Consider the following 141,237-nt stretch of genomic DNA (forward strand, 5'->3'; position numbering starts at 1 on the left):
TTTACATATTTTTATTATTAACTCATAAAACTCAAAGAAAAACTTTTGACAGATTGAATTAATAAATAAATGAATCATCTAACTTAAATAAAGTCATAAATATCCCCTAAAGGCATTCTGATGGTGTCTCCCTAGAAGTCTCGGGTACTTGTGCAAGATGCATGTGTAACAATTCTAGAAACAAAAAGAAACATTTAACTAGAGACGTTTTTATATTGCCTGTTAATTATGATCGACTATATATACTTTACGTACATGGAGCATGTTACTTGTTCGCTTTGATTGCTTCCCAAGCGTCACACCCCACTTTTCGAGAGGGCTTAAAGTGATCAACCGATGCAGTAACTTAGCAGCAGAAGCTTAATATTAACACATTTACCAAATGTCTTAGTACCACTCTATAAACTTATATACACAATATACAGAAAGTTGTACTCAATCTTCAAACACGAGCCTTCACACAAAAGCCTCTAGTCCTTGGGTTTCCCTTCCTTAATACAATCCACTTCAACAATCACCTAAAATACTTGCTTAAAGAGTTAAAGGTCATACGTACGTTGGTTTACACTAATTAATTACATCCCATTTAATCCATAAAACACGTACCCTTGTTTACGTATGAGCTCGTTTAATTTGCATTTTATAAAACACATTATACCTGTAAGAGTCTCAAGGATATATTAACTACATACACTGTATAACATATATAATTAGTGTTACGCGTTACTTGGTTGTAGTGAATACGCTCATCATGATGAATATAAATCAGTACTTGTGTATAGACATGCAAATGCAATGAATACAATACAACACATAATTCAAGGTTCCATTCATACAACATTTTCATTTTTGCATGTATTACAGTTTAGAAAGAGTTAATATGAAATATTGTTGAAATATTAAATATCAAAGAGTTAATATCTCGGTTCTCTTTATGGTACTCTAGTTGGGCGGGAGTATTCCCCCTTCCGCCTTTGTGCGGGATTGTTCCCGGCTTTGCTCATTCCTTCAGGTGACACTGAGTGATTGAGAGCTAAGTGCCTTGTGCGTGTAGCCTTGCTGCGCGGGTGGCCTTCCCTGATGGCTTGTATCCGCAGCTGCGGGAACAGGCAGATTACTTCACCATTGGGAGGCATTTCCTGCGGGAACAGCTTGCGTACTGCGCGTAAGGACGTCACGTCTCTGAGCATGGTTGGTCCTGCGGATCCAGTTGGTTTCTGCGCAGACGTCCCTCTTCAAGGTGAGTCTTGCGGGTCCAACTGGGCTCTGCTGGGACCTACCTCTTCAAGTCCCCCCAGTCCAATGTTCTTCTCATGAATGTTTAATAAAGTGAGGTGAACTTTTGGACTTAAGCAAAGGGTTTTGAAAAGGGTTTAGTTTTAAGGTTTTCCATGGGGATTCTTCCCGCGGAAGTCCTTGTCACTTGCAGAAATTCCCGACTTTCCTGCTTGATCTTTGGGTATGATGCGGGTAGGTCTGTAACCTCCTCGCAAGTCAGGAGCGTTGAGTCCCACTTGTGTGGATTCTCCATGAGGTTTTGGTTGTTTTGAACATAGTGATCAATTATGTTAAAACCACCAATTCCATCCTGGAGCTTCAAACAATGTAGTTCTCGACGTTCCCGCTATGCGGGGATGTTATTTCCGTTTCCGCAAGCATTGCCCAGAAGATCCTTCTTGGTTTCAATTCCCTGCGGAGCGCTAGGTATGTGAAGGGTTTTGCCTTAACACTGTACCCGCGCTCGTCTTACGGTTACTTTACTTCCAAGGTATTCCTGGCGTAAATTCCCTGCGGGTGCTAGGTATGTGAAGGGTTTTGCCTTAACACTGTACCCGCACCCGTCTTATAGTTACTTGGTTGCCGAGGTATTCTTGGCTTCAATTCCCTGCGGGTGCTAGGTATGTGAAGGGTTTTGCCTTTACACTGTACCCGCACCCGTCTTATGGTTACTTGGTTGCCAAGGTATTCTTGGCTTCAATTCCCTGCAGGTGCTAAGTATGTGAAGGGTTTTGCCTTAAACACTGTACCCGCACCCGTCTTATGGTTACTTGGTTGCCAAGGTAAGGGGTATTTTCCCGCTTACTTTTGAATCTTTTTGAATTTTTGAAATTCGAAAGGTTGGTGAAAGGATAAGAACAGTCCAAACCTCTGAAACGTCGTGCGACGGTTTCTTCTGACTGTGTCAGGACGTGCAGGAAGTTATGGTGACGTGACAGTACATGGTCATTCCAGACGCTTTTCCAGGCGCGTGGGCGCGATTTTTCGGGCGCGTGGCCGCGAAATTAATGGTACGCGTCCTTTCAACAGCTTTTGCCAGCTTGCTTTTTGCCACGTGTCATAGTTTCATTGCACCTTCGATTTCTCTCTCCTCCGCATTAAATTCATCGCATTAATTGCGATTAGTATATAAAGGGGGAGAGGGTTCTTTGTAATCCACACTTTCACTTTTCTCTTCATCTTCTAAACGATTTCCGGCGAATACTCACCTTTTCAGGCAAGCATTCTCTTGAAATCGTTTTCTTCTTTCATCTGTAAGATGTCTTCTCGTGATCTCGAATCTACAGCCCAGGAGGCTGGGGTGTTCGCCGATGACAAGAGTACTGCTGGCGAGTGCCAGTGTGCTCTGCCTGTCGATCTGTATCAGTACGTCGTCAGGAAGTTCATGCTCGAGTCTCTCGAGCCTGAGTTTCCTGAACCCCATCAGACGGTGTATGATGCCCCCAGAGGCAAGATCGGGGTATATGCTGCATTCTTTGTTTATGGGAATCTTAGGTTCTCATTGACAAAGTTTGTGTACCGTGTCCTGGAGAGGCACGGTGTGCACCTGACCGAGGTGCACCCGATTGCGATCGCGAAGATTCGCCACTTCGAGTGGGTGTGCCGGATTCTGGGCATTGAGCCCTATGTCGACCGCCTGATGACCTTCTACTCGTGGAGGTGCATCCAGGGGTGGTATACGCTGATAACCCGGATTAAGGGTTTGAAGATTTGCGCAACCGAGCGCAGTCTTCGCTCGTGGAAGCGGGAGTTCTTCTACATCTCCGCTCGCGCCATCCCCCTTGCCATGAAATTCAAGAATGGGCAAGCACTTCCCAGCCTTCACGCCTCCAACTACCAGGAGGCGGAATGGTTCTCGAAGATATCCCGAGTCCAATCTCCGGTTTACCGGTTTGCGGAGTCCGGGATGGTGATGCTGGGGATGAGCCGGGTGTGGAAGGATGCGGATGCGCAAAAGATCCCAATCGTCCTTGAATACGGTTCGAACTCTGTTCCTTACGGTATGCTCTGTTTCTTTTTGTTAATTTAGAATCTCTTCTAACTTCTTTCCTGTTTATTTCAGAGGGGAACGACTTGCAGTCGCTCATGTACCCGCGGGAGGCTGACGGTCCCGCTCGGATGGGTACTCGCGCTCTAGACGAGAACGAGTTGCCCATCCTAGAACAAACGGCGGATCGGTTCGTGGAGGTCTACCCGTTAGGCCACGAGATCCTTAGCGCCAGGCGGCCAGGTAAGGCGCTATTCAACCCTCGACCCCTCAATGTTGAAACCTCTGCTGGAATTCCTCTAATCTTATGTTCTGATGAGGAATCCGCAGATGGTCCTCCGTTGGTGCGGAAGAAGAAGGCTGCCGGCGGGAAGGGGAAGGAGAAGGTGGCCTCCACTGCCGATCCGGTGCCTCGGTCTGATTCGGAGACCGAGAGCGAAGAGGTGGCGGGGAATCCCGGTGGTGATAAGACAACCGCTTCGGAGGCTGCGACAACTGTTACCTCCGGAGAGCCCAGGATGACAATGGTGAGCGGCGTGAAGAGGCCGGCTCCATCGGGTTCATCCCCACCTGTCCGTACATTTAGGCTCAAGAAAACCCGTAAGTACAAACTTTATTTCTCTTTAACTTCATAGCTTTTCGTCATTAACACTTTATCCTCTTTGTACAGGCGTGGATGTTGACGCATTCCAGGGTGGAGCGCAGAGGAGTACCTCTCCGCCCATGACGGTAGGCTTGGTCAGCCTACCTGAGGCGACGACCCAGGCGGCTGCGCCTGCGCCTGCTTCCGCTGGTTCAGTTGCTCACTCCGTTGAGCCGACTGTTCCAGCTGTGAGTGCCATTTTTACCGCATCTTTCACTGAGCCGGCGGTTACTTTTGCTGCGGATTCCGCAGCGGCGACCACGGCGGCTTTTACCATGCCTCCTCCGTCATCAGCAACGACGGCCGGTCCTTCAGGTATGCATGGGGCTTATCGCCAACCTCTGCCTCCTTCCCATCTGCCTGACCTCTTGGATGGATTTCCGTTGGGTTCAGGTGATGGGTTTGGCGGCTATCGGCCTGTTATTGACCCTACAGGTGCGTAGGGTTCTTTTGGCCCTTTTCATATTTTTATCATCTTTTCCTAACTGCTTTATGTTTTTTGCAGTGTCGGATTCCAATGAAGTGTATGTTCCACGATGGAACATCCGCCGAGGAACAACCCTTTGCACACCTGTGGAGTGCGAGGAGTGGGCTCGTCACGCTGCTCCCAGTGGTGCGTTGGGGGAAGCCATGGCTAGCTACCAGGAGGGTAGGCTAACCAATGAGCTTCGGGTTCTCCTGGCCCGGATGCAGCCGCGCGTCGAGCTGCTTTGTCGTGAAAACGACAAGTTAAAAGCAGCTCGCCTTCAAGAAGTAGCTCGGGCGCGGGCTGTCCGGGAGGAGAACGTAAAGCTTACCGCAGCTGCTGCGGAAAAGGAGAAGGCCTTCAAGGCCCTCGAGGTTGAAGTTCAGGCCCGGCTCGAGACCCGTTCCAAGGCTGCCCAAGCTGTTAACGAACAGCTTCGGCTGGCTAAGGAAACTGCTAGGAACGCAACCGAGAGGGCCACCAAGGCTGAAGCTGTTGCTGAGCCTCTACGCGTGGAGAATGAAGAGCTTAAAGCCAAATTAGAGGCTCTCCAGCAGGCTCATGATGCCTTGGCGATGGAAGACGCCAAAAAGCTCCAAGAGATCTTGGACCAGAGGGGGGTGCTTGACCACACTGAGCGGAAGCTAAAGGGCGTCGAAGAGGCTGCGGCTAAAGAAGTGTTGCTTGCCAACCTTAACAAGAGTGAAGCCGAACGCGCCCGTAACGAAGCTCAAGCTGCCCTCCAGGAGGCTCTGGTTGCCAAGGAATGGCTTCTTCGAGAAGCGTTGTCTCAGGTATGCTTTTCATGTCTTTACGCTTTTCTTTGTAAATAGAAAAGGTTCTGATACTTGTATATTTTCTTGTAGGTTGTGCATCGGGTCTTTGCTGATACGTCTTATGACGATGCTATGAGCGCAGCCCTCAACGCTTCTCACGAGGATGGGGAAAAGGCCGGCTTCCTGCTTGGTCTAGGGTTCGTTGAGAAAGGCATCCCGCCTTCCAACTTCCCTTTGTATAATGTTGATACTGAAGCTGTTTACGACCAAGCAGTGAATCAGTATGCCGCCTTCCCGCATCCGGTGGTGGAGAAGGTGAACCAAGTTGCTGCTGCTGATGATGGGCTAGCTATCCTTAAAGCTTTCCTTGAACCGCCACGTTCTACTTGTTGGGTTTCGGCATCTATTTTAGATTATTAGTTGAAACATTTTTTACTAATCTAGCAACGGAAGCATGATAATATCAACAACCTATTGTTAATTTTATGAAACATACCAATATGTAACAAGGCTAAAACCCGAAATAGGATCAATCTACAAGAACTAAAGGCTTACAAAATTAATAATAACAATAACTCTTTTACCTCAAAAGAGTAGGATGATATGAAGAGGAAGATGGACTAGCCTCCAAGAGTAGGATGCCTCAAGAGGTGATACCCACGAGCAACACGGATGAGTGTTAGGACAAGAACACTAGAAAACCGAGCACCCAAGCCCTCCTCCCTTGCTTGTTTCGGCCGAGAAGAAAAGGAGAGGGAGAGTAGGAGGTTTTTGCACTTTTTAAATTTGAAAGAAAAAGTGATCCATTGCATGTGTAGGCTAGTGGGGTTTTTAACCAAAAAAATAACCAAGAGACCTTGATCACATTGGCTTGTTGGGGTGGTGGTGGGTCCCACCCAAACCGGCCACCCATCCCTTCCTTTTTTTTTTTTTTTTTTTTATTCATTCATTTATATATATCACATATATATAAAACTAGCCTACACTATTATAAAACTATTTTATAATCTTTTCTTAATTATTTAACCAATTAAATAATTAAATAAATAAATAAATAATCCAAATTATTTATTTTAATCTTTCAAGTGCAATTTTTCAGAAAAACCGATTTCCTAAACTTTGTGTTCGGTATTTGTTTAAAGATCATATCTTAAACAAATACAATCCGATGTCTATCTAGCTCGTTATTGGGTATGACCCGACTTGGATCAAGCACAGTTAGCCACATTAATCTAAATACGTGTCTCGGGCATACGAAATTCCAACAATCTCCCACTTGAACGAGATACGTAGACAATTAATGCTAGTGGTGAATCCCGCCTAACTCGGTCCACCACCCCTAATGTGTTTGACGAAGTGCCATTCAATAACATCATCCCTTCAAGTTCCTTACTTGATATGATTTAGGTGAATCTATCATTATATCCCTTTGTTACTAGATGTCATGTTGGATCTAAGAGACATAGGTGATCATTCTCTTTTCAATTCAACTTTATCAGGCCTTAGACATCTAAACTCTCAACACATAAGAGGAACAAATTCCATCTTGACTGTATACGCCTCTCATTATCACTTTGTACTCTACCCGAGCTCATCCTTATGTACCATCTTTTACGAATAGCGAAGGGGAGAGTCAAAGTGTAATACTCGGTGAAAATCAAGACCCAGTATACATCTCAGGTCTAAGGATAATATGAAATTCTCCTTTACTCAAAATTACTAATGATCAGGTCCAAAGACTCCATGTAGTAATATTGAGAGCGGGTCAGTCCAATATTTGTATCCCACAAATATCTATGAACCTTGGCAGCAAACCCATGCTCCATATTCATTCCTTATGAATATCCACCAATCCTAGTTCATAATAGTCTTGCTTCATATTTGTTCCCACAAACGTGATCGACTACGGACTTTTAGAATAAGATAACTTATTCATGGATTAAACATGCAAAATTAGAATTTTAACTCAAGATTCCATAATCATATTAAAAGAGTTAAATTACAAAAGTCTTTTAAACGTTAATACAAAATAGATCAAATCCAATTACTAGAATATCGAAGTCCTAAGCTACTCGCATGACGCTCATGTTTCGGTCTTTCTAGGAGCTTCGTAAATGGATCCGCAAGATTTTGATCAGTTCCAACTTTGCGAATACATATCTTTCCCTTTTCAACTTCATCCCTTATGTAGTTGAATCTCCGCTCTATGTGCCTAGTCTTTTGGTGCGAACGAGGTTCCTTGATTTGAGCAATCGCACCCTCGTTGTCACAAAAGATTTCTAGGGGGTCTTGAATGGAAGAGACCACCCCTAGATCAGAAATGAACTTCTTCAACCATGCAGCTTCCTGAGCTGCCAATGAAGCGGCGATGTATTCTGATTCTGTAGTGGACAATGCTACCACTTCCTGTTTTGAGCTCTTCCAAGAGACAGCTCCTCCATTAAGAGTGAACACATACCCAGATTGTGATCGAGAATCATCTCGATCAGTTTGGAAGCTCGCATCCGTGTAACCTTTTATAGCGAGTTCCTCCTCACCAGATCCATATATCAGAAACATATCCTTAGTTCTCCTAAGGTATTTCAATATGCTCTTAACAGCCATCCAATGACTGTTTCCTGGATTCTGTTGATATCTGCTTGTCATGCTCAAAGCGCATGACACATCCGGTCTAGTACATATCATCGCATACATGATGGATCCTATAGCTGAAGCATATGGGATTTGTTTCATCATCTCTTGCTCACCTTTTGAGCTTGGACATTGATCTGAACTCAATATGGTCCCTCTTTGAATAGGTACAAAACCTTTCTTGGAGTTTTCCATCTTGAACCTTTTCAAGATTTTATCAATGTATGTACTTTGGTTCAAACCTATCAAGCGCCTTGACCTATCCCTATAGATCTTTATTCCCAAAATATAGGCAGCTTCACCAAGATCCTTGATGGAAAATCTACTTCCAAGCCAAGCCTTAACGCTTTCCATGGTTGGAATGTCATTTCCAAATAGTAGAATGTCATCGACATACAATACTAAGAAGGTAATTATACTCCCACTAGCTTTCTTATACACACAAGCCTCATCAGCGTTCTTGATGAATCCAAAACTTTTGATTTCTTCATCAAAACGATGATTCCAAGTTCTAGATGCTTGTTTCAATCCATAGATTGATTTCTTTAACTTGCATACTTTATTAGGATGTTTTGGATCGACAAAACCTTCAGGCTGAACCATATAGACATCTTCCTCAAGATATCCATTTAGGAAAGCGGTCTTGACATCCATTTGCCAAATTTCATAATCATAATGTGCAGCTATGGCAAATAATATCCTAATAGACTTTAGCATTGCCACAGGCGAAAAAGTTTCATCATAATCAACCCCTTGAGTTTGAGTGAAACCTTTAGCTACAAGTCTTGCTTTATAAGTATCCAAGTTTCCATGCATATCAGTTTTTCTTTTGAAAACCCACTTACTTCCAACAGTTTTGGTGTTAAGTGGTGGTTCAACCAATTCCCAAACTTGGTTGTCATACATGGATTGCATCTCAACGTTCATGGCTTCAAGCCATTTGTCACAATCATTCTTGGACATTGCATCACGGTATGTGGTTGGTTCATCCGAATCTACCACGTAGCAACCTTCTACAAAAAATCCATATCTTTCGGGTGGATTGCTAACTCTACCAGATCTGCGAACGTTTTGTGTGTTTTGATCAACCACTTGATCACTTTCAACAACCTCTTGTTGAGTGCTAGTATCAACCAATTGTGTATCATCTTGTGATTCTTGATCCTCATCAAATTTCACTGTTCTACTATTAGTTCCTTCCTCAAGGAACTTAGTTTCCAAGAACTTACCCTTTCGAGCAATAATAACATTTTGCTCACTAGGATCGTAAAAGTAATATCCTAAATCATCTTTAGGATAACCTATAAAGATACACTTAGTGGATCGGACTTCTAATTTGTTTGGGGTGTATTGCTTTACATAAGCTTCACAACCCCAAACTCTTAAGAATGATAGCGATGGAGCCTTTCCATGCCATACTTCAAAAGGTGTCTTCTCCACTTTCTTGGTTGGAGCCATATTCAATATGCGAACAGCGGAAAGTAAAGCATAGCCCCAAAATGATAGAGGTAAAGTGCTTCTAGCCATCATCGATCGAACCATATCTAATAGGGTACGATTTCTCCTTTCAGACACACCATTATGTTGTGGTGTTCCAGGTGGAGTAAGTTGTGAAATAATTCCACAACTCTTTAGATGATCTTGAAAAACACCACTTAGGTATTCACCTCCTCTATCACTACGAAGTACTTTGATTGTGGTCTTGAGTTGTCTTTCTACTTCAGTTTTGAAGTCTTTGAACATTTCAAAAGCTTCATCTTTGTGTTTCATTAAGTACACATAACCATATCGACTATAATCGTCAATAAAGGTAATGAAGTATCTTTCACCATTCCTAGTCATTGGTCTAAAAGGACCACATACATCCGAATGTATGATACCCAATAATTCTTTTGACCTTTCAAAAGTTTTATTAAAGGGTTGCTTTGTCATTTTGCCTTGTAAACAAGATTCACATACATCAAATGAATCAAACTCATTTGTTTCTAGAATACCACTCTTGCGAAGAGTTTGCATGCGATTCTTACTTATATGTCCAAGGCGACAATGCCAAAGATAGGAATCACCCAAGTCCTTCTTGAGTTTCTTGGTGTTGACATTGTACATTGAACTACTATGTGACATACCACTTTGATCTATTTCATATATACCATTCATGGGTATAGCTTTAAAATAAAACATGCCATTCATCAAAACATGAATATCACAATTTATAAATTTAAGATCAAAGCCACATTGTTTTAAAAGGGACACGGAAATAATGTTTCTCCTTAACTTAGGAGCATACAAAACATTCTTCAAAATTACTTCCAAACCACTTGGAAGCTTTAACAAGTAGTCTCCTTGGGCTTGGACTTCAACTCTTGCTCCATTGCCCATAAAGAGACTAATGTCCCCTTTGTTGAGTTGTTTACTTCTTTTGAACCCCTGCAACAAATTGCAAATGTGAGTTCCACATCCGGTATCAAGTACCCATGTATTTGAAGAAATAACATTTAGTTCAACATATATAGTAAAGATAATACCTGAGGTTTGCTCCGCATCCCTCTTATCTTTTAACGCTTTGAGATAGGTCGGACAATTCCTTTTCCAATGACCTATCTCTCCACACTCAAAGCATGGATCTTGCGTCGCAACCTTTTGCTTCTTTTCCTTCGGTTTGTAGGGCGTGATGGCTTTCCTCTTTCCCTTTCCTTGGACGTGGCCCTTGCCCTTAGCAACACTTGCTTTGGGGTTGGAGTTATGTCCCCTTTTGCCTTCATTGATTGTTAGAACGGGTAAAACCCTTTTACCCATTCCCGCTTCGGCCGTTCTTAGCATTGCGTGAAGCTCACCAATGCTTTTGTCCCACCCGTTCATGTTATAGTTCATGACAAAGGTTTCAAACCTTTTGGTCAAAGAGTTGAGGATCAAATCCGTAGCCAACTCATTTGAGACGGGACAATTCAACCTATGAAGCTTTTCAATGTAGCTTTTCATCTTTAGGACATAAGATGAGACGCTTTGGGTTTCCTCCATACGACATGCATGAAACGCTCGAACCGTTTCGAAACGTTCCGCTCTAGCTTGTTGAAGGAACATTTCCTTCAATTGAGTTATCATGTCGTATGCCCCATGATGCTCGAAATCCTTTTGGATTTCGGGAATCATAGTTGCTAACATGAGGCAAGAGGCTTGTACCGAATCTTTGGTGTACGTGACCCAATCGTTATAAGCCTCCTCATCTTCCACGTTAGGCTCGTCGGGAATGGGATCGTCTAAGACATATGATATCTCTTCTTGCTTGAGAACTATTCTCAAGTTGCGATACCAATCCATAAAGTTATTATGGTTTAGACGATCCTTTTCAAGAATGGTTCTTAAGGATAGGTTACGGGTGTTATGGGTAGAGGTGTTTGCATTGTTAGCGGCCATCTACAAAATTTAACAAAGTTCTATTTTAGTATTATAAACAATTTTAATTATTAATACCCTTTTATACCACATTTTAAATAATAATTAAATTCTAGAATCCAACGATAAATCAAATTTCGGTTAGGTGACCTTTATCCCGTCATTTGATTTAACAAGGTAGTCAACCTTGACAATTGCAACCCTTTGCAACTTCTAGAGGTATGGGACCATTCGAAATCCTTATTTCGTGTTGGCATGTTTATCCCATCAACACCATTGGATCCCATGCTTAGGTGACCTTTATCACATGGTTTCCAATTCAAGTCGTCCTACTTGCATAAACATGTAAGATTAACATACAAGTGGTTAGGTGACCTTTATCCCACAAATATGTTAATATTACCCTAAGTATATTAGTTTGCTTGAAATGGTTAGGTGACCTTTATCCCATTTAAAGTTCCCTAATACGTTAAGTGTTATACAAAAGGATGGTGTTTAGACTTGTTTCCTTGGTAATTAAGAAAAAGGGATTTTAAGTTTTCCAATATTCTAGATTTAGGAAACTTATTTACCATGTTCTAACATGCATTTAGTAACATGGTTAAATGAAAACGATTTTCACCGGTTCTAATTATAATAAAACCATTTTTATTATAGGCGTGAGACGGCTATTTAATTATTTTATAAATACTACGTGTCACGTCAATTACCAATAATTATTAGAACCCATTTTATATGTTTGTTTTATAAGATCTATGTGACGGATTGATATCCTATATCTACCATTCAAACACAATCAAACAAGCATACAAACACCATAAGGTCAACCATAAACACGAGCCTCTAAGCGGACCACACTTGTTGGCCGAAACAAGTGTGTGTCCTAGTCTTATCCTAAGGGACATAACATGACACAAGGATGAGTGATATGCTCCCACTTGATCTTGCATCCAATGCTACAAGTGTCTCCTCTTTAATTTGTTGTGATTTCAACTTGGGCTTCTTAGTGGGCCTTGGACTTCCATAAGCTTCCTTGGGCCTAAAAGGTAAATTTGGGCTTTAATGGGCTTTGAATCCCAAATCGGCTTGTGAGGCCCAATTAACCCAAATAAGCCCAATAGGCCCAATCCACCAAAATCTTGTAATTCTTCAATTTACAACAAATATATCCTAATACATTTGGTCTAAAATAAAGAAAATTACAAACAACCTATTTACTATTACAACCATTTGTAAAAAATAAATACAAGCCATAATTACTATTACATTCCAAATGAGTAATAATATAGATAAATCACAACACACAATCACAACATCCACATCGGTCTAGGCTCGGTTTAGGGACTAACTTACAAATAAATACATATCCAAATATATATTTAAAGACAAAAAAAAAAAAAAAAAAACCCCTCACGGTTGTTATTGGGCTTCGGCCCAACAAAAGTTATTGGGCTTCGGCCCTATTAAAAAAACGCCGGCCCAAAGGGCTTCGGCCCATTTTAACCTCACGGCCCAAATGGGTTTCGGCCCATTTGGCCAAAAAAAAAATTTTTTTTTTTTTTTGAACTTTAACATCCATATGTTAAGATCTTGGGTTTTATAAAATCTCATGCATGTTAATTTTATAAAACCAAAGGGGAAAAACTAAAAGTAAACCTATGTCCTTGTAACCGGCTCTTGATGCCAATTGTTGGGTTTCGGCATCTATTTTAGATTATTAGTTGAAACATTTTTTACTAATCTAGCAACGGAAGCATGATAATATCAACAACCTATTGTTAATTTTATGAAACATACCAATATGTAACAAGGCTAAAACCCGAAATAGGATCAATCTACAAGAACTAAAGGCTTACAAAATTAATAATAACAATAACTCTTTTACCTCAAAAGAGTAGGATGATATGAAGAGGAAGATGGACTAGCCTCCAAGAGTAGGATGCCTCAAGAGGTGATACCCACGAGCAACACGGATGAGTGTTAGGACAAGAACACTAGAAAACCGAGCACCCAAGCCCTCCTCCCTTGCTTGTTTCGGCCGAGAAGAAAAGGAGAGGGAGAGTAGGAGGTTTTTGCACTTTTTAAATTTGAAAGAAAAAGTGATCCATTGCATGTGTAGGCTAGTGGGGTTTTTAACCAAAAAAATAACCAAGAGACCTTGATCACATTGGCTTGTTGGGGTGGTGGTGGGTCCCACCCAAACCGGCCACCCATCCCTTCCTTTTTTTTTTTTTTTTTTTTATTCATTCATTTATATATATCACATATATATAAAACTAGCCTACACTATTATAAAACTATTTTATAATCTTTTCTTAATTATTTAACCAATTAAATAATTAAATAAATAAATAAATAATCCAAATTATTTATTTTAATCTTTCAAGTGCAATTTTTCAGAAAAACCGATTTCCTAAACTTTGTGTTCGGTATTTGTTTAAAGATCATATCTTAAACAAATACAATCCGATGTCTATCTAGCTCGTTATTGGGTATGACCCGACTTGGATCAAGCACAGTTAGCCACATTAATCTAAATACGTGTCTCGGGCATACGAAATTCCAACACTACTGATGGTGCGGGTCCAAGTGGAAGTGGCCCTGAAGCCTGATCCTGAAGATCCCTTCCCACTGCTAGGATAGATTTAGCTTGTATAGATTTATTTTCTTGTAGGCGGGTAGTTACCCGGCCATTCTTGTAATGAATATTATGAAATATAAATCTTTGTGCGGGTAAGACCGCTACTTTCACTGGATTCCTTGCTTTATAAACGGTATATGACTTGCATACTTTAGTTTAAACTAGCAATTTTCCAAGTGTTTAGAATAAGTTAACCTTTGAACGTGGTAGATAATAGGTTGAAGTTTTTGCTTCCTCTTTCGTGATTGTGCGGGTAGGACCGTCACTTGCACTTAGTAGGATGGCTAAACTTTACCTACATCTGACCTGCGTGTAGGTTTTCCTCATCCTTTTTGAAATTTCTAAGTGTTTAGAATAAGTTAACCTTTGAACGTGGTAGATAATAGGTTGAAGTTTTGCTTCCTCTTTCGTGATTGTGCGGGTAGGACCGTCACTTGCACTTAGTAGGATGGCTAAACTTTACCTACATCTAACCTGCGTGTAGGTTTTCCTCATCCTTTTGTTAGAAATTCTCTGTTTTGAATAAGTTAACCGTTCGACGCGCGGTTGTCAATAGGTTCGGTTTCCTCTCATGATTTGTGCGGTTAGGACCGGCACTTTCATTTAGTTGACCAAAGTTTACCTATGACTGACCTGCGTGAAGGTTTGCCGTTTTTTGGGTTTATGCGGGTTTTGCCGCATTCCCCACGCAACGACTTTCCACGTAATTATGCGGTGAAAACCGGCATATTAGTGTTGAATAAATTAACCGTTCGACGCGCGGTTGTTAATAGGTTAGTGTTCAGTTTCCTCTATCATAATTCATGCGGATAGACCGGCACTTTCATTTAGTGGGATGACTGAACTTTTCCCCTTCAACTGACCTGCGTGAAGGTTTGCCGTTTTTTGGGTTTATGCGGGTTTTGCCGCCTTCCCCACGCAACGACTTTCCACGTAATTATGCGGTGAAAACCGGCATATCCGTGTTGAAAGTTCATAAAAGTATAAATGTAAAATCATCAGCGTCGATGTTCTAAGGAGAATCATTTCCATTAGAAGTGGCTCTGGGCCTTTTCTTTACAAATTTGGAATTGATCTACATGCAAACTGTGTAATTGAGCTCCCTTCCATGTTGTTGGGATGGGAGTGCCATCGAGCCGATATGCACCTGGTTCGGGATCTCGTTGTTTGCGCAGTATGTAGTCTCCAACATTGAAGCTGCAATTTTATTCGTGTTTTCCCCAACTGGGGTTCTACACGCATCAGCATGCTCAGCGTTCATTGCGCCACGAGGTGCGCGAGCGTCCCATCTCTGACAAATGCTTCGACCATGTCCTTTACGTCTGTGCATTCTTCAGTGTTGTGGCCTTTTGTCCTGTGAAAGTCACAGTATTTGCTCCGATCAGCATTGGGACGATGTCGGATTATTGGAGCTTTTGGCCATGGGAGCTCCTCAGTGGCGAATATCTCGGTGACGCTTTTGGTGAGTGGCGTCCATCTGGAGTTCTGGTTCGACCGTACGTTATTCCTTCCGCCTAACCGATGTTGCAAGCCGGATGTGTCAAAGTTTACCCTTGACTGCCAAATGCCTAGCTTCCGCTTTTTGTTTAATCGGGCGGTAAGGACGTTGTCTTCTCTTGTTTTCTGGGTGTAGAGGTTTGTGCTCTGTGGGAGATCTCTACCCAGTTGCCTCTCAGTTTCCGCAAAGCGTTTAGCTGCTGTCATGATGGCATCCCATGTGGATGGCATGCCATCTTTACCCGTTAAGGTGCGGATGAGCTCTGGGTCGTTCGCGCCCTGAATAAAAGCAGCGCGAACAAGATCTTCGCTAATGTTACCCAGACTTAGCTTCTTTGAGTTGAAGCGAGTGATGAAGTCTGGCAAAGATTCATCTTCCTCTCGAATGCATTTGAGGATTGTCCATTGCTCTTCGGTATACTTTCGTTGTTGGCTGAAGTGTTGGCTAAACTTCTGTTGGAAGTCTGCCCAGTCGTAGATGTGGTTGACCGGTAGACGATCGAACCACGCTCTAGCTGGCCCAACAAGCGTCATTTGGAACATGTAACACCACGTAGGTTCCGTCCAATTGCTGACGGTTGCCCCCGCTATGAATCTGTTCAAATGATCGTCTGGGTCAGATATACCATCATATGTGCCTATGTTGGACATCTGTTTGGCACTTTTTGGGGCGATTGCTTCCGCAATGTCCCTTGCAAATTTGGACATTCCCGCATTTGCCACCGTTGGTCTGAATGTTTTGGAGAAGTCACGTGGATTTCCACCTGTGTTTTTTGGATTGAAGGTTTCTCCCAAACGCCCTCTCGGTTGGGAGTCCGTTTCCTTACGCTTCCCTTTTGCCCTATGGCGAGGGTTCGCGTCGGTGTCGGATTCCTCCGAGTCATTGTCCAAGTATTCTTCGAATTCGTCAGCCTGTTGGACGGAACGCAAGCGTTCGTCCAACTCAGCTTGGAATTCCTTCTGACGTGCCTCCGCCCATGCCTTAACTTCATCGAGTGTTTGGCGGGGGAGTCTTGTTCGTTTCTCTAACTGGGTATCGGTGAATCCCAGTGAGCGATTATTTACTGCACTTGCCCCAGCTTGGGTAACTGGGGTAGTGTTCGTAAAATTTACTTCACTTGCCCCGGCTTGGGTAACCGGGGTAGTGTTTGTAAAAACTGTGTAGCCGGTATTCCCCCCAGTAGCTGGGGTTGTGGTTACCGGAGTTTCTTTAACCATCTTTCCAGAAGTTTGAAAAAACTGAAAAGAAATGAAGTTCTAGCTTTTATGCACGGATGGCGCCAATGAAGAAACACTAACCGGACCCCGGGCAGATTACGGATAACCTGGGGGTTAGATAGATGTTTCCCACGAGGGGTTAGACCCAGCAAAGATGGTTCTTCTGATAACCTGCAAAACAGACACCGTGAGCTTGTCACTGAGAAGGGGGGGGGGGGTTCCTCCTTGTGACCACCCTCCGGCGTGAGAATCAGACTAGATTGCTCTTTAAATATAAATGTATATTAAGAGATTGCTAGAGCAGATATCAGGTATAATATGATGATAATGTGATGAGATGAGATGATCATACCATTTGGGGTATTTATAGCCGAAGGTAGGTTTCCAAGGAGGTGTGGCCGGCTGAATAGTATTCCTGTTCTACCAACTGTGGCCTACGCACGTGCCCTGCTGGTAGTTGGTGGGTAGGCAGCGGCTGATAGTGACCAGGCCTGCTGTGTACTATTTCTTTTCCACCAACTGCCGGCTATGCACGTGGTATGACAGGAGTTGGTGAGTAGGCAGCGGCTAATAGTGACATACAGTACAGGAGCATGCTGCTCGCCATACTGTTGTCAATAAGCTGTCGTATCTTTAGTCAGATCTTTTGCCCATACCTCGTCAGGTACAGTACAGAAGATCTTCCCGTATCGTACGGACTGGCTTAGTTGGGCGGGAGTATTCCCCCTCCCGCCTTTGTGCGGGATTGTTCCCGGCTTTGCTCATTCCTTCAGGTGACACTGAGTGATTGAGAGCTAAGTGCCTTGTGCGTGTAGCCTTGCTGCGCGGGTGGCCTTTCCTGATGGCTTGTATCCGCAGCTGCGGGAACAGGCAGATTACTTCACCATTGGGAGGCATTTCCTGCGGGAACAGCTTGCGTACTGCGCGTAAGGACGTCACGTCTCTGAGCATGGTTGGTCCTGCGGATCCAGTTGGTTTCTGCGCAGACGTCCCTCTTCAAGGTGAGTCTTGCGGGTCCAACTGGGCTCTGCTGGGACCTACCTCTTCACTTAGTGTTTATATCAAATATTGTGTTACGTGTCTACTGAACCGGTTAAACAGGTTAGCCGAGTTGCTGAAATACCAGACCCATTTGCAAAATGAAAGAACCTGAAAGCATGGGAAGTTGGTGCACATGGGTGTTGCAGTTGTTCCAATGTATCTTTTATTTATTTTACCTAGTCTTTTGAATTCCATGAATAAAGGAAGTGGGGATGCCCACTACCTAGTCTGGTAGCTAGTTTTTAGGTTGACTCAGTACTTGTTTTTTTTTCTATTTAAGTTGTACTTGTTTTGCGTTATGGAATATCAAGAAAATTGCAACAACTCAATTATCTTTTCCTATTTTCTTATCTGCTTCTTTCCAATTTTCTATAATTCACTAACCCTCCTTGATCCACATCATATTGTTATTCGTCTCATATAACAAAAACATGTAAAACTATATATGATACAACATGTGTTACAATATATAAGCCTATTAATTTATTAAAGTTCTTCAAACCCCGAACAACAAATTGAAGAAGACAATATCTATCAATTTGAAAACCCGAGCTAACAGGTTTTGCAACAATCACGATCTTCATCTTCATCGTCATACCTCTGCCACACCACAATTAATGGATGCGCACACCTCCACCGCCAAAACTCAAAAGCTCTCGCCTCACTTCCTACGTCTCACCTTTCATATCTCCCTCTATCTTTCCCGTATACATATGTCTGATAAGAGAAGATAAATATATGTATGCCTTTATACTTTAAAAACTAGAAAGACATGACAAAGTTGTATATAGACTATAGAGCATGAAAATTGGTAACAAGATTAATTTTTGTTTGAAATGACGATTTTTTTTTTGTGTTTAGGCCATCACACTCTCTAAATTTGGAGAGCCCCGTTGCCCACTCTGACTAGATTATGTTGTTTTAACCGGGCCCACGTTTGCTTCATAATTTGGCTTGAGCGTCCCTTGGGAAACCATACCGCCGACTGCCACTTGGTAGTCGTTATGCCGCCACAAGAGCAGAATTCTCTGACGTAACACACGGTAAGATGAAAACCCGGATGAGCTCGGGATTTGAACTGACAACACCGCAAGGCTTAGTTCAAATCCTTCGGTACCATAATCTACCAAAATGACACGAGTGAAAACCCGAGTGAGTTCAGGATTCAAACTGATAACACTGCAAAGCCAAATCTTCCTATCACTAGAAGATAAGTGGTGGATTACATGACAAAAGTTGTATTGCATAAATAGTCTAGAGTATAGGTGGGTAAATAAACTGGTTAACCGAACAGGTTTGAAACCGATTATGTAGAAACCAGTTTGGAACCAGTCTGTAATTTTTCCATCGAAACCGGTTCACCGAACCAAAGACTAGTCAAAACCCGAACCAAAAGCGATCGAAACCCGAACCAAAACCGATCGTAACATGGTAAGAAACCGGTTTCTACCCGAACCGAAATTGATCATAAACCAGTAACTTTTATTGACCAAATCGAACCAGTTTAATCCAAACCGATTTTGAATTTTAAACCGATTTGTCCACCTCTATACTGAAGTCTAGAGCATGAAAATTGGTAACAAATTGAATGTTAGTAGCACATAAATTAATGCAAACAATTATTGTACACCCTTTAAAACACAAACAAGTCAAGTTGCAAAGAGAAAGAAAAAGATAAAAAGTACCAAACAAGACAAACCAACCTTCATTGTTAAGGACACAATGGAACTCACTTATTATTATTATTATTATTTCAACTGATCTTTTTCTCTCCAAACCCACAAACCAACCATGGCCGGCGGCGGTGGAGGAGGACCTGATAATAATAATAATATTATTAATATCAACACACCACCACCAGCAAACGGCGGCGAGTTTCTCCTCCAACTCCTCAAAAACCCACCACAACACCCACGTCCTCCGACCACCCAACCACCACCACCACTCCCTCACGACCCCGCCGTCGCACCTTTCCCGCCACAACCATTCTCTTCCCGTCATACCCTCTTCCCGCCGCCGCCACAGCAGCATAATAATAACAATAATTACTTCAACCACAACCTAAACCCTAACCCCAATCTCATCAATCCAAACCCTAATTGGACTGCTGCTAATTACATCCACGGTCAACATCAGGTCAACGATCAAAACGTGCTTAATTATCTATCAAAGCTTGGCCTTATTCACAATAATCAACACCAGCAGCTGCAGCAGCAGGATCAGGGGCAAGATCGTAATAACAAGCTGGTTTTTGGGTCTTTGCAAGCACCGATAATGCCGAAAAAAGCAAACTTGGATTACGATTTGGCGAGTATCGAGCAGCATTTGTTGAGGGAAAGAGAATTAGCTATGGGGAATGCTAGATTGAACGGTCCCGGTCCCGGTCCGGATGTGGAGTTAATGCAACATATGAAGCTTAGCTCATTGACTTTTGGTAATTACGTGTCGCCTGAAACCGTGAGGCGGAGCAGTTCGAGGACGAGGATTCCGGAGCATAGTATGCAGAGGGATGTTGCGAATTCAGGAGAAAGACTGCATTTTGGGGGAAACCATTCGGGTCCATCGAGAGGAGATGTTGAAGTGGTACATGACCCGAGTGAGAACAGATCGACGAGCAATGGGGCTGACTCAGGGGATTTGGATGATTTAGAGGAACAGGTTGAGAATTTATTGCTTGAAGACGGAACGGATGTAAAGACGGGTCCTAAATCAAGAGATAAGGTAAATGTTTACAAGACTTTAAAGATGTTCTTTTTGTCACACATAATTACTTATTATTTTTGAGTTTATTATCAAGGTATTGGATTAGATTAGTATAATTAGTTAAGGTCTGAGATTTGTTTCCCTTTTCCATGCTGACATTATTAACAAGCTTTGAACTTTACTAAATAAAACCGAAGCTGATTTTGTAATCATTAAATGAATCTGTATGCTTGTTGTCTTAAAAGCCTTTTTGCATGTTTGTGTATGAGTTTTAGGGGGTGTTTGGCCTAGCTTTTTTAACAAAGCTTCTAGCTTTTTTAGCTTTTTTTTACAAAATAAGCTTAATTTGGTGTGTGGTCTTGCTTTTTAAGCTTATATAAGCTAATTTGAAGAAGCTTGTTTGAAGATGGTTTTTTAGCTTATTTGAATAAGCTTATTTGTGTAAGGATATATGCATAAGCCAAATAATAAAAGATAGGCCAAACACCCCCTTAGTACTTTCGAGCATTATTTTTAAATCACAATTTATGATCAGGAATACAGATCAGATAAAAGGGGGCAATGGCTACTGAACCAAAGAATGAGAAACCATAGAAGTCATATAGAATGCCGGAGGGATATAAACATGCTAAACGATCATTTTCTTGAAATTTACGAGTCTTTGATACCACCAGAAGAAGAAAAAGAGAAGCAAAAACAACTAATGGCTTTATTAAACAAACATGTTACAAATGAATGGCCCAATGCTCGGTTATTTCTTTACGGATCTTGTGCCAACTCATTCGGGTTTCGTAAAAGTGACATCGATGTTTGTCTTGCAATGGGGGATGATGACGTGGACAAAGCAGAAATTTTGTTAAAGCTCGCTGACATTTTGAAATCGGATAACCTTGAAAACGTTCAGGTGTGTTATCTATTCTGTTTCTAAAAAGATTACTCGTTCTACTTCAGGTTTTGATTTGCGCTTCATTTTGCAGGCGTTGACCCGTGCCAGGGTCCCCATAGTGAAGCTTATGGATCCTGCCACTGGAATCTCGTGTCAACAATTTGTTTGCTGTTATAAATACAAAACTTCTTCGTGATTACTCGAAGATAGATCCGAGACTGCGACAGCTGGCGTTTATTGTTAAACATTGGGCAAAATCCCGAGGGGTTAATGAAACTTATCAAGGGACCTTATCTAGCTATGCGTGGGTTAACCGTTTATGTCTCTTTTTATATTTTGCTCTTTTTTTATGATCTTAAAACTGTTTGTATTTATATTTCAGGTACGTTTTGATGTGCATTCATTTCTTGCAGAAGCGAACGCCTTCTATCCTTCCATGCCTGCAGGTTTTCTTTCTTTTCTTTTTTTTTTTTTCTAATTTCCCACTTATGAATCTTTATAAAATGCTGGATTATTTATTGGTTTATTAGGGAATGGAGACAACATATAAAGTAAATGTGGACGATGTTGAATGTTCTTACTTTGATCAAGTCGAGAAACTTCAAGGTTTTGGGTCCCGCAATGGTGAAAGTATTGCTCAATTGGTTTGGGCATTTTTTAACTACTGGGCTTATCGTCATGATTATACAAATGATGTCATATCTATACGTATGGGATGCTTAATAAGGTTGGTTGCTAATGTGAAACATCTCATATATTATTTACTAAAGGAAAGTTGATTATTTATACTTTTGTAAATGTGTATAGCAAACGAGAAAAAGACTGGACTAGAAGGATTGGGAATGACCGTCATCTAATTTGCATAGAAGATCCGTTTGAGGTATCTCACGATTTGGGCCGGGTTGTGGACAAACGTAGCATTCGGGTATTGAGAGAAGAATTTGAACGTGCTGCTGAAGTTTTGCAATATGATCCGAATCCTTGTGTAAAGCTTTTCGAGCCCTATATTCCCAATTAATCTTTTTCCCTCCATCCTACAATGGTGTTAGTTGCTAGTAAGTAATCCTAGACTACAACTTGTAAATCCATGTTGGTGTTTTTGCATATTGTTTAGGCTTTTGTAGCTATGGATCTGATCTGAGTATTCATATTTACGTATTTTATTTGTTTCTGCTATAATGTTTTCATTTACATTTGTAAAAGCAAGTAACTTTAGACCAACTGTTCTTCGTTTTTTACATCCGGGGGAGGTAAAAAAGAATCTGTTGATAAACTACAAATGTTAAACTCGACTTCTTTAAGTGTACACGTTTCTTCAATTTTCCATTTTGTGTTACCTCCTTGCCCGTATCTATAAACTGATGTTACAGTTTTCCCGTAATGTGCGATGTTGACTCCATCTATGTGTTTGTAATTTTCAACGGATGATTCGATACTTGTTTCATAATAGACATACTGATCACCACCTTTTCGCGTCAACTTGATTTTGACCAGTTTCGTATCTTCAAATTGGATTAGAAGACCCGTTCTTTGACTAAAATATCCTTGTATAATGTGGTGTGTGGTCTCCATGTTTGGTTTACTTTGTGCTTTTAGGATATCTTGGCTCGTGTCAAGCCTTAGTATGAAACAATCCTCGTTCATGACCAACTTTTCTCCTATGCATACTGCATTTAGGAATAGGTTGACTGTTGACCTCGGGTCTAAGCCCTGTGATTGACCAAACTCATATATAATCAATCAACATTACCATAATATTGATATGAACATTAGTTAGTAAAGTTTACCTGAAAAAAACGGCGTAGTGGTCTTGGAGGTCCTTTGGAAGACTGAGAGGGGTTCAAAGAAGACTGGGTCCACGTGACGGTGCCATCACTGCCAGCACTGACTCTGCAACCGGAGACAACCAGCTCCATGAACCATAAATTAGGATTCTTTTGCCACAGCATGTATGCGCCCGACTCGGACCCGTCTCTGACACGTGTCTTGTCTTGATCATTTTCCTGGGTTTCACATTGTTCCATGTTCACCTCACCGACAACGTACATGCTGTTCACAGTGTTCATGGCAGCCAACCCGCCTGTTGCTGCCGTGTATTGTTGTACAATATATTTAGCCGTAGATGCTTCCTGCAGAAATTGATCAATTACGTGCTATAATGGCTGTATATATGCATTAATGGTTTATCATAATTCATAAACATAGGTTTGGCTTATCATTTGATATAAAGTTTACCTTTTTAAGTCAGTTTGTTGTCATTAAAATTTGACAAAAGGTTGACTTAAATACCATTTTTCAATTTGGTTTGACCTCAAAAGTCAACCCAATATATGGAAAAACAATTGTAACATAGATTCAGAAGTATGCTAAAAAGCATAAATTTGAGGTATGATGCTTACGATTGAACCGTCTCTTACGGGCAATGATAATGCGCGATCAAGTTGAACCTGAAACGGGATGAAAGAAGAGCCAGCGATCTTCAAGAAATACATAAATTGTTTGTCCTTGGAACCATCATTGATGGAAGACAATGTGGTCATCCACCTGGCGGCGCGGTCTTTCTGTGGTCTAACAAGATTGAATATACGTCGCCATCGTTTTGTGGCAGCGTTGGTGTCGGTTTTGATTAATATTTCTTCTGGCAGAGATACCTCCAACGCCATCTCCAACTCGTTTTCGTGATCGCTGCTGCTTCTTGAACATATTTTTTTCATGGATCGAATCATATCTTTAAAATTGAATGAATTCAAGAAAAACCTCAAAAGGGTGTTTGTTGTTTAGGAGAATAATAATAATAATAGGTCTAACAACTTGTTTCCTTTCCTCTAAATGAGGATATGAAGATTTTTGGCGTTGGATAAAAGATGGGTAATATTTAATCATGCTTATATATATCGTACATAAATTGGCCATTTACACGTGTCCCTAAACAATTTATGATCTTTAATGATACATCACTACCACTGTATTCTTGAGTTTGTTTTCCATTGGATAAGAAAGGAAATAATCAGATTTTAGTTTGAATCTTCATTCTTGAGTTTTTTTTATAAAAGAAATGATAGGAAATGATAGGAAAACTTGAGTGTTTTAAGTTTCAAAGTTTTCTTGCCAATTTGGCATGATTTGGAAAGAAAGGAAATGATAAATATTTAAAATTACCACTTTACCCTTCAATCTACATCTAATAATTGTTTTAAAAAGGCTATATTTGTAAAACTGCACATTTTTTTCTTTTCATTTAAACTAAATAATATAATTAACCATTTCTTTTCTTCCTCTTTCTTTCATTTTTCATTAAACTTGAGAATGCATTATATGCATGTACTTTCTTTTCTTCTCCCATCCTATCCAATCTTAAACTTTCCTTTCTTTTAATTAAAAACTCGAGAAAGCAAAGTACAATTATTATTTAAAAAAATAAAAAAAAAGCTATAAACCTTAAATGCATCATGTCAACCTTTAATATATATATTTTTTTTCATATTAGTTGCACAAATTAACCAATTCCTTAAAGAATGGCAATCATAACCAAGGAAGCCTAATGTTTATGAGTATATGGTTTTAATTATTAACAAGAAGACCTATATCGAATATTTGTAAATGGACGATCATAAGAAAGCCGACAGTTCTTCGCCTGTCAACATAGGATTTCTTCAACAATCCACGATAACTCACCAACAATCCTTCACTTTGCTTCAGTTTTGACTTGACTGCATGATCCATCTTTGAATGTGGAGTGCAAGCATCGGTAACTTTGGTTCAAGATTTGCAGCAACATAAAGGATCTCAATTTTCGTCATCAGAGTCAACCTCAATTTCACCATGGTTGACATCTTGACTTTCAAGCTCTGGGTCGGTCTCGCTTTTGTCGAAAAATTCACGGTCCATGAGAAAGCATCCACCGTCTTTAGGCTTGTAGTCCTTACCCCTCCATATAACTATTTGTTCTTTCTCAAATGTTACTAGAATGCATGGAACCAAATCCTACATTTTACATATATGCACAAGTTAAAAAAGCTTATTAAAAAGCCAAAAATCAAAAGGCATTAGTTAAAGTTAAAACAATCCGAACACTAACCCTCAATTTTGCGCCAAGCTTCTTGTAATCTTTTCTTTCCAAACCCTTACAGTCGATCCGAACCAGTTCCTCCACCAGAAAGGCATCTAGGATCATAGGAACAAGACCACCATAATAACCGTTTTTGGCTGCATTAACACATTGCATAAAAAAATGTAACTTATGTTTTAATCACTAATACATCAAACGACCCAACAAAATATTTAGCGAAGAATTACCGAGCTTGGTGAGGGCAGGAACAGCTAATCCTTTCTTCCTCATTTCTTTTGTTTCCTCGATACTTAGACCTTCAATAGTAGTTTTTATCAGCTTTGGATATATTGGCTCTTGCGGCTTCCATAACATTAACGGGATCACAGGCCTCTTCTTAGGGTGGTAATTTCTGCCTCTGTATAATATGAGTGAACCGCCATGTCTATGTATGATCTTACCGAATGCTTTATCCTGGAACATACTACATACAATTCAAAATGGAGTTGGAAATTTGGAATGAAAAGAAAGTGCTTTAAGCCATCTGCAAGCTGTGATCTTTAATGGAAACAATATTAACATAATCAAGCAACAATGCATTCACATCCAACAGTTTAAAAAACGATCTTACCTCCAACTGCGTGCACACGTTTTTCATATCAACAGTTGGTACACCCATACATTTAATCCTAACGGCTTCCGCATGCTTCCAGTTATTATGAATGTCATTCAACATGTTGTGTGTTAATCCATCCCTTCCTACAAAGTCAACACACATCACCATCAAGATAACAATTAGAGAATATATTGTATCTGCACAACTTATAGATAATCTAGTCACTAGTGAGCTTCTTATCTCTTAAATTAGTCACATAAACCAGAATCAAGCAGACACATATGCATTAGTAACTTTATTTATATGCATAAACTAATAACTATCACTTAATCATGCAAGCATAAAAGGTTAAAAATTTAGAATTGTACCATGCCATGTAACTTTAAGCATCACTTTGCCCTCAACATACCAATTATTACATTCAAACAATACAATTTCCAATCCAATAAACTAAACCTAAAACATAGGGTGACCAATAACCAAACTGAAAACTAACGAAACCGAAACTACGCAAAAACCAAAAATCAGTTACCTTTTTTTTTTGTACCCTCGGTTAACAAAACTGAACTGAACCAATAAACCAAACCCAACCAACGAAAGACAAAGTAACCAAAAAAACCAAATCAATTAACCAAAAACCGATTGGTCAATAAACAAGATTAACCGACAAATTCAGTTTCAGTTTAGGCTAATAACTGAACCAAACCATCTTGGATTTCTTGTCTAAATCATAAGAACCTAACATAAGTTAAAAAGTTGATAAATTTATAATAATAATAATAATAACTGAACAAAATTTGATGGAAATTAGTTAGTACCCAAATTGATTTGTCTCTTGGTTTTATGCTTCCCACAAGTCTCAACCAATGCAATCCTCTCAGCATTGGTCAACTCCTGTCCTTGAATTCTGTCCCTCATAATCTTCCTCTTTCCTTCCAGCCTCTCACTCTCTTCCTTACCCGCTATCGGGTGGACCGCAGGGGCGCAAACGCCCGTCCAGGCACGATCAACCCTCTCGGGGCCAAAAGGCGAGTACTTTGGCTCACGGAGACCAATGGGGCGCACCGCAGGGCTGCTCTCGGTGTAGCTGAACCGGAAGTCGAATGGGAGGTTGGAGGAGTTGATGGGTTCTTTGCCGGACCGGTCGAGAGAAGATGGAGGACGGTAAAGAGGCTTGCTTTTCTTCTTCTTCTTATTGTTATTGGTGTTTTGTGTTTGTGGGTTAGAGTTAATAATAGGTTGTTTTGGATTAAGGGATTGAGGTGGAGTGAATGAATACTTGGTGTAAAGGTTTGAGGTGGTGGTGGTGGTGAAGGATCGCCGGCCGGTACGACGGAGGACGACGAACATCATTTCTGGTTCGGGTTAAAACTAAACCCAGTGGCGTGGTGTTGATGGTGTCTTGTCTTGAGGACCAAACACATAGATTGGTTGGTTAACAAAGCTTTGGAGCCCATTTCATGTGTTTGGGGGTGTAAACGAGTCGATTTGTTATTCGTGAAAAACTTTGATTGAGCCAAATTTAATCGAGATTGAGCCTAAAATAAGCTAGTTTAATAAACAAGCCCAAACTAACAACTAGCTCACCAGCTGTCATTTATATATTTTTTTTACTACATAAGTTATTAAGAAATAACTAAATAATATATATTAATTTATACATTATAGTAAAATTGAAAAAAAAAGTTTAAAAAATTAATTAATAAATATAGTAAACGAAATGAGACCAAGCTTGAAAATCTACTCACAAGCTGAGCTCGAGCTCTGTGTAAGTTAAACGAGCCGAGCTCAGGCTTGACTTGGCTCGTTTGGTTAACCAGTTAGGTTTTTTAGGCTAGTTTGTAGGTTGTAAATTCGGTTCGGCTAATATCAATTAATAACTTTTTGTTTACTAAGGGGTGTGTGTGGTTCAGTTATTAGCCTCAACTGAAACCGGATTCATCGGTGAATCTAGTTTATTAACCAATCGATTTTCAGTTAAGCGGTTTGGTTTATTCAATTAGTTTGTCAGTATTCAGTTAGGTTTGGTTAATAACCAGAATCAAACTTGAGCTAAATTTTTTGCTTATAAATATAGAAAGTAGAGGTATAAATCATGAAATAGATGTATAAAGCGAGAAACATATGAAAATGTGAATGGTTCAATTCGGTTAATTTTGGTTAACCGAGAGTACCAAAAAAAAATTAACTGATTTTGGGTTAATTTGGTTTTCGGTTAATCGGTACCTAGTTAATACGGCTTTCGGTTAATTTTGGTTCGGTCTTGTCGGTTTATTAGTTTGGATTTGTCAATATTAAGTATATAACATTGAGAATCATATAATAACTATATACATATATTTATGTATTGAAATATCAAATATGTATATTTAATTGGTTGATTTTACCAATACCTGTTAAAGGGAGGACAATTAAGTCAACAATGGATCCCACTGTGATATATTATTTCACCATTCTTGCATTGGAATACAAGTATAACTGGGATCCTGGTTTACAAGCCACTCATTCTTCTGTAGACCATGAGCCTTCACAACTTTGATCTTCAAGCCTCTTGTTCATGTCCGTCTTAGTGTCCGTTTTTAACGAAAACCCTCAAGCAAAAACGACCAACAAAATAAAAACATTAGACGATATAATTAAACAAATCGAATCGTTGGTGAACATCTTAATTAATTCTTCTCCAAAACATCAAAATGACAATAGGATCTACTAAACATTTTAAAAAAATATAGATCATCAAGTTACACCGGGACCCACAACGACATTTTATTAAGTTAACGGGACAAACTGAACTTGTTAAATGACCTAAAGACATAGGGCCTTAGGCTTAGGTACTTTCTTTTCTAATACAACAAAGGAACAAAATTGTTCTTTAAGGTTTTCTAATGGAAACAACTATATATTCAACTAAGAATTAACTCACTATTTATAATTCACTACAACTAACATGAACCATCCAAATCCAAGGATGGCAAGATACTTACTTCTGGTTTATTGTTTTCTACTTTTTTTCATCACAACATGTCACATGTTACAAGATAAAGGAGAAGCACAGGTCATTTTAAACATATATGCATTTTTCTTACTGCTTTACAAATTGTGCAAAATTTATATATAGTTGTTTCCTGCAGGACTATTACATTGTCTTCTTGAGCAGTCAATCGGTTAACGATGAATCCAAGGCAAGCACACACATCAGCATCCTATCAGCATTGAAAGGAAGGTAGTACAACCGTACAAACGAATAAAAATGTAACATTATTTGAAATCATATTGCCATCTCTTATGTGCTGATCTGTTGGCATATAGTGAGCTAGATGCAAAGAAGTCTCATGTCTATAGCTATACAAAAAGCTTTAACGCGTTTGCAGCAAAGCTCACAGAATCTGAAGTAAAAGAGTTATCTGGTACGTGTTTCAGGCCCTTACATATGGTGTGCGTTTAACTGTTTTTTAATATGATTTGGTTGGTGTAATGTTTGTGAAGGTATGGATGGTGTGCAATCTGTTACTCTAAACCAGTACCGCAAACTACATACAACAAGATCATGGGATTTCATAGGATTTCCACAAACAGCAAAAAGAAGGAAGCTTGAAAGCGATATTATTATCGGTGTTATGGATACAGGTTCACAATATTCACAACATTCCAATATAGTGTAGTGTATCAACTTTGGTTCCATTTTTAAAAGTTTCGGTTTTTAACGTACTAGGAATAACCCCGCAATCTGAAAGCTTTAATGACGACGGGTTTGGCCCTCCACCCGCAAAATGGAATGGATCTTGTCATCATTTTGCTAACTTTTCTGGATGCAACAAGTATATATGCTATTAAAATTTAAATCATATAATAATATTGATCATATAATAATAATGTGAATATTTTTAAAGCAAGCTTATAGGTGCCAAATACTTCAAGCTAGACAAGAATCCCGATCCTAACGACATCTTATCACCTGTGGATGTCGATGGGCACGGGACCCACACCTCATCGACTGCAGCCGGAAGACCAGTCCATAACGCAGAGTTATTCGGTTTAGCCAAAGGCACAGCACGTGGGGCTGTGCCATCAGCTAGGGTGGCAATGTACAAGGTTTGTTGGGCTAGCTCGGGTTGCTCAGACATGGATTTATTAGCCGGTTTTGAAGCAGCCATTCATGATGGAGTTGATATTATATCAATCTCAATAGGCGGTGTCACTGAAACTTACACCAGTGATACTATGTCTGTGGCTTCGTTTCACGCTATGAATAAGGGCATTCTCACTGTGGCTTCTGCTGGGAATGACGGGCCTAGTTTAGGCAGCGTTGTGAACCACGCACCGTGGATTTTGACCGTGGCTGCCAGTGGCATTGACCGAGGGTTCCAGAGCAAAGTTGTATTGGGTAACGGGAAGATTGTAACGGTAAGTTCAATTTTTGGTACGGGTTGGGTTGACCCGAAACACTTTTTGTCCAAACTATTTCAATTCTTTGTGCAGGGAATTGGGATAAATGGTTTCGACCCGGAGCAAAAGTTGTACCCGATCACTAGTGGACATGACGTGGCCATAAACTCCGAAAGCCAGGAGAGCGCAGGGTATTATTTCTCATACATCAAGTACACGGACACAGGTAAATTAAAACTGGAATCATAAGTATATTTACTACTATCTGTCACAGGTTTTGCCTGGAAAACACGTTGGACCCGAGGAAAGTGAAGGGAAAGCTAGTTCAGTGTATGCTAGGGACTTGGGGTTCTGACTCGGTTATCAAAGGGCTCGGAGGAGTCGGGACCATCATCGAAAGTGAAGTGTTTCTTGATACTGCCCAGATTTTCATGGCACCTGCAACCATGGTTAATTCGACTGTTGGTGATACCATCAGTAAATATATACATTCCACTAGGTAAATAAAGTATCATTTAGACTTTGAACCATATATACAAATCGAATGGGTCGATTTGGGATGTGCTTTATCTCAAACGGGTCAAATCTTCTGAAATGCAGATCACCGTCTGCAGTTATATACAAGTCTGAACAAGTAAAAATTGCGGCTCCTTCTATTGCTACGTTTTCATCAAGGGGTCCAAATCCAGGAACAAAACATGTACTAAAGGTTCGCAAAACACAACAAGAAACTCAAAACTACATTTACTTATGCTTACCAAGTAATTTGTCTGGTTGAACAGCCAGATATTGCAGCACCAGGAATCGACATCTTGGCATCATACACACCTCTACAAACACTCACCGGGCTAAAAGGCGATACACAGTACTCAAAGTTTACCATAATGTCCGGAACATCTATGGCTTGTCCACATGTTGCAGGAGTGGCAGCCTATGTTAAATCTTTTCATCCAAATTGGTCACCTGCAGCGATCAAATCGGCTATTTTGACTTCAGGTAATTAAGACCTTAAAAAACATAAAGACAGTAACTTCTTCATGTTTTTGATTTTTGATTGACATGGTTTACATGTTAATATATAGCAACACCTATGTGCTCAAGGGTTGACCGAAACGCTGAGTTGGCGTATGGTGTCGGTCAACTGAATCCTAGACGAGCCGTGAGTCCAGGGTTGATCTATGATATGGACAGCATGTCATATGTACAGTTTCTATGCTATGAAGGATACGACGGATCAGCTATCGCAACTTTGATCGGTTCCAAATCAAAGGTTGATTGTGCTTCATTGCTTCCACCACTTGTCAGTGATGATTCCATAAACTACCCTACCATGCAGCTTACCTTAAAGAACAAGAAAGCAATAACTACAGGAACTTTCAGGAGAACCGTGACTAATGTAGGCCACGATAAAGCGACTTACAATGCCATCATTAGAGCACCGAAAGGAGTGAACATAACAGTGGAACCGACGACACTTTCGTTCTTGCATACCTTACAAAAGAGAAGCTTCAAAGTTACGGTGAGTGCAAACTTTATCGGTAGCAAGAAACTTGTGGTTTCGGGGTCACTGATATGGAGAAGTAGTTGTAATGTTGTAAGGAGTCCAATTGTTATTGTTAATCCACAATATGAGAGTTCAGGGTGAATATTCATGGTGAACAAAGTTTGATGCTAATTTATCAATGTTATTCTATTTGTAATGGATTGTTTGAATATTAATTGAGGTTTTATTTTATGTCATGGGATTTTGTTTTCATCAGTTAACTAAAAACCAGGCCCTTGATAGAACACACATTCATTGATTGAAATATGAACTACAAAATCAGGCCTTTGATAGAATACACAAACACGAGATTGAACAAACTCGTTCGACTATTTTTCTTATTATAAAATCAAACACACAAATAAAATAAGTCTAACCATCTATTTATAGTAAACTCATTCTAATCCTAACCCGCCTCAAAATCTGTTTTAATATATAAATAAACTCCTAGATAAACCTTATTTATTATCTCTAGTTTAAATATAATATACTCAATAAAAATTCATCAAGAATTATGAGTATATATAAGAAAACAAAATCAAAGAATGATAGGAACTAGGACTAGGATTTCAGCAGAATAAAAGATAAACATAACTAATTTAAATACCTCTATGACTGTTATCTTTTAATATTTCTTTTAGTATATTAACAAGATAATATATAGTAAAAGTCTACAGGACCCCTGCAGAGAAGGACAAGAGGTTTCAGATTTTTGTGGAAAGTCTGAGGTACATAGAAACGCAAAACTCCGCCGGCGATTCTACCTACACGCTAGAACTCAATCGCTTCGCTGATTTAACCTATGAAGAGTACAGGCGTAGATTTGACCCACAAATGCATATACAAGAACAACCTTAATTAAACCATGCATCCATGCTTAATTTTCATTTGTTGGTAATTTTAGACATGATTTTAGTAGCTAGTCCTGTTATTGGATTTCATAAACATCTTGTTTCATTAATTAACTACATTCTTCTGGTTTCACAAGTTTCCATGAGTTGATGTTTGTACAAGTTCATATTGACTCACTTGATACATCTTAGATATTATCTAACCAGTGTCTCTTCGTCGCATGCTCACTGATCAATCTCCCCTAGCCTACTTTATCTTATTTGATGAAATTAATTCAATCTTTTTTTGTGAGAAATAATTAGTTTCTACGTGCGTGTAGCATACATAATGTACACGCTAAAGAGGGGCAGCGGTGAATATTAGTTGCAAGAGCGTAAAAGCATCTAGTCGTATTTGAGACTGTTTCTCTAAAAGTTTGAATGAGTCTAATTATTTTGGGCCTCAATGGGTGTAAATTTGTGTTTCGTATATTTCCTACACGTTGTTGTTGGGTCAATTGTTGTTTGGCCCAAGTGTAAGACCCAACCCAATAATTAGGTTTTATTATATTTGGTAATATATTGGCTAACAAGTTAGCATTAGTCTATATAAACCGAATTATGGTTAGACATTAGAGACTGTGAGTTTGGTGTAACCGAGTTAGGGTTCATATAGAGTCAAACCGAGTTAGGGTTTGAGGGTTTGTAATCAGTAATTTTAGAGTGATATTTTCTTATTAATACAAACGCGAGTTATTCGTTTAGTTTGTGTGCTGATTATCGATACGGGACTTGAGTTGTGGGGAGTCGTATATTTGTTTTGTTCTCTACATTTGTTTTCGTTGTGATTTGCTTATTTTTAACAGCGATTAACATGAACACAAACACTTTGTTGTAAACATATCCGACGTCATTTTTTTCCATGTTCTCTTGTCGCAGGGCATGTAATAGATTTAAGTCTTATTAAGACTAATTTATTATTATTAATTGATTGATTTTCAACATTTATGGTATAAATTATAGGATGTATGTGTTTTTCAAATGTTTTATAAATGATTTACAGCCTTTTTTTAGAAAACTTTAATTGAGCAATATTATTTTATACTAATATGCATAGATTAAAAAGAAAAAGACATGATTATGCATGATCTAAAGGTAACATACCATCTCATGAGAAACAAGTTCTAAGTTAATCCAAACATCATAATAATATCTATCCTGTATAATTTGTCAAGAAGAATTCAATCTTGTTGAATCTCAGGTTCAACCCATAATTTCATCATAATTTGGATTGGTGTATGATCCTATATACATCTTGATCCCAATTTGAAGGTATATATCATTTCTTCTTTATTGAATTATAGATATAGATTTGAAGGTCATGTTTGATGAAATGCATGCCAAGATGAACATGAAATAACACCCACCCTATATATATTATACAATGGATCATAATTACAACCAGCAACAATCTCAATACAATAATCATCCATACCCTTCTGGCTATGGATACCATCCTAATTATCCACCACCTCCTATGTATTATCCACATGCATCTCCATACCAATCTCCTTCAAACTACCCACCTCAATATTCATCTCCATCTCCATATCCATATCCACCACCATTTATATTTCAATCACCAGCACAATCTCCGCCACCTTCCGCCCACCCTTACCCTCCTCCACATCCATTTCCCGGTGTCCCGCCTCCATTCCAATACCCTGGATATAATGGATACCCTCCCCCTGCTCAAGATATCTCTGCTTCTCCGGATATTCAATCGAGTACTTATGGTGCTAGTGGGACCAATGCCACTAGTTATTCATCAACTAGCTCCACACCCTTGTACCCTCATATAGATAATAATAATAATCAGTTTGCTAGTTTATCTATTACCGCGGAGAATGCACCATCTGCTCCGCCTGCCGTCCCAATGTTTCAGAGTGCGAGTGCAAAATATGAACCCGACGGACTTCGTCCTAGTGATAATAATTCTCTTTTTACCTTTGGCTCCGTTTCTCAAAGTACTGGTTCTCTTGATTTAACTCAAAATCCTAATTTTGGACACGCACCTTCGTTTCTCGATCAACAAAACAATCAATTACAATATCAAACGGTCTCGTTAACGCCTTCTAAAAAGGCGTTAAAGGTTCTGCTTTTACATGGGAATTTAGATATATGGATTCTTGAAGCGAAAAACCTTCCAAATATGGACATGTTTCATAAAACAATGGGGGATGTGTTCAATAGATTACCTGGAAAGAAAACTAGAATAACCAGCGATCCATACGTGTCTATTGCTGTAACAACCGCAGTGATTGGAAGAACTTATGTAATTAGTAACAATGAAAATCCGGTTTGGAAACAGTATTTTAGTGTGCCCGTTGCACATCATGCTGCTGAGGTTCATTTTCTTGTTAAAGATAGTGATGTTGTGGGATCTCAACTTATAGGAGTTGTAGCAATTCCTGTTGAACAGTTATATTTGGGATCTAGAATCGAAGGGTTGTTCCCGTTAATCAACACAAACGGAAGACCGTCTAAAAATGGAGCGAGTTTAAGACTCGCAATTCAATACTTTTCAATCGATAAATTGAGTTTATATCATAACGGGGTTGGAGCGGGCCCACAATATATCGGGGTGCCGGGGACTTATTTCCCGTTAAGGCAAGGTGGTAGGGTGACTTTATATCAAGATGGACATGTGCACAACAGGTCTTTACCGGATTTTAAGCTTGATCAAGACAAGCATTATGTTCACGGGTCTTGTTGGAATGATATATTTGAGGCAATAAGTAAGGCTCGACATCTTATTTATATAACGGGTTGGTCTGTGTGGCACAAAGTGAAACTAGTGCGTGGGGCGGCTAATACTCCCGAAATTACCCTTGGAGATCTTTTGAAATTGAAATCACAAGAAGGTGTTAGAGTTTTGCTTCTTGTTTGGGATGATCCTACTTCAAGGAACATTTTGGGCTACAAAATAGTAAGTTTTTTATTTTTTTGCCATGGATAGTTAGGTAATTTAACATTTATATATTCAGGATGGACTCATGGCTACCCATGATGAAGAAACTCGACATTTCTTCAAGCACTCTTCGGTACAAGTGCTGCTTGTTCCTCGTGTGGCTGGAAAACGACACAGTTGGATCAAGAAGCAGGTATGCAAGAACTGAACAATCTTTATACAAATGTGAAAGGTTATACCTTTTGCAAAACTTCATTAAATTGTAATTTTTTTCTTCTAATTTTCACTTTTTAAACTTGTTTAAGGAAATTGGAACGATATATACACACCACCAGAAAACTGTGATTGTTGATACTGAAGCTGGATACGGTAAAAGAAGAATTTTAGCTTTTGTTGGTGGATTGGATCTATGCGATGGCAGATATGACTCTCCGCATCATCCCTTGTTTAGGACTCTAAACACGGTGCACGCAGATGACTTCCATAATCCTACTTTCACAGTAATGAATTTGATCCCTTAGTGTAATTATTCTTGTTAGACGACTGCCATAAAGATCGACAATACATTATAAAAATCACATTTTTAACTCGACTTACGTGACCTACGCAATTATTACTTTTAACAGGGTAATCTAGTAGGTTGTCCAAGAGAACCATGGCATGACATGCATAGTAAAATTGATGGACCGGCTGCATATGATGTCATGACCAACTTTGAGGAACGATGGCTAAAGGCGTCAAAACCTCATGGTTTGAAAAAACTAAAAACTTCATATGACGATGCGTTGCTCAAAATAGAAAGAGTGCCAGATATTTTGGGTGTAAATGATCAACCTTACCATTATGACCAAGATCCCGAAGGATGGCATGTACAGATTTTCCGTTCAATTGATTCAAACTCTGTTAAAGGCTTTCCAAAGGATCCGAGGGAAGCTACAACCAAGGTTCGAGATATTAACATGTGAATATTGTCTTTGTTAGTGAAAAGATTTTGTAATGGATAAACTTATTATCTACAGAATTTGGTTTGTGGGAAAAATGTGATGATTGATATGAGCATACATTCAGCATATGTGAAGGCTATTCGTTCCGCCCAACATTTCATTTATATCGAGAACCAATACTTTATCGGATCATCCTTTCATTGGAGTTCATATAAAGAATTAGGTAAGGATTAACTATTACGGAACATCGTATACTCCACTTAAAATTTTGTTAATCAAACCTTTTCATATATGATTATGTTTCTTAGGTGCCAACAACTTGATTCCAATGGAAATTGCCCTTAAAATTGCTAGTAAAATTAGAGCAAATCAAAGGTTTGCTGTATATGTTGTCATTCCTATGTGGCCCGAGGGCGTCCCTACAGCCTCGGCTACACAACGCATTTTATTTTGGCAGGTAAAAAGTATTACATTTCAGATTCAATATTTCATACATCTTGTTGTTTATTCGACAACATGTTATTATATGCAACATATGTTTTTAAAGTTTTGTTTTGTGTTTCTTGAACCTTAAAGTGAATAAACATGTTTGAACTTTGCAGAACAAGACAATGCAAATGATGTATGAGGTCATCCACAAGTCCTTGGTTGAACTTGGGCTCGAGGGAGCATTTTCGTTACATGATTATTTGAATTTCTTTTGTCTTGGGAACCGTGAAGCCGTTGGTCCACATGATAACGCGGGTGATCCGAGCCCTAGTCTAGGAAATACTCCCCAGGTAGGCCCCACGTTTACTTGTCTTACAACATATGGCCTCACATTATATTCATAACTATTTATATTTTAGGGACTTGCTCAAAAGAACCGGCGGTTCATGATCTATGTTCATTCAAAAGGAATGATAGTTGATGATGAGTATGTAATTATCGGATCTGCAAACATTAATCAAAGATCTATGGAGGGGACCCGCGACACGGAGATTGCAATGGGGGCCTACCAACCTCAACATACTTGGGCAACGAAACTCGCATACCCACGTGGCCAAGTAAGTTTTTTTTTCCTTTTTGTAGCAAAGTTCAAGCCAACATGTAAATAAATTTCTACTATTTTTTTCTTAGGCATATGGATACAGAATGTCTCTTTGGACCGAGCATCTCGGGCTAGTTGATGATCGGTTTACACAGCCTGAATCAATTGAATGTGTAAGATATGTGAGAGCATTGTCTGAAGCAAACTGGAGGCAATTTGCGGCTGATGAGGTAACAGAAATGAGGGGGCATTTAATGAAGTACCCTGTTGAAGTGGATCAAAAGGGCAAGGTTAAATCTCTTAAGGGATTTGAACTTTTTCCGGATGTAGGCGGTCAGATTGTCGGGTCGTTCCTTGGGATTCAAGAGAATCTGACTATTTGATGAGTTTTTTAGGTGCATTTTAACTTTTCGAAATTAGAGTTCTTAGGCTTTCTAACTTTTGATACTTTTAAATTTTTATACTTATATATAGTAGTGATTGTTGTTGCAAATAGGTAGTTTTGTCTTTCATATATGTACCATTGACTTGATTTCTTTATATTCAAATGATTCCCTACACCCCCTTGAAATCTGTCAAGTTACATTCGTTGCATCGTTTACAACCTTCAACGTATATCAGATCTCCGATCGTAAGGCACAAGATTTATCCTGCCTTTTGTGTCACGTATATGTAAGAGAATCTAACGTTTTCTAAGTAAGACGACAATTTTTTTCTCGTTTTCAGTAATTATAAAGGTAACATAGACTTATAGTTGTTAAAAGTAAACTCAATAAGGATCCCAAGAACAGCGAAAATATATAATATATATAAAAAGTTAGCACATGTTTGTGTAAAGTCATTAACTTTCCATAGGATTGTTTTAAGAAAAAGAATGAAAGATTAAAAAAGTAAATTGTTGAGAGTGGGATTTGAACCCACGCCCTTTCGGACCAGAACCTTAATCTGGCGCCTTAGACCAACTCGGCCATCTCAACTTTGATGTCAATGTGTAACCCATTTAATCTGATAAACATGATTCATCCCAATCTTAGCATTATAACAATATTAATTCACATATATATATATATATATATATATATATATATATATATATATATATATTTAACGATCAACAATGCCCGGGCACCCAAGCCTGCTATCACATACATAATTAGTGACCCGGGCCACACTAATATCAAAAGAAACATACCACCCAAAGGCCCACGGTGATAAACTCTCTAGCTTGCACACAATATTTTGTCACAAACGAGCATCTTCAAGAATAAAACTATGGTTAAGGTTAAAATAAACTAACAAAAACTTTTTGAATGTAAACCAAGGCAATAATTGGTTTCTTACTTCCCGGCTTTTATATAACTTCATCTTTATTTTAGAACGGCAACACAAACGCACACCCTAAACCACCAAAATGCGAATGGAGTTCGAACCCTCACCACTTTGTTAAGAGAAATTTACCCATGCCATCGGGTCAAAGGCCATCATGACGACACAAATTAAACGTAAATGATAAACGATCAGTTTACATTTGACTGTAGTAACAACTTCCATTGTGCTAAAAACTTCAATGACCATATAATCTAATCCATTACAAAAACAATGGCATCAAAATAGATCTAACAATAAACCCGAATTATACAAGATTAGGCATATAGATGTATAAAAACTCAACTCTTGATTCTCATAACATAATATTTTAAATGCTAATAGGTTGTTTCCCTTTTCTTGCCCTTTCTAGTTCAGCTTCGGCTTCTTTAAGTTGTTCTTGGAGCCTTGAAACTCGAACTTCTAGCTCTTCTATTGTACCTCGAGTAAGCAAAGGCTGATACGGTTTCAAGAAATGTTCTGAAAATGCTTTTAATGCTTCAACTCCACAAACCTGTCAAAAAAAAAAAAAACTGTTCGTCAATTTGTGGCTCTTGTTTAAAACTGTTGTTATAAGAACAAGGACTTATATAACTCTTTTGAGACTTAAAAAGACTGCAAATTGTATTGACTCTCAAAAGTCAAATCTTAAAAAGGGTACCATTATTACTTATTAATCAAGAAAACCCAAACCGATAACCAGAAAAGATCCGTATACCTCTTGTGGCAGCAGTGGCAGCTTTGTAATATTGAAATCATCATACAACATGTAGAATTGATCCAGATACTTTTGTTGCATTTTCATTCGAGCTTTGAGTAACTTCGATTCAACTCCTGGAATAAAAAACCGAAGCGGGCTTAATATATGAACGTAGTTCGTATTTCATTTTGTGAGTCATGTTTATAGGAATAATAAATTTTCCACCACTAAAACAATGAGAAAGTGTACCTTCTTCATCAAAAAGTACTTGATTGATGATGATATTATGCGTATCAATCTCAAACTTAGCGAGTTCTTGCACCAGTCTCTCTGTCTCATATAACGAGAGAAATTCGGGAATGCACACACACACAAAAGTTGTCAAATCCTGCATTAGGGTAAAATTTTTAACTTTTGATAAAGGGTACTTTAGACATTTCACCAATAAATGCATACCGGATCTTTGAACTGCTTGTTGACTTGTTCAATAACGTCTTTCATGCCCTCCAGCTTTCCAAGAATTGCATCCTCGCCAAACTCTTCTCCAACCCCAAACATACGAGTCATCTGTTGTTAAATTTCACACATTCATTAACAAACCACAAATGTGAAGGGCCCACAACTACGCCTATTTCGTGGGTCCCATTTACTTTATCCGAAAACAGAAAAAGCTAAGACCTAGAATATGATGGAAGTTATGAGGTTATAAAATTGCAATTACTTTTTACTTCAAATAAACTGGAGTTCGAAAGAAAAATACCTGACCGATCAAGCCACCAAATTTACTCTTTAAGCTCATCATTTTGTCAAGACCTTTTTCTAATGTTGAAGGAAATTGTAGCAACCGAAGTGTATGGCCAGTGGGAGCAGTATCAAAAACGATCACTGAATAATCCATGGTCTGCACCAACCTAAAACCAAATATATGAAAATACATAAATTAATCTCAAAACCAAATAATAATTCAAAGATATACGTTACTAGCTGAATTTCAAAACCAGGATACCTAAACTCCTCGACATATTAAAAAACAATGATACAAGTGATTTTGGTAAAGGTGATTACTTTATTCTGTCTTTATGAACAATTTGCTGATATGTGTATAAAAAAAAGAACTCACTTTAGCATCTCGGCAAAACTCATAGCCTCATCGATTCCAGGAATTGAATTTGCTAAATCTGATAGGAAACCATCCATTCCATCAGAACTCCCCGTATCTTCATTCTCCACTGTCGGGTCAACCTCCTGCAAAACAGAATTGGCTTTTGATTAATACTCAAAACCTCATTCTACATTTAAGTATTTAATCGATTAAAAAACAACAAAATTGTGAAATTAGAGAATTCAGACACAAACACAATAGCTTTTAATGAATGGTGACGAAACAAAATATTGCAAAAGTAGTTTAAAATTTAGTTAATTTACCAATTGAATCAAGAATCATGATATCAATTAGCAAGAACTCGTCAATAACCAAAAATGACATTTTTTGTGAACAAGAATATTCAAAATCCATATGAATAAACCCTAACTCCCAACTACCAAAATCAATCAAGAAACATAAAATTAACCATCAAAAATAAAAACTTTTTGATCGATAACCACAATTTCATAGCACACACATTTGAATTTAACCTACCTAGTTGAATAAATAAGAAAATAGACTAGCCATTGCATACAAATTGGTGAAACATATTAACATGAAATAATAGAGGTTCATTGCTATTTTCATTGCTAAACTCAAAATATTACAATATAGTAAATGTGCAACAAGCTGCACCGAGCAACCCCAATTAGCAAAGATAGAATCTTTGGTGAATAAGAATATTCAAAAGCCATATTAAACTCTTATATAGGGAAAATTGAGATAAACCCCAATTCTGACCTACTTCATATGAAGCCCACTATCAAGAAACATGATATTTACTATAAATCATCCATCAAGAATGAAACTTTTTGGTCAATTACCAAAATTCAACACTACCCATGCTTGAACTTAACCAACCCAATTGAATAAACAAGAAATTAGGTATGAAACAACTAACTAACCATTGCATACAGATTGGTAAAACATGAAATCTATTAGCAAAGACTTGTCAATAACTAACCAAAGATGGAACCTTTAATGAACAAGAATATTCAAAGGCCATATTAAACTATTATTTGGGGAAAATTGAGATAAACCCTAATTCCCACCAACTTCAACTATCAAGAAACATGATATTAACTATAGCCCATCCATCAAGAATGAAGCTTTTGTTAGGTTCGGAGTCACACACAAACACGAATACAATAGTAAAACCGAAAGAATAAACGAAAGAGACACAAGGATTTAAGTGGTTCGGTCACGGTGTATGACCTACGTCCACTGTCGATAACTGGGGTTTTCTTATTATTGAGTGATACCAACTTACAAGTACAGGAGAGAATATATAGACTAGACAATTAGGGTTTAACCCTTTAACTAAACTGGGCCTGATTAGAGCTTTTGGGCTTGGCCAAAACTCAAACAGCTTAATCTCCTAATTCTGTCTATTTGTCTAAACCGGACCCGACCCATGATGGATCGGAGACCACAACATAACAATCTCCCACTTGGGCTTCGAGACATCTTCTCTAAACCACCACTTGGATGCGTCAAACATTTCAACCTGCTCCTATTTGGAGACGTAAAATGTCTTCACCTGCATTGCCTTGTACATGTAAAATAAAACCCATCTGGTTTTGCACCTCCTAGTTACCCTTCGCCTTCTCAACATTATTCCTGAAGGCCTGCTGAAGCTCTGCACAGCTTCAGCTTATCCAGCATCACCGGCTTGGTGAACATATCTGCTGGATTCTTAGCACCTGAGATATTTTTCAAACTGAAAACACCATCACTGATCAAATCTCTGACAAAGTGATATCTCCTCTCGATGTGCTTAGTCTTCGAATGATAGGCTGGATTCTTCGCAAGTTTCACTGCACTCTCATTGTCACAATATAAGAAGAACTCTGCCTGTTTCTTTCCCAACTCTTCAAGAAAAGTTCTCAACCATACTAATTCTTTACTTGCTTCAGCTGCTGCCATATATTCTGCCTCAGTGGTTGATAAAGCAACACTTTTCTGAAGTCTGGACATCCAACATACTGCTGTTCCCCCAACTGTGAAAACATAACCAGTAGTGCTTTTAAACGTCTTCTTACATCCACCCAGATCAGCATCTGAATAACCCCTGAGAATTGTATCCTTCCCCTTAAAACATAACCCCAAACTGGAAGTACCCTTTAAGTATCTGAGTAACCATTTCACCGCTTCCCAATGTTCCTTTCCCGGATCCGACATAAAACGACTAACTACCCCGACAGCATGAGCAATGTCTGGCCGTGTACAAACCATGGCGTACATGAGACTGCCAACAGCAGATGCATACGGAACTTTAGCCATCTCTGTTCTTTCTTCCTCTGTTCTGGGAGACTGGTCTTTGGTAAGTTTGAAATGACTTCCCAAAGGTGTGTTTCTCGGTTTAGTCTTCTCATCATTCATCCTGAATCTTTCTAACACTTTCCCTATGTATTTCTCTTGGGATAGTGTTATGGAGCCATCTTTCTTTCTGGATATACTCATCCCCAAAATCTGTTTGGCTGGACCAAGATCTTTCATCTCAAATTCATCAGACAACTGTTTCTTCAACTTACGAATCTCCTTCATATCAGATCCTGCAATTAACATATCATCTACATAAAGAAGTAGAATGATATATGAGCCTTTAAACTTCTTAAAGTAGCAGCAATGGTCGGCCTCGCATTTCTTGTACCCAGTTCTCACCATAAAATCATCAAACTTTAGGTACCATTGCCTAGTGCCTGCTTCAGACCATACAAGCTTTTCTTCAATTTGCAGACCCATTTTTCTTTCCCGGCAACCTGAAATCCCTCAGGTTGTGCCATATAGATCTCCTCGTCAAGATCACCATGTAAAAATGCTGTCTTAACATCTAATTGCTCTAGATGTAAATTTTCTGCAGCAACAATACTTAAGATCAATCTGATGGTGGTCATCTTCACAACTGGAGAGAATATTTCATTATAATCAATTCCCTTCTTTTGCTGGAAACCCTTGACCACTAAACGAGCTTTGTATCGTTTAGACCCATCATGTTCTTCCTTGACTCTATAGACCCATTTATTCTGTAGAACTCTTTTATCTGATGGAAACTTGGTTAAAATCCATGTCTGGTTTTTACTCAAGGAGTTCATCTCCTCCTTCATAGCATGCTCCCACTGGAGCGAATCTTTCAACTTAAGTGCTTCATAATAACTCTCTGGCTCACCATTTTCAGTTAAAAGGAGATAATTAACTGAAGGTTTGTAACGTACCGGCTGTTTAGAAACTCTGGTGGACCTCCTAACCCAGTGCTGAGGCGGGTCAGGTTCTTGTGGAGACTGTTCATCCTCAGACTCTGAACTCCCACTGTTAGAGACTCCCTCTGACTCTTCATTTCCACCAATATCATCATCTTCAAATTCAGGAACTGTGGTTTCTTCAGTTTCTGTCTCGGGTTCGGTAGCTGACTCAATTGTCTTTTTCTGAGCATCAATTTCATATTCAACCTGCTCTTTCTGAACCCTTGATTTTGAAGTGTTTCTATCTTTGTATAACTCAGCCTCATTAAAAGTTGCATGCTTGCTTCTGACTACTTTTCTGCTTTCTAAATCCCAAAGCCTGTAGCCCATTTCGTTTGACCCATATCCAATGAAAACATATTTTTTAGCTTTAGCATCAAGCTTGTCATTTTTCACTAGATCATAAGCGCTACACCCAAAGACTTTCAAATGCTTATAATCTGCAGCTTTACCTTTCCACTCTTCTTCTGGTGTCTTGAAACCCAACGGTACTGACAATCCCCGGTTAATTAAATAAGCTGCAGTGTTAACTGCATCTGCCCAGAACGTCTTTGGAAGCCCGGCATTAAGTCTCATACTTCTTGCCCTTTCATTTAACGTCCTGTTCATTCGTTCTGCCACTCCATTTTGTTGAGGAGTGCCAGGGACTGTAAAGATCATCCGAATACCGTACTCTTCACAATAATCACGGAATTCTTTGCTAACGTATTCACCACCGTTATTCGACTTCAAGCATTTCACCTTCAAATCAGTTTCCAATTCAACAGCAGTTTTCCATTTCTTAAAAGTATCAAAAACATCAGATTTATTTTTAAGAAAGTAAACCCATACCTTGCGTGTCGAATCATCAATGAAGGTGACATAATAGTGCGATCCTCCCAGAGAAGAGACTGAAGTTGGTCCATAGACATCAGAGTGAATAAGCTCCAATTTCTGAGCTTTCGGTTGTTTTCCGGTCTTCACAAAAGATACTTTCTTCTTTTTACCGAAAACACATGGTTCACAAAATTCAGATTCAACCTTCTTCAGTTCTGGAATTTTTCCTCTAGCAACGAGCATTTTCATCCCTTTTTCACTCATGTGGCCGAGTCGTTGGTGCCACAAATTAGACTGACTCGGTCCACTGGTCACTGCATTTACCCCATCAGCTGGAATTTCAACCATGTATAAAGTGCCCTTCTTTTTACCTCTGGCGATCACAAGATTCCCTTTCACAACTTTCCATTTACCCCCACCAAACATAACATCATATCCTTGGTCATCTAACTGCCCAACAGAAATTAGCTTTCTACTAAGGCTAGGAACGACCCGAACATCCTTTAGAGTCCATGAGGTGCCCAATGAAGTTTTTAGTTCAATATCCCCCATCCCCGTGATATCAACAGCATGATTATTAGCCAAACGAACTTTACCAAAATTACCTGTTCGGAGATTCTTCATCTTCTTCGTGCTATAAGTGGCATGAAAAGATGCACCAGAATCCATAATCCATGAATCTGTTGATTCTTCAACACAGCAGATAAGAGTCTCTTCTGAACCTTCTGAATCATCTGAACCGGTGGCCAGATTAACTTCCTTCTTAGATTCTTTCTTTTCTTTTGAAATTGAGGGGTTAGGGCATTGGTTTCTGAAATGCCCCATTTCTTTGCAATTCCAACACTCAATGTCTTTTCTGGGCTTTGACTGACTTCTTCTTCTAGACTTTGACCTACCCCTGCCATTACCTTTCTCTCTTCTCCTACCTCTCCCTTCGGTGCTCAATATAGAACTAGATGTCTCACCAGAATTCCTTCTTCTTATGTCCTCCCCTAAAATCAAATCCCGGACTCCTTCAAAAGTAAGCTTAGTATTCCCAGAAGAACTACTAACTGCAGTAACAGTCCCTGACCAACTTTCGGGTAACGAGGATAACAAGAGTAACGCTTGAACTTCATCATCAAACTTGATATCAACAGAAGACAAACGAGAAATAATAGTGTTGAAGTCATTAACATGAGAGGTAACAGATGCCCCTTCCTTCATTCTGGTGTTAACTAGCTGTCTAATCAGAAATACCTTGTTTGATGCAGAAGGCTTTTCATACATATTTGACAAGGCTTTCATAAGACCATACGTGGTAGTTTCATTTACAATATTGAATGCCACATTCTTAGCTAGTGAGAGTCTAATAACAGCTATGCTTTTCTGTCAAGTACCTTCCACTCATCATCTTTCATACTTTCCGGTTTCCTCTCTTCTAGTGCTTCCATTAAGTCTTTCTGACATAGCAAATCCTCAATTTGCATTTTCCACCATCCAAAATCCTGACCATCAAACTTCTCAATCTTGATCTTTCCGTCCTCAGCCATTATCCAAACTGAGTTTTGATTACAGCAAACAACCAAACTACCCAAGGAATAAAAGGACTGGAAACTGATCAGAAAAAACGAACCAGCAGCTGCGGAACCCTAATCAGCGGCGGCGGTACTGTAGCGGCGGCGGCGGTACTGTAGCGGCGGCGGTGGAACAGTAGCAGCGGAGCAGCGGCGGCGGAACTGTGTGTATAATCGAGAACCAGGCTCTGATGCCAATTGTTAGGTTCGGAGTCACACACAAACACGAATACAATAGTAAAACCGAAAGAATAAACGAAAGAGACACAAGGATTTAAGTGGTTCGGTCACGGTGTATGACCTACATCCACTGTCGATAACTGGGGTTTTCTTATTATTGAGTGATACCAACTTACAAGTACAGGAGAGAATATATAGACTAGACAATTAGGGTTTAACCCTTTAACTAAACTGGGCCTGATTAGAGCTTTTGGGCTTGGCCAAAACTCAAACAGCTTAATCTCCTAATTCTGTCTATTCGTCTAAACCGGACCCGACCCATGATGGATCGGAGACCACAACATAACAGCTTTTTAGTTAATAACCACAATTCAACAACATCCATGCTTGAATCGAACCAACCCACATGAATAAACAAGAAATTAGGTATGAAACAACTAACTAACCATGGCATACAAATTGGTGAAGCCATTGACAAGGGTAGGCGATTTGGTGAACCTTTGCTGAAAGGCATCACTGAGATTGTGAGCTGGATCGGTAGAGATGATGAGAACAGAGGATCTAACAGAGGCCAAGAGGATTGAGAGAATGGAGCTGCAAGTGGTTTTACCAACACCCCCTTTGCCGCCAACAAAAACCCACTTGAGAGTATCTTGTTCCAGTACATTCTGAACAGTTCCTTCTGGTATATCAGCCATTGATGGTGTTGCAGAAACAAGCAAGCCCCTAAATATGGTGTGGGATATTAATGGGATGTTTGGTGATTGGGTTTTCGATGATGTTGATGATGTGATTAGTGTTATGTAGTTTGGGGATAAGTAGGTAGATGAGATCTGCAATCACTTGAGGAAGGGGTGTTTGGGTTGGATTACAACTTGTTTGGTTTTATTTTTACATTATTAACTATATTTTCTGGTTTAGTGAAATAGGTTGAGAATTGGGATTTATGAAACCTAACTAAAAAAAAGGGGTTTTTTTATATAGTTTTACAACTTGTTTGGTTTTATTTTTAAATAGTTTCTTTTTTGATGGTGTTTTTACGTGAGTCACGAGTTTAAAAAACAAGCGGATGATCTGCTACGTGCTGGTGGTTCAATAAGGGTTTTGCGATACCAAACTCCATTATTCATCTATATATAACTGAACACAACTTGATACCAAACCACCCATGTTTGCTGGACCCACATAACGGCCCATGTAACATTTACCAAAACCAAATTTCGTTCAACGACTAAAAGCTTTGTAACACTTAGAAGTGCACTGATAGTAACCGATTCGAGATGATTAATATCCCAAGATAGTTAATCCGTTGAGTGGATCAAGCTTCAAAGAAATAAGAAAAAGAACAAAACATTTTTACTTTATAATTTTCTACTTCTTTGTTCATAAATGAAAGACCTTTACATAGGCTACAAACCAATAGACCCACTAGTCCACTAACATGACTCATTACCTAAAAGCTGTAAACTAACTTAATACAAGAAATTGGAAAACAATAAAACATGCATGAGACGTGGGTGAATTGCATGTTTCTTGACCAGGTTATGATCGGTATTAATTCGAGTTTTGACCGGTTTTGATTCAGTTAACCTACAACTGGTTTTAAACCGTTTCTATTTCAATTTGATTTACGGGTCAATCCAATTAACCCATTTATCTGCCCACCTCTAATAGGGCTAATTTTGCCGCAAGATTCTCTGCAAATCTTGTTGAAACTTATCAACGAACACTCTAATCTTCTTTAAAATGTGAATTGAATCGAAAAGATCCATTCTTTGGGCATCTTCAAGAAACCAATAATAATAACAATGGGTGTTGGCGGAAACTTTTGGGATTTGCTTAAACCCTATGCTCGAACAGAACAAGGTGGGTTTGATTTCTTAAGAAACAAAAGGGTTGCCATTGATCTATCGTACTGGATCGTTCAACATGAAACCGCAATCAAAGCTCACACTCGAAACCCTCATCTCAGACTCACTTTCTTCCGTACCATTAATATCTTCTCCAAGGTAATTATTTGTATAATTCTTGACTTTGGAATAAGAAAGCTTTCAACTTGGAAAATTTTAATAATTGGCTTTTGTTTTGTGTTTTGTAAATTTATATGCAGTTTGGTGCTTTGCCCGTATTCGTGGTGGACGGAACGCCGTCACCGTTGAAGTCTCAAGCGAGAATTATGCGGTTTTTTAGATCATCTGGCGTTGATCCCGCAAGCTTTCCGGTCCCGGACGGTACCTCTGTTGACAGGAATAAAAAGTTTTTAAAATGTGTTCAAGAATGTGTGGTTAGTTAGTTTAAGAGTAAACAGATTAAAGTAGTGCTGCAAACATGACAGAAACAGAATTTTTAGTTTTGACTGTAAACGTTTGCGTTTATATATATAACAGGAATTACTTGAACTTTTTGGGATGCCGGTTTTGAAAGCGAGCGGGGAGGCTGAAGGGCTTTGTGCACAATTGAACAAAGAAGGTCATGTTGATGCTTGCATTACATCTGATAGTGATGCGTTTCTGTTTGGTGCCAAATGCATCATCAAGAACCTCAAACCAAACTCAAAGGTAATGCCTTTTTGGTCAAATTGGTTGACCAACATTGTTATTTGTCAAACTGACTCGTTAAACATAAAATATAGCTTGAATCCAACCATTCTTAAGAAAAAAAAATCAATTTTTAATTTACTAAAATTTGCATATGAATACACAGGAACCATTTGAGTGCTATCACATGTCAGACATCGAAGCTGGCTTAGGGTTAAAAAGAAACCATTTGATAGCCATTGCTCTTTTGGTCGGAAACGATTTTGATTTGAAAGGTGTCCAAGGGATTGGGCTCGAGTCAGCACTCACATTTGTGACATCTTTTTCTGAAGATGAGGTTTTAGATAGGTTTGACTAACTTCGTTACCATATGTTTCACAATTGACCTCTTTCGTGCTTTTTATGTGACTATTTTGGCAACATTTTAATGTTTTTGCAGATTATGTCAGTTAGGATGTGAAAGCACGCCTATTAATAGTTTAGATGAGACTATACCAAAAACAAGGCTTCCTCATTGTTCGTTGTGTGGGCATCCAGGAAGCAAGAGATCTCATCTTAAGGATTCGTGTGAACGATGTAGTTCAAGTACACAAGAAGGTTGTTTGCAAAAACCACTTGGGTTTAAATGTGACTGCTCATCATGTGATCAGGTATGTGTAGTGTGTTTAGTTCTTTCTATCGAATTTGTGTGTACACCAGCTTAGATTTAGTGCAGCTATTATTGATCCAACCAGTTCACTTTTTTTTTTGAGTTACAGGATAAGAAAGAAAAAGAACAAAAAAAGAATGAAGCTTGGAAAATGAGAGTTTGCAAAAAAATTGCCACAGAGCCAAACTTCCCGAATAATGAAATCATTCAAATGTTTTTGAACGACAACCACACCAATTTAACTGGTAAGTTTGAAAGCATTAATATATGCTCCATACGTATGCTTGTGTGTTGAGAAATTGGTGTTATTATTATAGTGCGTTAAAATTTTAATCAAGATGATTTAGGTTGTCGTATGCTTATAACCAGAGTGAGTATTCGTATATATACGATTATAAGTTTATAACACCTGTTTTTTTTCTTAATTTTAGATGTCGAACCGTTTTTATCTTGGAAAAATCCGGACACGGAAATGCTGATTGACTATCTAGTTATTAAGCTAAACTGGGAACCTTCTTTCATTCGGCAAAAACTCTTTCCACTTTTGTCCACAATTTTCTTGAGAAATGTAGCCAAAAATCAAGAAACTGATTTGTTGTATGGACAATATGAGTTTGACTGCATTCAGAGAACTAAGATAAGATTTGGTCATACTTACTACTTGGTTAGTTGGAAAAAGCCAACACAAACGGGAAACAATAATATCTACGCAACACCTTCTAAAGAGCCTGAAGTTCAAGAAGATGATGATGAATTAGTTGATATGTTCGATGAAGCTGATGTCACCAATGTTCGTGTTGATGATGGGTGTTTGTTGACTGATGAAAATATGGATCTTGTTTTGGCTGCTTACCCCGAAAAGGTTAATCAATTTATGCAACAAAAGGTGACAACTTTTTTTTCCCTTAAAAAACATTATTATTACCAAAATAGTATACCTTTCTTTATAAAGTGGTTTAACTTTTTGTTAGATATAAAACATAACCTAGTTTGTTCCCAATATCGTTGTTCGTTTTTACTAATTTCCAGCTTGGAAACCTTGCAGGAGTTAAAAGAAACGAAATCAAGGAAAAAAGCTAAAGCAAAATCTGCAGTAACCCCTGAGGATTCAAGAAGTGTGCAACTTAATATAACTCAGTTTTATCGTTCGACAAAAGGAGAAACTGTCGAAAAAATAAAAGACGCTGATTTATCTGTAGCAAAAAGGAACGCCGGAAACAAAAAGTTTTCAAAGTCTGCCAGGCGTCGCTTGTTATTTAATTAGAATGTTATTTTGTTGCTTAGGCTTTTGTGAATGTAACTTAAATTGACTGTAAACAATATTCTAATTTGTTTGGTTGGATAGAATGTAGTGACAAGCCTCATAATTTGTTTTGATTGTCTTGGCTCTAAAATTGTTATGCATAACCTAAGATGGGATGAAACAGGGACTTGATTATAACATTATTTCCTTTCATTTGTTGAATTTTGAACCTTTAAATTGGCAACCTATAATGTATTGGGCTCAAAGATCCAAAGTGTCCGCATCCAAAAAAAAATTATTGGCCCAAACTCAACTTTTAAAGCCTAATTGTCCAAACCCAAGTTTAATTTTGTTTTGGAAAATAACAATTAAGCCTAGACTGAGTAATTGCCTAACCATTTCATCAATTGAAAATTTTGAATTTGCAAGTTATACGGAGTGAGAGACGAACAAAGTAATGAAATTATGTGAGTTTTATCCATATGATTTTGATTACGGGGATAAAATTGTTCTTGCATCTTAACTTGGGTTGTACATAATAATAGTGTGCAAAAAAATGAAATATTTGCTACTTTGAAAGGTATTGCCGATCTTGCTTTGCTAGAGTTATGGTGGAAACAAGCAAACATATTTCTTTCCATTGGTATATCGGTTATTAAATTAAACATTACTTTTACCTATTGCAAGCTTAACAATTAAGAGTTTTTTTCGTAATGAACATCATAAAGACAAATTTGTGTAATTGAATCGGTGAAGATTTTTTGAACGCTCGTGTTTTGTAACGTTGCTTAAATTTCTATACGTACTTTATTTAATGTAATATATTTACCTGACCCATTTCCTTTTGACCTGGTCCATGTTGGTTTACCTGTTTTAGTTTGACTGCCCGCTCTAGGTTGACATTTTTGGGCACTCACTGACTTAAATTTTCTAAATCCGTCACTATTCTTATGGTCACACAACATTATGATTTACGGATGGCCTCAGGACAAACAAATTGCAATGATAATTTACATAAATATTATATATTAGAAAAGTCATAAAACAAAATAAATTTGTAGTATAGTTATAAAACAAGCATGCCGCAAATAGTAGGATTCTGATTCTTTTTTACATCATCATCATCATCGTACTCAGTAAATTCCACCAATAGTAAAGCTATGGTAGAGTCTGAGGAGGCTAAGATGTAGACAACCTTACCTCTGCCCTGTAGGAATAGAAATGCTGCTTCCAGTGAGACCCCGGCTCGAAAGCATTAAAATGATTAAAAAAGTAACGTATATGTATATTTTATATAAAACATTCTTTTTTGCATGAAAACATTATTTAATTAATGTATATTTTATATAAAACAATTAAAAAGGTACGTAATTAAAAAATGATTTGCAAGAATGTAATTATAATAAATGACAGAAGAAAATGATGAAGAGAGGCGATACTCTCAACTTCCCCTTTATCCAGTTTCTCTCTCTGCCACACGTCATAATATTATTGGTTTGAGCCTCCATTAAAGCCCCCCACACCCCCCAGCCTCAATAATCTGCCATGTCAGATAGATCCAGTTAAGTTGAACAGTGTGTGTTTTAATTTCAAATTTTGAATCATAAATCAACGGTTAGATCTCTTACTGTACCATCATCTGGAACTTGCTCAAATGGACATGACATAAAGGCCCACTCATTTTCTGGCAAACCCTCAAAAATTATAAATATCCAATTAAATACTAAAGTAACATTTTCTTTTTATTTCTGGCAAAAATATCTTTCAATCCAGTTTTAATGTGTTATGACTTATGAGTCCTTTGAATTTGTTTAGAACACACTTATCTGTTAACAGTTTTTAATAACTTTAATTAGTAACATATAATTAGTACGTAGAGGCTATGTTCTTTTTACTACAAATCTGCTATACGACTTCAAACTAATATACCATAATACCCGTATTCGAACACAAGACCTCCCAAGTCCCATTTAAGAGACAATAGCTTAACTTTTTATTACCAGTGATGTCATAAGGACTCAACTGGCCAATATGGAATGTGTTGATTGTGTAATCAAGATTATAAAGGTAAGTTTTTTTTTAAAAAAGGACATAATATTACCATATTTATTTTGTTACAGAAAACAAGTAAATAAAAAAAAATCATTATTATTAGCTTTATTTATATTGTTTTGATGATGGCCGTATAAATACACACAATAATAACACACTCACAGGCTCCATAAAGTGAATCTCGAACACTTGTTGCAGTCAGAGAGTGATTTTGAAAATAATAATAATAATAATAATATTCATTTTGAATGCTCTTATTCATTCTTCTTTCTGTCGGTAAAGAATAAGATCAATCACATTCACTGGTAAGTTTTAAACCATTTCTATTTGTTTATTTTCTCATTTTCAAAGATTCCAATCATTTTAGCACTCACTCACGTGTCATTCAATAATTAACAACAACAAAGTCAAGCAATTTATGGATCTATTCTAGCTGCTGCTGCTGCTGCTGAGTATTTGCTTCAATTCTTTTCATTTCATTCTTCAATCCTTATATATCAATATTAATTAACGTATCAAACCACTTGTTTTAATCATCTTGTAGTTTGGATTCGAGATACAGAGATTTGAAGCTTCGTCTTTTTCTGGGTATTACTTTCATTTTTTTCTTTTTGATTGTTTTTTACTGTTTAAATTGGGAATTAGGGTTTAAAGATCCAATTTTTGGTGGATAATTTTCAAATAGGGTACAGTAAGAAATGTTTGTTTTTTACTATTAACACGAGAGAGCTTGTTTGGAGAATCAACACGTGTTTATCCCCTTCGCCTTTCACACTTTTGGTTTCTTAGCTCCGGATGCCGTGGACCTTTTGAATAGGGTTCAGAAAGTTGTGTATAGTAACTTATCAGCCCATAAGAATCAAAACTTTGTTTTTAGTCGGATTGGGTTTGCTATCCAAAAGGGGGTTGCGGCGCAGCTTGTTGTCCTCTTACCTGCCACTTCATTGTAAATCGTTTGGATGTTTCTATGAAATATAAAAGAGAACAGTAAATCTAAAAAATAAAAATATATATTATTTTTAATTTAATACTTTACTTCTAGAATTTTGCTTTTTAATTTGAATATTAGGGGTTAAAGATCAAATCTTTGGTGGGTATAAGTCAAATCACTAGAAAATGAAGTCGAAAAATCCAGACTTTAAACTAAAGCCCAAAAAAAATTTCGTGTTGTTTGATCATTTCAGAAGTGAATCACTGCATTAAACTATGGTGGGATGTTTGCAAGAAACCGATCAATCGGAGGTATGTACGGCATTGATTTTGTACTTATTGTCTTGTTATTAATTTTAAATATCGAAATAGAAAGAAGCAATTAGATGGTTTGGTCCCATTCCAAAATTTAAATTTAGATTGTGACCTTTCTTGTCTTGTCTTCAAAGCAAAATTTAACATTTCTTTAAGATTGGTACTGCTACTACACAAAGAAAATGAAACAATCACTTTTTGGTACATTATGACTATTTGATTCAAACATTCAAACACATGATTGCCAAACCTTTTATTTCTGAAGAATGGGGCCCACCAAGTAAATAAAATGAGGAAAATCTTACTAGTAAGTAACATCTTTTGTTGTTTTGATAGTCAAGTATGTATTTTTGAGTAAATACCAAGTTGGTAGGCTTTATTTATGATGAAAAGTTCTTCCTTTAAGCTTTAGCAGATGCCCTTGTAAAGAGGGATTTGTCATGTGTGTGTATACTTTGTATCTCTTATGTTTAGTGAACATGCAAGATTGTCAAAAGTTTTGATCTTTATTCTTTTTATCTTGAGAAAATATAAGCAATAAAGTGAAGTGTAATGATCCAAGACAGCTAACTACTACTTTATTATTCATGAAAAAAGTCATAATCTTGATTTTCTTTTTTCCTTTCATTCTGGGCCCCTTTTGAACATGTCAGTTTCTTCCAGCTTGAGGAACCATGTTTATGACCTGGATCCAACTTTATCATCTCAAATATGACTTCTTTGATCAACAAATGGCTTTATATGTCTAAGATCATTTTAGTCTCATAGTCGTGAAAGTTTGTGTTTTTTTATTATTACAAGAAAATTGGTCCTTAGATCATATTACTATAGGAAAATCTTCACAAGTTTCATGATTTTTAATTACATGTATTCCATTTTTGCAGGTTTGACTCTCTAAATTGACTTCTGGTTCAATTTAGGCTCATAACCTTATATTCTCTTATCAGGTTTGACTTTCTGCAAATTGACTTTCAATTTTCCAAATTCTTGAAGAAATATGTTTAATATTATGTGTATTCTCAACAGGTTTGGTTTTTGCAAAAATTGTTTAATCTATACCTTTTGAATCATGGTAGAAGATCATAATAAAGAGAATAAAGTCATGGTTGACTTTCAGTCAACCGAGGAGTGGTTGGCATATGCGAACGATCTTGTACCTGTGGCTCTAGAGAAGGCCCGGGAAGTTAAAGGGTTTCAGGGGAGATGGAAATTAATCATATCAAAACTAGAGCAAATCCCGACTCGGTTATCGGACTTATCAAGCCATCCATGCTTCACGAAGAACACTTTATGCAAAGAACTACTTGAAGCGATTTCAAAAACGTTAAACGAATCACTTGAAATGGCAGAAAAGTGTTCGAAAGACAAACAAGAAGGAAAACTTCAAATGCAGAGTGATCTGGATGCGTTATGTTGTAAAATTGATTTGAATTTACGAGACTGCGGGCTTTTAATAAAAACCGGGATTTTGGGAGAGGTTGCATTGTCGGAAGTTGAAAGTACAAGTCAAGGAAGCAGCAACATTACCGAGCTTTTAGCCCGGCTGCAAATTGGGCATTTGGAAGCTAAACATAAAGCGCTTGATAATCTTGTTGACTTGATGAGGGAAGACGAGAAGACCGTTTTACCCTTCTTGGGACGAAGCAGTTTATCGGCTTTGGTACAACTCCTTACAGCCACGTCTCCAATAATAAGAGAAAAAGCGGTTACCTTGATCTGCACGTTAGCAGAATCGGGTACTTTTAACAGTTTACTTGTTGCAGAAGGCGTTTTACCGCCTCTCATAAGGCTGCTCGAGTCCGGTAGTTCGGTTGGTCAAGAAAAATCTGCTATCGTCCTTCAAAGGCTATCCATGTCTGGTGAGATAGCCCGTTTGATTGCGGGCCATGGTGGGGTGCCGTCACTAATTGAAGTGTGTTGCACTGGTGATTCAGTCTCCCAAGCTTCAACTACTTGTACTTTGAAAAACTTATCCGTGATACCCGAACTGCACCCAGCCTTAGCCGAAGAAGGGGCTGTGAGGATCATGATCGGTTTACTCGATTCAGAGGTGTTATTAGTAACCAAAGAATACGCAGCCGAATGCTTGCAGAATCTCACTTCAAGTAATGATGATATCAAGCAGTCTGTTATAACCGAAGGCGGGATTCGCAGTCTGTTGTCTTACCTCGATATTGGTCTACCTCAGGAGCCTGCAATCAGGACTGTAAGGAACCTCGTGGGGTCCGTTTCCGCCGAAACACTAATCTCAATAGGCTTGCTTCCGAGGCTGGTGCACGTGCTTAAAACGGGCTCAACCGGTGCCCAAACCGCAGCGATTGGGACCCTGTGTCGGATTTGTGACTCGTTAGAAGTGAAAAAGCTTGTGGGAGAATCGGGGTGTATTCCGTTACTAATTAAACTACTTGAAGTGAAAGCGAATGAGGTTCGGGAGGTGGCGGCTCAGGCGGTGGCTAGCTTGATGGCACTCAGGTGTAATGCTCGAGAAGTGAAACGGGATGCGAGAAGCGTACCGAGTTTGGTTCAGTTGCTTGACCCGAGCCCACAAAACACGGCTAAAAAATATGCGGTTTGTTGCCTTGGGGTGCTGTCAGGAAGCAAGAAGTGTAGGAGGGTTATGATATCATATGGGGCAATTGGGTATTTGAAGAAACTTACAGAAATGGATATTATTGGGTCTAAAAAACTGTTGGAAAGGCTGCAAAGAGGGAAATTTAGAAGCCTTTGGAGTGAGAGATGTACAATGTTAAATGTTAATGTTAATGTTGTGATTGTTGTTTCATAGTCTTCTTGTATGAAACAACATTGTAAGCTAAGTCAACTTGGGATGTTTTTATAAGGTTGTATAATAACACCATGATTTCAGTTTCTTTCCATTAAAAAAAATTATGTGTATTATTATTCAAGTACAAATATATTATGATTCAAGATTAAACGAAATCTCACCCCATTTATCTCCAATGTCTCTCATTAAAACCCCATTTAGAAAACAAACCATTTGGCTGAAGTGTTTGGAACCCATCGCCTAAACTATTAATATCGATGGCTATAAATTTGACCGCTACATAGGCTCAATGACTGATTTAAATGTTTCATTTGTTTGCGTAATTATCATGCATGTCGTATGTTCTTCTTAGCTTCGTATATATTTAGAATCATGCAAGTATATATATTAACTTTTTACCACTTGACTTATACAAACAAAGAAAGTAACATAATAACGCTTAGATCACTTCACTTGCATATATATAGTTTTTCTTTCATCATCCCATACATACATACTTGATACTTTTTCATGATGCTAAATTTCACTCAATGAAACACACAAGTCTAAGAATATTTAAAACAAAATATTCTATAAAATCAATACAATAATTCAAAATATTTATAAATTCAAAGAATATGAATTGAATATAATAAAGAAATATAATTTTTGACCCTAGCTAGCTTGTTCAATATTGTTTTCCGACAGGAACACCACCAAGCTGACCTTTGCCCATGGCTGCTGTTACCGGTGACGACGAATAAGCCGTAGAAGTACTAGTCGGCTGCTGCTTCACTACCTTAACCGAAAGATTAATAATCCCATTCCGTTCACCATACCTATCCCTCAACCTATAACTCAAAAAATGCAAATAATTGCATGGGAAATACACAGCTGTAAAATCCGACACCGGAACCCTGACCGAGCCTATAGCATGATCATCAGAGTTGTTGCAACGGACTTCCAAGGTGAAGAATGGCTCATGCATGGGCATGCGGATGGACAACTTGTGATTCCATGACGGGTATGCGCCGTTTTCAGGGTCCATCCTCGTGGCTAGATGGTCGCCGCGTTGGGTTTTTACGACGGCATAGGCGTTTTTCTTGACGGAACGTTTGCCTTTGAGCGAAAGGGATTCGGCGGAGATGATGGTGAGTTCCAGGGCCCTGGAATCGATCTCCTTCAATATTGTCATTAATAATGTGTTGTGATTATTATTAATTTGTTGGATTTTGAGAGTTTCTTGATGATGCTATATATATATATATATATATAATAAAGTTTGACAAGAAATTTGGTAGCAAGAACAAAGAAAGAGAGAGGATCTTTCACAGGAAATTGGTTTATTTTTCCGTGTGTGGATTGATTGAATGAAATATATATAGTAACTTAGACTTATTATCCTCTTTTAAAGGTAAACTAACAAGTACTTACATAGATAGTCCTCTCCTAAACTTTGGTTTTATAAATTTGATCCACATAAATTGTTAACATTTGTTAATACAGATGTCTTTTGAGTGAATGTCCATCTACATTTAAAAACACCACAAATCATCACTTCACGTCCATGTTAGATTATTCTAAATTAAATATTAAATGCCATGTGTATATATGTGTGTTTGTGAGAGATTGGGCTCATCTACTAAAGTCTCTAAACATCAACCATGAATCAATTAGATGTTTACACGAGGAAAAGTTAAAAAAAAATATCCGACTTCTCTAGCTAATTCATATATTGTTAAAAGTTAATCTAGAAACGGGTTTTCAAAAAGTTAAAAAAGTTAACGTTGTGTTCCCGAGCTTACTTAACGAAAGAAAGGAAAAGAAAGGAAAACATTTCCATTCATTTCCTTTCTTTTCATTTTCATTTCCTTTCTTTTATTTTCCTTTCCTTTCCCACCAACCAATTCCTTCTAAATTGGAAAGAAAGATTTTACACTACAAAAGTCTCCATTTTCCTTTCCTTTCCTTTATCTCCTTAAGTGAAACCCGGGGAACACACATTTTATTCTTTCCTTTCTTAAATGAAACTCAGGAACACACTATTTTCTTTCTTTCCTTTTCTTTCCTTTCCTTCCTTAAGTTGAACTCAGCACTCAGGAACAGAGCCTAAGTGCAAGTTTAGTTTAAATGGTTAATTAATTAATTAATTGACTAGTTTATTTTGAAATTGAATTATAATAGGTTTGCTATTTAAAATGTTGGGTTATAAGGTTAGATTTAGGTTACTTGTTTATCAAGTTTTTAGTAGTATAAATAAAAAGTTTAGGATAGTAGGCTTAGGTTACTTGTTCATCAAGTTTTTGATGTTTAACGTTTTTAGTTGTAATTTAATTTTTTGTGAATGTTATTTTCATTTATATTAATATTTATGTTTTCTAATTTAAAAATATTTTTTTTAATGAAGAAAATAAATTAGCTAAAATATGGATTCGGATGGTTGCAATGGATTAAGGATAAATTAGGACGGTCGTAGGATATTATGATGTAACGTTAATGTGGATGAGAGAAAGTGTGAAAAAGTGGTAAAAAGTCTTACGCTCTCTTATTTATTCAACGTAACCTTTTTTTTATTTAACGAGTAATATACACAAGTCAGAAAACATGTATACATATTATATTTTTTGCATAATGATGAATTTGTCCTCCATTTTCTGTTAACATTTAACGGAATTTACATTTAATACCTAAAATTGGTACAAATTTAAAAGTTGAATATCTATACATGTGTTTTTAACTTTAGTACATAATCTTGTTATTTTCAGCAAACGTTATGGACTAATTGCGTAATTGTGCCTTAATTTAAATTAATATATATGTTTTTAATTTAAAAATAATTTAGTTAATTTAATTAAATGAAAAAAAAAACAAATTGGTTGAAAGATAGATTGAGATGGTTGTAAAGGTTGAAGGATGTATTGGAAATTTGGAATGGTTATGAGATGTTATGATGTGAATGAGTAAAATTGAAAAGGTGGGATGACTCACACACCATTTGTGTAATTGTAAATTGTGGTTTTTTTTCTAATATCACGAGAGTTACCAAAACTATTATCAGTAATATTATTCATATTGCTCGATTCAATTATTATAACCTATATCGATATCATCAAATTTAGTTTTCTTTTTCTATAAAAAATGGTAAAATATAACGAAGTAAATCGCTAATTGAACATTCATTATGTAAGCACGTGTCACTTAAAAATCATTCGATTTATTCATTTATTCGCCCAGAGATTTCATAAACGGGCAATTATGGCCTTGTCAACGTCTTGTCCGATCGTGAAAACGTTGTATAAACCAATTTTAAGTAAACAACCACATAAATAGTTGTACATTTTGTTTTTACCATAATTGTGAAAAGATATGGTCCCATACCCCACATGTGTTCCGATGTAAAGCGTAGATTGGTCTGGTATTACACTCGTGAGTTCAGACCAATCAACTTATAAAGCTCGCGGGCGTCAAGAGATCAGTCACCAGTGGAGGAGACAAACAGTCCACGAGCCAATCATAGTCTAAGATTTCCTAAAGGCAATAGGGCAGCCAAGATTGCACATTGAATCAATAGAAAGACGCCAATATTTTAGCTCCCGCTAACGACTCTCTTTATTCACCAGCTGTCCCATCCAATCCAATTAGAGAACTCTAACACTATGATGCACGGATACGGCAAGATGAGTTGAGTCCCCGTCCCGGGGACATGTACGCCGGCGAAACGCCATCAAAACGTTTCCTGGCCGTTTTTGAAAACCAGGGACGGATTATAATACGTCTTTGGGCTTGGGTACGGCTTATTCGAAGTTTCAGAAACGTTTTTTGGTCGTCTCTTCAACATAGCTTATAAGTAATTAAGTGAACCAAAACACGTTTTTAAATGAAACGCCTACTTCATTTGAAGATGGCGTGAAGTTGACTATTGAGAGCCTCAAATGAAGTCAGGCTTGCTTGCTTTGTAGGAAAATGAAAGTTATGGTATTCTAAAGCATGCTTTTGGTGATATTCACTTGACCAATTCCAGTCATAATTTGTTGTATGGTACTACTTTTTAAAGTTGTTTTCACTGTGAGTAAGTGAGACTGATCTATCTGGTGTTGTAGTTGGATTGAATTGAATAATAATGTGGTGGAGGCAGAGGAGCGTGTGGTCGAGTCTCCGGCAATCGCGGAGGATGTCAGTCTGCCCGTCGACCACTCCGATTCCTGGTCCTTGTATCGTTCACAAGCGTGGAGCTGATATTCTTCACGATCCATGGTTTAACAAGGTACTTACTTACTATTTCTAATTTCATTTCATTTCATTTATTACTGTTTAACTAGGAGGATGATTTCTTAGTTAGTTATTTAGTTGTAACCATTCAAAAAGCTCTGTTTGTTTGTTTGTTTTCAGGATACAGGGTTTCCCTTATCGACTTGGACTTCGTGGCCTCCTCCCACCTCGCGTCATTTCATTCGAGCAGCAATATGACCGTTTTAGTGAGTTCCTATTCTTATACAAGCTTCCTAACAACACTCATACCTCAATTTTATATATACATTAATGTTAGTGGAATCATTTCGCTCATTGGAGCATAATACGGAAGGCCAACCTCTCACTGTTGTTTCTTTGGCTAAATGGAGAATCTTAAACAGACTACATGACAGGAACGAGACTTTATATTACCGACTAACCATTCTCTTCTCTTTACTGTACTGTATCAACCACCCATTATTAACAAATCATTCATAATAACCTTGTTGTTTCTCTACAGGTTCTTATTGATAACATTAAAGCTTTTGCTCCTATCATATACACACCAACCGTCGGTTTGGTATGCCAAAACTACTCTGGCTTGTTCAGACGTCCACGTGGAATGTACTTCAGTGCAAAAGATAAGGGGGAGATGATGCCCATGATTTACAACTGGCCAGCTAAGCAGGTAGACATGGTTGTTCTTACAGACGGCAGCCGTATTCTTGGACTTGGTGATCTTGGAGTTCAAGGAATGGCAATTCCTATTGGGAAACTTGATATGTATGTCGCTGCTGCAGGAATCAATCCCCAGAGAGTAATTCCAATCTTAATTATGTGCCATGTTGCTTGCTCAAACTCGGTTTTTTATGTGTTTCTCACACTCTGTGTATACTGCAGATCCTTCCTATTATGCTTGATGTTGGAACTAACAACCAGCAGCTTCTAGAAAATCCCCTTTGTAAGTAAACAAACCTGTAGTTGCTATTTATTGATTGAAATCATCATATCTTGAGCCTTGAGGAAAAGAGTCCATTTTTCCTAAATTTACTTTGACAGATATAGGATTAAGACAACCTAGATTGGAAGGAGAAGAATATATAGCAGTAGTGGATGAATTAGTGGAAGCACTTCATGCACGTTGGCCAAAAGCTGTTGTCCAGGTTTGTTTCTTTTTTCATATATTTGGCTAGGTTTATACAGTTTTTTAAATTCCTGTTTACACCTTTTGTGATTGGCCATGTAAAACCAGTTTGAAGACTTTCAATTCAAATGAGCTTTTGAAACTCTTGAAAGATACCGTAAAAAGATCTGCATGTTCAATGATGACATACAGGTTACAATCAATTCACTCATTTAGAGACATCTAGATAGTCGGTTATGCTTTGTTGGCTTAAAGTAGGACCCACATACATATCTATGTTCTTTGTAGGGAACTGCTGGTGTTGCATTAGCTGGATTACTTGGAACTGTTAGAGCTCAAGGCCGTCCATTATCAGACTTTGCAAACCAAAAAATTGTTGTTGTTGGAGCTGGAAGGTAATGAGGAAGATGGTTATTATTTTTTCTTTTTGCGACTGAGAAAAACTTACTTGGCTACTTGCTATACGGTTTTCAGTGCAGGACTTGGTGTTCTGAACATGGCCTATCAGGCGGTTGCAAGAATGACAGGAACAGAAGCAAAACCTCAGTTTTTCCTACTTGATAAAGATGTATGTTTTATGTGAACAAAACTAAGGGAAAAAAATAGTGAAATACAATTGATCACCAATATGCAGTTTATTTTAACGTTTCTCAGAAGTTGTATTATTTGGATGCAGGGTTTGATTACAACAGAGAGAGTTGGTGTTGACTCAGCAGCTGCACCCTTTTCCAAGCCTATTGAAGAGGTTAGATCCCTAGGACTCCATGAGGGAGCTGATCTCCTTGAAGTGGTACGTCTCTTTTTGTTAGCTCGAATTTTGCATTTCTTTAAAGTTTCAAGTTTTATTATGCATACGGGGCTGTTTATTTCTGGTGTTTTGCAGGTACAAAAGGTCAAACCTCATGTTCTTCTTGGTTTATCTGGAGTTGGAGGTGTTTTCAATGAGCACGTATGTACCTTTTTTTCATGACCTAACATGATATTAGTACACTCACTTGATCATATTATGAAGTCTTCAAGTACTAAAAGAGGTTCTAAATTTGCTTTGTTACTTGTATATGCAGGTGCTTAAAGCTATGCGAAACTCTGATTCACCTAAACCTGCTATCTTCGCCATGTCAAATCCCACACAGAATGGTTTGTGAATCCCTTGGATTTTACTTATAAATTAAAATTATTTTTTTTATTAATAGTTTATAAACCTTGTAACAGCTGAATGCACTGCTGCTGATGCTTTCAAACATGCTGGTGAAAATATTGTTTTTGGAAGCGGGAGCCCTTTTGAAAATGTTGATCTTGGTACTATTTCTTAACATTTACATTTGTTTGGCTATCAGTTAGTTTTTTTTCTTTTTTTGTTCTCGGTATGTAAAATGTTTCGTTACATGTGCAGGAAACGGGAAAGTAGGTCATGTGAATCAAGCAAATAACATGTACCTTTTCCTGGGTCAGTGCTTGTTTGAAAATGGTGTTATATTTTCTGTTGTTTGTGATATTTGCTTGATAAATTTTACTAATCCAGGATCGGTTTGGGATCCCTGCTCTCTGGTGCTCATATTATATCTGATGGAATGCTACAAGCAGCTTCTGAATGGTATTGAATTTATAAAAGTTGATTGATTCCATCATGCTTTTCAGTTTAGTATTTTTAAAACTTGCCTGGTTAAATCTGATGCCAGATGATATATAATCTTTTTTTGTGCAGCCTTGCTTCTTATATGACAGAAGAAGAAATTCAGATGGGAAGATTATATCCATCTATCGATAGGTATTGCTTTAACTTTGAAGTTTCCATTATTAGTTGTGAAAAGGGTAGCTACTGATTGATATAGTGATTTTGGGTCGCATAATATTCCTGTATATAGTGACACAATTTTGTTGATTTATACTTGTTACAGCATTCGACATATTACTGCTGAAGTAGGAGCAGCGGTGGTAAGGGCGGCTGTTGCTGAGGAACTTGCGGAAGGACATGGCGAGGTGGGGCCCAAAGAGCTTGCACACATGTCAAAGGACGAGATAGTGGAATATGTAACATCCAACATGTGGTATCCTATTTACAGTCCCCTTGTTCATGAGAAATAAGAAGTCTATTCTTCTTCTGCTGCTGCAGATGGTATTTTATTATATGGAATATTATTATTATGTACAATTGCAGTTATAGGGGGATTAGATGGCATGTTGTTCCTAACCCCATTATTACTTATGTGTTTTGTTAGAATTAAATGTAACTTACATTTTATTTAATACACTCTTTCAAACTACTTAACCTTCCATCATTTTCAGTTGATGTGGGCATCATGTTATGCATAATTATTGTTATAACTTTGAAAATTTATATGAAAAATCTGATTATGCATATATGAAAAATATATGAAAAACTTTATTATACAAACTAACTGACTCAGTTGATTATAAATTGTATACAATAGTTACCGAGGAGTTATCTCAGAAATGGATGCATTATTTGCAGAAACCTTTGGTGATCCTGGTTGTTTACTACTCTCACTTACAGCACCAACATGATCAGGATTATTTTCAATGAAAAACGCAGGCTCAGATGGTACCTGGAGAGTGAGGGAGAAGCTACTGAGCATAAGAACAACCGTAGACATGGTTGGCCTATCTACGGCATTTTTTTGGACACATAATAATGCTATGTGAATGCTTCTGACGATGTCGTTTAATGAACTTGTTTCATTTAACAATATTGGGTCTATTATGTTTGATAATGTTCCATCACGCCAACTTTTCCAAGCCTGAAAGCAATAAGTAAAGGTTCTATGATGTTATGTTAAACAGAAGTAAAAAAAGATGGCGGTTTCAATTTGGAAATGAACATGTTCTTACATATATCTTTCAACTAAAGTCAAGACAGATGTTCTAGTGATTGTCCAAGTTGCTTTGACCGGTGTTGTAACTCGAGAGGGGCACGTGCTTGACATTATATTCGTTTTAATTATATGAATTAATTTTTAGTTATTCAATTACAAAAATGAAAGTTGTAATATTATGTGGATGACGTACCATTTGGGGTGATTTTCCTCCATTAATTTTCATAAAAACAAATAATACAATGCAACCACATATAGAGAACTAATGTTTTTTGTTTTTAGGTTGCATGAAAAGTGATCTCAAAGTTTTAAGGATCTCCACATGTTGTTGTATAAATTCAACCTCCTAACTTTGTGAAAGAATCGTGTAAAAATAATTTAGCTGCAAATTTCCATTTTCTTTGATATTTGATTGTTCGTTTTCGCCCGACTTCATTGATTGTTTCTTCCATCTCAAAGGATAAAATAAAAAATGGGGTTTGGCGGAACCATCGACAAATGCAATGCTTGCAACAAGATTGTTCATTTTATTGATTTAATGACCGTTGACGGCGTCATTTATCACAAAACATGTTTCAAATGCACCCATTGCAAAGGCACGCTTGTGGTAATTTATTTCCCCCTCAACGTCTTGCCTCTCTCTCTCTCTCTATATATATATATATACAACACACACACATCCATCTTACTCTTATAATCATCACACGTGGGTTTGGGCAATAAAGTTTTTTATTATTATTATTATTATTAATATGTATATCTAACATTATTTGTTAAAATTTACTCATTAAAAAGTTTTAATTTTGTCATTTATCTGTGTTGAATTGGAAGATTAATAAAATTAAAATATGTAGGTTGTGTATGTTTTTAAGTAATGATATTTACATAGTTATTTATTTTTTGATTAATTATGAAGATGAGCAACTACTCCTCTATGGATGGAGTGCTTTATTGCATGCCTCATTTTGAACAACTTTATAAAGAAACTGAAAATTTCAGCAAAAATTTCCGTACATGTAAGACATGATATTCCTAATTAGTTTTTTTTTTTTTTGGATTCGGTCATTAACTTATAGAATGTTTTTCTGACTACTATTATTTTTGCAGCGAAACTAAATAAGGACAATTCAACGGTACGTTTATTTCTCATAATAATGTCTTATTCATAAACCAAACTTATTATTATTATTATTAATCAAGTAGCATAATGCAGGCACAAATACCTAACAAATTCGCAATTTTCTTTTCGGGCACCCAAGACAAATGTCGAGTTTGTGACAAAACTGTTCATTTTATTGACAAGGTTTGTATATTATACTATGCTATATAACAACTAATTATATAACTTGGTTTTGATGATTTTTCTTTTTTACGAAAAATAGATGACAATGGAAGGCGAATCGTGCCACAAACAATGTTTTAGGTGTGTTCATGGAGGGTGTCCTTTAACACACTCGTCATATGCGGCCCTCAACGGTGTTCTTTACTGCAGACATCATTTTGCTCAACTCTTCTTGGAAAAAGGCACACTCAATCATGTTCTCAAGGCTGCAGACCGTAAGAAATTAATAGCACCCGGCCAGGAAACAGAAGTTGAGAAGGTATCCGAACAGGAAGCCGAAGTTGAGAAGGTACCCGAACAAGAAAGTGAAGATGAGAAGGTACTTGAGCAGGAAACTGAAGTCGAAAGCAAACCAGAAGAAGCCGATAAATCTGAAGAACAAGAAACGTAGTTGTTACAATTATTGGGTTACATGCGTTGTCTTGCTAAAAATGAATTAATTTGTCCATGTAACCTTTGTATGTCGTCGTTCTTTGTCATGATTCTGGTATGAACCGTAAGAATGAAATCCAATATTTCAAAATAATTCTTGTTCACGTAGTATCTATTTTCTGATTGGAGTTATAAACTTAGTCACTTCTCAAAACAAAAACAAGGCGATCATGAAGAGAATTACATAATAGAGATTAAAGCTTGATTCAATCTATTCAACAATGGAGTTGATTGAACTAGTGACTTGAATTCATAAGATAAAGATCTTGGATTACTTTTTTGAGGTGTTTAAAAAAATCTTAAAGGGCTAAAATGCATGGAAGTTTATTGCTTAATAATGGAGGGTGATGACAATATAAAATTATTGTTGGAAAAATTTATTAGTGAAAATGGGTTTTTCACTAACTTTGGACATGAATAATATATTTATATATGTGTTATATAACTATTGATTTGAGTGTTCAAAATGGAGCGTAGATGAATGAATATCAATGCTCGAAATTGTATGGTTGGAATAACCAAAGAAGAGAAAATTGGATTTATCTTTGACATCGTGTCCCACGTAGGAGCGCATGAGTGTCGCGCTTGCATAACGGACTGTTGCGAACAGTTGTTTGGACCTGGTCAAATAGTTTGTTTCAACTCATGTCATGAATAAATATGATGGCTTTGATTCACCACTTAAATCTAATTAGAAGTATTTAACCATGTTAATTACAATAATTAATTTCAAGTTTATTACAAGATTAATTATCTTGTTTATAACTAAATTAATTTTATTGTTTATGACATATTAATTTGGTTAAGTATTTCTCATTTTGTGTAAGTATATAATGAATTTGTTGGTTCATGTTGGATAAACACTTAGAAAATATTTTAGAGTCACTTACACACACTCATGACAAAATTTAGAGAGAAGCACTCTCTATACTTATGTCAAACAACTTCAACAAATTTTCCTACATCTTGATAAACATCAATATAGCCGGTGACTTCCTCGGGTTCGTGGCCATCTCCGGCAGTACACATACTGTTCCGGTTGTTGTACCCTGGGAAACAGACGCGCTTGAGAGTAAGCACGAAATCTGTTTTAAGGGCCCCGTGTCTAACACGATCCTCAACCAAAACCGTTACTCAATTTCAATAAACGAATTGTTGTTTTGAAGAAACATTTGTTAAACAAGTGATGAAGACTCGTGACATGGATACTAGAAAAAAGCTTATGGAAGCACTCCTAGTAAGATATGGATTAAATCATTTCGGTATATAAATTTGTATTTTATATTCTTTTTATGTACTTTTGTAAACGGTATTGTACTAAGTGAATTTCCCATGATTAACGAGAATATCATTATTATATTTTTATTATTATCTTACCTAAAAGTGAATCACTTCCTACAATTATTCCATAGTGCTGTAACAAGCTTCAAAAATCTAGAATTGATGGCCTTTTCGTTGATGTTTTCAAGCCTTGTAATATTCATAAAAATGTCACATTTAGAAGTCTATGTTGCAAGCTTGTTAATATGGTCTTATGAGTTATGGGTCCTTTAGAATTAAATTTACCAATATTCAAGTATCCAACAGTTACTTGATAAAAGCAATTGTAATAACTGAAATTGACTTTATGATTTCCCAAAGAATGTCTTTAATAAAGATTTAATAAAGAGTATACAGTGAATTTTATAACCATCATTATTGATTATTAGCAATGTAGAGGTAGGGTATGAAACCCATAATTTGGTTAAGTATAAAACTAGTTACATACGCCGGCGGAACAATACGCGCTAGCATGCTACTAACGCGAGGCGTAGTGCATGACGCCAAGAATAGAAGTCCAAAGTAACTTTCCCTGACACCTCGGGAATAGTAATGAAAAGGTCCCACAAGCATGGGACAAAAAGATGGTAACCCACTTAGGGATAAACACCAAACCAATGGGGATTGAACAACACATAAAGGATGGTACAAACAGTACAATCACATTCTTGTCAAAAGGCCATGATGCCCACCAACTTCCACCAACCACCACAATCACACGAATGAAGAATATTATTGGTGGAGAACCTGACAAGGTGGTTGGTCACACTCTCTCTCTCTTCCGGCTATAAATACCAATGAACCTCCAAATGGTAAAGGATATACTTTCTCCTTCTATCACTGTCAAATTAGACTGTTTCAGACTATCAAGTACTGATTCTCACGCCGGAGGGTGGTTACGAGAGAATCCCCCCCCCCCCATTCCTCGTAACGAGCTCACGGTGTTCTGTTTTGCAGGTTACACTTGTCTGCGCCAAGAAGGTTTTATAACCCCCCGTGAAGAATACGTGACCATAACCCTCGGACTAACGTGTTAGACCTTGAGGGGTGGTTTAGTGCTTCTTCATTGGCGCCATCCGTTCATATAGCTAGAACTGTAACTTACTCCGTTCTTGACTCAGATGAGTGGCAAGACAACACCGAAGGAGATTGGCCAAAAAGCCAACCTAGAAGGAAACGTAGAAAATCTGGATGTAGAGGAGGTGGGAGGAGGTCTCTTGAATACCTCCACCATTCACCCTACTGTCACGGATAAACAAAAAACAAAGACACGTTCTAAAACAACCATGCCGCCAGACATCATGGCGTGGCTCGAGGCTGAACAACAAAAACTAAGAGACAAAGTACAAGAAAAAATGGCATCCGTTGTGAAACCTAGATCACTGTTTGATACAGCTTCTAGTAGCAACGAAGATGAAGAATCTAAGGAGAACTCAACACCAGCTCGTGCGAAAACACCTTTCGCTAAAACATCTCCTGCTAAGCAAACCAGCAAAGCAGGAGACAAGTCACAACGGTCAAATCTAAAAGCAGACTCACGTTTAGATGACCCAGACTATGAAGAGAGCTGGAAAGAGCCAGACGTCAAAAAATTGGTAAAATACCACCCAGAAGCGGCCGTTGATTTTTCCAAGCCGTACCGACCAACATCGGCGGGAAAATCAAAGTTCGTAGCAAGAATAGCCGAAGCAGAGCTACCAGAAAACCCAAAAATCCCACCAACGGTGGGCCAGTATGATGGTATCTCAGATCCAGACGATCACTTGCAAACCTTCACGGCTGCGGGTTTAGTGTCTGGATGGACTATGCCGTTATGGTGCAACATCTTTACGCTAACCCTCGTGGGAGCCGCTAGAGCATGGTTTGAAAGGTTACCAGATGGGCAAATCACAAGCTGGGAAGATCTAACAAAAAAGTTCACACAACAATTTAGCCAACAACGGCAACACATCAGTGACCCGACGGACATTTTGAATATCGTTAGAAAAGATAACGAGACACTCGAAGACTTCATCACAAGATTTAACAAAGAAGAGCTAAACATCGGCGACGTAAGTGAAGAACTTCTGCGGGCAGCCTTTCGCCAAAACGTAAAGTGTGACGATCTTATACGTAACCTTATGGGCAGAGATGGCATGCCGCAGCGATGGGACGATGTTATGACCGCGACCAAAAGGTACGCGCGAATGGAAAAAAGCTTAGGGAAAGAACTGGCAAAAAATGACGCCATAAATGACATTAACAGGGCTCGCCAGGGAAAAAGAATGTCTTCCGTATGGTCAAGGTTGAACAGCGAAAGAGAATCCACGTCTGATCCATCCAGAACAAGACAAAGAGGCCAGCCAAGTACACCCCAAACGAACACAACCTGGTGGACTCCGCTGACAAGAAGCCCAACCCACATAATGTACAACGAAGGGATCCAGCTGAAGAAACTGGCACCAGTCAAACAAGGGCCAAGCACAGATATGAAAAGTTATTGCGACTTTCATGAGCAACATGGCCACACAACAAATCAGTGTATAAACTTGAAAGACGCGATCGAGGAATGTGTTAAAAATGGCAAAATGGATCACCTTGTCAGAAACATACAAAGAAAGTTCAGACGCCCACCTCCAAGAGATGGCGGAAGACCAGAAAAGAAGATCAAAGATCTACACGCCAATATAATCTCGAGCAACGTTCAGAACAAGAAAAGGAGGATAGAATGGGCGTCATGGAAGGAAGAACAAGTCATCTTTCCAAGAGTCAGCGGAGGGGCGAACAAAAAGGCACCCTTAGTAATTACAGCCGTTTTCGGTAATTACAGGACGCCCCGCTTCTTTGTTAACACAGGGGCAACGTCCAATATCATGTACCGCCAGTGTTTCGACCTGGTAGATGAAGAAGAAAAACGACGGTTGACGGCAGTGAACGCCCCAATCACAGGGTTCAACCAAAGTATCGCATACCCGCTAAGACAGCTGACATTCCCAGTCGAGCTAAGCGATGGGCTCCACTCCCGAACAGAGGAGGTTGATTTCCTAGTAATGGAAACTTCTCACCCACAATATGATATAATCTTGGGAAGAGAAGCCATTGGTGACTTCAACGCCACCCCGTCAACAGCACATGGGATAGTCGAAGTACCAACCCAGACCGGGATAGCGATGATCCACGCCAACAAAGAATGCAACATGGCAGAGAGGAAAGCACCAAAAGTGCAAAAAACGAACAAAATTAGAGAAGCGGAAATATGGGTGCTCAACAAGAAATTCCCAGTGCAAAGCATAACCATTGGCCCAAACATCTCAGAAGGAGCGCGTGAGGCGCTTAAAACCTTATTACTCAAAAACATCAATATCTTCGCTTGGACCCCAGAAGACATGAAGGGAGTCCCAAGCAGCAAGGCGGAACATGAGTTAAAAGTTAACCCAAGTTTTGTCCCGGTAGTACAAAAGCGAAGAAAGATGGGGACAGAACAAGCAAAAGCCTGTGATGAGCAGGTCTAGCAGCTGATCGACGTAGGTATAATCAGAGAAATTCAATACCAAAATTAGGTAGCAAACCCGGTAATGGTACCCAAGGCGAATGGGCAATGGCGCATGTGTATTGACTTCAAAGATCTAAACAAGGCGTGCCCAAAAGATTGCTACCCTTTGCCAGAAATCGACCTTAAAGTTGACGCGCTGGTACCTTTTCAGTTCAAATGCTTCCTAGACGCTTATAAGGGGTACCACCAAATCCACATGGCATTAAAAGATCAAGACAAGACAGCGTTTAGAACAAACAGCGGAACGTACTGTTATAAAAGGATGCCATTCGGCCTCAAAAACGTCGGGTCCACTTACCAAAGGTTGATGGACAAAGAGTTCAAACCCCAAATTGGCCGGAATTTGGAAGTCTACATGGACGATCTCGTCATTAAAAGCAAGACGGAATGAGCCATGTTAAAAGATATTGAGGAGACCTTCAACACACTAAGGTCAATCAGCATGAAGCTCAACCCAGGAAAATGTTCCTTCGGCATGGAAGAGGGAAAATTCCTAGGAGTAATTGTGACGAATGGTGACTTCAAAGCCAACCCAGAAAAATTGGAAGCCGTACGAAAAATGCCATCGCCAAAATCAGTCAAGCAAGTGCAAACGCTGAATGGCAGACTAGTTGCACTAAACAGATTTTTATCTAGTCATGCAGAGAAATCATTCCCATTCATCTCGACCCTGAGAAATTGCCTCAAGAAATCTCAATTCCGATGGACGGACGAAGCGAAAGCGGCGTTCCAAGAAATTAAGTCACGCCTGGAAGTGCTGCCAACACTCACGGCGCCCAAAGCTGGAAAACCATTAATAGTATACTTAGCAGCATCAGAAAAAACAGTCAGCGCAGTCTTGATGGTGGAAAGGAACGGTATTCAAACACCCATTTATTACATAAGCCGAACTCTGGCGGATGCAGAAACAAGATACTCCACCTTGGAAAAGTTAGTCTTGTCCTTGGTCCAGACAGCGCGGCGCTTAAGAAGATACTTCCAGGGCCACCCAATACATGTTCTCACCAACTTTCACTTGCAAAATGTACTGAGCAAGCCAGAATTGTCTGGGAGGCTTGCTAAATGGGCGATAGAGTTGGGAGAATATGCCATCGAGTACAGACCAAGGCCAGCAATCAAAGGCCAGGTTTTGGCCGATTTCATCGCAGAAATCCCTCAAGAGAAAGAAGAAGAATGCAAAAGAGAGATCGAAGCCCCCATAGATCAGAAACAAGATGAAGTCTGGAAAATTTTCACAGACGGAGCGTCCAACGACGAAGGCGCAGGAGCGGGCCTAAAAACAACCAACCCAGAAGGGCAACATTTTACGTACGCATTACGCCTAGAATTCAAAAGCACAAACAATGAGGCGGAGTATGAAGCATTGTTGGCAGGGTTGAGAATCGCAAAAAGGCTAGGGGCCCGCCACTTGGAAGCGCACGTGGATTCCATGTTAGTGGCAAACCAAATTGAAGGATCATATGACGCGAAGGACGACAAGATGGCGTCATACCTGGCGCAAGCTAAGGCGCTAATGGCAACTTTTGCCACATGCAAAGTGAAACACATCAATAGAAGCAAAAACAAACAAGCTGACGCCCTAAGCAAACTTGCATCCGTTGGATTTTAGCACCTTGCAAAAGATGTCCGCGTCGAAGTCCTGGCAACACCTTCAATAATGAACAAAGAAATTCTAGTTTGCTCAAATACAGAAAATAGTTGGATGAAACCAATCATCAATTACCTCGCGAGAGGTATCTTGCCAGAAAAGAAAGCAGATGCGCGGAAGATCCGCCATAAAGCGTTGAATTACACAATTCAAGGAGACATCTTGTATAGGCGATCGTACTTGGGTCCACTTCTCAGATGCGTAGACCCACAAGACGCAAATTATCTGCTCAGAGAAATCCATGAAGGAATATGTGGCATACACGCAGGTCTGAGAATGGTGATGGCGAAAATCATGAACACGGGATACTATTGGCCAAGCATTCACGTTGACGCCGAAATAGAATTGAGAAAATGCAGCGCCTGTCAACGCCACACACCAAACACCCTGCGGCCAAAAAACGACATTATACCGGTAACAGCTTCTTGGCCATTTCAGAAATGGGCAATTGATATAACCGGACCATTTCCAAAGGCGCCAGGTCGCGTCAAATTTCTGATAGTTGCGATCGATTTCTTCACAAAGTGGATCGAAGCAAAGCCGGTAGCAACAATCAATGCAACCAGCATCAAGAAATTCATCTGGGAATTTATAATATGTCGCTTTGGACTACCCATGAATTTGGTCAACGACAACGGAACACAGTTTTCTGACCAACATATCCAAAAATGGTTAAAAGAGCTCAACGTCAAGCAGACGTTTACTTCCGTGGCTCACCCACAAGGGAATGTTGAAGTGGAGCGCGCCAACAGAACGATCGTCGGCGGAATCAAGAAAAGATTGGCAAATCACAAGTCAGGATGGGTTGATCAATTACCTCATGTACTATGGGCAATAAGAACGCATAAAAACACAAGCAATGCAGAAACGCCGTTCAGCCTAACCTATGGTAACGAAGCAATGATCCCCGCCGAAGTCGGCGTTCCTTCACCAAGAATCACACTACCGAAAGATAATGATGCTGAAAGGAAGTTAGACCTAATGCTTCTCGAAGAACGACAAGAGTTGGTGGCAATGAGAGAACAAAATTACAAGCGCCAGCTACAAAAGTATTACAACGCCAAAGTAAAAATATGTGAGTTCAATGTCGGAGATTACATTCTTCGCAACAACGAGGCATCAAGAGCACAACCACAGGGCAAACTAGCCCCATCTTGGGAAGGCCCATACCAGATTAAGAAAGTATTGGGAAAATGCGCCTACACTCTGATGCATCTTGATGGCTCAACGATTCCTAGAACATGGAATGCAGCGCAATTGCGAAAGTGTTATATGTAAATCGATTCCAATTGTAAAAACATGCCAAGGGTTAAACTTGAATGGAAACGATACTTCGCATTTCACAAAAACAAACTTCATTAATAAAAATTTTTTTTACAAGAGAGCACCTATGGCTGCATACAAAAGAAAAAAAAAGGTAAAATACAAGCCAGGATGACATAGCCTAATCTACATCGTTGATACTCTTCCCAGAGTCAACGGCAACACTATCTTCTTGACTACCGGCAGGAGCGGCAGAAGGCCCAACTTGCGAAGGCTCAAGCAAGTTCCTCAACAGCTGCACGCCATTTTCTTCCTTCGCAAACTCAGCAACTTGCGAGAGAATAGGGAACGTAAGGGAGTCATATTCTATCTCGGTGGCAGTATACTCCTTGTCCACATCTACGGCATGAAGAGCGTAGGCTTCGAGCAGAAGGTTCTCACGCATATGCGTAAGGGCTTCTTGGAAACCAGCCTTATGGCCAAGCTGTTGGGAAGCATTGACGAGGACTCCAACACAGCGGGTAAAGTCATCATCGCTAATGATGCATTGGGCAACCTACATAAAAAACAATAGTTAGTAGGATAAACAAAAAGAAAAATCGAAGAAAAGGGGACAAAGGTAATACCTTGCGGATAGCATGCTTCAACAACCAGTCGCGGTCAGCAGTAGCGGCAGCAAGCTCAGAAGTCAAAACTTTAATGGCTTCCTCATTGGAAGCCAATGTGTCAGCCAGCTTGCCAGCATTCGCCTTCCTCAACGCAGCTTCCGCTTCCAACTCTTCAATACGCTTACGGAATGAAGCATTTTCACTCTCGAGTCGGGCGGAAGCCTCCTTCGCAACAAGAGCGCGACTGCGTGCGTCTGCAAGACCAGCGTTGGATTTCTTGCACGCAGTCTCAAACTCCTTATAACGGGCAGCGCGCTCGCGGGCAGACTCTTCAAAGTTAGCCTCAGCCTTCGCCAGTTTCGCCTCCACGGCGCTTAACGCCTGGCGATGATCAGACGACTCTTTTCCGGCTTTCCAGACGCCGGCCTCGGCTTCCTTCACCATATGTTCCATCTCTCTCATACGAGTACCGGCTTCAATCTTGTCCTCATGGAGGGCACGGTTCTCGCGAAGCAACTCCGCGAAACAAGAAAAAGCCTGGACTTGGTGAAAAGCGGTGTCAGAGTACAAAGTACTCCGAGGCTGGATCTTACGAGCGATGCGCTCACCAGAAGGAACAACATACTCCAAATATTCAGAGCAAGTAGCAGGATCCTCAAAGTTAGTGCCGCAGCTAATGGTCCAGCGAGGGCGGAAAATTTGGTTCGCCTCCATGGAATCGTGGGGATCCATATCCACGTCAAGGACGCCCCCGCTCAAACATCCGCTAAAGCCACCGCTGCTGCTACCTGAGAGTTCAAAAAATTTACCCTGTACCGTCGCACCAAGTTTAAAAGGTGGCAACGGCACAACCTCATCACCATCAAGAATAAAACCCTTGTCTGGTGAATACTGTCTTGATTTCAAAAAATCAGCAACAGAAAGGCTTGCTGATTCAAGACTAACCTTGGGCGATTCGTCCACAATCGCCTTCATCGGTTGAGTAGACGAGGCTGGTGGTGAGACAACCGGGATTGACCCAGTTGACGCGCTGACAGTCGTCACAATGGTTTCGGCCTCAGACGGGTCAACCACACCCGTCATCATCGGCAAAGTCAGCATATGTACAGCAGGCCCAGCCTCCGACAAGCTGCCAACACTTGTCATCAACGGCAAACTGGCAAAAAGGGCCGCCAGAGGTGAAGTAACGCCAGAAGTGGCGGAAGGAACAGTTGATGAAGAAATCGCCAACAAGCCTGCGATAAGCAAACACGATTTTTAGAGACAACTGAAATAAAATAAAAACAAATAGGGATATGTAAAAATCATACCTGGTGACTTCACAAGACTACGCTTGACGAACCCACCGAGACGAGGTTTCTTGAAGACGCGGGGCGTCTCTTCATCATCTTCATTAATCACTGGGGTGGGTCCCAAATGGTGTGGAACAGTGAACGTCCCACCCAGTGAAGAGGAGGAAGAAGATGATGATGGACCGGTAGATACGAAACTCGTATCCACAACGGTTCCAGAAGCTGCAGCTGCAGAAAATACATCAGTAGCCACCAAAATTGGAGTGGCACCCGATGTAGACTGCGAAGACGCAGCACCACTGGCTGTGAACCTGTTGGCGAGGAGAAGCCAACAGAAGCCTGTGCGGGGGTGGTTGGGAAAGACGCCACGCTGGCACTCACACCGAGTGCTTCAAGCAATGATGCCGAAGAAGGCGCCGGTTCCTCAAAAGGAACATTGGAGATCATGACGACATCGTCATCATCATCCACGGAGTCTCTCGCGGCGGTGTCTATCGGAGACGCAACCGTCTCCCCCAAACCGGGTTGTGCGCTTCTACTACTGCACTTAGGAAAGCGCACAACGTTAGATCTTCTACCTGAAATAGAAAACGAGAAATTAGCAAAATGATCAAATAAAAAGCAAAACAATGAAAATAGTTGAACCTACCACTCTGAAGAGTAACAGAGCTAGGAGGTGGCAGCGGTCGCGATGCAGGTGATCGCCCCATAGGAAGAGGGAACACAAAGTTCCGAGCGGTCCGAGCAAGGATTGGCTCCTCGCGGGGACCTAACTCCCTCCGCCCCAACATTTTGACGCCCTCGGGCGCAGGCTGCAGGAGGAGCATACGGTCGTCAACCTCTGAAAGAAAACCAAGTTAAAACATCGTAGAAACAATCCACACTTGGGAGCAAAAATTAAAAATGATGCTAACCTTGACCGCCGTTAAGAATGATAGGCACAAATGCCGCATCATCCCAAATTCGGCTCATGCCGAATAACACCAGCGCGCGCTCCGAATAGTGATGGATTGGAGAGAGGCTGGCCTTCAAAGTGTTACACCAGTCGGAAGGCTCAGGAAGCTCCTCCACATCCATAACAAACATGGGATGGGGAACCACGCGCGCAGAGATGTAGAAGAACACACTCTTCCACTCGTGCAAACTCGATGGTGCATCTAAGGCCATAGCCTTGGCACCTGGACGGGTATGCAAGTTGTACCACCCATGGGCGAAACGCCACCGGTAGAAAGCACATAACCGGTCAGCCGTCGGTGTAATACCGAGACAATGACAGGTATATTCGAAATGGCGACGAGCCATTGCGAACGGATGAATCTGGCTGAGATGCAGCCCGAACACATCCAAAACGTCCACCAGGAACCGGGTAAGGGCCAATCGGAAATTACCCAGAAAGAAGTACTCCCGGTACACGGCAATCTTTTCGGTGGGAGCCTCACGAGCTGTCTTGCCGGAGGCAGGCAACTCAGGCTCATACTCAGGGCCGATGTTGTACACCCTGACCACACTGTTGAAGTCATCGGCAGACATACGACAGCCGACGAACTCCATGCTATTATTCTTCTTATTTTTAGAGGATTGAGAGGATTCAGCCATAAAATAAAGAAGGCTTAGAGGAAAGAAAACGGTGAAAATTATGCTTAAACGGTGTAACCTCCCCCTATTTATACTAATCGCAGTTAATGAGGGGGGGGGGGTGCAAAAAGGATATTTGACACGTGACCCAATCAGGAAACTCCACGATAATAGGGTGACAGAGGATATGTGTTACAGCTGGGCGCGTCACTGGGATCCTCGCCCACTCGCCTGACACAGGCAGAAAGCCTGCAGGGCAGAGCAACCGTCGTCAAACTGTCACGTCCAGCAGTCACTTCACTGACTTGCATTTAATTCACCCATCAACGCCAAAACCATACGTTATCCATATAGAAGGAAACAAACAAGATAAGTGTTGGCCAAGAAAGGCTCCGCCAAGGGATGATTCAAACTAAATCACCCGCCAAACAAGGCTCCGCCAAGGGATGATTTAACCTAAATCACCCACCAAACAAGGCTACGCCAAGAGATGATTTAACCTAAATCACCCGCTAAACAAGGCTCCGCCAAGGGATGATTCAAACTAAATCACCCGCCAAACAAGGCTCCGCCAAGAGATGATTTAACCTAAATCACCCGCCAAACAAGGCTACGCCAAGGGATGATTTAACCTAAATCACCCGCCAAACAAGGCTCCGCCAAGGGATGATTCAAACTAAATCACCCGCCAAACAAGGCTCCGCCAAGGGATGATTTAACCTAAATCACCCGCCAAACAAGGCTACGCAAAGAGATGATTTAACCTAAATCACCCGCCAAACAAGGCTACGCCAAGGGATGATTCAAACTAAATCACCCGCCAAACAAGGCTCCGCCAAGAGATGATTTAACCTAAATCACCCGCCAAACAAGGCTACGCCAAGGGATGATTTAACCTAAATCACCCGCCAAACAAGGCTCCGCCAAGGGATGATTCAAACTATATCACCCGCCAAACAAGGCTCCGCCAAGGGATGATTTAACCTAAATCACCCGCCAAACAAGGCTACGCCAAGGGATGATTCAAACTATATCACCCGCCAAACAAGGCTCCGCCAAGGGATGATTTAACCTAAATCACCCGCCAAACAAGGCTCCGCCAAGGGATGATTTAACCTAAATCACCCGCCAAACAAGGCTCCGCCAAGGGATGATTTAAACTAAATCACCCGCCAAACCAGGCGACGTCAAAAGACGATTTAAACTAATTCATCCGCCAAACCAGGCTACGTCAAAAGACGATTTAAACTAAATCATCCGCCAAACCAGGTGACGTCAAAAGACGATTTAAACTAAATCACTCGTCATACCAGGCAATGTCAAGAGACGATTTAAACTAAATCATCCGCGAAACCAGGCGATGTCAAGAGATGATTTAAACTAAATCATCCGCCTAACCAGGCGACGTCAAAAGACGATTTAAACTAAATCACTCGCCAAACCAGGCGACGTCAAGAGACGATTTAAACTAAATCATCCGCCAAACCAGGCGACGTCAAAAGCCGATTTAAATTAAATCACCCGCCTAAACAGGCATCGTCACGGGATGATTTACGATAACTCACAAGCCAATATAGGCCACGCCACGGGGTAACTTAACATAAATTAGCCGCAAAACCGCGGTTACAATCAATAAAGTCACCCCGACGAACATGTGGGATCATCCACAAAAGAAAACCAACGACGAAAATCGGTGAACGCACAACCAAAAGCCCATGATAAGTCCACAGCCCCCACTTCTTGAAAGAAAGGTGACTGTGGACTAGGGGGACTTGTAGAGGTAGGGTATGAAACCCACCATTTGGCTAAGTATAAAACTAGTTACATACGCCAGGCGGAACAATATGCGCTAGCATGCTACTAACGCGAGGCGTAGTGCATGACGCCAAGAATAGAAGTCCAAAGTAACTTTCCCTTACACCTCGGGAATAGTAATGAAAAGGTCCCACAAGCATGGGACAAAAAGATGGTAACCCACTTAGGGATAAACACCAAACCAATGAGTATTTGACAACACATAAAAAATGGTACAAACAATACAATCACATTCTTGTCAAAAGGCCATGATGCCCACCAACTTTCACCAACCACCACAATCACATGAATGGAGAATATTATTGGTGGAGAACCTGACAAGGTGGTTGGTCACACTCTCTCTCTTCCGGCTATAAATACCAATGAACCTCCAAATGGTAAAGGATATACTTTCTCCTTCTATCACTGTCAAATTAGACTATTTCAGACTATCAAGTACTGATTCTCACGCCGGAGGGTGGTTACGAGAGAATCCCCCCCCCCCCCATTCCTCGTAACGAGCTCACGGTGTTCTGTTTTGCAGGTTACACTTGTCTGCGCCAAGAATGTTTTATAACCCCCCGTGTAGAATACGTGACCATAACTCTCGGACTAACGTGTTAGATCTTGAGGGGTGGTTTAGTGCTTTTTCAAGTAATATAAAACTTTAATAAACACTGATAAAAAAAAACTCTCATGAACACCAATCATGACACCTCTCTTAATTATCCATCACTCAAAGACATCATTACTAGAATCATTATGATTTCATCATCTCATTAAAGAACGTGTTACCCACAAGTCACTAACTTAAATGTATTTTTATTAATTGAATAAATGATTATGGTTATGTGATTTTGACCCGTGTTTACGATATAACCAACATGTTGTATCAGAGCGTATGCTGATTACATCATTTAATCATAAGATTTAATTTCGATTCTTTGACAATGGTCTCCCGTTACAAGCCATCTCCTTAGCTATTATTTAATAGCTTCATTTGCAAAAACACATGAAAGTAAATTACTTAATGGTCGTCTTTAAACCCATGAATTGCACCTAGTTTGAGTACTTATCAGTTACCACTATTACAGAGGCACAAAAAGCGACTTTGTGTGAGAGTTAATATGTGACATAATTATTCTTGTTTATTTTATTTGGATTTCACAAAGATTGTTTTGTTTTGGTTAGATCGGAGTAGTACCAATTCATATTGGGCTAATATATTTTTTGTTGTTACATAATAGGGCATGGGCATCTCGCCGTATATTCTTTTTCTTTAATATTGGGCAGGTGCGTGACGTCATCACCTGGTTGTTTTCATTTCATTTGTAACCTAACTTTTTCTTTTCTTTTCTTCCTGAAAACATCCAGCCATTGATCTTCTTCTTCTGGATTTGAAGATCAGTAAGTAGTTGTTTCTGCTTGCTTCTTCTGTCTTAATTTCTAGTAGAAAAATGTATGTATGATCCATCTATATCTATATCTATATCTATATCTATATCACATGTATGTTTACATCATTCAGCTCACCCCATGTATGTGTCTCTGTCTAATTCAGTCAACATAAAATCAATTTTTATTTAATGATAATGTGATATTATTAAATTACAAAAATAAGATTAGCAATTTCATGGATGACACTTGATTCTTTCTTAAGCCATGCATACAGATCCATATGTAGTATGTTCTGTCATTTTTTATTTAAAGTAGTACTTGGGCACATCATTTCGTTCAATTACATCTTGGATGATTTATCTCATGTTTGTCTGAAATCATTTCGCCTCAACAGATATTCAGGGCACCCGTATGAGAACTGCTTTTACCTACTTAATCTTAATATATAGTTAGACGGTGAATAATTTTGTCGGTAATGGACATTTCATATCATTTTCAAAGTCATTGCGGTGAAGTTACTAGTTCTAGAGCGTTAAGACAGCTGACTGTGCGCTCAAGGTTTGATTATAAAGTATTTAGCAGCAATACAAGACCTGTTTTCAAAGTTGGGCCTAGGATGAAGTTGACGAAATTGATTGCGTCTAGTTGCAGTGTTGCTAATTCAAGTAAATTGTTTGCTTATGAATTCAAAAGTTGTTTCTGGAGTTATAACAAACCGAAATGCACTGTTTGTTCACTTAAGGCATCAAGAGGAGTGAAAGTAACTTGTCAGGGAAACGATTCAGTTGCTTATATTGATGGAATTGAAAACGATGTTGAGTTTATCAAGAGTGTTAGTGGAGATAACTCGTCAGGGGAAACTGATTTTGGTCCAGAAAAGATGAATAGTTCAAATAATGGCAATGAAGAAGATGACTTAGAGAACCCAAGTGTAGATGAATTGAAAAAGATTCTGCAAAATGCACTCAAGGAATTAGAAATTGCTCAACTCAATAGTACCATGTTTGAAGAGAAAGCTCAAAGAATATCAGAATCAGCAATAGCGTTAAAAGATGAAGCTTCAGTTGCTCAAGATAAGATCAATTCAGTTTTGCTTTCTATAGAAAAGGTTGAGAATGACGAGATTGCTGCTAAAGAAGCTATTCAGAGAGCAACAATGGCTCTTTCTTTATCTGAAGCTAGGTTTCAAGTAGCTCTTGATTCGTTACAAGCTGCAAAAGGTAGTGAAGAAGAAAAGGCGGATCCAATGGGAGAACTAGAGGAAGCTGTCAGTATTGCGCAGGAAGATGTACGGGAGTGTGGTTTGACATTAGAAAACAGTCAGGGTGCATTGACTCAACTGCAGAACAAGAAAGAGGATTTGCAAAGAGAAGTGGATGTACTTAAAGATCTTGCAGATAAAGCGCATGCGGATGCTTTGAAAGCCGAGGAAGATGTGGCAAATATAATGCTTTTAGCAGAGGAAGCTGTTGCTTTTGAACTCGAGGCTACCAAACGTGTCAATGATGCTGAGATCGCATTGCAGAAAGCTGAAAAAATGCTTTCCGTTTCCCATGTGGATGATTCTGAAGGGTTAGCTGATGAGTCAATTAGTGAGGATAAGGGCATTCAAGAAAATTCAGTTGAGATTATAGTTGAGGAGAACGGCATTGAGGGTTCTTTCATAACTGAGGATGTACCCGATAGCCAAATGTTTGAAGAGTCAAGATTTTCTGATGATAGTGATCAAGAGAACGGAATACCATCAAAAGAGACTGAAATTGACGCAGAAAAAGCGAAAAATCAAACAAAAAAACCAGAAACGCAGAAGGATTTGACCAAAGACAGCTCACCGATAAATTCACCTAAGACATTATTAAAAAAGTCTTCCCGTTACTTTTCAGCATCATTTTTCTCTTCTGCAGAGGATGATACGGAGTTCACTCCAACTTCATTTTTCCAGTGGCTAATTGATTCCACAAGAATGCAAATGCCTAAGCTGGTGCTTGGCACTTTGCTTGTTGGTGCCGGGTATGTGCTTTTTTTTTTGGTTCATTGTCAGAAGGAAAAAACATTTGAAAAAAAATTGATGCTTAGTGGTTTTATTTATTTATTATTATTTTTTTGAAATATTTGGTTCTAAAGTTGTTTTCCTCTTTTTGCATGATGCTTATATACACACCAGTTTTGCTTTTTATGCTAAACGAGAACAACATATCATCGTCATCATCATCATCATCATCGTACTCAGTATATCCCACCAATAGCAAAGCTATGGTAGGGTCTGAGGAGGGTAAGATGTAGACAGCCTTACCTCTACCCTATAAGGATAGAGAGGCTGCTTTCGGTGAGACCCCCGGCTCGATAGTAGTTTTGCATCAAGCCTTGGACATAAGGCACATAGCACTCAATCATCGGGACACCGGCTGATCGGTGCATGTACCCTTGTCTTTCGGCTATCAACGCCACTACATGATGCCTGATTAACCGTCCGTCACTTTTAACGTTATTTTCACGAGATTAGTAAAATAACGTCAAAATTAGTGCAATTTCACTTTTGCCCACCCGAGGGTTCACACATATATACATCATATGTGCGCACCACAAGCAGGGCTAAAACGAGAACAACATATCCAGCAACTATTTCGACAACCTGATATTATCACCACCAGCATTGATGAAGTGTCATCAAATGCTAAACCGTTAGTTAAACAAATAAGGAAATTACCAAAGAGAATTAAGAAGCTAATTGAGATGCTTCCTCAGCAAGGGGTTTGCTCTTCCTCTTTGTCTTTTTTTGTTTAATTATTATTTCTATACTTTTTTGCTTTATCATCTGCAGTATGTTTCAAGTTCTGCAGTGAATGCTATTTATTGATTGCGTGTTCAATGTATCCAGATAAATGAAGAAGAAGCTTCCCTATTGGACATTGTATGGTTATTACTTGCAAGTGTTATCTTTGTGCCTATATTCCAGAAACTTCCTGGAGGTACTAAAAATTCTAATGTTTGCAACTAGTTTTGGGCAGGCGTTGCTCTTGATGTATCTATCTGATATTATTTTTCACTCGTTTCTTTCTATATGTTTTGCCATTGGAAGTATATGTAAAAACGTATCAATCAATAGACCATGTCCCAAACTTGTGAACCTATATATTGAGTGTAGAACTTATAAAGGTTATATCATCACCTAATGGTTTGCTTTTGATGCAATTGTGTGTTTAGGTAGTCCTGTTCTTGGGTATCTGACAGCAGGCATCTTGATTGGACCATACGGACTTTCAATTATACGTAATGTACACGCTACAAAAGCAATAGCTGAATTTGGAGTTGTTTTCTTACTTTTTAATATTGGCCTTGAGGTTTGTATACATTATACGCCTACTTCAAGTTTATCTTTAGTCCTTGCATCTGTATTTGAAGAAACTATACAATCTGTGCAGCTTTCTGTTGAAAGGCTGAGTTCCATGAAGAAATATGTTTTTGGATTAGGTTCTGTTCAGGTAATTGCAAACTTATTGTTTTGTAGTTAATTATGAACAGTCCCACTTAGACATAGCATCTATGTCATTGTTGACACAGGTCTTGACGACAGCTGCTGTGGTTGGATTGGTTGCCCACTTTGTCTGTGGACAGCTAGGACCTGCTGCAATCGTCATTGGTAATGGGCTTGCATTATCTTCAACTGCTGTTGTCCTCCAGGTAATAACCAGCAGTGTAAATAATTCTATGTCTTTTATCCACTGGTTAACAGTTAAATTCATATGAATCTTTCTACTTGTGCAGGTATTGCAGGAGTGAGGGGAAAGCACGTCACGTCATGGACGAGCTACATTTTCTGTTTTACTTTTTCAGGTGTCTAACTGTAAACATTTCTTTATGTTTCATTTATCACCTAATTTAATTAAACAACCGTGTTACCATGTAACCTTGATTTGTACATTATTATCATTTCTAATTCACTGCTTATTTGTCTTTTTTTTCTCGTCAGGATTTAGCAGTTGTTGTTTTGCTGATTCTTATACCTCTTATTTCACCAAATTCATCAAAAGGAGGGGTAAATATTTTTAATGACACACGCCATTCATATGATCAGTCTCTCCATAAATTTCCCTATGTTTTATTACCTTTAGCCATGTTTATTTTAACATAGAAGTTGGTTGGTAACATGATGACATTTTTTTTATTTTAGATTGGATTCCAAGCAATTGCTGAAGCTCTTGGATTGGCTGCTGTGAAGGCAGTTGTTGCTATTAGTGCCATTATTGCTGGAGGACGTTTGGTAAGCTCCTTGCATATTTGAAAGTTTTAACTGTCTAGGATAATATGAAAAATATAGGGTCAAACTTGCACTTGGTAGAAGGTTTTGATACATTTTTTTGGGTAGTTAGCTTATTTTTCTTTTGCTACTTGCAGTTGCTTCGTCCAATTTATAAACAAATTGCAGAGATGCAAAATGCAGAGATATTCTCGGCAAATACTCTCTTGGTTATCTTGGGAACAAGTCTCCTTACTGCTAGGGTAAACAGATTATGCATATTTTTAATTATATGAAAATCTCTTTTGCCATTAATATTTCATTTTTTTTTTGGTTCATGATAAATGAAACAGGCTGGTCTTTCCATGGCACTAGGAGCATTTTTGGCTGGCTTGCTACTTGCAGAAACCGAATTCTCATTGCAGGTTGAATCAGATATTGCTCCTTATCGTGGCCTTTTATTAGGCCTATTTTTTATGACAGTAAGTTTTGTAACCTTTGACAAACAAATGCCTGGTTTAGGGTCTTAGGCCTTTTGTAGATAACAATAAGGAATAACATTAACTATTTTTTCAGGTTGGAATGTCTATTGATCCAAAACTTCTTGTTTCAAAATTTCCTGTTATTATGGGGTCATTAGGGCTTCTGATTGCTGGGAAGACCATACTTGTGGCTTTAGTTGGTAGGCTATTTGGTATCTCACTGATATCTGCAATTAGAGTTGGTCTTCTGCTTGCACCTGGTGGAGAATTTGCATTTGTGGCGTTTGGTGAAGCGGTCAATCAGGTTAGCATCAGTTGCTATTTTGGCCAATAAATCAATGCTAATTTTTTTTGTTATAACTTTGCATTCATGCCGTGTTCAGGGTATTATGACTTCTCAGTTGTCTTCTTTGCTGTTTCTTGTGGTTGGTATTTCAATGGCAATCACACCATGGTTAGCTGCTGGAGGCCAGTTAATAGCATCTCGTTTTGAACAACAAGATGTTCGTAGCTTATTACCTGTAGAGAGTGAGGTATGCCTCAAGTAATTAAACCAAAAGAATACATGTCTGATTTATCAAGTATATTCTGCTGTCATGATGTGATTTTGAGACTTATATGGATAAATCGGCTAATTCTTTGTACTCTGTTTTGTCCTATTTTTCAGACTGATGATTTGCAAGATCATATCATTATATGTGGTTTTGGACGTGTTGGCCAGGTACATCACAATTTTTAATTGTGTTTGTTATTGTTCATAAGATGGACATGATCATTATCATTTTATTGTTTGCTAGTGTAGTGGTTTTTACTTTATTATTTATACACTTTCCAATTCTTTCAGATCATTGCACAGCTTCTTTCTGAAAGACTAATTCCATTTGTTGCTCTTGATGTGAGAAGGTATGAAGTTTTGATAAATTTAGTAGTATATTATTTTTGTTATTATTACTTCTTGCATCAAAAGACAATAACACTATATAAGAATAATTTCCACCTTATGGAATCAACATTTAATTATAAAAGGGATATTGTTCTCTTGTGATGAGTAATTCAATGGTTTACCATATTCCAAGTATATATAATCTATTGACATTATTAATTGATAATATCAGTGATCGAGTAGCAGTTGGACGTGCACTTGACCTTCCTGTATATTTTGGGGATGCTGGTAGTCGAGAGGTGAAGCTAATTCTCGTCACATCTGAAAACCACATAATTGGGAATCAATCCAATCATTGATGTTTAATTTGTGCACTTGAACTTCCAGGTATTGCATAAGATTGGTGCAGAAAGAGCTTGTGCTGCAGCAATCACTTTAGACACACCTGGTGCAAATTATAGAACAGTTTGGGCTCTCAGCAAGTATTTCCCAAATGTGAAGACTTTTGTACGTGCTCATGATGTTGATCATGGACTCAATCTGGAGAAGGCTGGTGCAACAGCGGTATATTTCTGTTACCATCTTCTATTCATGTTCTTATATTATATGTAAAATTGCCAAATTGGTAACGAACATATAAGTTGCTTTCTATTATTCTATTAACAATCTCACATCGTATTGACCTTGAGTAAACAATTGATGCAGGTTGTGCCCGAGACATTAGAACCGAGTTTGCAGTTAGCGTCCGCTGTTCTTGCCCAAGTAAGTAATATAGTATCTCATATTCAGTTTATTACAGCTGAAATAAACTGATTTAAGTGATTGTTTTTGTGAGGAAAATTCTTTTAAAAATAACCAGCCGGAAAAGTACTAGTAAGTTAGTGAAAGTGTTTTATTATTACACTTTGCAGTAAATCTTTTTGTTTCGATGTTTTATCCAACGGGTCAAAAGTAGTCCACCGCTATTTTTAACGCATACAACCTTCTAAATTGTTCTATCAAAAACCAGATTGTTATACTAATAATATAGATTACTGTTGTCAAGTTAATCAACTGCTAACTTACAAAAAGGTTTTAAAATGATTTACGGTTTTCACCTGTAGGCACAATCCACCCATTGTGCCACATGTAATCTTTACATGCTCACTTTATTTAATAGCTGATAACTTATTGAAAATAAGTGTTCATGACTTTTTTTTTATCTCTTAATAGGCTAAACTAACTACCAATGTCGGAGATAGCAGCTGCAATCAACGAGTTTAGATCCCGTCACCTTTCAGAACTAACTGAGGCATGCACTTCGCCATTTCATTTTACATCTTGAAATATCTTTATAACTGAATAATCTTTCGTTATAACATCTTTAACCGGCACATAAATGTTGAATTTTGCAGTTGTGTGAAACTAGCGGAAGCTCTCTAGGCTACGGGTTTTCTCGCATTGTAGTCAAACCTAAAAGTCAACCTTCAGATTCTACCGATGACAACCAAGTCAGTGAAGGGACACTTGCATCATAAAAGATGGTCAAAAATAATAAAATAAATAAAAATGTGAAAAAACTAGAGGGTGTATGGTAATTTATGGCCCTCATACGAACTGTACAGACAAAGATTTTGGGTTGCATGTGTAGCTGATGCAGCTTTCTGTTTTGACCATTTGAGTACATCGACCCAGATTTTTAGGGTTGACTAACTCTGCCTTCGTTTTGATCTTTAAACGCATATTCAGTTTAACGAGCCTTTTGCGGGACCAATCTTTCTGAAAAAGGAAGCCACTGTTGGAAATGGTTTAAAATCTGCATTGCATTAGTGTTGATTTATTCTTTTAAAGAAATGCATTTTGGATAACATTTTACATTAACCAGGATTAGCGAATTTCAAACCATGTTCGATTTAAAAGACATGTCAATGCACCTTCATACAAACCCAATACTTAACTTTAGTTATAGTCAATGTCAAACATCTAATCTTGATTAATACAAAACTAATTGAAGAAACATGAAATGGATCCGGGTCGGATCCATGTCCAAGTTCCCCGGTCTTCATGATGAACGAACCACTGCCTTGATCTTCTTCTCCGGTTGCTTAGATCTTCTATAGAAAAGTGGGGGTGTGGAGGTGACTGCTAAGAGGATGAACTCTTGTTTACAGACACAAAAATATGTGGGAGCCAAGGGTCCAAGAGAAGGTCATTTCAATGTATGATAAAGACTCCTTATATAGGGACTTCATGGCTACCATCATGAACCTAACCTTTATTGGGCCAGACCCGGTTAGGGGTTACCTCCACAAACCCTCAGCCCAATGGGCCTAATTAGTAGACAATAATAATGTAATAAACATAATATATCAATGTCAAACATCTAATCTTGATTAATACAAAACTAATACTTAACTTTAGTTACTTAAAAATGAGCTTCTAAGAAGCTCATATCATTCTGCCCTGTGAAATATGTATGAAATATGGAAACTTAATACTTTATAGCGTTAGTTAGATGTGATAAATTTGATCCATCTAATGGGTAAATTGGTAGTCATCCAAAGTCGATTAAACATACATATAACCTCCAAACTTTTGGTTTTAACTATAAGATCCCATTGTGTCAACCTTCTACTATCATATTGGTCAAGCGAGACGTCAAAAATAAAACCAAATGGTTGTATAATTACGTTTGTTTAAATATATGACTTTGCAACAAAGGATATTGTGCTCACAACTTCATATGTCCTTTGTTAGCATCGTCATGAGGCTTAGACCAAGCTTTGACATAAGAGTGGGTTAGGGCATTTTTTTATTTTTTTTTTGAATTGGAATGATGGCAGAAACATTGTCAGTCTTTTAATTTTTTCGTTTTTTATTTATATTTTGAGTTATGATTTTTTTATTATTTATTTTTAAGAGGTTTTTTGTGTGGTTAGAAATCCTTCTCACTTCTCACTTTTGTCTGCCTTTATATTTTAACTTTACCCAGCTTCAAATTGAGTTCAGCACGTGTTTAAATCCAATATCCTTAAATCTAGATACTTGAACGTGGAAAGGCTGTGATGGCATGTCTTCCGATTCTAGGGTGAAATTCTAAGATGGGAGCCTGACAACATGGATCATCAAGTGCAAGTACACCTTCGCCATTGGGCTCAAACTGGTCCTTATACTAACTTATTTGAAGATTGTTGATCGATCGAATTGCAACTAAATATGAGCTTTCATTACCCGGCATTATTTTTTATGGCTTGTATTGTGCGTTTTGTGTCGATGATATGAAAACTTCACCACACCTATTTGTGAATTGCAAGGTTATTAAGGAGATAAGGTGGATAATACATGATTGGGTTAAGCTTCCTAGTCAGTCAGTCAGTCTACTTATGATTCAGTCGAGGAGTTACTTAATTACTCAAGTAAGATCATAGAAAATAGAAAATTTGGATTTAAATATTAAAAAAAAGTTGACGTTTTAATAGTTTTTTTTTCCTTTGCCGACTATGTGTTTACTTCATTAGTCTATCATACATACATCAAAACTCATGCCGTTTCCATCGACACACTACCAATCTACCATTATTTATTATTTTTATGTTTATGTTTATGTTTAACTCCAAGTCAACTCCAGGAACCATTCAATATTTCAATCATTCTTTGATTACTATTTATTAATTTTAACCAATTAAATAATTCCAAGAAATTAAATTCAACTTTAATGGCATGCACGATGCTATAAAAAAAAAACACTTCAAATTTAATATAACTAATGTAATCTTGTACATGTTTTGATCAACTATATTAATTTCGATATAGTTTAATATTTTCTTAGTAAAAATAAAATGTGTATTCAAATAATAAAATAAAGTTAAATTGACCAGTACTTAAAATGTATGTGAGAAAAAAGGAACAATATTCAATCATTCTTATATTTGTCTTTTATCAAAAAAAATGTTGAACATTTCTCATTTCTTAATTTATCTTCCTGAATATTGTATTATATTATATAATAAAATAATGTTTTGACCTTTTGAACTTGGAATTCTGTTGTGAATGTATTTAAAATATTTACAAAACATGTGTTCTGTCTAAGCTTTGAGAAGAATGAAGGTTTCTTTATTTAAATACTAATGGCAGTCTATGTATATATATAACTTGAATGGAACCTCAAACAATTAGTTAAAGCTTTGATCATTTTTAACTTGACAACAATAAGATGGAGAAATTAGATTCTGATGTGTGTTTTGAGACATCAACAATGGATCATGATATTAATCAATCATCATCACCTACTTGCAGTGGCTATACTAGAACTGACTCGGCTTTTTCGGAGCAATCAACAAACAGCACCTCATCAGAGACATATTCTCCCGTATCCTCTTTCCACCCAACCCTTTCACGATTCGCACCAATCAGACATAATAATCACAAGCGGCTCGATCAAACACCTTCCAACTTGGGTCGGTATATATATATATATATATTGTAATTCAGTTAGTTATTATACATGTTACATTAAATTATAACTATGTATGCATCCTGCAGAGTTTGAAATGATGAAAGAGAGATTTTCAAAGCTTTTGTTAGGGGAAGATATGTCGGGCTGCGGCAAAGGAGTCTCCACAGCTCTTACCGTCTCTAATGCTATAACAAATCTTTATGGTATGTGTAGATGATTTTGTATAACAAGTTTTATATATATATATATATTTTGTTTTCTTTAATCAATATCAATATCAATCCTTGTAGTTTCCATGTTTGGGCAACACCAGAGGTTAGAACCATTGTTTCCACCTAAGAAGATGATGTGGAAAAGAGAAATGACTTGCTTATTATCCGTATGTGATTATATCTTTGAATTCGTCCCGTCGTCACAAACCTTGCAAAACGGAGAATCCATAGAGGTAGGTACCCTATTATGCATTTTGTGCCTTGTTTTGAAGTAATTTGTGATATATTCTGTTTAAATAATTTTCAGATGATGAGTATCCGGCCTAGATCAGATATAGAGATCAACCTGCCCGCGTTAATCAAGCTTGACGCACTTCTCATCGTAAAAGCCTATTTATTTAACTTTTACAAAATATATATCTTTTGAATTTTGTGGAAAATGAATCCTATGTTTGTATTGCAGGAAATACTGGACAGTTTTCAAGAAACAGAATTTTGGTATGATGATGAACGGAACGGGTCATTTGCTCAGAGGAAAGAAGAGAAATGGTGGGTGCCGGTGCCTTGTGTGCCAGATGGCGGCCTCTCGGAGACTGCCAAGAAACATCTGAGACAGAAGCGTGACTCCGCAAATCAAATACACAAAGCAGCAATGGGTATCAACAGCAGCATTCTGTCTGATATGAAAATTCCCCATATACATATATTGCTTCACTACCTAAGGTACTGAAAACTCATTATTATTTTTTTAAAAATTAAATTAAGTGAATTAATACGAATCTTTTGGCTTTGTTTTTCAGAGTGGACGAACAAGTGTCGGGGACACAATATACCGTTACATGATTTCGACAAGCAAATTCTCCCCTGAACACCTTGTTGATAGTCTAGACTTAAGCTCAGAACATGAGGCGCTTGAGTTAGCCGATCGTATTGAGGCGTCGATGTTGACATGGAGACAAAAGGCATGCTCGACGTACATGGGAAGTGATTAGAGAACACATGGAGAGTGACAAGAATGTGTTACTGGCCCAAAGAGCAGAAATGCTGCTGTTAAGCTTAAAACAACCAAAATTAAATACAACAAGGCAAGTGATTGATATTTGATATAGATCACACCTATCAATTCTGAAAAAGAAACAAATGTTTTAGTTGTTATTATTATTATTTGAATGTAGGATGTGGGACAGGCTATACTGGAAAGCTATTCAAGGGTTCTAGAAGGGTTGGCATTCAATATAGTTGGTTGGATTGAAGATGTAATGACAAATCAACAACAAGAATGTTAACATTAACAAACAAAGAAATTGTTAATTTGATAAGAAGCTTAATTTGTTCCAAGTTTAGAAATAGATTGATGAATGTGTATGAATCATACATCAGTCAATGAACCACTCCTAAGTCTCAAAGGAGGAGGATGAGTTTTTTTGTTGGGAAAGGAGTTGTTGAAAGCTTCTACTTTTGGTTTGCATTTGTGATGATGGTCTTGTTTGTTTTCTTCTAAGCATTTCTTCAAAGCTTCATTCACACTCACACTAATTTCCTCTTTCTTCACTTTCTCAGATCCACCTTCCATTCTTCACCTTGATCTTAATTAATATTATACACCCTGCAAATCCAATATATGCATCAAAATCTTCTCAATAACAAAAAAAAAGGATGGAAAATTTAGGCATAGGTTTCTCCTCAAGAGAATAAAAAAAAATTCAGCAGCTAAGGGTTAAAAGTGAAAAAAGAAAACCTTCTTCCAGAGTTAGAAGAACAAGGATAGGAGGTTATTGATGAACATATAAAAATAAAATAAAAAAAAAGAGAAGAAATTGAATGTAATTAAATTGCAGGCTGATGGATGGATGGATGGATGATCATAAAAATAATATGCAAACTCCAACTGATTGATCATGTGAAAGTCATGGTGCATATTGTCACAGACCTCTTGTCTTTTACCTGAAACTGATACTGTGGGCTCTACTTTAACCAATCAGATTGGGGTTTTGACTTCACTCTCACAGCTGTAATTAACATACATATCATATTTCACTATATCATTTATAATACATCATAAAAGTTGTTTTCCTTTCAAATAAATGCTTTTTCTACCAACCCAAGCTGAACATGAGGAGGAAATAAATGCTTTTTCTGCCAACCCAAGCTGAACATGAGGAAGGTTGCCACATAGTTACAAAAATTTAGGCAGAATGTGAAAAAGTTTTGGACTTAAAAGTAAAAAGGTTTTCTGTATTGAGTTTGAATAATTAAAACTTTGTAACAGCTCAGTTACTTGTTTATGATTTAGGCTATGCAATTGGGTTTACACATTAAGAATACATGTTTTTTTCAAAATAATATATATAATCTTTTTCAAAAAAATAAATATCCAGGCCTACCGGGGTGATTGGGCCATAAGACCATGCATAGTGAGACGCTTCCCCCACCAGAAAGCCCCCAAAGTGATGGGAACGCACCCTGGATGTGGGGAGGCACTTCCCACAAAGCGTTGAAAGAGGGTGGGGGATTGATGGTTGCTTTATTTGTTTGTTTTTTTTAATGTTCTCAATCCATAAAAGTCACTAAGACCTAATTAAACTAAGATTTACCGCCGAAACAAGACCAGCTTGGCATTTTACCTGACTAAAGATAGAAAGCTTCCTGGTAGCTACAATGTATGTATGGAGTGTCGAATCCACCACACATGAATCGGAATTGGCCTATGAGGGGATAATTATAAATTTATTTATATTAAAAGAGTTATATTAGAATCATATTATAATTAAATTAGATTTTTATTTGGGCCTCGCATTATTTTATTTTAGGGATAAAATCACAATCTTATTCAAATACTATTACAATTCAACCCGTATCTTATTATTATTATTATTATAGATCGCAAAATATAACACAATGCGTTGTGATTTTTACATTTTTCATTTTTTTATTAACATTTGAGTTATAATTTTTTTTATCAGTTTTTCATTATTTTTTTGAGGGTTTTTTTTTGCTATAAATCTTTCTCATCCTCCTCTTTTTGTTCCCATTTATACAATAAGTTGACCCTCCAATCTAACTCGTGACTAAAATAGCGTTAATCCTCAAATACTTGATACTAAAAGTGCATGACATACAAAGATAGTGTTGTTGCGCGTTATTTGAAATATAATTATAAACAAGATAGTATTGCTACGCGTTGTAGCGAAGGGTTTCGCGTGGTCACTATTATTTTTAGTACATAAATTACCCTCCGTTATTATATAATCATAATCGTAGTAATCAACTTTGGTTAAGGGCTTCGCCCAAATAAATTACCCTCCGTCATGTTGTGTCATGTTGTATACACTCGACACCTCATAACTCAAAACAAATGTAGATTCTAATTCTCAATATATCAAATCATCTAAATTGATCTTGGTTCATATACCATCACTTAAGAAATATCATAATGACTTTGAACACAAAAACATTGATTTGAGCCTATGACAACCTCTGAAAACTAATGACATCTTCCATCCCACTTTCACAACATCTAGAGCAAAAATAGTCGAATACAAAGCATGAGATACGAGTCTATATAAGTTTGTTGCTCAAGATTCTATCTTCCTGAGCAACAAATAATAATAATAATAATAATAATAATAATAATAATAATAATAATAATAATAATAGTAATAATCACTGTGAGAAAGCTTGGGGTAAATAAATATTATCAGCTTAACAATAGTTACCCCTTTGTTTAACATTCTTTTGCTCTGTTTGGTGAAAACCGAACTCCATATCCCTCCCTATATATACAACATGTATCTCCGAACCACACGGTTCAGGACCATGGTCCAAGGGGTTGGTTAGCCATGCCCTCAAAAAGAATAAGACCATTGCTGACCCTGCCCCCAAAATGGTAGCTTTGCATGTTAGCGATTACCTGAACCAGGGTTTGACTTCCATTTTGACCTTTGGAAAATTACAATCAGCTATCATCATCTATGGCACCGATATTAGTCAGATCCATTCTCCTAATCCTAACTGCACCCTTGAGCCAGCTTGATGCCTTGAGATTAGCATGATCGTTACCTGCAATCGCATCTGCGTTTATCGAAGACGGCCCTGATCCTGCTCCATCCTCTAAAAGGTTCCACGAGTCAATCTCTATATCTGCCTCATGTTGTGAGGGTACGGGCTTCGTGGCCTTTCCTGGCCCGTTTGAAGTAGCTCGTGATGAAGAGATCTGATTATTTCTAAGGCTTCCAGGATGTGGCACGGGAATTGATACACTTGGTTGAAGAAAACCTAAAGCAGAAAGCGGGACATTGGGTGGTTGGCAAGAGATTGAGAATCTTGCTGAGGGTAAAACAAATGGCATGGCGGTTTGGATTCGCCATCTGACTGCATCTGGAAGTTGCATTCCATCCAACTCATTCTGCACCATTATAACAGAACATATATTAAAATAAGGGCATTCTGATAAGGCAACTATTGTAATTATTACATAATGGGAATACTTTCATTATTTACTTTGATAATGGGAATACTATCTTTACTTACATTCATTGCCAATTTTACTAACCTTAATAATGTGTCACTCAAAAATAATTCAGCCTTAGGGATGATCAATGTAAAGTCACCAATGTATTAAACTTCTTTTCATTAAGGCCACCCATATTATAAACTACTTTATTAGGCCAACCTAAACCATACCCAACAATAAAAACGCATCCGCAATTTGCAAACAGATAAAATAATCCCGTGTTTCGATCTATCAAAAACAAAACAACCATCCAATGTAGACTAGGATGTTTCTTTTTGCATTTACAAGATGCATACCTGTAAGCTTTCTGCAACTTCATGATCAAAGAGTGTGGAGGAGCTCAAGAGTGCATGCAGCACCAATAATAAACGATCAAAAAGACTTTCACCCAAATCAACAGTAGCGCAAGTAGGATTAGAAAGATCTGCATCCTCATGAACAACCCTACTTCCAAGAAGCCGAAGGATTATCAAAGCAAGCGGGTGCCTCATACTACGGGATGATGGTTCCCTAACACACAAGTTGGCAAGTTGCAAACTATGTAAGTACCAAAAGGCTTTTTAAAATAACAAATTATAAACACAAATTGGAAGGACACTGGCATAAAAAGTTTCAAACTAGTGTAAATAGAACTTTAAAGATCGAAAGTTTAACATAGACCTAATATTAATTTGATTTTTGGTAGGTTGCATATACTTTCAGTGCAATAAATTATGACTAAAGATTTGTGCATACTCACCCATCAGCACAGATGACAGGGAGCAATCTTAAGAGTAGGTGCAAACGCAATGACATGGAAGCTCGTAATGCTGATGGGGATGGAAGCATCATTTCAACAGGGCGTCGGGCCAATCCAGGACTACCTCCTCTTAAACCTTTACGGGTATTCACTTTACTCACAGCTCCTTCAATCACGGGTCCCGCCTGTTTATTAACTCCATGAGCAATAACATTACTTATCTGTTGTTCGATTTCATTCATCTGCTTTATTAAATCACTAGCAAAAGTAGCACGAGAATCGTCAGAGCTTTGGTCAATGCATGGAAGAAGTAATTCCACTAACGCTTTCTCGGTCACATGTTGCTGACTCACTATAAATGCTTCAACATCAGAAACCGGACTAAATGTTCTAGCAGAGTGTCGTTTTGTGTCCTCGACTACCTCCCCTTCTTCAAGAGAGACCTTCTCAAACTTTCTCTTATTTCCCTTTTTGATGGGCCCAGGCCCATCCGGAGATGCATTACACCAACCCCACGGATTTGAAAAATGGATCTTAGTTGACAAACCTTTACCCTCTGCTATATTGATTAACCGCTGCCGAATCGATTTTCTACCAAAAAGAACATCATGGCCTTTTAAGAACCATTTTGCTTGCAAAAGTACCTCGTCTTCCAGTGGCCTCCCAAGTAGGTGTACCACCTCAGAGAAAAGAGGAGCAGCATCGGGTCTGACCAAAAGCCGGGTCAACAGCATCTGGATGAAATTACTTTCATTATCAGAAGTCCCCGTAATTTCATTATTCGATGAAAACGAGCTTAATGCTTCTAATAATGAAGTGTCACGGCCATCTACCTTTTCAAGTAGGGCTTGTTCATTTAATAACAACCTTAGCTCCACCCATTGCCAATGAAATTTAGCAGGCTGCAAGTTTTCCAGAATATGAGCAAGCTTATCAAGAAGCTTCATCTCATTTAAATTGGTATACCCAGAAGCCCAATTCCCATCATCATATGACGTAATTTCGGTCGGCAACTGACAATCAATAATGGCATTCAGAAATTTTCGGGCTCTTAGAGGGACAAAAGCAGTCATTTTCGATTGCAAATCGGGCCCACTCAGATCCAGCATGTCGGCAAACTCATAGTCAGTTGTATCAGCAGCTATGAGTTTGTAAAAGGTAGCAGATTCTCTTAGACACACATCACGAAAAGGCAAATGCTTTATGGCATCACTGATAGCCGATGTCAAAGATTGAAACAGCTGAGAGATGTTATCACGGGCCATAACGTTTGCATTGAGTACGAACCGTTTCCATACCAAAAATCCAAAAATAGCAAAAGCAGGTAGAAAAACGAGGTTGATAGGAAGCATTCGCTGGATTCTTGATAAAGCAACAATAGAAGGTTCACCCAAAAGCTCGACTATAAATCCATCAGAAACAGTCCTGCAGTTGCCGATAAGAACCCTAAACCAATGAACCGAAACTTCAACCAAATTATCAGCTTTCGAATCGCCTATAGACCGTGCATTACCGTTTGAATTAGACCGTGTACTCCTTACAAACTGAATCACGTTTATCCCTTCTTTTAATCTGAAAACCGTAACTAATCTTTCAAGGCTAGCAATACCCTGAAGAACAGCTTCAATGACAAGTGCAGAAATCGCACCTGTTGTTTTTGCAGCTTTTGAAAATGTTGGATTTTCATTAGACAGCGGATCACGGGTATCAGGAGAATGCTGTAATTGACCACGGGAAGCTTTTGGAGGAGAAAAAACTTGAATTAGGGCAGAAGATGCCTCAGTTGCAAGAGCAATTTCAAAGACCCGACTTTGACGTTCCCCAAGAGTATCTTTTAGTAGCGACAAACATGTGAGATGGACCCGCAACATGTGCCTCGCAAAAGACAGTGAAAGCGGGGTTATTTCAGTAATTTTAGCAATCACCTGCCCGACATTATTGACAATCGCTGAAACAGCAAAGGCAACTAAAGTCGGGTCACCTTCTTGCGCTGCACCGCCCGTTTGTCTCATGCAATCCAATAGCCCTTTTACAACTTGTTGGGCTATCGGGTACCCGTCATTGGGGTTTTCAACACTTGGTTTTTTCATTTGGCTAGACTTCTTTTCTTGACCATAAAAGAGAGGGATTGCTTCTTCTACAAGTCTTTGGACCGTGTCCCGCATACTTAAACCAACCCTTGAGATACGAACACCGCTTATTTTTTTAAGTAAAAAATCATCAAAATCGTGGACTCCTGCAGGGACGCCAAGTGGGAAACCAAATTCTCCATCTGATGATCTACCGGATTCGAGTTCCATGATGAGTCTTTTATCAGATGTTGTTTTGAAGTTCTTTATCCAGTCAGCAACAGTTGACACGTTGCCGTATTTCTTAAACATCTGGCGGGAAAAGAGTAAAGCCGCTGAACCAGAAACCCGTCCATTAGAAGCCATAACTACTGAAGCACGATGCATCATGGCGGATAATGTTTCAGGAATAAGATTAGCTGCAGCAAGAATGTTTTCATACCTGAACAAAAAGGGGTTTAATATCAAGGATCCTTAGAAAAAAGAAAATATTAGGCAACAAAGTTTAAAGAGTGAGAAAAAACCTTCTGAGAGATGACAAAATAAAGTTCTCTCCAAGTGCAAACTGTTGGTTCTCTACATTTCTTTGTACAATCATGACATTCCTTCCGCCATGAACTGCCGGAGTTGGGTTGACAGGAACTTTAGACAACAGCCAAACAAGCAATCGAACCGCAGAAACTAAATCATCACAAGTATCCATCAAGTACAAAATGTTGGATAGTTCATCTTCACCAAGCTTCCATTTTGCCAACCCTTTATCATCAATAGTCCTACCATAATGGCCCACTTTTGGTGCAGTCTCATCAAGAAGCTGCCTCACCATACCCATCAGCCACACCACAACGACCCGTTTTTCATCTAACGGTGCCCGCTTCATCACTTTCCCAATCAAAGAAACATCTGAATGAATAGTTTTGATTGGATCGGTTGTTCTCGAGACATCGTTATCAATACCATTACTGTTTCCATGGTGGGGACAGTTTACTCTACTATCACATACATGGCTAGTGGATGCACCCTGGCTACCCTCAATTCTAGCAGCAGCTAACTGAGCCAGACTCGAATTCTTGCGAACCATTTTTTGTCTGCCTCTTGTGGCTTGTTTGACTTGTTTGACCGGTGGCTCAGCTGCTCTAAAAGACTCCATGGACTTTAAGGTGACACCCTTTTTAACCCACCAAATGTCCTCACCATCAGAAAGATAAGGACTTTTTTCTTCTACTTTTTGCCTTTTGGCTCGTCTGCATTCTTCACATCCAGGTGTTCCTTCACTGGTAACTGTTGACCCGGTGGCCCGTGTAACACCCTGAGACTCATCCACATTGTTCCCTGTGGTAAAGATAGAATGAGAGTTTGGGAAATGGAGCAAGACCATAATAGAATCCATTAGTCCTTCAAGCTTTCTATTGACATGTTTATTCGACAATGAATCAGATGCAGGTGGCGATGATGGTATTTTCCATTGATCCTTTCTTAATATTTGATGGTTTTTCCGCTTACTTGAACCAATAGCATTTTTTGGGTGGTCAACAAGTTCATGAAGCAAGAGACGTCGCTCATTTGAGTATATACGCATGGCTTCAGATATAAGAGATGTTTCAGCAATTTGTGCTTCTTGGAGTGCATCTTGAATATATGAACCAGGAAGATTTTTCAAGAGTTTATAATGTCTCCTCTTTCGGTCAATGTCAACTGTGTCATTCCAACCCATGATTCCACTAACAATAAGCTCCCTCACATACGCTTGAGGATAAAAAATTCCAGACTGAATGAGTTTATTTATGAGTAACTGAACCCGCTTAAAACCTTCTCCATTTTGGAATTGGTGTTGATCAAGCCAGCACACAACGATATCATGTAACGGGCCTGGACTCTGGAAAATATGTGACAAATCTTTGACTTTTCTAACACCACCTTTGGACTTGCTTGAACTTTGCAGATTTTTCATTTTCATCTCTAGAAGCCGAGTGGCAATATATATCTGTGAGAAGTCTCGCTTCCCACTGAATTTAACATCCTGAGGCAAACCCGTTCGAAAATCACGAAAATCACATGTTGCCCATTCGCAAATAAAAAAGACCGAACACACGAATGAAGATCTGATTTTACCAATCCATTTAAGAGTTGACCATAGATGTGGGCTGACATCAGCAATCCACCCTTTATCAACAGTTTCATCGTAAAAATCCTCAAACATACACTTGTAAGCAATGGTAATATCTCCGTCAATCAGAGCTTTATCTAACTCATGCACGGCTTTCGCTACGTTATGACCCGATTGGCCTGGTTTTGCAGCCCTTGAAAAATTGACTGCACATTTCTGAATTGAAGAAACAACCGAATTTATGGATAATTGTTGCTGCCCTTTATTCCCACCTTCAACAGTTACCCGTGCAATTAAACTACCATCATTTGCGGCATTTGAAAGCACACAAGATGGGAGTGGAAAGCAATTTAGGGAAACAAAAGTATCGGGAACTGCAAGTATTAAATATCGAAGTATTTCAACTAAAGCAGAGATGGTATATGCCCTTCTAGAGTTATCCACAAGGTCTGAGCCACCTGGAGAGGGTTCTTGGATAAACCGAACAGCCATTCCCACAAGTGTACGAACGTAATTTTGAGATAAAACTATAGTTTCTATAACACCATATATGATAGGCAAAAGCAACTGCAATATGCCAAGCAACTCCTTTTCCTGCAAGCCATGAAAAGGATATTCTATAATGCAGTGTGGCTTGGAAAGATGCAAGGGTGGCAATTTCAACCCATTCATATATGAATGGGGTTCGGGTTTGTTTTATCAATAGAGGGTAAAACATGAAAGTAAAAAAAACAAAAAACAAAAAAAAAACCTGAAAAAGAAAGAGGTCACCTCAAGTGTATTTTTAATGCATAAAATCTTAACTCATATCAAAAAATAAATAATGTCAAAATGATATTTTGCTTTTAGTCATATGATTCTAATTACATATAAAACTATCCAGAATTTTTGGAAAAAGAAAAACCAAAAAACGTATCCGTGTTGACCCGTTACTTGACCCACCCATTTTGCCATATTTAAATATATGTCAGTGAAAAAGAGTACCTGTAATTGATTAAGAAGCCAATCAATTATTAAAGAAGGGAGAAGCAACCCTTCTGCATAGTGCCACTGTACGATTCGAATCACATACCACCATTTAAAATGTAAAGATGGCTCCTCACCATCAATGGGGCCATTCATGTGCTGGAGGGACCCACCATAAGCAAACTGGGGTGACCGGTCCTTAACACGAAGAGTAGAATAGGAATTATTTTTAGATACAAATTCATCCAAAAGATACTGTAAATACTCGATAACATCTTTCGTCCACTGGTCTGAGCATGAAAACCGAGTTTTATCAGAAGATGTACTTGAAGACCCAGGTCGACCCTGCAAAATAAAATTACGATCCACTACATTCCAATAGTAAATAGCTAAAAATAATGACATTATCAGTACCTGATTAAGGTATGTTACTTTGATAAACCAAGTAGCCCTTAATAGAGGTACATTGTTTCTAATAAGAACTTCAAAAAGTGATTTTTTTCTATAACCATGAGGCACGTGATCCGCTAAAGACCGTAAACGTTTATGCTGTTGAGACAACCCCTGTCCAAAGGTGTCAAACAATTAGATCTAGTTTCATATCATGGAAATAAAGCTTTAATTAATGCACAATTCTATGAAAGAAAAATACACGTAAAAACTGAACATAAAGCAAAAAATGGGAATAAAAGATACTGAAAGTAAAAGACAAACCTCGATCCATTTCTTGCGGAAATCTTCGCTACTTGCTTTCTGTTCTGGAAAAACACCGGGCTTACTCAATAAATTACCAGTAAGAGGGACTCCGTAAACTTGACCAGCCTGTAACACACAGATTCAAGCCCTTGATTTAACTAAATTACTCCCGTAAAGGATAATAAATAATACCTTGCGTTTTTTAGCACGAGACTCGTTGATTGATCGGTGATATTTTCTGATAGCCTGTAAAATGTTGTAAAGAATAATGTGATAAGAACGCTCCAGCTGAGTGACATGACAATTATTTATAAATGATTAGATTTACCTCCTTGCACTTTAGAATAACAGGTTTGATGAAAGTTGAGATTTGCGATAAGGAAATCTCTCGGGACTCCTGCAAAAGGAAGTTGAGAATAATTGGAAGGTGAGAAAAGTGGAAGGTTTAATTAATAAAGGGTACCTCAAGGCCCTCAACAGTCTCTCTGTATCCAGCAAGCACATAGTCCTTTGTAAGTGTCTCCTCGGGACAATTTGTAGTTGGAGGATTAAAGTCAGGTGGAGGAAGTCTGAGACAAATATAATTTCAATGACAAATATTTATAAAAGTAAATATATATATATATATGGTTATGTAAAAGAGCAAGAGCATACCTTGAATTGAGGGAGTCTTTCTCACACCTTAATTTGTATGGCGTGAGTTGTGAAGAATGGCGACTAGAAAACACACATAAATATAATTATAAAAAAGCATATAATATATGTATATATGTTGAGTAGAGTAGATGATACGGACCGAAGTGCAGATGGGGAATCGGTGTTGTTGTTATTGAGTGAATGATGATGATGATGATGATATCTTTGCTGCATTTCTCCTCCAATCTCATAGTGTCTCCCACATTGAATCACTGCATTATTATTAATTGAGAAGGTAGGTGCTGCATTAGATACTAGTGCAAAGTGTATATTATATTCATAATGGACAAGTAAAACACATATAGAACAATAACACGGCAAGCAGCTAAGGAACATAAAATTTCAATCAAGCTATATATAACTGATTGATTGATTGATTGATTAGTAGCAAGTAGCAATCAAAATAAATAAAATTCGAAACTAAGCATACATACCTTTAAATCAAGTGAATGAAAACTAGGGTTTTGAACAGCACGGGTGGGTCGGATTCATATCATATATATGTGTAATCCAATACAAACAAACAAATGTCGATCCAAGCAAGTAACGACGGATTTTTAATTTGTGTGTTTATAGACAGTCAGACAGAGAGATTGATTGGGGCTTTTGACCTTTTTTTTTTTTTTTTTTTTGAACTGAAGATGACGACGACCAAACCAGAGGGACCAAAACTATCAACCTTTTATAGATAAAGCCCTCATTTCTCAAACCTATTATGAATTGCTCTTTTTTTAAGTGAACAAGAACCGGACTAAATTGACAGCTTTCCCCTTCAAACACCTTTTTGTTTCTCGCCTTCCAAAATCTCCAACACGTGATGATGATGATGATGATATTCCCATGTATCGCCTCCTTTTTAATAGTGACAACATTAGGAGGTCTCTAACCATGAAGCCGAAAATCAAAGGAACCTTGCACCACCAACTTATATGTTCCCAAACCACCGACGAGATACCACGGCCTATCATAATATGGTATGCTTTCTCCCCACTCATCTCACATAAAGGGCATACACTATCTGTTAACCGAATGTTTATTCATTCAAGGGCTTTTCTCGTAGGCAATTTATCCATTTCCGCCCTCCACACGTGAATGTTGCACTTATTTGGGACTCATTTGCTCCACTTCATAACATAGTTATTTTCGGCATTAATAATCATTATGAGAGATTTGTTACAGCTCATTGAGGGAGATCAAAAGCAATTGATAAATACTTTTGTATATGACATTGGTATGCCTGTCCATCGGACGGGTATAAAGCTAGCTATGTTATGTTACAGTAGAGGGTTTATAGTGTAACTATGTTTCTTATTTATATCCCATGCATCTTGAATATCATTACACAATAATACAACATACTGATTACCAAGATTAACTGCCATTATTTATTATAGGTCATATGTTAGGGGCTTTATTCCGCAAGACATGGTCTAATTGAATACTTGTTGTTTCTTTGACTTGGAGTTAACTCGTAATATTTATTTCATAGAAATTAGAACTATATAAAACCACTCACACTCCGTCTCTCATCCCTATTCTTATAATTTAACTAAAAACACTATTTTCATTGATATCTCGTTATATAAAAATCTCTCACAAATCATTCCTTTTGAACAATATTTTTTGCTTCCTTTTTTAGTTATTTTTTTAATCTTTCTTCCACTTACATCTATTTATAAAAATTAATAAAAATAAATATGAGGATTGATAGTGTAACATCAAATATGGGGATGAGTTTGAATTCTCATAAAATTATGGGGGTTAAGGTGGGATGGAGGATGAAATAAAATGACTTTTTAACCTATTTTATTAAAATATAAAGATGGAGTGTGAATGCTTGAACAATGAAAAGAATAAAGTTTCCTTCATACATTATTCCACAATATAAACTATCTAATACTTCAGAATTGAAAACATAAATTTCAAATTATGAATTATTGTTTTATTTATCTCTTTTTTTTTTGTTAGTCATAGAATTTCTTCACCTTTTATACATTAATGCTCTCAAAAGTTTGGATTTGTAAACAGTTTTAAATAATCAGTTCGACAATTTATATGCTATGATATATTATGTTTATTTCTATCGTTTGCATTTTTGTAAGGTGAAACCACATTTCTATTTTTTAAGCTTAAATTAGTAATGAGTTGAATAAATATTATTCCTGAAATAAAAATTATTTAAAAAGAGTAGAGGAAAAATTGGTTTTCCATTGTAATGAAAAGTAACAAAAAATAAATAAATAAATAAATAAGTATTTGAATACAACGAAACTTATATGAACTTGGTATGTTTTTCATGTACCAACCAATTATCTGTTAAATGAATTGGTAAAACCGTAAAAGAAAAAGAAGGTTTTAAATAGGAAAATAATTAAACTTTAAGAGAAAAGGTAGGAAAAAATGAGGCTGCATTTAGATTTTAGAATAAGTGTGATGCATGTAAAGGTGAGTAGGTGACACAAGATGATGCATAAAATTATTTAACTTAATTTTTTGTGACTCACCTATCAATTAACTTGTTCATATATTGAGTGTGAAAGGCATATTATTATTAGTATATATGTTTTGCCCCATTACATAATAACAATAACAGTTATTGTACAACTCAACTTCATGTAGAATTAAATTGATTGTAATTGTAAATAAAAAGATCGATCATTATGAGAAAGGTCTCGACTAAATTAATAGTAAATATCATATATGAGTTAATGCTTGATCTTCTTAGTAATATTCTAAATGATCAGTGTTCCCTAAAGTTGGAAAATTATATCATCTGGGAATTCATTTATAAACCAACATCTATAATATACTTTCTTAATTATCACAAAGATGTTACAAAAGTGATAACCAAAGAAATTGCTCGTGATAACCAACACAAATTGAAGCTTTGTGATAAGTTGATAACCAATCAAAGAAATTGCTTGTAAAAATAGAACACGCATGTTGTTTCTTTCTCCAATTGCATTTAAAAGGGATTATTATTAATCGATCGAGTTTACTTTTTAATAAATTGCAAATACAAGTATCATGTATGCTTTCAAACACGTAGAAGAAGATTATGATCACTAGTCATTTGATTGCTTCCTAAACATGAATCACTTAACAACAAAGGCCATTTTTGACAAAACATAATCCAGTAAATTGCAACAATAAGTATGCTTTAGAGGTGCACAAAAAACCTGAATCCGGAACTGGACCCGAAATAAAAACCCGGAACCGGTTTATTGATACTCGGGTTTTTAATACCCGAACTCGTACCCGATCCTACCCGTAGGGTACGTATAGGGTATGCATTTCGGTACTAAAACCCGAACCCGAACTGGACCCCATTTGTACCCGGTAATACCCGAAAACCCGAACCGGTTCCATACCAGGAACTGGGTTTTTCCAATATCCGAAACCAGGTAATTTCAAATACCCGATATATACCCGAAAACTACCTTAGAAATACCCCTAATAAGTGCAACCTTTTAAAAAATCAAATCTATATCCGGAAAAAAGCTCGAAAATATGGTTTTTTTAATACCCGAAAATAGGGTACCCGGTTTTAAAACACCTGGTTCTATACCCGACCCGAACCCGAAGCATAGGGTATGGTTTTTATAGACAATACTCGGTCATACCCGAACACGAGTATTTGAAGAACCCGATTTGTGCACCTCTAGTATGCTTTAGCACAAAGAAAACCCATATGCTCAAGGGAAAAAGAGTGATAAATTTGTGAACTAGAGGGGCTAAGATGAAAGTAATTGTTATTGGCATAATATAAAGATATTCCATCGGTTTTTGATCACCTTTCCACCTCACAAACAAAAATGACCACACCTTCTTCTTCTTCTCTTTAAAGATATTCATTCATTGATCATTCTCAGATATATATATGGCGGTTCTTCTGTTACACTTACAACACCCATCATCATCTTCTTCTTCTTCTAGTTTTCAGTTTAAGTTTCCATCTATGATCACAACACTACTAGCTCCTGATCTCATCATCAAAGACAGAAGAAGAAGAGTTAAAGTATTCTCCAGGATTAAGGAGAACAAACTAGTACTAGTAGTAATTATTATGTTAATACTGGGAATGCTATCCGGACTCTTCGACATGACTTCCCGGACCTCTTCTATAAAGACCTCACTTTCGATATTTACACGGATGATATTGTCTTCAAAGACCCGCTTAACACTTTCTATGGAATCCAGAATTACAAAACAATCTTTTCGGCTTTAAGACTCAGTGGGAGAATCTTCTTCAAGGCCTTGTGGGTTGAAGTCATAAATGTGTGGCAGCCTGTTGAAACCATAATCATGATCCGCTGGGCCGTTCATGGTATTTCCCGCCTCCCGTGGGAGAGGCGTGGTCGCTTTGATGCTACTTCCGAGTACAAGCTGGATAAGAGCGGTAAGATTTATCAACACCTAGTCCATAACATAGCGTTAAACTCCCCTCCAAAATTTCAGGTTTTATCGGTCGATGACTTAATCCAGTCTCTTGGATGCCCCAAGGCGACTTATTTTGAGACGAAGTGAGGGAAAATTTTGGCTCTTTGGGTATTGTAAACTATGCTGTTGTCAAGAGACATATTACAATGTGTATAAGTTCTTTTTTGTTGGAATCATATATTGGGCTTCTAGTCTAGACAGTGAAGAGTATTTGTACACTTGTTTTTAGGTTATTCACAATTAATAAATCCAGAAAATGAATCTGGAACTGTTGTTTAGGTTGTATGTAATTATGTAAAAGGATTATGTTGATCAATGAAATAAAATTTCATCTCTTTCCGTGTTATGTAACAACAAAGTATTCGTTAATAGCTAGTGTAGTAGCATGTCCATGTGTGTAGAAACAAGTACTGCGTTATATTAACATGGCCATTTGTTGCTATACAAAATAAAAGAAACTATCACTTATTCGCATAACAAAACTTATTAAAATATGTTCCTATTTGATTAAAGATATAAAGCAAGTAATCAAAGCAGCTAGCTAGCTTATACCTGTCTCTCTATGTGCTTAAGATGTTTTTCGTTGCAGCTCCTTTTGGGTATTATTATGTATCTGAGTAATATATATCATGTCACTGCACATGTATTTCGCACTTGTGACCAAATCTCAAAAGTGTTGTTGAAGTTAGAACAATCATTTTTACGCTTACATATGTACAAATTGAGGATTGTAGTATTATACATGATCATGTAGAATCATATATCTTGTCTTGATGGTGAATTTGGTTTTAGTTGATCAGTATGGTAGTTTATATGAGGGAGGTTATTGAAATTAATTTTTAAATCATGTGAAAATTGGATTCTAATTAATTTTCAAGTGTGATCTTTCAATAGTGCCATCCAAACCTGCAGGCAGCAGCAGTTGCAGTCATAGGTTCTTTTATGATCAATTTAAAACCATCCGTTAGAGGTTGTAACAATCCAAACGATCTCATTACATCAGGACTCTTTCGACGATGCACAAAAGCCAATACTTTACATTCAGCTAGCACTAAAAAGGCTACTCCTAGTAGAAGTGGTAGAATTATTCCAAGTATTTTAGCTGGAAAAGCTATGTACATTTTCTATTCACTCTTGATCTGGCCCGATCGACTCGACATGATATTTCACTCATGATCTGGCCAGATATTTCACTCATGATCTAGCCTGGTCGACCCAATCATAATATTGAAGGATGGGACCTTTTCTTCAACTTGTCTAGTACCTTTTGGAATTTACTATTTAAAATATCTCAATTTATGTTAAGATTTAAATATTTTGTTAGGATTTAAAATATAGATTGATGTTGTGAGGTCAAATTGCCAAGTTGAGTTTGGTGGCCCGAGTGTAGGGCCCTTGCTAACATCAAGTAGCCACAATTTATTGAAATACATTTTTATTTTATTGGTTTTACAATGCAAAAAGAAAGTCGACATCGACATTAATTTTCAACTACGTACGAGTTTTCATGGGATTCTACGAGTTACTCACGACCAGTTTGTTTATGCGTCTTAGTTTTTAGGTTTTAATGGTTTTATTCGTATGTAATCATTAATGTAACAAAGAAAATAAAAAAAAAAAAAGAAAGACGAGGAGTTCGAATTGTTATTTTAGATATTGATTTGTTTTTGCTTACGCTTGGATTTTCAAAACTAACCCGGTTGTAACGCATTGACTATAATTTGCTAGTTTAAAATAATTTAATGAAGAAAATTAGAAAAATGGACGTGTTAACTGGAAAGGGCTGACTTTGACTATATATGAACACGTCCAACATTAGAAAACTGATTTCAAACCACGTAGTATTACAAGAACATTAAACTATTATTATTATTATTATTAGTGGAGTATTATTTAATGCTCAGTTTATTTATTTATTAATAAAAGAAAGCAAGTGACTTTCTATAGACCAAGTCAACCAACACATGGCAAAATAGCTCTTTATTCCAACAAGTAACTACCCTTCATTTTATGCTTTTGTACATCATGTTTTTCTTTGGCTAACCATACGATAAGTTCAAAAACTAAAGTTGTGATGGATGCATCGAATTAAAAGGGTGTTTTACATAGATTGAAAACCAACGAAAAAAACAATACCTGTACTTAGTAAGGAATATCATGTACGTACGTGTTTTGAACGTCTCAAACTTTGAAGTTGTACGTAAATGTAAATAGGTGATAGTGCAAGGGGTTAAATGAATATATATAAAAAAAACAAAGACCATTGACTATTGTCCCCTCTAAATTGGCTGCTGAATGAATATTATTGATAAAAAGTTAAAAACAAAGACTAAGACTAGCTACTGCTGCTACCATGAAGTTTCTCAAACACTGAGACCTTGAAATTTCTCATTCTATTTCTTTTCACTTCATTCATCATCATAAACTGCAATCACCTCCATCTCTTATTGAATTCATCTGTACATACATATCAGATTCTGGAATAATGAAGTTGAAGCAGGGAAGATACGTAAGGTTAGTGTGAATTGAATGATATATAATTATATATAGACATACATGTTACAAGTATTACTAATGGGCGAACTGGTTGTCTCTTTCAGGTTTAAGGATACAATTAGCGATATTTATGATCAGCAAATCCCCACAAAATATGCACTCAACATCAAGTCAACTCTGAGGTCGATGATGGGAAACAAGGCGGTTTCTCCAAATAAACAAGTCGTGTCTGATCCAAAGAAGAAGCAGCAGCAGCATAAGTGGAAAATCCTACATCCACAAGGCTCTTTTCTCCAGACATGGAATAAAATATTTGTGGCCATTAGCATCATCGCGGTATCTATAGATCCACTCTTCTTCTACATTCCTGTGATTGACAGCCATCAAAAGTGTCTTGATATGGACAACAAGATGAAGATCATTTCTTGTGTTCTTCGTACCTTCATAGACTTCCTTTATGTTGCGCATATAGTCTTTGAGTTCCGCACTGGATTTATCCCTCCTTCTTCAAGAGTATTCGGAAGAGGTGAGTTGATTGAGGACACTTTTGCCATAGCTAAGCGATACCTCTGCTCCTACTTCATCATAGACATACTGTCAATTCTTCCGCTTCCACAGGTACGTACGTTCAGTTCTTAACTTTAACATATATATACATGATGATACTTGGATGGATATTAATTAATTACATGAATTAATTGAATGATAGGTGACCATTCTGATCATCATACCAACCAGAAAGGGCCCAGTTTCTTTAGTTACAAAGGATTTGCTCAAGTTTGTGATATTTAGCCAATACATCCCACGCTTTCTTCGGATAATTCCGCTTTACAGGCAAGTCACGAGGACTTCTGGCATATTTACCGAGACCCCATGGGCTGGAGCCGCTCTCAATCTTTTTGTCTATATGCTAGGCAGTCATGTAAGTTAGTCGCCTTGCCTCTTTCTGCTTTGTCTGTCTATAATATGCTAGGCAATCAGTAATTAATATGTGGATATGGGTGTTTCAGGTGATTGGATCCTTCTGGTACTTATTCTCTATAGATAGGGAAGATGACTGCTGGCGTGCGGCATGCGATAAAGTGAACTGTGAGACCAGGTTTCTATACTGTGGAGAAGAGCGTAAAGGGGACTATTCATTTCTCAACACAACTTGCACACCTCTTCATCCGTCTGATTTTGACTATGGCATATTCCTTGACGCCTTAGAGTCTCACGTTGTAGAAACCAAAGATTTTCCCCAGAAGTTCTTGTACTGCTTTTGGTGGGGTTTGAGAAATTTAAGGTTTGTTTGCTTGGCCATTCATGTCTACACCAATATATATATATATATATATATATATATATATAAGTCCACCTGGCTTTGGTACTAAATGTTTTGTTGTTAATTGTTCATCAATCAATCAGCTCGCTTGGTCAAAATCTCAAGACAAGTACCTACGTATGGGAGATTTTGTTTGCCCTCTTCATCTCTATTCTTGGACTAGTGTTGTTTTCGTTTCTCCTGGGAAACATGCAGGTATGCATTCATTGTGTTGTTGAACTACATATGCATGTATTAATTTGATCTTGATCGTATTGGTGGGTTGGTACAGAAATATCTTCAATCAATGACGGTAAGAGTAGAAGAAATGCGGATTAAAAGGAGGGATGCAGAGCTATGGATGTCCCACAGGATGCTCCCTGAAGATCTGAAGGAGCGTGTGAGGCGTTACGAACAGTACAAGTGGCAAGAAAACAGGGGAGTCGATGAAGAAGTTCTCATTTATAACCTTCCCAAGGACTTGAGACGAGACATTAAGCATCATCTTTGCTTGTCTCTGCTTACTAGAGTCAGTAACGCTAACCGCTTTTTCTTGTATTTTTTTCGGAGGGTGACTAACGAGTGATGCAATTATGCAGGTGCCAATGTTTGAGACAATGGACGAACGACTATTGGATGCTATGAGTGAGTGTCTGAAGCCGGTTCTTTACACAGAGAACAGCTACATATTGCGAGAGGGAGATCCAGTAGACGAGATGCTGTTCATAATGCGTGGAGAGTTGCTAACCGTTACTACAAATGGTGGAAGAACTGGCTTCTTTAACTCTAGTCGCCTCAAGGCAGGTGACTTTTGTGGAGATGAGCTTCTGACATGGGCTTTGGATCCAAACATGTCTTCAATTCTCCCCATCTCAACCACAACCGTTAGACCAATTACAGATGTTGAAGCTTTTGCTCTCAAAGCTGATGACCTCAAGTTTGTAGCCTCCCAGTACAGGAAACTACACAGCAGGCATTTCCAACATACGTTTCGGTACTACTCGCAACATTGGAGGACATGGGGAGCTTGCTTTATACAGGTTGCTTGGCGTAGACATTGTAGAAGAAAGCAGGAGAAGGCCTTGTGGGAGAAAGAAGTGCGGGATGCATTAGCAAACACAACTGCAGCTGCTGCACCAAGTCTCGGTGCAGCTATCTATGCCTCCAGGTTTGCTGCCAATATATTACACAACGTCAGGAGGACGAACACTCCTAAATTATCGCCGCTGCCACAAAAGCCGGTCGATCCTGATTTTAGCGAATAGTTGGCCTCGTCCTATTGAGCTTGTACATATAGCATCTTTCTTTTTTATTTATTCTATTTTGGGTCTTTTGTCAAAATGTTATATATGTATATGTCAACCAAATTTTTAATATTGCATTCTTAAATTCATCAGTCATAAATGAACTACTCAATACACACACACTATAAATCATTAAGGAGTACTAGATGAACCGATGAACTTTTGTTTTTCACAATAATACTACATAGTACACACACATTGTTAAACATTGAAGAGCATATTACTTTGAAGTTTCAAGAATAAAAAAAAATAATAAACTTGTGCTTAAATCTGCATCATAATAATAAACTTGTCCGGGCATCTAAAAAATGGAATCATCTCCTGCTTCGATACATATCATCAACCACAGTCTACAAAACACAAAATTATCCACATTGGGTTAGATTGTAGAGTATAAAGGACTTGTTTTCATTCATACGTAAGCAAATTGCAGCATGCGGTGATATATATGATCTTAGGGAGTATTTGCTAACTATATAATAGAACAATACCCAAGAAGATAAGGAATATTAATTAACCTGGTAATATTTAAGAAACTGGGCTCTCTTTTTCTTGAATGTTGGTGTGAGCAGATCACGGTCCATGTCAAATGGCACGGGGTCCAGATGAACAGCTTTAACAAACTCAAAACCTTTTAACTGGCAAAATAAGTTGAGATTTGTTTAAAATGATGCAAATACCGTCTAAGATCATCCAGAGAAAGAGAGAGGGAAAACCTTTTTCTCTTTAGAAATACTGGTGAGCTCTCCAAGAATATACGCATTTGTCTTGGGATTTTTACAAATGGTAGAGAAGTCACCTGGCACTCTGTTTTCGGCTGCCCAATTTTCAAGTGATTCCTTGTTTGGGTTGACAACTGCAACAAGGAATGACTCAAAGCTGTTGCCGTATATCCATATCTGAAACATGTAATTCACTTCATTAAACTGCAATCCCACAAGAGGCAAGATACATAGCAAATGGTGTGCTTATGATGACTAGACTACCTACCGCATCAATGTTAGGAACAAGGGAGAAAATGCTTTCCAAATTCTCTACAGAAACATACTCTCCTTGTGAAAGCTTAAAAACGTTCTTCTTTCGGTCAATAATTTTCATGCTTCCATCCGGTTGCCACTCGCCAATATCACCTGAGATGCTTTCTAATTCAGGGGGTGTTTGGGATTGCTTATTTTCATCAACTTATACCTTATAAATTTTTTGAAAAGTGATAAGGTGTTTGAGATTGCTTATATCGTGAGAGAAAAAGTTCCATAAGTTACACTTTTGTAACTTATTAACTTAATGCAAAGTTACAAGGAGGCAAAATAAGGAATCCCAAACACCCCCTCAGTCATGTGGTTTTGATTAATGATTTGATTAATTCTATAGAAAAAGAAAGGGACCTGTGTGGAACCATCCATCTACAAGCACCTCTTTGGTGAGGTCTTCACGCTTGTAATATCCGGAGAACAAGGAATTTCCACACAACAATATCTCTCCTCTTGGAGCGGTGGCCGCTAAAGCATCGTATCCCATTTCAGGGACTGACATCAAACACACATCCACATTCGGCAGGGGAGGCCCCACTGTACCAGTCATGGATAATACATTTGGTTGTGCAACAAATGACCCCGCACAGCTTTCCGTTAAACCTATAAGTTAAACAAGTTATACTTGATAATTGTATATTGTATTTTCTGAATGAGAGTACAAGATGAATATATGGATATATAAAGGGATTATAACTGAAACCTACAGACTATCCATATCCCTTGACTCTACATATTTATTTTCCTTATGACTACACATATTCCGTCTAATATTCCCCCGCAAGCTAAGGCCGGGAAGCGACCTGTAGCTTGGATCTTAAGATATCAAAACGATGTACTGATAGTGGCTTTGTAAACACATCAGCAATCTAATCGGTGGTAGATATGAATTGAACCGATAGCCTCTTTGTAGCGACCTTCTCTCTGACAAAATGAAAATCAACTTACACATGCTTTGTGCGGGCATGAAACACAGGATTCGCTGATAAGTATGTTGCTCCAAGATTATCACACCATAGAACAGGTGTTGTGGCCATACTAACACACAATTCTTGTAAGAGAGCTTCAAGCCATGTGAGTTCAACAACATTGTCAGCAAGGGCTTTATATTCAGATTCTGTTGAGGACCGAGATACAGTCTTTTGTTTCTTTGCTGACCACGAAACAAGGTTTGAATCAAGGTAGATTGCATAGCCCCTGTGGATCGACGGTCATCAGGACATCCAGCCCAATCCGCATCAGAATAGGCATTAAGAACAGGAGAATGCGCATCAGTATAGGCGTGTAGAGTCGAGCTGGAATTCTGTTTAAGTAGAAGACCATAGTCAACAGTACCTTTTAAATATCGGAGAATTCGTTTGACGGCCGACCAGTGATCTTTAGTCGGAGAATGCATGAACTGGCACACTTTGTTAACCGCATAAGCGATGTCCGGACGTGAGAGTGTGGCATATTGAAGTGCACCAACAATCTGACGATATTTGACCGGATTCTCAAACGGAGGATTCTCACCAAGAGCCAAAGTGGCACTCGTAGCCATTGGTGTAGGCACCGGGCGAGCCTGTGAGAGACCTGCTTTGTGGATGGTCTCCAAAATGTATTTCTTTTGATAAAGGAGAAGATCAGAACCGCAAGGAGCCACCTCGATCCCAAGAAAATAGGACAAAGTACCCATGTCTTGGAGAGCAAATGTTTTGCTCAAGCTGTGAATAATACTATCAATGGCATGAGGATTATTACCTGTGAGAATGATGTCATCTACATAAACCAACATGTAGAGAAGAGTACCACCAGAAGCATAGATGAACAAAGAAGGGTCAGTTTTGGACCCCTGAAAACCCAAGGAATGTAGGGCTGTAGAAAGCCTGTGAAACCAAGCTCGCGGTGCCTGCTTGAGCCCATACAGGGACTTATGAAGGAGGCAGACATGATCGGGCTTCTATGGATCAGAGAAGCCAGGAGTTTGCCTCAAATAAACGGTTTCATTCAAATCCCCATGTAAAAAAGCATTTTGGATATCCAACTGTCGTAAAGGCCATCTTTGAGCGACGGCAAGAGAAAGCACAACCCTAACCGTTGTGAAATTGACAACAGGACTGAAAGTTTCATGATAGTCAATACCGGGTTGTTGATTGAACCCCTTGGCAACTAACCGAGCCTTGTATCGTGTGATAGCACATGTTTTGTCTCGTTTGAGCCTGTAAACCCACTTACAATCAACCACGTTGGCATCCGTGACAGGTGGTACAAGAGACCAAGTTCCGGTTCGAAGCAAAGCAACATACTCCTCAGTCATGGCATTCCGCCAACGAGAATCTTTGTTGGCAATGGCAAAGGAAGTGGGCTCGGTTTCAGGTGAAGTAGAGGCATGAAAAGCAGATGGATTGTATGGCACCCGCTGTTTAGGATTAGGGCGAAGGTTAGAAGGTCGAGGGCGGGGTTGTGGAGTAGGTTCTGGTTGAGCTGGTTGTGTAGATGAAGAGGGAGATGCTTGGGCCGATTGTTGGAGTGGGCTGGGAACAGGAGATGAGGCGGGTATGTGATGGTCCGGTGAGGTGGGTGGCACCGTAGGTGTAGGTGAAGTAGGGGGAGGTGTTGGTGAAGGTGGGGGTGTTGGAAGATCAGGTGTAGGGGAAGATGATGGCAGATCATTAGCAGATGGTTCTGTGACCGGATTAGTAGAAGGAGAAGGCGGGGTGGGGTAGGAGGATATATAAGGATCGGGTTGAGAAGTGGTAGGAGAATCGGGAGTGGATGGTGAGGTTTGACACGGAAAGTAGCGCTCATTGAAGCGCACATGGCGGGCAATGTAGATACGATCAGATGAGAGATCAAGGCACCTATAGCCATAATGTGATGGGCTATAGCCAAGAAAAATACAAGGTGAGGACCGAAAGTCCATTTTGTGCTTGTTGTATGGTCGAAGGTGGGGATAACATTGACACCCGAACACACGCAAAAAAGAAAAGTCAGGTTTACGTTTAAGGAGGTGTTCAAAAGGTGAGAGGCGATCATTGTTTCGAGAGGGCATGCGATTAATAAGATAAACAGCCGTGTCAAATGCAAAGTGCCAAAAACGTGAGGGGACATAGGATTGAGCAAGAAGAGTGAGGCCAGTTTCAACTACATGTCGGTGTCGTCGTTCGACAAGGCCGTTCTGTTCACTCGTGTATGGACATGAGAGGCGGTGTAAGATGCCAATGGAGGAAAAGAAACCAGATAGATTCCAAAATTCAACCCCCCCCCCCCAATCAGTTTGAACATATTTAAGTTTGGTGTTAAATTGTCTCTCAGCTACAAGAACAAACTGTTTGAAAACTTCATATATATCAGATTTGTGTTTCAATGGAAAGAACCACATGTAACGGGAAAAATCATCAACACACAACAGAAAATAATTGTAACCATCAGAAGAAGTAACAGGGACAGGACCCCACACATCACAAAACAAAAGATCCAAGACATGAGTACTTTTAAAATTAGATGATGACAAATGAAGTTTGGATGATTTCCTAATGTGACAAGAATTACAAAAGGAATCAGAATGTTTATTTAAAACAGGAAGACAATAAGTAGATAGCATAGTCTTCAAAACTTGTGGATGAGGATGACCAAGCCGTTGATGCCATATGTTGGAGGAAGCACGAACAGCAGTGAAGGCAACTCTGGGAACAGATTGAATTTGAGGACGACGGATGGAGTAGAGCCCATGTTCACTTGGACCCGTGAGGAGGGTAGTGCGTGTAAGCGTGTCCTTCACAGAAAAAAAAGTAGAGTGAAATTCAAAGAAAACTTGATTATCATGGCAGAAATTTTGAACTGAAAGTAAATTTTGTTTGATTTGTGGGACATGAAGAATATTAGAAAGATTAAAAGATTTAGATGGTGAGTGAAAGGTGGTGGAACCAATGTGTAAGATGGGTAAGCCTTTACCATTACCAACATGTAAAAAATCCTCACCATAGTAGGGTTCTTGATTGTTGAAGGTAGATGTGTCCTGAGCAACGTGACTATTAGAGCCGGTGTCGGGCAGCCACGTGGTGGATGTTGAAGGGCGAAGATCAGCAAAGTTAGCAGATGGCTGCGGTGATCTTGGCCGGATGGTGGCAGGGTCTCGGTTGGGGCATTGAGAGGGAACATTCCCTATACCACAACGATTACAAGTTCCGTACAATGTATTTTGGTTGGATGCCCAACTGAATTGGTTGCGAGTGCCCCCAGAAGATTGATTGTTGAAAGATCCTCGTCCTCGACGGTTGTTGTTGAACCTACGACCATGAGAATTTTGGGAACGAGAAGCAAAAAACGCCTGATTTGAAGGGTTATTTGGCTGTAAATTGAAACCAAGCTGAGTGGCTAATTGTTGGAGAGCCTGAAGAGCATCCGGCTGCTGTCCAGCAGTAACAAAAGTTGCGGAAAGTGACGGTTGGGGGCTGGTCACAGCCGTGAAAGCCTGAGCAGTTGGGACAACAGGAAGAGACTTTTTGATCATGAACTCATAATCATGAACAAGTCCAAGAATCTCATTGAATTGAACCAGAGGTATACGGCCAAGAAGGGAGGGCTTAAGTCCATTGTATTCTTCACGAAGCCCGGAGATAACAACCATCACAACATCTTTAGGTTTCATTGGCTCATTGATATTGGCAAGTGCATCAGCATACTCTTGCGCCCTTGTGAGGTATGCAGATGGAGTTTCATCACCTTTCATCTCTATCTTGAGAAGTTGTGCCTTCAAAGTGTATTCTCTTGATGCAGAGTGGGGTGCGTACGCACTTTCAAGAGATAACCATAGATCTCGAGAGGTAGTACCCTGAACATGAGAAAAGGCTGCCTCGGATATGGTTGATATACGGATCATCCGGACGTGTGCGTCATTGTTTATCCATATCGGCTAGTTTGGATTAGTAGCGGGGTCGGCTGGGCTTGTACTTTTATCAGAGGATGCAGCTGCAGCAGGAATGGTTGGCGATGGGCAGGGGATTGTACCATCGATGTAGCCAATGAGATTGTTTGTAACCAAAAACGGCTGGATCATTGTTTTCCAGAAACCGTAATTAGTAGGGGATAGGGTAAAGGCAAACTTGTGTGAGTTGTGTGATGTTTTCTCTGCTGTAGTAAAGGCTGCGATCATGGCCATGATTGTCGAAGAGAGAAACAACATAAAGAGAAAAAAAAAGGAAGAAGTAGGATCGGAACAAGCCTGTAGCCTGCTAGGGTTTGTGTCAGCAGAGATGAAGCTTTGATACCAAGTTAAACAAGTTATACTTGATAATTGTATATTGTATTTTCTGAATGAGAGTACAAGATGAATATAGGGATATATAAAGGGATTACAACTGAAACCTACAGACTATCCATATCCCTTGACTCTACATATTCATTTTCCTTATGAGTACACATATTCTGTCTAATACTATATACATGTACAATCCACTTAAGTTTCTCACTAACAAGGCACACGCACGTAAGGATTCGTTTGTAATATATGGTTAAGGATTGCAAATACCATATCCTTGAAGAACATGAGCACATGTTACCACTCTTAAAAAGGTTTCCACACTAGCCGAAAGAGGTGCCGCTCCAGATAGAATGAGACGCATCTTTCCTCCTAGACCTTCTTTCACCTGTATTTTATTTTTTTAACAACACAACGAGAAGATAGATAAATATATGCTAATATCAACACAACCAGTGACACCGACACCTGAACTAAAAGAGATTCATCACCTTACTAAAAATAATCTTGTCAAACCTTGGTGCTGCCTCTTCATGCTTGAACCCTCTACTCATGTTATGCAGTTTGCTGCGTATAGAACCGGTGATGAGCATGATCATAATAATAATCTTTCAAGGACAAGACTAACGAATAGTCGTGACAATTTTAGTAATCCTGAAAGAAAAACTCACTAAGAGTAGGCCATGTTGAACAAGGTTTGCTTGAGGAAGCCACTGGAAGAGATCTTCTCTACCAAACCTGAATAAGGCATGATACTTGATTAGTGTAAATGCATATTATCTATGAGAGCCAATTAATGATAATGAGTACGATTGAGAGCATATGCCTGAATAGATCCTGTCCAGCACACGGGGAACAGCACAGAAGACCGTTGGCTTTAGCTCTTTGAGATCGTCAATCAATAACTTGATGTCCTGAGGAAATATATTAAAGTATATGCATACACACACACACTGAGAGAGATTATAAGATTCCTAATGACTTACCCCACGCCAAAATCCAATTGAGGCACCAGTTGAAATGAATAATTCTTCAATGACCCGATCAAATATATGGGCTAGAGGTAGATATGAAAAATATACATCGCTCACATGAAACTGACAGAAAATTATGGAAGATACGAATAAACAAAAAGATTATTATATGCGAATTTAACGTGTTGTTAAAACCAACCTCTTCACTCATGCTCTCTAGGTGGTTATTTACTCCAGACAAAATGGAAAGAATGCTTTCATTGGTTATCATAACTCCCTTTGGTTCCCCAGTGGTTCCACTAGTGTACATGATTGTACAAATATCACTTCTCATATTTGATGGTAGCTCATATTGCTCTTTGCTTTCCTTCAAGTATATACACAAGTTCGTTTAATACAGAACTAACTTTAAGCACATGATCATGACTACTTAACAACGGATGTTTACCAGATGCAAAAAACTTTCCCATGAATAAAGTTCTAAACCATGTTTTTCAGCCATTTGCTTCTGCTCATTTGTGATTGTGCTAAAGCTGACAAGAGCTATAAAATAAGCGAGAACATGTTAATTCACGTGTTGTGTTGATCGTAAAATAACCATAACGAAAGCAGACAAGAGACTCACTTTTCAAGTACTTTCCAGTATCAGGTAATGTTTTCAACACCTATAAATAATTAGATTTTTTATTAGACACAAAGAATACCTTCAGGCTTCACCAGAACATTTATAAAACGAAGGCATTTTACAACCTACCTCGGAAATTTTAGGTTCTTCTGCAAATATAATTGAGATCTCCGCGTGACATATAATGTATTTCACTGCACCGGCACCTGAAAAAGAAGCCTTACAACTTTTAACTCGTATTGTAGATGAAGTTTAATAAAGAAGAGATTATTTTTTCTAGATGCAATTTATAACTTGTTAATACAATCTCACTAACATCAGGTCACATGCATAAAAAACGTTTAGCGATTCACACATATCAGTTAACAGAACAACACTGCTTTTGATACGTACCTAATGTGTCATATAAAGGGACACAGTGAAGGCCGTGAGCGTTGCAGGCCTGCATGCTTACAACCCAGTTAGTGCAATTGATCCCATATATTCCACATCTTGCCCCCTGAATGGTGTTAATGATAACAGTAAATATGCAAGTATATAATTAAGCTGAAAGTAATTAATGTTGTCTCACTTTGTTAATTCCACGACTGCAGATCGAATCTCCAAGCTTCAACACGGTCTCGTATACTTCCTTGTAAGTTAACCAGACATATTTACCAGACTGAAAAGCCAGACTAACTTGTGAGAAATAAATAAATAAATATATATAAATAGAGCTTGTAAGAGTACCTTGGCATCACGCTGTCCAAGCATTTGATTGTTGGGATATTTTTCCACTGATGAGCTGCATATCCAAAATGCAAATTTGTTTATCATGATCATAATATATTCCCTTTTTTAATCTATTAACAAAAATAAATTCAAATTTATGATATTTGTGATAAATTTAAAGTGCACTTAGTCCTTCAAATAAGATATATATTAAGAATTAGAATTTGGATATATTTTTTTAATACCACATATTTTTTATTTTTTATTTTTATCATTTGATATGTTGTCAACTTGTGACTTGGGAGGATTTGTCCTAAAGTTCTAGCGGAGTTCATTGCTTCGGCACCGTTGACCCCCTGTTGAAGCCTGACAATGGAATTAGACCCATGGAGGTTGGGGGCATTTGAAGAAGATTGGTGTCGAAAGTCGCTATGCGTAAAGTGGGGAAAGAGGTGGCTGCTTATCTAGGGGATTTTCAATTCGGGGTTGGGATCCCTAATGGGGCGGAAGCGGTACTGCATAGTGCTAACAGGTTTCTGAGCGCATTCCATTCTGACGGGTCCCTGACTATGCTCACTGTTGATTTTTCTAACGCCTTCAACGAGGTGGACCGGACGACCCTTCTCAGGGAAGTCAGCTGCAGATGTCCATCCATCTTCCCATGGGTCCAGTTTTTATATGCTCAGCCCGCCAGGTTATATGTGGGGGATACTCATATTGGGGCTTTTACTGGGGTGCAGCAAGGGGACCCCCTTGGCCCTCTTCTATTTGCGATGGTCCTCCATCCGCTCATCCTTAGTGTGCAAGGGATCTGTTCCTTGCCCTTCCATGCTTGGTATTTAGACGATGGCACTATCATTGGTAAGGCTGAGGAGGTTGCTAGGGCGTTGGGCATTATTCGCTCAGAGGGGGTGTCTCTGGGGCTTAGGCTTAATATTCAGAAAACGGAGATTTTTTGGCCATCATGCAATGGTTCAAAGAATGTGCCGGGTTTATTCCCTAGCGAGATTAGCAGGCCTGTGAGGGGAGTTAAACTCCTGGGGGGAGCGGTTAGTCGGGATGCAGGGTTTATTCGGTCTTTGGCAAATAAAAGAGCTTTGAGGGCAGTTGAACTTATGAAACGCCTGCCGGACCTTAGGGACCCCCAAAGTGAGCTCCTTTTGTTGCGTTCATGCATGGGGGTTGCTAAGTTAGTGTTTGGGCTCCGGACCTGTCAACCTGAACATGTCAAAGAGGCTATGGCCATCTTTGATGCGGGCCTACGGGGGGGCAATAGAAGATATTGTTGTGTGTGAAGGACCGTATTTTGGGGACCTGCAGTGGAGGTTGGTTTCCTTCCCTATGCGTTGCAGAGGCTTAGGAATTTTCTCGGCTGAGGATGTCTCTGCATATGCCTTTGTTGCTTCCATGGCCCAGTCGTGGAAATTGCAGGACCACATCTTGCGAAGCGCTGGGGTTATGGGGGTAGATACTGACTACTCCCTTGCACTTGGTAATATTGGAACAACTCTTCTGGACCTTGATCTAGGCGGTTTTACTGATAAGGAGACCGCCCCCAATAAACCTCAACAAACCTTGGCGAGTGCTCTTTATGGTAAACACGTACATGATTTGGAGGAGCGATTTGATATGACACCGAGACAAAAGACAGTTTTTGCTTGTCTCAAGGGGGCTCATGCCCAAGATTTTTTAACTGTTGTGCCAATTGAAGGTCTTGGACAACGGATGTCGGCAGTTGAATACAGAGCCATCCTTAAATACCGGCTCGTGATTCCTATTTTCCCTCCAGACGAATCATGCCCAATTTGTAAAAAAAGCCTGTTTGGATAAATTTGGTGAGCATGCCCTCCACTGTAAGGAATTGCCGGGGTTCAAGTATCGTCACGACTGGGTTAGAGATGTCTTATGGGATGTGCTTAGGCGTGCCGGGATCTCAGCCAAAAAAGAGGCACCTGTTAACTTTCTGACTGATCCGAGAGATGGAAGATCTACACTGTGTCCTGCGGACGTTCTTGTGTTTAGATGGGCAGGGGGTAAGCATGCATGTGTCGACCTCACTGGGGTGTCCCCGTTGGTGTGGTTGAGAGATAGTGGTTTCGTTCAGAGACATGCGGTTTTGAGGGCGGAATCTATGAAGGTTGCTAAGCATGAGACAGTGTGTTTGGAGAATCAGCACGTGTTTATTCCATTTGTCTTTGACACATTTGGATCTCTAGCTCCCGAGGCGGTTCGCTTCTTGGAACGGGTGCAGAAGGTGGTCCACAGTGACTCGCAGAGCCCGAGGAAACAAATATTTATATTTAGTAGAATAGGCTTTGCGATCCAAAAGGGGATAGCGGCGCAGCTTGTTGCTCGCTTACCCATTATCCAGATGTAGTTTGGTTGGTGTTAAATGTTAATAAAAAGGAAATATGTTGTATTTTACCATTCAAACCATCCAACCACATAATATATTTAGAAATCACTCATCAAAACACAAATTTTTTTTATCATAATTCCTTTTTTTCAATCTATTAACAAACATAAATTTATATTTGTGATATTTGAGTTAAATAGAAGCTTTTATGTAATAAGAAATAAGTTTATTTAATAGACTCATATTAATTATGTATCAAAATTTATTTGTTAAATGAAGTAACAACTATTTATAATTAACTAATTTGTGTCCATATTTAATACTTAATATATACAATTTAAATCATTATTATTTCATATCATTAGTTAATCGGAGATAGAGACGAGAATAGAAAAAATAGATTGCTTAGAAAGGTGACAATGTTCTCAATTGTTGTTTTTATCTTTTATCGTGTAATAAATAAAGTTAAAATTGAATGAAACTTTTTCACCTCTTAAGTACTCTAAAATGATAAATGAAAAACAAAAATATATATTAACCAAAGCTACTCATTGATAAATTGTTTTATTTAAATAGATTCACAAATATGATCGCCATTTCATTATAGTTTTTGTCGTGGTTTGATGAAAATCTAGATTCAGTCCTTAATTTTTTTTCCCTATAGGGCACCCATGGAAAAATAAAGCGGAGCATCTAATAACGCGTCTCCACGAAACAAGAACTTCAAAATCACTTATTTCATTATGTGGTGACTAAGGGATCATATCATTCGAGCATTTTTGTCATACCTTTCGCCTAGATTTGGAAAAAGATTAAATGAAATTGGATACGTCTATTTGGATTTAATTTATTGTTCTTGTTTGAATACGGGTTTGAGTTTTTAGCTTGGTGTTCATGCCTTTCGATTATGAATAAAAATCTTTTAGTTTGAAATCTTCATGAACCCTTTATTAACTCTGTTATTCTTAATATAAGTATGTTCATACCATAATGCAATAAATAATATATTTCACTCTGTCACAATTTGGTCGTTAGGTAATAAATGGTCGTTTTAATCACAAAAATATTATAGTTATATATATTTATTTATATTTTATCAATAAAAAATGTGCAAGATATTTTAAACAAATGATCCAACAAGACCAAATTAATTCACATTAAAAAAAATAGCACAGCCAAAGATAAAAACTAGAACATTTGTTTTGTTGTTCTAGCCCTTGCTACGTCCTTGTTAAGAAGGGTTTTTGGTTTTGTCTATAATAGAAATCTTCAAAAAGAAAATGTATAATGTCGTTTTAATTAGTAAAGAGACAAGGAATTAATAGTACCGGAAAACATCCCAACAACTATGGACGCCATTGGTAAGTGGTCGAAATCCTTCTCTCGCTAGCGCATTCCGGTAAACAGGACCGACAGATGGCCTATCACCGTGGCCTTCTTTTGCCTTTTCGATCTCTACCACATATGTCTTCATACCCATGCTCAGGACAAGATATATAATTAATGAATAAAAGCTAGCTTGTTATTGTTATGTATATATATTTATAAAGAGTAAGATGGATGAATATTGGTGTGTTTTGTAAGAAAGAGAGTGCGTGGTTGGCCTAACAAAAAGTATATTTTGAAGAACTATGGCAATTGCAGGTGCCCCACCAGAAAATGGATGTTAGAAACAAATTGGTCAACAAAACATAGAAGATTATTTATATATACATATATAACCATTTTCTGGTTCCAAGTATACCAATTAATGCAAGATCGAGTTAATTAAGAATGTTGACTTTTAATACATAGGATATATTGTTACTGTAATAATATTTTCATTTTACATTTTATTTAATTCTCTAAAAACAATATATTAATTATTCTGTAATTAATTAATACTAATAAATTTTTCTCCATTAGCCAGGGATTTGCCCTTTATGTTTCAAAAAATAGTGTTGGAATTATAAGAATCCTGATACTGATGAAGATGTGTTTTGTTGAGGTATCTGGATGATATGTTCAGCCATATGAATGTTGATGATTCGGATGAACGATTCTCGTTTGTGTTTGGATGCTAATCATATATTTTGAATTTGATCAATTGATTGTTAAATTTTGAAGATTCAACACATATTATCTACCTATTTTAATAAAAGAAAATAACCGTGAAAAGTGTCGTTTTGTGGTTAAACTCGCAACTTTGTTATCTTTAAAACTAAGATCTTAATTAACCCTAATATATGCCATAGATAAATAATTATTTAATTTTCTTTTACACTCTATTTAATTATATCTATACATTTTTTATAAAAATAAATATTAACATATTATTTTATTATTTATTCTAATATAATTGGTTAAATCCAAAAAGTAACAACAAATCACCACGTTTGTTAAAGATTGAAAATAGTATAATTTCAAATGTTATCCATTTATCTATTATTATTATTATTATATTTATATCTATACATTTTTCAAATGTAATAAAAGTAAATATGGCAAGGAAAAAAAAGACTTGATAATTAAGTGACTAGTTACTTATAAAAGAAAAAAAATTTAAGAAGGATGAAAAGGATTTATGGTCATAAAAAACCATATAAATAATATAATAAAAAAATCATAATTCGAAATATAAATCAAAAAGCAAAAAAAGTAAAAGAAACTAAAATGTTTCTCATGTCGTCCTCGTTCAAAAAAAAAAAAAAAAAAAACAAAACAAAACAAAGAAAAAGAAAAAAGAAAAAACAATGTTGAGTAAAAAATATCATTATGTCTTTTTATTTATTATTGTGTTTTTTGTTTATTTTCGTTATCCATTGTGCATTTTTTTTACATTGTGTCCTTATCATTGATATTTTTTGTTTGTTTTCGTCATTGTGTCATTTTTGTCCTTTTTCTAACGAGAAAGATGAGGGAAACGTTTTAGTTTTTTTTTTACTTTTTAAAATTTTAGTAATATTTTGTGTTATTTTATTATTATTATTTTTTATTTTTTAAGAGGTTTTTTGGACCATAAATTATTCTCACACTTTTTAAATTTGGTTCCATTTATATTTTAACATTTACCAATGATCAATTGGTTCTTTTTCGTATTATAAGCAATTTATGATCTTTACCCATTCCCATTAATATATAAAATCTCCTAGACTTGAAGACGCATATTTACAAATTTGTTCAGATATTAACATAAAACGAATCATGTTTATATGTGCTTGTAAAATATTGGAAGTTGGTAACTACTAAATTAAGAACCCACATAAGGATACTTGAACGTTGGTATGAAAAGAATAGTTAATATATCTATTATTGTACGCACACATAAAAAAAATTGTCTCGTTCCAATAAAAAAAACATTACATATACAAAATCTAAACAAGGTTATTATAGACAGTTTCTCTTACATTTGTACGTAACATTTAACTACGTACGTACTAACTTTGAGTGTAAATTGATGGATCATGATTATCAAAAGGAGAAAGCCCCTCATAATTTCCGGCTGGCTCATACTCGCATACGATATAAGTGCTTTTGCCCATGCAATTGGTCTTTGCACAACCGATCTTTTTGGTGTCTCGCCACATAATTTGTGTGTAATGACCGCATTTTTGCCCTGGCATACACATGTTCGATTTCCTGTTATAATATTTTTGTTCTTTCAGCCACGCGTAGACAGCGTCCTTAGGACTCCATTTCAAGGATTTGGAAGCATTACCCCAGAATAGGTTTTCACCATAGGGTCCATCCGAGTGTGTTAAAGCGCAATCACGGGCATGGGATAATGCATGCTTGTTTGCATAATTGGCCAGTGTTTGATCATAGGTAAATGGTTGCATGCCTGCCTGCACCCGCGCCTTATTATGCATGTCGAGGAATTCTTTATCATCTTGTGCTGTCGCGTTTGTTTCATACGCTACCACCAAAATAAAAACATTAAGATACCAAAGAATCACGTTTTTGATTTGTTTCATTTCATTGCCGTCTAAGATAAACAAACAAGAAGATGGCTGGAAGCAAAGATAGAATTTAAAAGATTAAGGTTAGAATATTTGTTTCCCTCAAAAAAAGGACAATCCCAAAACTTATTTATGTGAATAGCATTTTACAAGGTTTTAGGGCATGTTTGGGATTCCTTATTTACACCTCCTTATATCTTATATAAGGAGTTTTTCATAAGTTACAAAATCCTAACTTATGAAAACTCCTTTTTTATTTTTTAAAAGGTTTAATAAGTTAAATTACCCAAACACTATTTTAATCTATAAAAGTGAATAAGTTACAAGGAGGTAAAAATAAGGAAACCCAAACACCCACATTATGCTGATACAATATTGAATTTATACGTTCGTTGTTCTATCAAATTACAGGTAAAATGTAAACACGTGCATTTTATAAATGAATCAAGACAAACTTAACAAAAACATAGCTACAAGAAGGAAAATATCACTCGATATAAGAATAATACTACTATCAACAAAACGACTTAGCTAATCCAAGTTTATTATATAACAAAGAGGCTCGCTTACTTGGCCCACCCAACAACATCAACCTCAGTTTAAGCGAATTTGTACAATTCCAGTCTCTTGCCCAAGTCCATGCGCCTATGCATGATTACTAGATCCTCATCCCAGTGGCGAAGCTTGGACTAAGTCAGAGTGGTGACTGGACTCAAGGCCTATAAAGATTCTCGGCTGAAATCGCAAAATTTACCGTAATGTTATTAATCAACATACGTACTATACATACATTGTATGTGTATGTCGTGGTGGTATACTTGCCAACTAAAGGTATGCAATGACAATTTTCCTTACGTTCATTCAGGGACGATATGTTAATATTACATGCACGGTCAAATTAAAAACATCATTTTACAAAATGCTTAAACAATGACACGTACTATTAGAAAGAATATGAGGTTTAATCCATTACATTTATTATTGTACAAACATGTTTTCAAAAATTGGAGCACTCTTATATACTTCTATGTCCTGTCTGCCCAAAGGATCTTTGGTCAACGGATCCAGACCCATTTTCCCGAGGTCCGTAACTGTTAAAAAAAATAATACACACACGACATTGGTTTAAAACGTAAGTCTATGAAATGACTCACTAGGGTAGTAGAAAGAGTGTCAGTCTATTGAATCAAAGATCATGAGTTCGATTCTATTTAGTGGTGTCTTTATTTTTATAGAAATGTTTTTCTCTGTATTTTATATAGGCAATTTTAATAAGTTATTATTATTATTTTGTTGCTATAGTTTGTTTTGGGTTTTGGAAATGCAACCCAAAGAGTAAATTGTGGTTTTCGTGACTATGGTTTGTCAAAATCTACAGTTTTAGTCCAATAGTTTCAAATTTGTGATTTTAGTCCATGTGGTTTCATTTCACTTGCAATTAAACCCAACCACACCAACTCCGTTAAGTCTTATTGTTAAACCCATCATTGTGCCCCTCATATGAGGGGTAGTTTTGATCTTTTTTCCCTAAATACACCCCCACTGTCCCATGAGGGGGCTTCGGATGATAAAACACGCGAGGGGCACATAAATGTGTTTAACGACCATACTTAACGGGGTTAGTGAGATCGGGTTTAATTGCAAGTGAAATGAAACCACATGGACGAAAAACACAAATTGAAACTATAGGTAGAAAAATAAATTTAAACAAACTATACAACGAAAACCACTGTTTATTCTTGAAAAAAAAAATTACTTATGAAATGATATGATGTAATAAAATAACAATGCGAGTAAAATGGTAAAATCAATTAATATGTGACAATTGGCACATGGGAAAGCTAGCAATTTCCGTTTTAACATGTGATTAATTTTAACCATACGTTGATGGATGCGAATAAAAAAAACAAAAGGAAAAAAAAGTTATAGATAATGAAACAAACATGAGTTTTATTTATTTAGGTGAGATCTGGGAGTCAAAGGAAGGAAGGAGCATAAACCCCGAGCCTTCCAGGATATTCTCTCTCTCTCTTTCTTTCTTTGTTATCTTTTTAATTCTCTGTTGTTGTTTAATTTGTGCTGAAAAGAAAACACTTCAATGCGGAACCAATATTCATGGACCCTATCAGCATCATAACTACTTCTTCTTCTTCTTCTTCTATATCTATAAACCCACTCCTATCATCATCAACAACAAGAAGAAGATTATGCAGCAGTAGTTACAGTTACCCCCCAATCAAAACAAGAACAACCTATACTACTACTACTACTACTACTACTCCTCGCGCCTCTCTTCCTTCAAACCCTCCATCTTTTTGGCAACGATACACAAACAAGCTCTTGAGATCACACAACAAATCATCTTCATACCGTCATGATGAGACGGCTAGTAATAATAATTACCTGCTCAATGGAGGCCTCGGTGTGGCTCTATTGAGTCTAACTACAACTGCAAAGGTCACTTTTTCTTTAATTCATTTTCTGTATGTATATATCAATAATATATATGTATTTGATTTGATTCTTCTAGGTTCGTATTAGCCCCTTTGTTGCAACACTAGCTGCAAATCCTACTTTTGTCTCTGGCTTTTTTGCTTGGCTTATGGCGCAGTCTTTAAAAGTTGTCTTGCATTTTTGCTTTGACAAGAAATTGGATTTACGAATAATGTGTTCGTCTGGGGGTATGCCCTCTTCACACTCATCTTTATGCACTGCTTTGACCACTTCCGTCGCCATATGCCATGGCGTCGCAGATTCCTTGTTTCCCGTCTGCTTGGGCTTTACCTTGATTGTCATGTATGATGCTATTGGCATCCGTCGTCATGCTGGGATGCAAGCACAGGTGCGTATTCAATCATAATTTTTCTATTTTTATTTCATATTCAATATAACTGAAATAATTAGCAAGGTAGTGATTACATCTAGCATTTTGAATTTTTAGCCTGATCATATATAATTTAACTTATCCTCCTTTTTGCCCTTGATGTTAAATGACCCGAGTAATTATTAATATTTGTGTGATCTGCTCGCGCATATATGCATGCAGGTTCTGAATCTAATAGTTGAGGATTTGTTCCAAGGTCATCCCATCAGTAAAAGGAAGCTCAAGGAGCTACTTGGGCACACCCCTTCACAGGTTATTGCCGGGGCACTGCTTGGGATCCTCGTCGCTTGTTTTTGTTGTCAAGGTTGCTTCACCGCCTCCTGACCTGCCATCATATTCTTGTAAAACTCCTTTTAGACAGTCAAAGGGACATTAAGTTACTTCTTGCAGAAGCCTCTTAAACTTCTTTAAATGGGTTTCATTCTGTAAAAAATATTATATTTGTTGCTGCTAACAAAATATTATATTTGTTGCTGCTAATTGTATGCACCAGACAAATAATAACTAAACGGAGTTTGAGCATATATATAAAAATTTCACGATGCTCAAATAATACATACCAGGCTTGAAACAACTCGAACTCCAGTTCAAACTTTCTAAAATTAAATGAGTTGAACTTGAGGTTCTGAAGCTTGGATTCAGCTCAAGTTGATTATCCGTAACTAGATTGTTTCGCTTTGGTGTCTTTGAGTCCATCATCATAATAATAATAATGCTTGTATACATATTTTATTTATTTAAGTCAGATTGGGTGAATAGCCTCATACTCAGTTTTTTCGTGCTGACGGTGTATGGGGCTAGCAAAATTTCGAACATGTCACAGGATAGCTCCAGGGACGTTTCATTGATCCGATTCTTTCGTAGGGGCATAAAATATTCGATGTAAGCCTCCAATACCGAAAATATGGTCAGATTCGAAGAATAGCCCCATACTCAGTTTTTTCGGGCTGACGGTGTATACCCCCTTTGGCCGTATTTGGAAAATTTCGAACGGGCCACGGAAAAGCTCTAAGGACGTTTCATTGATCAGATTCTATCGTAGGGGCATAAAATATTCGATGATATTCTCCAGGACCGAAAGTATGGTCAGATTCGGTGAATAGCCCCATACTCAAATTTTTCGGGCTGACGGCGTATCCCCCCTTTGGCCGTACTTGCAAAATTTCGAACGAGTCACGGAAAAGCTCTAGGGACGTTTCATTGATCTGATTCCTTCGCAGGGACATAAAATACTCGATAGAAGCCTCCAGGACCGAAAATATGGTCAGATTCGGTGAATAGCCCCATACTCAGTTTTTTCGGGCTAACGGCGTATCCCCCTTGGCCGTACTAAGAAAATTCCGAACGGGCCACGGGAAAGCTCTAAGGACGTTTCATTGATCCGATTCTTTCGTAGGGGCATAAAATATTCGATGAAAGCCTCCAAGACCGAAAATATGGTCAGATTCGGTGAATAGCTCCATACTCAGTTTTTTTGGGCTGACGGTGTATACCCCCCTTTGGCCGTACTTGCAAAATTTCGAACGAGCCACGGGAAAGCTTTAGGGAAGTTTCATTGATTCAATTCTTTCGTAGGGGCATAAAATACTCGATGGAAGCCTCTAAGACCGAAAATATGGCCAGATTCGGTGAATAACCCCATATTCAGATTTTTCGGGCTGACAGTGTATCCCCCCTGGTCGTATTAACAAAATTTCGAACGTGCCACGAGAAATCTCTACGGACGTTGCATTGATCCGATTTTTTCGTAGAGGCATAATACTCGATGGAAGCCTCTAGGACCGAAAATATGGTCAGATTTGGTGAATAGAACCATACTCAGTTTTTTCGGGATGACGGTGTATCCCCCCTTTAGCCGTACTAGCAAAATTTCGAATGTGCCACGGGAAAGATCTAGGGTCGTATGATTGCTCCGATTCTTTCGTAGGGGATAAAAATACTCGATGGAACCTCCAGGACCGAAAATATGGTCATTTTTGGTGAATGGCCTCAAACCCGGTTTTTTCGGGCTGAAGGTGTATCCCCCCTTTGGCCGTACTATCAAAATTTCAAACGGGCCACGGAAAAGCTCTAGGGTCGTATGATTGATCCGATTCTTTCGTAGGGGAATAAAATTCTCGATGGAAGCCTCCAGGACTGAAAATATGGTCAGCTTCGGTGAATAGCCCCATACCCGGGCCGTACTATCAAAATTTCGAACGGGCCACGGTAAAGCTCTAGGGTCGTATGATTGATCCGATTCTTTCTTAGGGGAATAAAATACTCGATGGAAGCCTCCAGGACCGAAAGTATGTTCAGATTCGGTGAATAGCCCCATACTCGGTTTTTTCGGGCTGACGGTGTATCCACCCCTTTGGCTGTACTAGCAAAATTTCGTACGGGCCACGGGAAAGCTATAGGGTCGTATGATTAAGGTCATTTCATTGATCCGATTCTTTCGTAGGGGCTTAAAATATTCGATGGAGGTCTCCAGGACGGAAAATATTGTCAGAATCGGTGAATAGCCCCATTATCAGTTTTTTCGGGCTGACGGTGATACCCCCCCTTTGGATGTTCTAGCAAATTTTCGAACGGGCCACGAGAAAGCTCTAGGGTCATTTCATTGATCCGATTCCTTCATAGGGGCTTAAAATATTCGATGGAGGTCTCCAGAATGGAAAATATTGTCAGATTCGGTGAATAGCCCCATAATCAGATTTTTCGGGCTAACGGTGATACCCCCCTTTGGCCGTTCTAGCAAATTTTCGAACGGGCCACGAGAAAGCTCTAGGGTCATTTCATTGATCCGATTCTTTCGTAGGGGCTTAAAATATTCGATGGAGGTCTCCAGGAAGGAAAATATTGTCAGATTTGGTGAATAGCCCCATAATCAGATTTTTCGGGCTAACGGTGATACCCCCCTTTGGCCGTTCTAGCAAATTTTCCAACAGGCCACGGGAAAGATTTAGGGTCATTTCATTGATCCGATTCTTTCGTAGGGGCTTAAAATATTCGATGGAGGTCTCCAGGACGGAAAATATTGTCAGATTCGGTGAATAGCCCCATTATCAGTTTTTTCGGACTGACGGTGCTACCCCCCCCTTTGGCTGTTCTCGCAAATTTTCGAACGGGCCACGGGATAGCTCTAGGGTCATTTCATTGATCCGATTCCTTCATAGGGGATTAAAATATTCGATGGAGGTCTCCAGGACGGAAAATATTGTCAGATTCGGTGAATAGCCCCATAATCAGTTTTTCGGGCTAACGGTGATACCCCCCTTTGGCCGTTCTAGAAAATTTTCGAACGGGCCACGGGAAAGCTCTAGGTTCATTTCATTGATCCGATTCTTTCGTAGGGGCTTAAAATAATCGATGGAGATCTCCAGGAAGGAAAATATTGTCAGATTTGGTGAATAGCCCCATAATCAGATTTTTCGGGCTAACGGTGATACCCCCCTTTGGCCGTTCTAGCAAATTTTCGAACAGGCCACGGGAAAGATTTAGGGTCATTTCATTGATCCGATTCTTTCGTAGGGGCTTAAAATATTCGATGGAGGTCTCCAGGACAGAAAATATTGTCAGATTCGGTGAATAGCCCCATTATCAGTTTTTTCGGGCTGACGATGATACCCCCTCTTTGGCTGTTCTCGCAAATTTTCGAACGGGCCACGGGATAGCTTTAGGGTCATTTCATTGATCTGGTTCTTTCGTAGGGGATTAAAATATTCGATGGAGGTCTCCAGGACGGAAAATATTGTCAGATTCGGTGAATAGCCCCATAATCAGTTTTTCGGGCTGACGGTGATACCCCCCTTTGGCCGTTTTAGAAAATTTTCGAACGGGCCACGGGAAAGCTCTAGGTTCATTTCATTGATCCGATTCTTTCGTAGGGGCTTAAAATATTCGATGGAGATATGATAAAACTATTCAGTTCAAGCTTTATGGAAGCTTAAAAGAAGGATTTATAATGAAAAGTCTCAACTAGTTATTCTTGCTGAAAATTATGTCATTTGCCCAGTTAGAAGGACATACACTTGTGTATGTTTGGTCCTAAAATCTCTATTGATTCAAATGATAGCCATTAACCAAAAAAACTGAAAGCATTTTGGGCACTTATAACTTGTTTCCTATTCTTTCACTTAGAACTATGTTAATAACTCTGACTTTGAAAGGACATATATTCACATGTATTTTTGGTCCTGTTGACTACTTGTGGTCAAACAGGATAGCCATTTACCTGCCAATTAAGAGAAATTGGGGTGATTGAATATAAAACTGAATTTTAATGGGAAATGATAGTACATTGACTATTTAGCCAATCATATGGATTTAATAGGTTGAAAGGACCTTAGTATAGTCATTAACATGTATGGTTGCTTTCCCATGATGTGTAAAATCCAAGGTGATATAAACATAATGAATATGCTAATCTTTATGTGGAGTACATAGTTGTCTTTGCATGTCTCAAGATAAATCTCTCCAAATGATAGGCAGAAAAGTGATTACCCAGTCATACACAAGCCTGTTGTTATTTGGTCAACCCAAAAATGAAACATCTTTAAATATGACATAGAACATGCTTTAGAAAAATTGAGAAAATATCAAAAACAAGGGGAAGAATGAATAAATCAACCAAAAGTTGATATATGTTTTAAATATTTTATCAAACAAAGAGGGTTCCAACTAGAACTACAGAGATGTTGACATAATCTGTCTCATCTTGAATGAAAGGCTTGTAAGTCCGGATGGCATGTAAGTCCACTGTTCAACCTCTAAATATGTTTGAAAATAAAAAATACAAAAAGATTCAATAAGTTATGTCATATAAAAACAATTTTTGACCAAATACAGGAGGTTGAAGTCAAATTGGGGTGATCTGGGGAAGCCAAATAAGCTTTGAGAAGAGATATGAGGCATCATAGCACAATGTTGACCATTAATGTATTATGCTACTTAATTGAACCTAAATCATATCACCAAAGGAGATGAAATTCATGCTAAGTCTAGACATGCTGTTAACCTATCTATGTTGTCAAAATAATGCTGAGAATGAAGTATTGAGAAAGCTACTTAGTCAATATGATTCCATCCTTGAGACATTTTTAGAAAATGGAAGAAACTGTTTTGAAGAGAAATTCAACTGAAATTTGATCTCTAAATGCACCATTTGCTCTTAAACTATGATCTTTAAATGAAAAAAATATACTTTGACAAGTGGTTTAAGTCAAAAAGAGTTGCATTTTACCTAAAATAGGTTGAATAAGTATTTTCGGGCAATGTTTGATGTTTTCTAACCTTCCCGAACACAAAACAGTTGAATATGTATTTTTGGGTAAGATTTGATGTTTTAAAACCTTTCCGGGCAAGCTTAGAAGTGTTTACACTTTCCGGGTAGAGTACACTATAGTACTAATTTCCCGAGCAAGCTTGAAATCTTGAGATGAATATGTGATTTAGCTAGCTTTTTAACAAGAATTTCTTGTTCCGAGCAAGCTTTGCATTCTATATGCTGAATGTTATACCAAGCTAACTTTGTGAACTTAGGTTTAGTACACCGAGTAAGCTTTATGATTTGTGTGAATATGTTTTCTTTGAAATTACAAGTGTTTTCGGGCAAATCTTGTTTTCCAGGCACACTTTATATTCCGAGTACACTTTGATAATTCAAATGTTCCCTTAATATACTTGGGTAATATCACTGATTTTCCGAGTACACTTTGTGCTATGAAATCTCTAGCACACTGTTACTCTTTATCGAGCATACTTTGCATCAAAGTATACTTTACTGAATATTCAACTTGTAATTGATCGAGTAAGGTTTGTGATTAAATGTTTTAAATGAGCAATGTAGGTAAATTAGATGTAAATTATTTGGGGATCTTAACTGATTCCTAGTAAGGTTGCATGCTTGATGCGTTATACTTGATTAATGTTACTTGTGATTTAGTTCTCAAGAAATCTTGTTGTACCACCGCGTCTTTTACCCTCTTCAATTTAAGCCAAAAATACCAACTTAGAAAGTATAAGGACCAAAAATGAACATTCTGAAAATTTGAACTCATCGCGATACGTGACGGGGTAAGATTTCCCATCGCGTAGCGCGATGGCTTTGCACATAAACCCAGAAATGGGCGGCTTGGCGATACGCGATGGCTCAATCCAAGAGAGCATCGCGTAGTGCGATGATCAGGTTAAGCAACCCGGACATGTGTCCAACCACGTGTCAACACGTGGCAAGATATGACAAGCCACGTGTCACACGCAGATAAGGCGGCGTCTTTTTGCGGCGCCGCGGTACGCGAAGGGTCCCAAGAAACCCATCGCGTACCGCGATGGGGTCCAGAATCAGCCTATAAAAGGGGGTGACGGGTATTGAACCATTTCATCCCAAACACACCTCCACATTCACACATTTAACATCGAAAGGCGTGCCCCATTGCCGTAACAAGCTGACGTGCTATTTTCTTGTATTTCGTGCAAGGAAGGAAGTCATAATCGAGTTAGTAATCATACAATCGAGTAGATCAAGATCCTGCCTTTTTCTTATTATCAATCTAAGTTCCCGTTTAAGGTAGGAGTTATGTTTAAGTTATTTGAATTATAGCTTAGACTATCAATCGAGGCTATGGTCTTTAACCTTGATCGTATTTTATAAGCATTTACAATCAAGTTTTCACAAACGTTACTTCATAGCGAAGTAATGTTAACAAAAGATATATTTTGACGGGCGTGTAGTAACTGTAAGGGGGATATCACTAGTAATGAGTTTCTTGCCTAAGGAAAAAGTAATTCGTATAAATCCCAATCAACCGAGGGACCCGTTTACTTACCTGGAGAAACTTACCAACGTGATAGAACCTATTAAGCCAAAGCATGCTATATCAAACGTCACATAAAATCAAATGTTCTTCATTCACAATCAAATATAAACGATTTCAAGGTTAAGCTTACAATCATAGCTTAACATCATTCAAAACATTCATACGAACCTATTTATGTATAGGTTAAGTATCATTCACAATCAATCAATCGGTCAAGGTTTTCAACACCGACGATACAGGTGAATACGTTCAAACCTTTATAACGTGAATACGTTAACCTTTTCAATAAGTCAATCAAAACTTATAAGACGAACGGGTGTTTGTCTTAACGAGTCAATCAATGTCTACATGAGATCGAGTAATCTCTAAAACATTATAATACAAAGTAGAGAATAAAATCAACTCAGACCGAATACGCATGTGTCTGGATCCATACATAATCGTTAAGCCCAATCAATCAATCAAAGGCAATGAAGCCGCGGGCGAAACGGTCATGACCAGTTCTCTGTTCAGGGCCGTGTTGCTCGGATAATACCGTTATGTGTGTAGGGCAGTGGTACATATACCGGAAGTAGTAATGTTTTCGCTGAGTTTGTCAAGAAAACTATATTTGTATTATAATTGTCATTCAAAATGTTTTATGGAGTCATACGTGTTCACCAGCATATAGATGGCGTATTTCTCCAACCCATTGCAGGTAATTAAGCATAAGTAGCATTAACAAGGATTGGAGTCTTAATGAAGATAGAAGCGCGTACAAGATGGCTCCGTTTTTGATATAAAATCCTTGTAATATGAAACATATATTTTGTAAACCAATACTCGGGTATTTGATTCCCGAGTAAATTTTCAATGTAAATTAATATTATATTCAACCTAAAGTCTTCCGCTAAAATTAACCCATAAACTCTGATATATTTACAAAACAGGTACCAACTTGTGGTCACACGCCTAGGCCCTAAGTCGGGGTGTGACACTTGTATTTCAAGTAAGCTTTCTTCATTTTAACTTCTAATTTATACCAACTTATAATCGGGTAACCTTTGAGTAAGTGGAGTATACCGAGTAGACTTTGCAAAGTGAACTTTTCCGGGCAAGGTTTTCCAAACTTAAATATTGAAGAGTTGGATGATAAATGTTTTTTAAAATATCAAGTGGATAATGTTACTGTTTGACAGCTAATAACTCACTAAACGACAAAAAGCATTTAAAACCCACTTTCAAAAGGTATATAAGAGGGAGTAAGAGATATTTTTGGACATTATTTTCCCCCTTCTCTATCCTTCCACTGCTAATTCAAAGAAACCCAAACTGACTCATCGCGTTCGATTAATCCTAACCCTAACTTTACCAGCCCACTAGTTCCGACTCGGTAAGCAATAATAACTTGTTTTCCGACCACGATTAGTTGATTATGGGCTTTGATTATGTATTTGATTACTAACAATCTGTTTTATATGTAGGTTATTAATTTGTCGAATATCAGGTTCTTAATGATATTTCTCTTCTTCTTCTTCTTCAAATTTATAACTTGAAATTGCTTAAAGTAATGAAATTTTTTGCTAATTTCACTTTGAATATGTTTGATTGTGTTGTTCAGATATGGCAGAAGAAGAAAATCAACCTAAGTATGTCTTTGAACAGAAGCACAATATGTGTGCCCTGTTGCAAGTCACTCCTGACAATGAGCCGGTGTCTAGGATGATTACATGGATGGCAAGATCAAATGTGAGTTTTGCTTTCACAGAGTGCCCAGTCATTTATAGAAATCATTCACTCGATTTCTGGCGCTAAGCAAGACTGGTTGATGATATAAATGGTCGAAGAATAGAAGCAACAGTTGCAAGACAAGAAATACAAATAACTGAAAGAATGATTAGAAGATGCTTGCAGTTACACGATGATGAACATAACCCTATCAATTTCAACACTTATCATCTAATGAGGATTTTTGAACAAACAATGGGATATCAGGGGATGGTACATGATGGGCAATTTCAAAAGGGAATGTTGTAGGTCCCCCCCGGGGGCGTCGCCGATCGATACGAGATCCGCACGAGGTCTAGGAGTGCGGAATCCTCCTAGACTCGTTTATTGGTGTAAAGATGAAGAACACAAACACGTACACGAACAAATACACGAACAAATACAAGAACGGGATAATCAAATCTGCAGATTCATATATAATAATCAAAACACGTTACATACCGTAACAAAACAGAAAACACGACTGACCCGAGGTGAGCTCTACCTCGGGTCGTCTCACACGACTCTCCTTGTCTCTTACTCTCTCTAAACAAACAAACTGCTCAAAACACACACTAATTTCTGGATTTAACTAAACCTAAACAAGACACACGTATATATATATAAAACATTCTCGGGCCTGGGCTTCAGTAGGCGAAGTTGTGCTAACTTCGCCTATGGCGAAGTTGTTCTAACTTCGCCTAAGGCAGAAGTTGTTACAACTTCTCCTATGGCGAAGTTGTTCTAACTTCGCCTAAGGCGAAGTTGTGCTAACTTCGCCTGTGGCGTTCCGCTGGTCAGAATTGCATAGCGACGGTCACAAAATGCACCAACAGTCTCCCCTTTGACCGTTGCTCTCAATTCTAACAAACACAAAAGATCATCTGTTACAAAACATGCACCAACAGACTCCCTCTTAACTGATGATCTTCTGTTTGCTCATCAACCAGCCGTGTCTGAAACTGTCCTGTAGCTTCACAAATCTACCAATCACCCAGCGTCTTCCATATCAGATCTCCCCTTCAGTGTAAGCTTCTCCGACTATAATGATTGAGGTCTTTGAAATGCATGCATCCCCGTGCCAAATTGATCATCTCAACCAATCACGTGAAGTCCATCTGATTTCACCAACACGTGAAGTTGGGCTCCCTCCACAACTTCACCAACTCGTCGGCATACGATAAGGTTTAATCTTCAACTACTCAACATCAAGTGATCAATTTCATCACAAAACCACCTTGACAGAATCTAACACCTGACCATTAATTAATCTGAAGCATCTTCAATCACCAGGGATAACGATCAAGAACATAAACACTTTAATTCCCGATTAAATCCAACTTGTTCCAGAATTTTCACTCTAATAAATGAGCATCACGTTTCAGGATCCAATTCTCGAACGCCTTGAAAATAACATAAATAATATGCTCTGACCGCAATCCAGTAATGACGAAAACCTTCAGTTCAATTTGACTTTCTTCAGTTGGTCAACCTCGAACAACAACAATTTCATTGCCCACAAACACCCAAATATGTGTCAATATCCAGTTTCAATCAATATCCCATTCTCAAACTCAACTCCATATCCAGAGTTGACACGTATTTGTTCACACGTAAGACCAAGAGATAACAAGTTTCGCTCGTTGACGGAACAACGTCTTCGGTCTCACAATAATCGTGTACACCTGGCCATACAGACGAAAACTCCAAAACACTTTTTTTTTTTAATCTCGTTAACTTCGCCTAAAGTCAACTTCGCCTGTTCATAACTTCGCCTGGCTATAACTTCGCCTGTCCATAACTTCGCCAGACCTTATATCTTCGCTGAAACCCTACAAACAGCGACGGCAACTTCGCCTGATGAACAATAACTTCGCCTGCGGCGCTGTTCGGCCAGAAATGCACAGAAACGTGCCAGAAAC

General features: G+C 38.3%; 14 protein-coding genes, 1 non-coding gene and 4 pseudogenes across 18 annotated transcripts; 12 read left to right on the top strand and 7 right to left on the bottom strand.

The window, feature by feature from the left end:
- Positions 1-19,135: 19,135 nt before the first annotated feature.
- LOC143558559 (UTP:RNA uridylyltransferase 1-like) lies at positions 19,136-22,475 on the top strand (annotated as a pseudogene). The gene is made up of 6 exons (XR_013139768.1): positions 19,136-20,292; positions 20,810-21,178; positions 21,252-21,464; positions 21,543-21,606; positions 21,691-21,887; positions 21,968-22,475. The product of XR_013139768.1 is annotated as a UTP:RNA uridylyltransferase 1-like (transcript).
- On the bottom strand, positions 22,365-23,823 carry LOC143558550 (uncharacterized). Its single transcript, XM_077047371.1, has 3 exons — positions 23,560-23,823; positions 22,948-23,289; positions 22,365-22,885 (listed from the first exon to the last, which is right to left on the bottom strand). The coding sequence occupies exons 1-3, from the start codon at positions 23,821-23,823 to the stop codon at positions 22,373-22,375; spliced, it is 1,119 nt and encodes a 372-aa protein (XP_076903486.1). The 3' UTR covers positions 22,365-22,372.
- A 793-nt stretch (positions 23,824-24,616) lies between these two features.
- On the bottom strand, positions 24,617-27,177 carry LOC143558547 (CRS2-associated factor 1, mitochondrial-like). The gene is made up of 5 exons (XM_077047369.1): positions 26,643-27,177; positions 25,840-25,967; positions 25,457-25,682; positions 25,239-25,366; positions 24,617-25,144 (listed from the first exon to the last, which is right to left on the bottom strand). The coding sequence occupies exons 1-5, from the start codon at positions 27,175-27,177 to the stop codon at positions 24,947-24,949; spliced, it is 1,215 nt and encodes a 404-aa protein (XP_076903484.1). The 3' UTR covers positions 24,617-24,946.
- A 1,098-nt stretch (positions 27,178-28,275) lies between these two features.
- LOC143558561 (subtilisin-like protease SBT4.14) lies at positions 28,276-31,855 on the top strand. Its single transcript, XM_077047381.1, has 11 exons — positions 28,276-28,879; positions 28,956-29,047; positions 29,134-29,231; positions 29,311-29,451; positions 29,537-29,642; positions 29,715-30,228; positions 30,304-30,401; positions 30,485-30,709; positions 30,811-30,919; positions 30,993-31,206; positions 31,293-31,855. Exons 1-11 carry the CDS (start codon positions 28,772-28,774, stop codon positions 31,853-31,855), a joined length of 2,268 nt encoding a protein of 755 aa, XP_076903496.1. The 5' UTR covers positions 28,276-28,771.
- Positions 31,856-33,942: 2,087 nt separating this feature from the next.
- Positions 33,943-37,911, top strand: LOC143558560 (phospholipase D gamma 1-like). Its single transcript, XM_077047380.1, has 9 exons — positions 33,943-35,572; positions 35,631-35,747; positions 35,860-36,054; positions 36,181-36,498; positions 36,574-36,721; positions 36,807-36,955; positions 37,101-37,277; positions 37,362-37,544; positions 37,618-37,911. The coding sequence occupies exons 1-9, from the start codon at positions 34,028-34,030 to the stop codon at positions 37,909-37,911; spliced, it is 3,126 nt and encodes a 1,041-aa protein (XP_076903495.1). The 5' UTR covers positions 33,943-34,027.
- A 513-nt stretch (positions 37,912-38,424) lies between these two features.
- TRNAL-AAG (transfer RNA leucine (anticodon AAG)) lies at positions 38,425-38,505 on the bottom strand. Its single transcript has one exon. It is a non-coding gene; the product is annotated as a tRNA-Leu (tRNA).
- A 530-nt stretch (positions 38,506-39,035) lies between these two features.
- LOC143558562 (ATPase GET3A-like) lies at positions 39,036-47,372 on the bottom strand. Its single transcript, XM_077047382.1, has 7 exons — positions 46,978-47,372; positions 40,714-40,838; positions 40,354-40,504; positions 40,050-40,160; positions 39,843-39,981; positions 39,612-39,727; positions 39,036-39,407 (listed from the first exon to the last, which is right to left on the bottom strand). Exons 1-7 carry the CDS (start codon positions 47,227-47,229, stop codon positions 39,225-39,227), a joined length of 1,077 nt encoding a protein of 358 aa, XP_076903497.1. The 5' UTR covers positions 47,230-47,372; the 3' UTR covers positions 39,036-39,224.
- An 846-nt stretch (positions 47,373-48,218) lies between these two features.
- LOC143558564 (flap endonuclease GEN-like 1) lies at positions 48,219-51,120 on the top strand. Its single transcript, XM_077047383.1, has 8 exons — positions 48,219-48,540; positions 48,642-48,815; positions 48,919-49,089; positions 49,235-49,416; positions 49,508-49,718; positions 49,827-49,962; positions 50,149-50,603; positions 50,763-51,120. Exons 1-8 carry the CDS (start codon positions 48,340-48,342, stop codon positions 50,979-50,981), a joined length of 1,749 nt encoding a protein of 582 aa, XP_076903498.1. The 5' UTR covers positions 48,219-48,339; the 3' UTR covers positions 50,982-51,120.
- A 2,461-nt stretch (positions 51,121-53,581) lies between these two features.
- Positions 53,582-57,134, top strand: LOC143558565 (uncharacterized). The gene is made up of 4 exons (XM_077047384.1): positions 53,582-53,600; positions 54,197-54,254; positions 55,142-55,204; positions 55,284-57,134. Exon 4 carries the CDS (start codon positions 55,327-55,329, stop codon positions 57,040-57,042), a length of 1,716 nt encoding a protein of 571 aa, XP_076903499.1. The 5' UTR covers positions 53,582-53,600; positions 54,197-54,254; positions 55,142-55,204; positions 55,284-55,326; the 3' UTR covers positions 57,043-57,134.
- A 575-nt stretch (positions 57,135-57,709) lies between these two features.
- LOC143558551 (BON1-associated protein 1-like) lies at positions 57,710-58,216 on the bottom strand. The gene has a single exon (XM_077047373.1). It carries the CDS (start codon positions 58,214-58,216, stop codon positions 57,710-57,712), a length of 507 nt encoding a protein of 168 aa, XP_076903488.1.
- A 2,891-nt stretch (positions 58,217-61,107) lies between these two features.
- LOC143558566 (NAD-dependent malic enzyme 59 kDa isoform, mitochondrial-like) lies at positions 61,108-64,676 on the top strand (annotated as a pseudogene). Its single transcript, XR_013139769.1, has 17 exons — positions 61,108-61,285; positions 61,411-61,496; positions 61,568-61,685; positions 61,771-62,068; positions 62,152-62,212; positions 62,311-62,414; positions 62,504-62,587; positions 62,684-62,790; positions 62,870-62,963; positions 63,072-63,185; positions 63,279-63,344; positions 63,460-63,532; positions 63,608-63,694; positions 63,789-63,846; positions 63,918-63,989; positions 64,101-64,163; positions 64,294-64,676. The product of XR_013139769.1 is annotated as an NAD-dependent malic enzyme 59 kDa isoform, mitochondrial-like (transcript).
- A 924-nt stretch (positions 64,677-65,600) lies between these two features.
- On the top strand, positions 65,601-67,073 carry LOC143558548 (LIM domain-containing protein PLIM2c-like). Its single transcript, XM_077047370.1, has 5 exons — positions 65,601-65,836; positions 66,146-66,245; positions 66,337-66,362; positions 66,443-66,532; positions 66,612-67,073. The coding sequence occupies exons 1-5, from the start codon at positions 65,702-65,704 to the stop codon at positions 66,960-66,962; spliced, it is 702 nt and encodes a 233-aa protein (XP_076903485.1). The 5' UTR covers positions 65,601-65,701; the 3' UTR covers positions 66,963-67,073.
- A 14,716-nt stretch (positions 67,074-81,789) lies between these two features.
- LOC143558568 (K(+) efflux antiporter 2, chloroplastic-like) lies at positions 81,790-87,871 on the top strand (annotated as a pseudogene). Its single transcript, XR_013139770.1, has 19 exons — positions 81,790-83,443; positions 83,598-83,634; positions 84,050-84,184; positions 84,312-84,402; positions 84,638-84,774; positions 84,856-84,915; positions 84,995-85,114; positions 85,199-85,267; positions 85,404-85,469; positions 85,605-85,694; positions 85,829-85,933; positions 86,024-86,152; positions 86,247-86,456; positions 86,536-86,685; positions 86,820-86,873; positions 86,997-87,055; positions 87,268-87,334; positions 87,423-87,599; positions 87,741-87,871. The product of XR_013139770.1 is annotated as a K(+) efflux antiporter 2, chloroplastic-like (transcript).
- A 3,356-nt stretch (positions 87,872-91,227) lies between these two features.
- LOC143558552 (rop guanine nucleotide exchange factor 2-like) lies at positions 91,228-92,968 on the top strand (annotated as a pseudogene).
- Positions 92,969-95,193: 2,225 nt separating this feature from the next.
- On the bottom strand, positions 95,194-103,676 carry LOC143558567 (mediator of RNA polymerase II transcription subunit 12-like). Its single transcript, XM_077047386.1, has 12 exons — positions 103,569-103,676; positions 103,427-103,489; positions 103,236-103,341; positions 103,101-103,169; positions 102,965-103,018; positions 102,791-102,898; positions 102,491-102,640; positions 102,095-102,421; positions 99,528-101,704; positions 96,935-99,445; positions 96,492-96,705; positions 95,194-96,087 (listed from the first exon to the last, which is right to left on the bottom strand). Exons 1-12 carry the CDS (start codon positions 103,640-103,642, stop codon positions 95,638-95,640), a joined length of 6,303 nt encoding a protein of 2,100 aa, XP_076903501.1. The 5' UTR covers positions 103,643-103,676; the 3' UTR covers positions 95,194-95,637.
- A 3,672-nt stretch (positions 103,677-107,348) lies between these two features.
- On the top strand, positions 107,349-107,995 carry LOC143558553 (uncharacterized). The gene is made up of 2 exons (XM_077047374.1): positions 107,349-107,416; positions 107,518-107,995. Exons 1-2 carry the CDS (start codon positions 107,349-107,351, stop codon positions 107,993-107,995), a joined length of 546 nt encoding a protein of 181 aa, XP_076903489.1.
- Positions 107,996-110,251: 2,256 nt separating this feature from the next.
- LOC143558569 (cyclic nucleotide-gated ion channel 1-like) lies at positions 110,252-113,118 on the top strand. Its single transcript, XM_077047387.1, has 7 exons — positions 110,252-110,422; positions 110,509-111,022; positions 111,114-111,326; positions 111,415-111,689; positions 111,812-111,923; positions 112,000-112,236; positions 112,307-113,118. The coding sequence occupies exons 1-7, from the start codon at positions 110,394-110,396 to the stop codon at positions 112,970-112,972; spliced, it is 2,046 nt and encodes a 681-aa protein (XP_076903502.1). The 5' UTR covers positions 110,252-110,393; the 3' UTR covers positions 112,973-113,118.
- Positions 113,119-113,159: 41 nt separating this feature from the next.
- Positions 113,160-125,498, bottom strand: LOC143558570 (long chain acyl-CoA synthetase 4-like). The gene is made up of 18 exons (XM_077047388.1): positions 125,276-125,498; positions 121,610-121,664; positions 121,452-121,541; positions 121,274-121,379; positions 121,010-121,086; positions 120,881-120,920; positions 120,704-120,798; positions 120,455-120,622; positions 120,268-120,378; positions 120,108-120,195; positions 119,953-120,019; positions 119,773-119,848; positions 119,552-119,669; positions 114,397-114,645; positions 114,002-114,141; positions 113,728-113,910; positions 113,530-113,649; positions 113,160-113,361 (listed from the first exon to the last, which is right to left on the bottom strand). The coding sequence occupies exons 1-18, from the start codon at positions 125,425-125,427 to the stop codon at positions 113,326-113,328; spliced, it is 1,971 nt and encodes a 656-aa protein (XP_076903503.1). The 5' UTR covers positions 125,428-125,498; the 3' UTR covers positions 113,160-113,325.
- A 4,502-nt stretch (positions 125,499-130,000) lies between these two features.
- Positions 130,001-131,129, top strand: LOC143558554 (uncharacterized). The gene is made up of 3 exons (XM_077047375.1): positions 130,001-130,342; positions 130,416-130,727; positions 130,932-131,129. The coding sequence occupies exons 1-3, from the start codon at positions 130,001-130,003 to the stop codon at positions 131,091-131,093; spliced, it is 816 nt and encodes a 271-aa protein (XP_076903490.1). The 3' UTR covers positions 131,094-131,129.
- The last annotated feature ends 10,108 nt before the right edge of the window (positions 131,130-141,237 follow it).

Source organism: Bidens hawaiensis, unplaced genomic scaffold (assembly GCF_021521415.1).
Source record: "Bidens hawaiensis isolate Kalapana, Puna unplaced genomic scaffold, B.hawaiensis_p1.1 tig00019557_1, whole genome shotgun sequence".
Classification (NCBI taxonomy): Eukaryota; Viridiplantae; Streptophyta; class Magnoliopsida; order Asterales; family Asteraceae; genus Bidens; species Bidens hawaiensis.

Bases quoted from the DNA above. Each gene is read 5' to 3' on its own strand.
- LOC143558550 (XM_077047371.1), bottom strand. From the start codon at position 23,823: ATGGCGTTGGAGGTATCTCTGCCAGAAGAAATATTAATCAAAACCGAC. The intron at 23,290-23,559 runs GTAAGCATCATA...CAATTTCTGCAG, and splicing joins CCGTAAGAGACGGTTCAATC to GAAGCATCTACGGCTAAATA. The intron at 22,886-22,947 runs GTAAACTTTACT...ATTATATATGAG, and splicing joins CACTACGCCGTTTTTTTCAG to TTTGGTCAATCACAGGGCTT.
- LOC143558547 (XM_077047369.1), bottom strand. From the start codon at position 27,177: ATGATGTTCGTCGTCCTCCGTCGTACCGGCCGGCGATCCTTCACCACC. The intron at 25,683-25,839 runs GTAAGATCGTTT...AGTATGTTCCAG, and splicing joins ACGTGTGCACGCAGTTGGAG to GATAAAGCATTCGGTAAGAT. The intron at 25,367-25,456 runs GTAATTCTTCGC...GTGTTAATGCAG, and splicing joins TCCTGCCCTCACCAAGCTCG to CCAAAAACGGTTATTATGGT.
- LOC143558561 (XM_077047381.1), top strand. From the start codon at position 28,772: ATGAACCATCCAAATCCAAGGATGGCAAGATACTTACTTCTGGTTTAT. The intron at 29,452-29,536 runs GTTCACAATATT...TTAACGTACTAG, and splicing joins TATCGGTGTTATGGATACAG to GAATAACCCCGCAATCTGAA. The intron at 31,207-31,292 runs GTAATTAAGACC...GTTAATATATAG, and splicing joins ATCGGCTATTTTGACTTCAG to CAACACCTATGTGCTCAAGG.
- LOC143558560 (XM_077047380.1), top strand. From the start codon at position 34,028: ATGGATCATAATTACAACCAGCAACAATCTCAATACAATAATCATCCA. The intron at 35,748-35,859 runs GTATGCAAGAAC...AACTTGTTTAAG, and splicing joins ACAGTTGGATCAAGAAGCAG to GAAATTGGAACGATATATAC. The intron at 36,722-36,806 runs GTAAGGATTAAC...TATGTTTCTTAG, and splicing joins GAGTTCATATAAAGAATTAG to GTGCCAACAACTTGATTCCA.
- LOC143558562 (XM_077047382.1), bottom strand. From the start codon at position 47,229: ATGGCTGATATACCAGAAGGAACTGTTCAGAATGTACTGGAACAAGAT. The intron at 40,839-46,977 runs GTTAGTTAGTTG...TCTGTTTTGCAG, and splicing joins TCACCAATTTGTATGCCATG to GAGGTTGACCCGACAGTGGA. The intron at 40,505-40,713 runs GTGAGTTCTTTT...ATTTGGTTTTAG, and splicing joins AGTTTTGCCGAGATGCTAAA to GTTGGTGCAGACCATGGATT.
- LOC143558564 (XM_077047383.1), top strand. From the start codon at position 48,340: ATGGGTGTTGGCGGAAACTTTTGGGATTTGCTTAAACCCTATGCTCGA. The intron at 48,541-48,641 runs GTAATTATTTGT...ATTTATATGCAG, and splicing joins CCATTAATATCTTCTCCAAG to TTTGGTGCTTTGCCCGTATT. The intron at 48,816-48,918 runs GTTAGTTAGTTT...TATATATAACAG, and splicing joins AATGTGTTCAAGAATGTGTG to GAATTACTTGAACTTTTTGG.
- LOC143558565 (XM_077047384.1), top strand. From the start codon at position 55,327: ATGGTAGAAGATCATAATAAAGAGAATAAAGTCATGGTTGACTTTCAG.
- LOC143558551 (XM_077047373.1), bottom strand. From the start codon at position 58,216: ATGACAATATTGAAGGAGATCGATTCCAGGGCCCTGGAACTCACCATC.
- LOC143558548 (XM_077047370.1), top strand. From the start codon at position 65,702: ATGGGGTTTGGCGGAACCATCGACAAATGCAATGCTTGCAACAAGATT. The intron at 65,837-66,145 runs GTAATTTATTTC...TTAATTATGAAG, and splicing joins ATTGCAAAGGCACGCTTGTG to ATGAGCAACTACTCCTCTAT. The intron at 66,533-66,611 runs GTTTGTATATTA...TACGAAAAATAG, and splicing joins CTGTTCATTTTATTGACAAG to ATGACAATGGAAGGCGAATC.
- LOC143558567 (XM_077047386.1), bottom strand. From the start codon at position 103,642: ATGCAGCAAAGATATCATCATCATCATCATCATTCACTCAATAACAAC. The intron at 103,342-103,426 runs GTATGCTCTTGC...TATTTGTCTCAG, and splicing joins AAAGACTCCCTCAATTCAAG to ACTTCCTCCACCTGACTTTA. The intron at 96,706-96,934 runs GTGAGTATGCAC...CTTGTGTGTTAG, and splicing joins CCTGTCATCTGTGCTGATGG to GGAACCATCATCCCGTAGTA.
- LOC143558553 (XM_077047374.1), top strand. From the start codon at position 107,349: ATGGCGGTTCTTCTGTTACACTTACAACACCCATCATCATCTTCTTCT. The intron at 107,417-107,517 runs GTTTCCATCTAT...AGAACAAACTAG, and splicing joins TCTTCTAGTTTTCAGTTTAA to TACTAGTAGTAATTATTATG.
- LOC143558569 (XM_077047387.1), top strand. From the start codon at position 110,394: ATGAAGTTGAAGCAGGGAAGATACGTAAG. The intron at 111,023-111,113 runs GTACGTACGTTC...ATTGAATGATAG, and splicing joins CAATTCTTCCGCTTCCACAG to GTGACCATTCTGATCATCAT. The intron at 111,924-111,999 runs GTATGCATTCAT...GGGTTGGTACAG, and splicing joins TTCTCCTGGGAAACATGCAG to AAATATCTTCAATCAATGAC.
- LOC143558570 (XM_077047388.1), bottom strand. From the start codon at position 125,427: ATGGGTATGAAGACATATGTGGTAGAGATCGAAAAGGCAAAAGAAGGC. The intron at 121,087-121,273 runs GTACGTATCAAA...CTTCTTTTTCAG, and splicing joins CCCTTTATATGACACATTAG to GTGCCGGTGCAGTGAAATAC. The intron at 120,020-120,107 runs GCATATGCTCTC...TGCCTTATTCAG, and splicing joins GCTGGACAGGATCTATTCAG to GTTTGGTAGAGAAGATCTCT.
- LOC143558554 (XM_077047375.1), top strand. From the start codon at position 130,001: ATGGACCCTATCAGCATCATAACTACTTCTTCTTCTTCTTCTTCTATA. The intron at 130,343-130,415 runs GTCACTTTTTCT...TGATTCTTCTAG, and splicing joins GTCTAACTACAACTGCAAAG to GTTCGTATTAGCCCCTTTGT. The intron at 130,728-130,931 runs GTGCGTATTCAA...ATATGCATGCAG, and splicing joins ATGCTGGGATGCAAGCACAG to GTTCTGAATCTAATAGTTGA.